Below are 144,179 nucleotides of genomic sequence, written 5' to 3' on the forward strand. Positions count from 1 at the left end.
AAAGATTGTACATTTACAATTGTGTTTCTGATGCTTTCTATTTTCTCAGTGAAGAAATTCATAAAATCATTATGAATCAGCGTAAGGCCCAGGCGGTCTATATACGGTAGCCAAGGCTAGAGATAATAGGGATTTCTTTCTTACATCTGAGAGCGTAACATTTAGTACAAGTACTTCAAACAAAATAAACTTATAACCCGTTTTCTGAGTAACATTGAGAATATCTCTATAGATTGTTGCAACACCGCCGCCACGACCAATCAGACGGGGCTCATGCTTATAAGAGTATCCAGGAGGAGTAGACTCATTAAGACCGAAATAATTATTTGGTTTAAGTCAGGTTTCAGTAAGGCAAAGTACATCGAAACTATTATCTGTGACAATTTCATTTACAATAACCGCCTTAGGTGTGAGCGATCTAATGTTTAGAAGACCTAGCTTTAGAAATTGTTTTTGTTCACTAATATTGAGATTTTCTGGTTTAATCACAATTAGGTTTTTCCTAGATCCTACAGTAGATTTAATGTTTGACCTCACTAAACGAGGAATAGACACAGTTTCAATATAATGTACATTTTATAACCTTTATTTTACCAGGAAAGAAGCACATTGAGATTAAGAATCTCTTTTACAAGAGCGTCCTGGCCAAGACTGACAGACACAGCACGTTTGAGTTTAACAAACATCCAACAATACATACACATATACACACACAAGCAAATCCAATCAAATTTCAATATCACTACATAGCTAGCTAAAACATCTACAGCCCGATGTTTCCTTCTCCAAATCATTTAAAAATACTTTAAAAATGTCCAACGAAACCAGTTTCTTCAGTTTCAATGTACTTTGTAAACAATTCCAGGCAAAGGGAGCAGCAAATTTAAATGCCTTTTTCCCAGATTCTGTACGTGCCACTGGAACAGACAATAAAAATAATTCCTGTGACCGGAGGCTATAGCTACAAGCATACTTTTTACAAATGTATGTACAAAGATATGAAGGAAGTAAACCGAGAATAGATTTATAAATAAGAACATGCCAGTGTTTTTGTCTTCGGATGGACAACGCAGACCAGCCAACCCGAGTATACAACACACAATGATGAGTGAGGGTTTTAAGATTTGTAATGAACCTCAGTGCACCATGATAAACAGTGTCTAAAGCATGTAAACACTGTGAAGATGCATGCATATATATAACATCACCGTAGTCCAGTACAGACAGAAAAGTCGCTGCAACAAGCCTATTTTTTGCCTCAAAGGAAAGACAGGATTTGATTCTAAAGTAAAAACCCAATTTTACTTTCAATCTTTTCACCAGTTGCTGGACATGAGGGCCAAAGGAGAGAGCGTCATCAATTAAAATCCCCAGATACCTATACTGAGACACAAACTCAATTTCTGAACCTTGGGATGTAGTAATAGGCAGAAGATTATTATGAGGGATTGATTTGGATTTAGAAAACAACATGCATTTTGTTTTATCAACATTTAAAACTAATTTTAATTCAAATAAGTTACGCTGAACAATATCAAATGCAAGCTGTAACTGAGAGAGAGCCTGATTTGGTGTGGATGCTGAACTATATATGATTGTATCATCAGCGTAATAATGAAACTTTACATTATGAACATTATGATCTATATTATTTATATATAGAGTAAATAGGAGTGGTCCTAAGACTGACCCCTGTGGCACACCTTTAGTGACATTGAGTGAACCAGAGATAAAAACCTTCTGCCTGTACACATTGAGTTCTGTTTGAAAGATAGTTATTAAACCAACCGATCGTATGTTTAGATAATCCAATACTGACAAGTCGTTGTATCAGTATAGTATGATCAACCGTATCAAATGCTTTTGATAGATCGATGAATAAGGCTGCACAGTGTTTCTTGTTGTCAACAGATTCAATAAAATCATTTAGTACCTTTAATGCTGCCGTAGTTGTGCTATGTTGTTTTCTAAAACCAGATTGAAAATCAGACAGGGTATTATTAACAGACAGAAATTCTTTTAATTGATTGTTGACCAATGTTTCAAAGACTTTGGCCAAAACTGACAGCTTGGAAATGGGCCGGTAATTATTTGGTTGTGTAGGATCTCCCCCTTTAAACAGAGGAAGAACAAAAGCTGATTTCCATATAAGTGGAATTTCATTTAACCCTCTGAGGTCTGAGCTGTTTTCTGGGCCCTGGAGGTGTTCTGACATGCTCTGACATTTGTGCTTATTTCTGTTACTTGTGACATTTTCATGGCTAAAGTCTAATTACACTGTATTCAGCACAAACTCTGCTACAATAATATATCAGCAGCATGTGTGTAAAAGTTTGTTGTTTTGAGATAATGACATTTATGCGTGGTTTTTTAAAATACAAAAAAAATTGTCACTGAAATAAGGCCATGAAACCCATACTGATTATTTCTTCACAAGACTTTTGAAAATTGTATGACGTAGCCTAGAATATTTGCTCTAAAACTATGTGAAAATCACCCTGACTGCTCATTCAGATAAGACAATATATTGATTTAAAAATTTTACGACGTGTTTTGTGTGAATAAGCCTTATGCGAGAGCTCATTAATATGTATGGCTTTTCTCACCTGAGAAAGACAAAGACACTCCCTAATGGCCCTATTAGGAGCTATCAGGGCCCTATCATTCTGAGCAACCTTGCACAATACTGTAAATGAGGAGATTTAAAAAAGAATGGCTTTTAAATTGTTTGGATTTATTTACAACACAACATAATCCAAAGATACAAAACAAATGACAAAAAAGCACTCATTGAAAACTATTATCGAAAGACAGAGACCTTTGTGCCAATCCTAAAAACATTGTACATACCTTTTATTTCCAAGGTGTTTGATTTTCACTTTACCATGTTCATGAGACTCATGTGAATGTTGAAGTCAGCAGGAGTGGCATCTGGGCCCTGAAAAAAAAAAAAAAAGTGAACATACTGATATCAAGAGAAACTATAGGCCTGCACGATTTTGGGAATAAATTTTAGATTTTTCTGGTTAAAATTGCTTTTTAAAATTCACAGAATACACACATATACACACACACACACACACACACACACACACACACACACACACACACACACACACAAACACACACACACACATAAATGTTTCCAATAATAATGAACATCAAGTTTATTGTGCCTTATAGGCATAGGCTATGCGCAGTGCTGCATAAAATAATAACAATAACCATATTAGCAGCTTATAAATATTCCAAAATAAAACAACTAAGCTAGAGAAAAATATATTGATTATCATGTTACTTCAAATGTTTCCATTTGTTATGATGATATTGCATGAGATAATAGTAAAAACATGAAGCCGTTTGGTGCTTTTCACCAAATATGATACATTCAAACGCGATCGCGCTCCAAATATGATACATTCAAACGCGATCGTGCTCCAAATATGATACATTCAAACGCGATCGCGCTCAAAACATTATGATTACCATATCTACATTTGAGCAGATATCCACAAACAGTAACAGTAAACCAGGGTCTAAATATTATAATATTCACCATATATCTAGCAACAGTTGAACTGCAATATGAAGTGTATGCAACAATAGCAAACTAATATGTAATAATTTCTTACCTTACATCTTCCTTGTCAAATCGCGTTCTTCTTCTTCTGAGGTATAATTCCAATGTAAGCTCAGGCGCGTCTTTCAAACTGGACGAAAAGCAGAGACTTGTGAAGTGTTTTTGGTGTTTTGTTTTTGAGGTAACGAGCGCGTTCGCGTCCCCATGTGGAGATTTGCATGTGAAATATCTTTTGCGCGAGTGGGCGTGTCCAAATTACCTGTAATGAGCAAGCGTTTGAGAAGCTGGACATCTTGTTGGTTTTATACAAATGACTTAAACAGAGAATATTTGTTTTCGTTTTGAATCCGATCATTTAAAAGTACACACTTAAATGTTTATAAAGGTATATGGCTCATACATGTGTGACAAGTATTCGCTGAGTTTTGTTTCAGTTTATAGACGTGCTCAAGAAAAAAAAGTTCACCGCGACGGAGAGGCAGAACGCACACCCTGTTTATTTTCTTTATTTTACAAAAGCACAATGTTTTGATTTGATTGTAAGTGGACACATACAAAAGGAGAAATATCACAGATTCTTTTTTTATATTTCTTTTTTCTGTATGACCATAAATGATGGAGTAATTTAAGTTTATAGTGCTACAATGTGGAGAAAATCCGGCAAAACGCGCCGGCGCGTTTGCCGACCTCAGAGGATTAAGTCAAGTGAAAGGTTAAAAATATGAGTCAGAGGTGGGGCAATAAAATCAGCTGCTAGCTTTAAAAAGTAAGGTTCTAAATTATCCGGACCTGCCGATTTCGAAACATCTAAAGATTTAAGGGCTTTGCACACCTCAGAGATTGCAATTGGTGAAAAGTTGAATGATTGACTAGACACTAAGCTCTCTGACTGAACAGTCGAAGGGTTCACATGAGCACCATTAACTGAATCAAACAAAAAACCAGAAGCAATGAAGTGTTCATTAAAACAATTAAGCATATTTACTTTATCAATGATTGTATCAGAGCCATAATTAATACATGATGGAAGTTCTATACCTTTATTATTTTCAGTCAATGATTTAACACTTTTCCAAAATTTTGATGAATTGTTTAGATTGTGAGATGTTTCTATAAGAAAATGTTCAGCTTTAGCTTTTCTGATTGCAACCGTGCATGCATTGCGCAATCGCTTAAAATCAAGCCAGTCTGAATTTAAATCGGTTTTCCTTGCTTTTGCCCAAGCCAGGTTGCGCTCATGAAGCATATTTGATAAATGATGAGAAAACCATGCATTATTCCGACCCTTCACCCTGTACCTTTTGCGAGGAGCATGTTTGTTGACTAAAGCAGAAAGATTTGCATAAAAAAGTTCCCAGGCTATTTCAAGGTCAGGAATTAAATTTATTTGTTCCCAGTCCAAATCATTCAAATCGTGTAGAAACCCTTGTTCTGAGAAATGTTTCATATCACGCTTGGTTATGATGTTTGGTTTAGTTTTAGGAATTTTTGTGTTTCTAACTGTTGCGATGACACAGTGATCACTGATGTCATTCGCAAATATGGATGCAGTTGAATACTTATGGGGAGTGTTTGTTAAGATTAGATCTATGAGTGATGATTTTTCTGGATATTTTAGGTTTGGTCTAGTGGGTTTGTCGACAATCTGAAAAAGATTCAATTCATCGCAATAGGTTTTAAATTCATCAGTTGCTGAATGCAACCAATTCCAATTTAAATCACCTAAAACTACCAATTCTTTAGCATCAAGAGCTGAGAATAGCTGGAATAAAGAAGGGAGCGCACTTCTATCAGCAGACGGTGTCCTATAGCAACCAACAATAGTTATGCTGAGGGATTTAGAAACCTCAAGATCGAGAGCTAAAAATTCAAATTGTTTACTCACTGATTTAAAAAGCAGTACTTTAACATGAAACCTTTTTTTTATAAATATTGCTACGCCCCCACCCCTTTTTGGTCGGTCAGACCTATATACATTATAACCACTAATACAAATATCCTTGTCTAGAACAGATTTACTTGCCAAGTTTCAGTTAGAACAATTACATCCGCATCAGTGGATTGTGCCCAAATACGAACCATATCCATTTTAGGAATTAAGCTCCGAACATTCAAATGAATAAAACCAAGTCCGCACCTTGATTTAAAATCTGCAGGTGTTTCTAAGCTTGATGCAGAGTCAGAAACTGGGCCTGGATTAGGTTGAACGGTTCCCGAAATCAAAAGTAATAAAACAATCAAGCACCTCTGCCTAAATGATTTAATATTATAATATTTAGAATTTGTCTCTACTATTTTAAAATTCCAGTGGGCACTTATAGAGATTGTAAAATTATCCTGAAGAGCCATAACACTGGACAGACAGACCAGGTCTTCGGTGCAAAAACAGGACTGGAGTATAGAAGACAGTCTGGCACACGGCACCTCTAGTGCAAAACCAGATGCAGACGTTCCTCTGTGTGCTGTGAACGTAAGTGGAGTCACTAAAAATGGTTTGTCATACCCGTGAAAACCACCTTCAGTATTGTAATGGCTAGATAGGCACAGTAAAATAAAAAAACACAGCATTCGAGTCAGGCCCTTCATCTTTTCTCCAAAAGCACCAATAAAGCCCTTCATAGTAAAGTACCGGTAGGCGAGTGCAGCAGTGGAATCCAAATCCACTTTGTGGGTAATCCACTCCAGTTATTCGCTCTCCTGGGATGGATGAAAAGCGGTACTTGACGTCAGATGTAAACAGGAAAATGGGCACAGTGAAGTTACGTGATGCTATGGAAAATAAGATAAAATCAAGAACAGCAAGGTCTAAAACAATAAGAATAAAAATAAAACCACATCAGAGGCAGAAAAAAGCACTTCCCTTCATCTTGAAGGTTTCAGATCCATAATGACCCCACGGACAGCTTCTACAGATAGCCTCGATCTCCAAGACAGCTTCCACAGTCCAACCAGGTAGGATCATCCAAATCCTCCAAACCCGCGAAAAGGCGTCAGAAATACAAGCCACGCTTGGTATAAGGTTCAGTTGACGGCACGGAGATACTAACTGTTGTGCTTTGACCATAAATTGAAGGATTTACGATCGCACTTTGTTAGTATTAATGTGACACTTTTGTCCAACTAGAGAACGAGAAGTTCACACTGATGAAACTGATGAAACTACTCAGATAGCTCACAGATAACTCACAACACACACGCACTCAAACGACTTAGTCTGAAATCTTGGATGATGTGACGAAAACCATTGGTACTTATATCAATTTAGTTGGGACAGCAAAGACTGTGATTTGGACTTTGACTTACTAGTCATATGGTGTGTAACGTCTTGGAGATGTTGTCCGACAGAAGAGCCACTCTGATCCTGCTGGGGTGAAGGCCATCAGCACGGAAGAGCCTAGGTTGAAATAATACTAGATGAGAACTAGGTCCCAGAACAGATTCCAATTATTTACAAAGAGCAGTCTCTGTTCTTTACACCATGTCATTAGCCATTCAAATATGATACTAAATACCACAGGGAAAAGGGCTTCTATTTGTGACGTGCTGTCTTTGCATTTGAACATTGCACATTTTAAACAGGACACGCATTAGCTGAATAAATGTTAGCCAATATCACCCTGTAGCTCAAGACTGGTTGCCCACTGAAGCTAAGCAGGGCTGAGCCTGGTCAGTACCTGGATGGGAGACCTCCTGAGAAAAACCAGGTTGCTGCTGGAAGAGGTGTTAGTGAGGCCAGCAGGGGGCGCTCACCCTGTGGTCTGTGTGGGTCCTAACGCCCCAGTGTAGTGATGGGACACTATACTGTCAAAGCGCACCGTCCTTCGGATGAGACGTAAAACCGACGCCCTGACTCTCTGTGGTCATTAAAAATCCCATGGCATTTCTCGTAAAGAGTAGGGATGTAACCCCGGTGTCCTGGCCACATTCCACACATTGGCCCTTACCAATCATGGCCGCCTAATAATCCCCTTACATTGAATTGGCTCTATCAATCTCTCTCCTCTCTCCACCTATAGCTGGTGTGTGGTGAGCGCACTGGCGCCGTTGTTCTGTGGCTGCCGTCGCATCATCCAAGTGGATGCTGCACACTGGTGGTGGTTGAGGAGAGACCCCTGATATGATTGTAAAGCGCTTTGGGTGTACAGTAGTAAATATGAAAGCGCTATATAAATGCCTCATTCATTCATTCATTCATTCATTCATTCAATACAAACATATTTATAGAAAACAGTTGACAAGAATAGACAGGAGTCCAATAATAGCATAACGAATCACTTATTCTAAAAATAATATAAAGTATAAGTTCAGAGTCTGACATATAATGAGGGCTGTGTTAACAGTAAAACGTCCGTCGTTTAACGAATTTTAAAAGCAGGGATGGATAATACAAAATGCTTTTTGACAAAAAAACAACAAGCAAGAACAAAATTTAAACTTAGCCCGTCAATTTTCATTTTACAATGATCTTCTCTCTGTGTGTGCACGCGTCCGTGTTTGTGAGAGAGCTCGCGCAGCACTGATAAAACAGTACTTTTTCATCCATAAGTAACTAACGCGCTAGTTTTCATACAAAATAAATATGTAACATAATTAGGTACTTTAGTTATAATTAACACAATAACGTAACATACGTTTCTCAACACTGAGAATGAATGAATAAATAAACGCAGTTCTCCAGACTTATCTGTAGGCTAATCCACAAATCACAGCACTTTCATAATCACTAAGCCATAGCGATTTCAAGATTTATAGTTCAGCATTACTTGAGCATTTTATTATTTGCATGACTGAATGATCTGTCTTCCTCTTTTCTGAGTGACCATGAACTTAACGGAGTATTTTAAGATAATCCATGCGATCTGTGTGATCATCGAATCCATAAGATTAAGTTAACTCAACAATCAACTTTCCACATCGACCCCAGGCCGTTTCCCTTCAGGAGTCAGAAGTACCGTACTGTACTGTCCTCCATGCTTATGAAATCAGTCAGACGTCGGCCACGGGAGTGGAAGGGGGATCGAGCGGGAATCTTTATTGGTGTTGATTTTCAGTCTCTTTTTAACCCTCTAAGGTCTGGGGTGTTTTTGGGGTCCTTGAGATGTTCTGACATGCCCTGACATTTGTGCTTTTATCAGTTGCTTTTAAACATATCAATGGCAAAAAAAATTACACCCTATTTAGCACAAACAGGACTACCATGATATGTGAGCCACATGTATGTACATGTTTTCATTTTTGAGAGAATAATGTTTATGCATGGTTATTGAAAAAACTAAAAATGAAAGTTTCTGAAATAAGGCCACAAAACACATACTAAATATATGTCAATAAGACTTTTGACTAATGGATGCCGTCGCCTTTTATTTCTTCAAAATGATGTGAAAATCATCCTGCCTAATCATTCACATAAAACGATACATTGATTTAAGTTTTGTGAAACACTTTTAGTTTGGAAAGGCAATATTCGGATGGGGCGTAAACGATCATGCATATTTAGTAGCATATTTCTTACACCTGATGAGACAATGCCCCTGCATACTTAATGAGCCATTCATTCAGGTGTTTCACCTATAGCTAACTTAAATATACAAGCTTAATAAAAATTATCATTCTAGAAGAAAATTTCAGATGGCATTTAGAGACTTTTGCATCTGAACTCTTCATATACACACACACACACACACACTTATATATTAGGGCTGCTCGATTATGGAAAAAATAATAATCACGATTATTTTGTTCAGTATTGAAATCACGATTATGTAACACGATTATTTCACATGACTTTGGGAATGTGTTGCATTTATTAAAAAGACACGGTAACACTTTCAGGGATTAAAGTTCTCCGTCGCTACGACGGATTTCCGTTAATTGCAGCAAGTCTATGACGGATTTCCGTCAATTGCGGGGTTCCAGTGTCCTTAATGTCTTATATTCACTTTTCATAATTTTAAGGCCGTTAATATCCTTTAATTTTTCAAATAGTGTAATAAATGTCTTAATTTTAGTTTGAATAGGTCTTAAATTAAGGAAAGACGAGGTGTATTCACCCTTCTGAGGGGGATGTGATCAAAGCCAGGAGTGGAGCAAAAGCACGTTCCTCTCTCCACTCTAAGCACTCTGTAATCACTTCGCTCATGGTCCACTCCGGGTTTTCAATTACCGCTCACGGAAAGTGCATGTCAGTCTACAGCTGAGCGCTGAGGTAAAACTATTTCAGTTACCATGGACACATTTATAATGCAGGTAGGGCTGGGAGATATATATCGATATAAAAAATATATCGATATATTTTTGAAACGCGATATGGAAGTAGACCATATCGCATATATCGATATAGTTCAAATTTGCGCTGTGATCCTTGCTCCCTGCGTCCCCGCTCCACCTATTCCACTCTGCGTGCGTGTTTAGAGCATATTATGTTATGAGAGGCGAATCATGACTACTTCAGAAAACACAGCACAATAGGAACTACCAGGCAGTGACATATTTATCCTGGACTCGTAGCGCACACTCAATTGTCAATTATTGAAATGGGGGGAGAATGGCAAGCCTTTTAGTTCGTGGACTAAAAAAATCAAACAGCCAGGTACGTGTCTTTGCACAGTATAGGAGACTTCAATATGGCGAAAAATGGCAAAAAAAAGTGCTAGGTCGCCATCAATCATTAGCTTGTCACAATTAATGCTGTCGTTCGTGCTCTACAGTAGCCTACATGCTCCCTGCCTGGTTTTCATAGTAACTTAAAATACGCCTACTGGCAATATTAAAGCTGTTTAAAATGTCTCCCCTTAAAACACTATTTGTCTCTCGACTATTTAAAAAGTTAAAGGAATATGACTTGGCCTAAAAAAAATTCAGTCAGAAGAATTTTTTTCACTTTAATCCCTGCACTTTACAATAATGTTAATTAGTTAACATTAGTTATTGTATTACCTAACATGAACTAACAATGAGAAATACATTTGTCACAGTATTTATTAATCTTTTTTAATGTCAGTTAATAAAAATACAGCTGCTCATTGTTTGTTCATGTTAGTTCACAGTGCATTAATTAATGTTAACAAATACAACCTTTCATTTTAATAACGTATTAGTAACTGGTGAAATGAATATTAACTAAGATTAATAAATGCTGTAGAAGTAAGTATTGTTCATTATTAGTTAATGTTAACTAAGGTCGTTAACTAAGGCTAATTAATTAACCTTATTTTAAAGTGTTACCAAAGACACCTTTCAACAATTCTTAAAAAAATCGAAATTTGAACATTTATTGTACTTTTAGAACTATTAAAATAAATAATATAACAGATAATACTTCAATGAGTATTTTAATAATTCCCGCAGGTCTACCACTTATAATGCGTGAAATTCCCACGCAAATATTGACTCGCTTTAGCCTGTAGATTGTAAGAGTATCCTAAATGAATCCACACAGATTATAAAATCAAATCAATCATTTTAAAACTTTCTCCTAGACGCAATTTCACAAACCGCGCGAGTGTTCAGCGGCGCCGCGTCTTCTCTCTCTCTGTCTCTCTCTCTGAATGTGTTGGACAAGGCAAGCGTCGAAACTACACTCTCGCGTTCAGGAGTCGGGACATGACGGAATTGTCAGTTGCACAATCGGGCCAGCATTGCATCGTAACTAAAGTTTATCATTTTCACTTCTTTTTAAGTCTTATCAGTTTAAACATTCGAGCTGAGAGAGTTTATGGCATCGGGAGAGGCGGATGTGCGCATGCGCACGTCATTCAGAACACAAGACAAAATTAGAGCGTTCTTTCAAAACAGAACATGGCAAAATAATCGTTTTTACTCGATTGTACTATTTTGGTAATCGTGGGGAGCCAAAATCGAAAATCGAAATTCAATTAATTGCACAGCCCTAATATATATATATATATATATATATATATATATATATATATATATATATATATATATACATACACATATATATATATATATGCATACACACACACATTTTACACCTTTTAATAGTTTGTTTACATCTACCTTGTAAATATTTTTTTTATTAAAAAGGTTACAATTACAACAATAATTCAAGTGTAATCTTACAGTATATTCTACAGTAAAAACTGTACCCAAATCTAGTCAACAAAATGTTGTCTTTCATATTTCACCTGACTGTAACGTTGTTTTTATGAAATATTAGGGCATATAAATGTTAATTTGCAGTTTAATACGTTGCTTATACAAATAGCCTACATTTTATTTCAACATATTTATGTCGATTTTTACTCAACTCAGTACGGCAATACAGTTTGCTAAAACATCATCATTCATTCACACACGCGATTTAAATTTAAACTGTCTTTTTGCGAGCTGTGGTAAACAGTGCGCATCTCTGCCGTTCATTCATTCATAAACAGAAACCTGATTCACGTGAGAAGGAAAAAAAACGTACTACTGTATTCCTTTGTTCAGTCTGATCCTTGCTCCTCGAAATACCCGCACTTCTGAGGTATTTTCCATTATTATTATTCCTCACAGCGCTGCGAGATGGTGTAAACAAGTAATGATCTGAATAAATTTGTGTTTTCTCGAGCTGATATGTGGGCGTTCACAGGTTTGCGTGGATTGCCTCAGTCATTTACGTTTGAATAGCGCGCGCTCTCCGTGGAATCAGCTGTAATGAGCTCGACTGAAATCGCTCTCTTTTAATACAGATTTCACAAGATGAGAATATTTGTTTTTTATAAAAAATACTTTATTTAAAAGAAGAGAATTCAAGCTTCATGCCTGTGTGTCTGTATGTCTGTTTGACTGAGTATTCGCTGAGTTATTGTTCATTTTCGGACGCGTTTCACAATGGACTACACTGACAGAGAGAAGGCAGAACTTGCTTCATGTTTATTTTTCTTTATTTGGCAAAAAGCACAACACTTTGTTTTTATTGTGAGTATGCACAAAAATAATACACATTTAACAGAATCGATTGATGTATGACACTTGTTTGTAAAATCAAAGTCAAAAGAGTATTTCGGGTCTCAATTCAACTGATAAGGAAAAAAGCGAGCAGATCCCGACCTCAGAGGGTTAATGATAGGCCTTACGCATCTGTCAATCATCCCCGCTTGCTATTTGGGGAATGAACCCAGCCCTATGATTGGTCGAACTTTTCTTCTTTTGCTGTAGCTTGATTTGAGGACAGCGCGTGCACAGAGGCGTCACCAGGTTTTTGCGTAGTTTAGAGTGACAAATCGTACCAGCGTACTTTGAAGTCAAAATGCGTATCTGCTACGCAAGATGCGTACATGTTGGCAGGTCTGGGTTTGTGATGAGACTTGTCTCAGAGGCCTGCGTCGCACAAAAGAGTTCCACGGGAGAGTGTGTAAGGACATCTGTAAGTAAACTCTGATTTTTATATTTATTTATTTATTTATTTTTTTTATTTTTTTTTTACCTTTATTTAACCGGGTTAATCGGTTGAGAACAGGTTCTCATTTGCAACCGTGACCTGGTCATGTGTATGAATATTCTAGAGACACCGATGTTGATCTGAGGGACTGACGACTGATGAAGGAAAACCACTTTAATATTCATTATGAGTCCTAATCACAAATACAGTGCATGTTCACAATAACATTTTAAATACATACAAGAATAACTGGGGTTTATAAAGGGGATTCTGGGCAGGTTCTGGCGTACGCTCGCTTTTATAAGTCTGACATTTTTTTGCCGTACAACATTTTTTGCTTTCGGGCGCATGTACACTTTTAATAATGTTTATAAATGAGACCCCTTGAGTTTACCTGATGTGTTTCTTTCCCTGTCAGTCAGTGGAGGCAGTGTCTTGCGTGTGCACACTTTACGAACTGGGACAGGGTCTGGCCAACCTGAAGAACAAGAAACGCTTTGAAGAACTCCATCTGGGTCCTCTCTGCAAGATCCCTCTTATCCACCGAATGTTCAAAATAGATGCAAATACTAAAGATGATGATGTACGTCAGATTACAACTGTGGACGTTCTTAAGGTGAGTCAGCTTGGCATTGGCTGTGTTCTTGACCAGTGTTCAACATACTCATTGATTGAATAACTTTATTGTGCCCAGGGGGAAATTCTTTTCCACAGCACTGCACTTGTTTAACACACAAAACATAACCAATATAATAGGGAAGACACAATACAGAGAAAAAAAAAAACATTCCTATACATCTGCGTTGACGTAACGCTGTGGTTTTCTGCTTGCTTTAGAGTCTCAGATTATTCCGGAGTAGAAGCACGACACCTAGATTTGACCTTGCTGATTTCCTGAAGCACCTTGCAGACCATTATAGCTGCGAGTCGCCTTACGAACTCGGCATCAGAATCCAGAGTCTTGGGTTGCCCATTTCGGTAAGATTCCCTATTGTTGTTGCCATAATTTTTGGGTCTGTCCATCCCTCTTTCAGAAATGTCTGATTCGGTGTTGAGGGTTCTCACTACAAATAGGGATGCACGATATATCGGCCACCATGTCGGTGTCTGCAGAAAATGTAGCTGAGATATTAAAGCTGATAAACAATGTATTATCTCCTTCAGCTGAGACGCTTCAGATGCCACTGTTCAACATGATGGGATTGAGTTGCTTGAAATATGATTGAATCACTTCAAAAAGGAAAATAGAGTTCAGTGCAACATGTGCAAGTCTGTCATATCGGCTACATAAAATTATAATGAAAACATTATTCAGGGATGTGATTCTTCCGGATAAATCCGGAAATCCGGCTTTTCCGACCTGAAAATGATGTTCTCGTAAATCATGCAAATCCGCTTTTTTCTTTTCTTTTTTTTTTTCGGGTTGCGCGCAAAGCACGGTTCAGGAATTAGTAAACATAATGACCGCTCACCCCGTCAACGTTTTTGTGCCTCTGATTCATGTCTTCATGTCACTCCGAGTCCGCTAGTAGTCCATTCATTTGTCACGATGGAACTTCCTTCAGAGCAGAGCTCCACCAAAGAGCCTGCACTCGCTGCCGAAGGTTATCTAAAGTGTGCTATGAATTTTGGACGTGTGGGGCGAACTATTTCTTTTCTTAGCTGAAGCCGACAACAGGACAAAATAAATGTAAAGAGAGACATAGTGGAGTTTCTATTATCTTTTTGACAAGTATAATAAATTCTGTAGTCTAAAAGAAAGAAAATCAAGCATTTCGAGATCGAGACAGAAACAGTTCGAAGTCGAAACAGTTCGAGAATACAGTCTTTCCGTAGAAGTTGCGTGTGTGCTTGCCGTTGTTTCACATTGCTGCACAGGCATTCATAACGGTGCGCGTCCACTGGCGCAGATCGAGTGTTTCCAATTCGTGTGTGTGTGTGTGTGTGTGTGTGTGTGTGTGTGTGTGTGTGTGTGTGTGTGTGTGTGTGTGTGTGTGTGTGTGTGTGTGTGTGTGTAAAGAAATGCACTTGTTAAGTCGAACTGCCTCGAACATGGATTTAATAGCAAAATAATAGCTTTTTACTTTTATCTAAGTATAAAGAATTATTGGTTATCGGCATCTGCAAAATGTTCATATCGTTGCATCCCTATCTACAAAGCATTGAAAATACATCCTTTAAGAATTCTCCCAAACTCTGGAACTGTGAAACTGTTGTGCTCTAAAATTCCCATCATTCTTAATCCAATGGATAAGACTTTATTTGCTCATGCTGTGTTCTTAGATGTTGAATAAGGCATCGGCTGCTGAGTATTGCCACATGGAAAAGGCCAAAGAAACCATTCTGGAGAAGGTGGATGACAAAATGTTTGAGATCAAGAAGAGCCTGCTGGATCCCACCCAAGGACCTGTGATCTACTCCCAGGTGGGAAACTCCGAGCTTAGGAACAAATATGCAAATATGACCGCCACCGATGCAGTCCTGGAAGTCTTCAACAACTCTGAAGGCATCTTCAGTGAAACTATGACGAAGGTGAGCAACTTAAGGGCGAGTATTCGTTTGCAAGCTGTTTTTTCTTATGGTTTGGATGTTTGATGTCTGCTAACCGCACTGGAAACGCCCAAGTTGCTGTCCTTCATGGGTGGCATCTTGCTAAGGTAAAGCAGTGCTTGTTTTGGCACTCACCTCTATTACTTTTGTGCATACTTACTAAAGGTTTTTCCAAAACTGTGTTGTACAACAGTGGATTGCACAACAGTTGTACAACAGTGTTGTAGTGCTTCAGACCAAATTCGAGGTAAAGGAGAAGTTCACGTCATAATTCAAATTCACTGATAATTTTCTCTCCCCCACGTCATCCAAGATGCTCAAGTCTTTCTTTCTTCAGTGGAAAAGAAATTAAGGTTTTTGAGGAAAACACTCCAGGATTTTTATCCATATAGTGACTTAAATAGGGTCCAACGGGTTGAAGGTCCAGATGTGAGTTTCAGTGCAGCTTCAAAGTCTCGACATGATCCAGTCGAGGAATTAGAGTCTTATCTACACAAACCAGCTGACATTTTATAAACAAAATAAACATTCATATACTTTTAACCACAAATTCTCATCTTGCACTAGCTCTGTGATGCGCGCAGATCGAGTCTAGTCTCGAGTAATAAAACACTGACGCATAGCCTGAGTATTAAACTTGAAGGTTATCTCACAATTCAGATGTTTTTCTTACAATTGTGAGTTTACATCTAGGAATTCCAAAACAAGCTTCGGTAAGATTTGCATATGGGCAAACACAATATAGCGGTGTAGTTTTGCTGCCTTTTGTTTGGAGCAGCCTTTACGTAAAAAGTGTTTGTCTTTCTTAAACAAGGTTTGGTGGTTGAGTTCCCACTTGTAATTATTATTCCTAATGAGATGCAAGGGATAGTTCACCCCAAGCTCTCTTATAAAGTACTCTTTCTCGTTTTGTTCCAAACCAGAATCACGTACTTTCTACTTACCAAAACCCAAAAGGAGATTTTATTTGCTTGGTGTTTGCAGTTACGACTGGAATTGAAGCTTTCAAGCTTCAAAAAGTGTGTGGATGATGTAGAATTAGAATTTTGGGTGAACTATTCTTTTACTTCATGCTTCATTCCTGGTAATTGCAGTGGTAATTCCTTTCAGCTGTTTAAGGATGTAAATGGGTTTAACGATGAGAGTAGGAGAGGGATCGGTTGCTTTCCTCATTAATGTGATGTCACGCTCATCATCTGCTAATCCCACACAGAAATGTTTCTCCAACGACTTGCATCATAACCATTGAGTCTTTATGGTCCTCATGCAGTTGCTTAGGCTTAAAGGGTAAGTTCGGTATTTTACACTTAAAGCCCTGTTTACAGATTGTTTCTGATGAAATAGAATGGTTAAGATTAAAATTTGGACACATGCTGCTGTCCCGATAATTTTAGGTTTCTTTCTCTTTCCCCAAAACCTCTAGAATGGGTGTATAGGTGCACTTGAACATATCATTCATAAAACGCATTAAACTTTCGTTTACATAGACGTGAAACTCACCGAGTGGTCAGGGGTGTTCACTGATATGCTCACACAAAAATCGCTGCAAAAGATGCTTTCCAACAGGTGTTTTACCATTCGTTGTAAAACTATGGATCTATTTTTCCAAACGTCTCACACCCGTACATTCTTCCGTTGAGAGCTTGAATAATAGACACTCCAGCCCAGTTGGTGGCGATAATGCACCTTTGCCAATTGCAAGCAAACCGCTGGCATTTCATTGAATACACAGAAGAAGCAGAAGAAGAAGCGGCGGAGTAATACCGTACCTCACACAGCTCTTTCAATACAAGTCAATGGAGTTGGACAAAAACTAAGATAAAACCTGTTGAAAAGCATCTTTTGCAGCGATTTTTGTGTGAGCATATTAGTGAACACCCCTGACCACTCGGTGAGTTTCAGGTCTTTGTAAACGAAAGTTTAATGCATTTTATGAAGGATTGTTCGAGTGCACCTATACACCCATTCTAGAGGTTTTGGGGAAAGCGAAATAAACCTAAAATTCTCGGGACAGCAGCATGTGTCCAAATTTTAATCTTAACCGTTCTATTTCATCAGAAACTATTTGTAAACAGGGCTTTAAGTGTAAAATACCGAACTTACCCTTTAAGTGCAGGGTCCGAAAGTTGGTCGTTTTGTCGCTATGGTTACACACACACACACACACACCGTTGGTGGTGCTCTCAAAGTGATCTGTCAGTTGTGCAGTTACCCAAAATCTCCTGAATGAAGTTAAAACCAATCTTGTCACTGAAATGTGTTTTTTAAATCAAGTGATCAAAGTGCTCGTTGCCGCTGCGATCAGTGGCGCGGATACAGTGTTTTCTTGTGTGGCTCGCGCACACACCGCTCTATCTTTCACTCGGACGTGCGCTTCAATCCGTTGCGGCAATGCATCACATGCTTAAACTTTTATGTTGCCACGCAACAATAATTTCAGCATGCATTCACTGTATACACCGGGACGTGATGGAGGAACAAATATTGTATTGCAGTCTTTGCGAGACCTTGTTTGTATGTCACGTCTGCCAAATAGTTACAGACAACAACAAAAAATGAAAATCCCCAGCCTGCTTCTCCAAATCCACTCGTACTTTTGGGGAAGACATTATAATCGGCTACCAAAGTAATTGAGCATAGAACATTTTCAATTAACAAAAAATCTAATACTACAAAACGTGCTAATATACTTAGCCTAAGTGAAAAACAAAATGCTGTTCTTTTTCTATTTAACAAAATGCATATTTGCAATAAAACATTCCCCTTTTCAAAGCTACACTATGTGTAGGTGTCTCCAATGCATGCAATTTGAAGTTAAATTGCAGTTAAATGCAATCCTTTTTTTAATGTTGTATTAAGTAAACAAAACTAAGGCCAAATGGCCTTTACTATTTAAGTTTGTATTCATAGTTTTACATGTTATACATGTTTTACAGTAAGTTGTTGACTTAACTGTATTGTTATATAATTGTGGGCACTGGCACTTATAAACACTAAATGGGTAAAAATTGCAATAAATAGGCTTAGTTTTGGAGCCAAATGTTGGAGTTGGAATAAATACCTCTGTTTTTTTTTTTTGAGAAATAAAAGCCAAATGCTTTATCATTTTACAGCCACATCATTTTCGTTATGCATTATTTGTTTTGGTTGTTTAAAAACGCACACAAAAAATTATCCGATTAATCGAGTAATCGATCGATTAAGTGCTAGATTAATCGATTACAAAAAGAATCGATAGCTGCAGCCCTAAAACACACACAGATACAGGCCCTTGAAAGTGCTTCCATATGATTCCCTCCGATCCGCTAATTTGTTATTCCGCCAACACTTCGTGGCCTATGCGCACTAGCTTGCGCATTTAGGTTAGTTACGCGCGTTTAAGTGTTACGTTAAGTGTTTGCCGCGTGAGGTACTATGTGTTGTACGTTGCCATGACGTTCATGCGTGCAAAACTGTAACAATGTATCTTACAGGGTAACACTATGTAACCTTGCTCTTACTTGAAATGTGTCCCACATAAAGTCCTTGAGTTTGAGGGTATTGGACCTGGAAAGTCCTTGAAAGCTCCTTGAATTTGAAGTTAACCGAGGCGTGGGAACCCTGTAATTGAACATGAATTTTTCTACTTTATAACGTGTTATGGAAACGACTGATTGTGCTTGTTTTTTTGTGTGTCCTCAGGATATTCAGGCATTCCTGACATGTGTAATGAGAGACAGGCTAGCTAGAGCCCTATTCCAGCTTGCTATATGCTGTGGCTCCTTGGACGCGCCTCAGGACCTGGTAGATAAAGAGAAACCTCAGATAAAAGCAGAGGCAAATACAGCTACGGAAGAGAGAGCAACGGAGATGCTCCCCACTGAAGGTGTCCACTTCATCACCTCATTAGTCATCTTATTCTCCTTTTCAGTTTTAGCACCCTCTAAGGGTAAGGCCCTGATGTACTCACAGCAAAGTCTTTTTTTGTCCTCTGCTTAGGGTTTAAAAGTGAACATCCAACAGCATTTAGATGAATATGTCAATATGTGCTGCTCTTTCCTCTCAATAACACAATAAACACACAACAGAAATGAGAAAACAGCAGTTCAGAAAGCATCTTCTGTTCATAGAGATAGAAAATGTTTATATTCAGACTCTTCTGTCTCGTCACGTTTACTCAGACAGCACTTTATACAAGATAGATAGATGCGTTACAGTATTAAACATGAACAACAATATCAGTCTCTTTCAATTAGAGTTACAGCTTCAGTTTCTACTCTAAAGCGGCTCTTCAGTGTGTTCATGTTTTTACTCGCGTCTGAACCAAGCGGCAACATTCTAATCTGAAAAATGAAGCCTACCTGGAAGTGCGAAAAACTGCAATACATCGAAAATCCGCTAGGGGGAGGTCCCAAAAGGGAGCAAATGTCCATAGACCCCCATGTTAAAATATCCGTTTTCACAGCATAAATTCATGTTTTTACATGTTGGTCCCATGGACTTTTATTGTATTTTTCGATAGGTTCCGAGTGCCTGACAACTGTGAGGGGGGTGATTTTTTTTTCTAACTCGTTACTTTAGATCGTATTTAGATATAAAATGTATGACAAATAAGGGCATGGTTAACTTTAATTGACAGCTTGATTGACAGCTGATAACGAGCATAGGCTGCGCCAAGGAGAATGACAACATAAGAAGCGTCATTTTTTAATATACAGTTGAAATATAATACTACTGTTTTTGTATCATGAAATGTAGTTTTAAGAGTTTTTCAGGCGAGAATGTAGTTGTTTAAAGCTCAAATCTGTGGTTTATTTATAAAGATTTATGAAAATTTTATCCAGGTTGTGAGATCCAGTCGATCACCGGGTTTACCCCGTGGACCCCGCCTGGAACAGCCTTTCCTCGGCTAGTCGTTCTGACGTTTGCAGCTGACTCTGGCGTCTCTGTAGTGGTTAAACATGAGATATAATTCGTCTTGTGTATATCTAACGGGCGATTTTTGGTCTCTTGAATCTATAATTTGTTCCCTGGCCAATCATTTTGGCTGAGGGCTAAGTGAAGTTTCATAACTTTATAAGCTATTTAACTTTACCGTTGTATGGTAAAACTAGAGCGCTGACTTTGTATGTTTGACAGAATTGTTTGCTTTATTTGTATAGCTTCTTGTACCTTTTACTTATAGTTTTATAATGGCTAATATTGATAAAACTGAAATTTAACAAAAAGATTGGGTTGAGTTTTGTTTTAAATTTGAGTACAACGAAGATGATCTGTAATGTTGTTTACTGCAACACTGGTTGTTTAGTACAAATGCACATATTGCCTGGACCATATTAAAATGTTCAATATTTTTATATTATATTTAAACGACAAGAGGCAGAGTTGTGTTTTATATTTCGTTTTGTTATAAATAGGCTAACGTTGTATGCAGTGAATATAATCAATACGCGTTGCCTGAACCACTTGTGTGGCTATAATGTTTAAGATTTCTTTAAATGAAAACGAAAAGAGGCAGTGTGGTGTTTTATAACATATTTCGTTTTATTGTTGCCTAAAATATGCATACAGAGATAACCGGAGTAGCAGAGCGAGCTGCGTGACGCGCGCGTTTCATTGGCAGAGTAAATGGACTCGCATCCTCGGGAGTCATTCTCCTGAGTCGGACTTGGCAATTAAGTCCGAACTTTGTGTACTTGCTATCGACGAGCGCCTAATGTCGGTGCTTGGCTTCTTGTGACAAACACATCTTTATTGACTTTGTATTGTGTGAAGCTGCCTCCTTGTTATTTCTGACTTGTAACAAAAAAACAAATCAATGTCTAAAAGCTGCTACAGATGGTGGACAACCAGAATGCGACTTTTACCGCCGCCGTTCCCGCGGCGGCAAAATTGGGATGTGTATTTGCTGCCTTTTACCGCTGAGTGGCGCTGTAATCACAGACTTTGAAAAGTGTCCGTTTATACTCTTTATGACGTAATCTGCCGCGGCAGTAATCTGAGCTGAGGTCACAGATAAATTCAAGATAAATATTGTGGTTAAACGAATTCAAATTCATTAAATTTAAACAAAGTAGACACGCGTTAACATTGTGTGCCCAGTTTTTCTATAATTTAGAAAGGCTATGTCAATAGGTTACTTGTCATTTACTTCGTGTTATTTTAATGTGTTGTAGATTTATTAACTGAAACATAACAGTGAAATAAATTAAAATAATTTACCGTAAAATTAAAACATTTTCAGGACTTGCAGTTACTAACCGATGTTAGTCGGTTTAAGCATTCTTTGTTATATTCAGAATTAAATAGGCTTACATGTTGTTATGATTATAAATTGAATTCTTTAATAAATAATCAACCACAATGCCTATTACTGCCGCAGCAAAAACCAGTCGAATTTCAAAGTCGTTCGCGAAATGACTACTATACCGGGTGGCGCAAGTGACAGAGCAAAACAGCAGCAACTGCGGCATTTTAAAAGGTAAGTTTCCTATCTGTTTATTTAACAAAAACATGGCACAAGATCTTGTAAAAAAAAAAAAAAAAAGTTTCATTATTTGAACAAAAATTAGAAAATAGTAGACCAGATAGCTCTGTGGTCAATGCATTAACAATAGCCTCTCGGAGCTTCAAACGATCTGAGATCGAATCTCAGCCGACAGTGTTTATGTTTTTCCGTTCTTGATGCTTAAATATGCATCTGTTTATTAAAGTCAATCATCTTGTTTAATTATCAATTGTACATTACAACATAAATTTGCTACATTCCAGCTGAGCCGTTGCAAAGACGACACATCTGATGAAGGAAGACGTCAGCCGATTGCACTAGAAAATGAAGATGATGAGCTCGTCTTTAATCTGCTAAATTATTTTTTTTGTGTGTGTGTGAATCATTCACGAGATTGAGATGACTGACACTGATACCCGTCCATACCAACGGAAGACATTTTTCAAAACAGATCGAACAAATCAGAAAAATATACTTTCAATACAGTATTGCTTTCAAGTAAAAAATAAACAATGAAAATGTAAAAGAAAAAGAAAATGAATTAAGTTTGAAAACCCATCGCACATTTCAAGGTATGAATAAAGTGTCGGGACAGTTTATTTATTTAAACAGGGTTGCATCGATAGAGTTTATTCCCTTTGTGATGCAAAATAAGAAACACAGAATCTTATTCTTGCAACATTTTAAATTTCTATTGTCAAAGAAATTGCAGCTAAATTAAAAAATTAAAACGGTACAAAACGAAAAAAGTTCAAAGCAACATAAATTAAGAACAGGCGTTTTTCTTTGCCTCTTTCGCGCTGGATATTTTTTAGTAAGTTTGGTCTCCCTCACTGCGCGCGGCGGGTCTTTCTCGAAATTAAGCATTTAGCGTAAAAAAACACCATACAGCTGATAATACTGTATATGTCGCTGTGTGTCATCCACACAAATCACGAAAGAAAAAACTGTAACAAATAGCTTTTGTTCCTTCAAAGATACAACATGCCTTGCTGAATTCACCTTGTAAAACGAGGTGGGTCGCGAATTAAAGAGCTCTGTATCTGCTAAATTGAAATTGTATGTGGAAAACCTTTAAATACAATCAATAAAACTACAATATATAATTTAACAAGATATAGGGCCTACTGTACATAGGCTATGGACTTTTGGAGATTTTGAGATTAATCCTTAAAAGAATTTTGCCTGTGCCTGCTCATCAGGCTGGCTCCGACACTCTCCATATGAAAGACTGAACATTAACACCTCTGTCCTGCACCCCCACGATAAAGCATTTAAAGCAGATAAAGCTATTGCCTTCTCCAAACCCCCCACAGGCTAGCTGAGTTTGCAAAACAAAACAAAGAGTTTGCCACTCGTCGTGGTGTGCCAAAACACTTAATTATAAACTTCAATATTTCATTCAAAACAATCTCAAAACGCTTTGTGACATTTTGAAAAGCCATGGATGCACTGGAACCATGAACGCAACAGAATACTGGTTCTGATTTTATTGTTTGTCGTTTAAACGTCATATATATATATATATATATATATATTAACAGAACTGCTTTTGAAATTACGATTGGAATTATTATTGGCTACAGAAGTAAAGTCATTGTATACTATTTGTTCCTTAGTGTAAAATGGAAATGCTGGTGATTTTATTTTGTAAATAGGCTATAAGCAAAAAAAAACTATGTTTTAGAACAGTGGTTCTCAACCTTTTTTGGGCCAGCGCCCCCTTATCCAATATCCAGGTCCCTGAACGCCCCCCACCCTCAAACTAATGAGCGACCAGGAACGAATGAGAGTTAACAGATGAAATAAGTGCAAAATTGAATTTTATTAATACAATGGAACTACACTCCACAATAATTAATCCAAAAAACAAGCTATAAACTGCATTGGCATAGCAATACAAGTTTTTCTCACATGATTTTTGGTAAATCTGTGGTGGGTGGACCTCAGGCCTTCTAGGGGGGTTCGGGGGCATGCCCCCCCCGTAACAAAATTTTGTGCATTTTAATGTTTAATTCATCAATCTGGTGCACTTTGAGAGTTCAAAATTAAAAGCGCCAATCCATATTCACTGTGCAAATTAAAGAAAAATTCAAACCTCTTTTAGTTGTGCATGTCTACATTACACTACTACATAATAATAGTTATAATATTAATCCATGACAGTAATAGCCATATATTGTAAAACAAATGCACTGAAAAATAAAGGACGGTCATTAAAGTGGTAATGTTTGCACTTAGGTTTAATTATGCATTTAGGAGAGTATTGCAAGAAGCTGCTTTCATTAACCTTACTTTCGAAAAATAAATAAATACAATCATGATTTTTCATGAAAAATTATGTTAGAATTGTAGGCCTAAAATACCTTGGTTGTTGTCATCAATGGTAATTACAATTAATTTGGTTTGTCGTGATTAATTTGTGTTCATAATCAGTAAACAAAATCTTCTAACAAGATTAAACACATATGAACAATTAAATTATTATTGTATTATTAATTATTTTTATATCTTGAAACTACCCAAGCAGCATTTCGCGCTCAGATGTGACGGCGGAATGAATAGGCTACATTACCAAAATGTGATTGCAGAATATATTTAAATTATCCATCAAATTGTCATTTTCTCCGTACTGTCTTGCGAGTTAACAATAATGCCTGACCAGTAAATTACTTGGTGAACAAAGAAAACATTTTGGCATTAGGGATTGGAATGCCTAAAAATGTAAAAGTTTTACCTTATAAATAGAATTTAGTTTAATTAATTTTAAAATTCGTCGCCAGAGTGAACGGGAACATGATTTATTGAGAATATTTGAAAAAATGTAAGTGTTTCTTAAGACAATACTTTTTAATGGCTTGTCAACTTTCCATTCCTCCGCTGCATGATTCTAGGCACCACTAGATTGTTGCATTTTTGAGCACGTGATTGCTGATTCTTCTCAGCGCTGGATTGTAGTCAGTGCTTGAGCGCTGGTCTATGACTGGAAAAATAATAGAATCGTTGCAAAAGTAACGATAGGCTACATGTTGCATTAAACTGGAAGATTTTAGAATGTTAGGGATTCTAAACTTTTGAATAAGAAATAATATTAAGTCGTTAAAATACAACTCGTCAAAACTCCGCGAATCACAACAAGCGTATTGGTGAGAACTGAGAACACTCACAGCATACACACACCCGAACTTGACTGCACATCATATTTTTGACATTATTGATACTGCTTTCAATCGTAATGCAATAGAAATGAACACAAAAAAACCTGCCTAGTGCCTACCTACAACACTGACGGTGGACTTGCGGTCAGGAGTAGAGTGGGTGCGGACGAATGTTTTTTTTTTTTGAGCGCTGCTGAGGTATTCTTTTACGCGCACCATAGACGCGCGTGCACACACAATATGATATCACACTCTGCGCATATGTTTTACAACATAATTTAACAAAAACATAGTCCTAACACTTTTTAAATAGCCCACTTAAAGTGTTTATTACAACTAAATTACTAAATGCTTAAAATGAACAAAAGTAAATGAACAAAAATTTGCGTTATATATTTAAACTTGTGAACGCCCCCCATTAACACCTGAATGCCCCCCTTTCAAAAATCTTGCTTCCAACGCCCCCCATTGTTCTCTGAACGCCCCCTGGGGGGCGGTACCGCCCCCGTTGAGAACCACTATTTTAGAACTTGACAAATCTCTCTGCATCAACAATAGACTATAAAATGCATTAATAGGCTAATATAAAAATATCAATAGACCAAGTTAGGTCGGGATTCGAACCCGTGTCATCTAAATGATCGTAACGTAAGTTCAACCACTCGGCCACGATTCACACGTTGCGGCATGGCCTAACGTTCCAGTGTGTGTTCGCTCACACGAGCGAGAAGCGCTCTTCATTCAAATGAACGCGCCGCCGCGTTTGTCGAACACTAATTCAACATGCCAGAATAAAACCTGGCTTTAGAACAATGCATAGCGCCACTCGTCGTGGTGTGCCAAAAAATGTAGCCTACAATAATTTAGTTTAATTTATTTCAGTGTTTGAGTTAAAAAAAAATCCTCTACAAATTAAATTAACACAAAGTCGGCTATAAGAGTCCTTTATAGGCTACGTAAAAAAGCAAAGGGCTTAGAGTCTTAACATTTAGGCTACTTTGCTTAAATTCGATACATTTATTTTCAGTAGGGCCTAATAAATTTGTAGGGATGTAATTATGCTTTACCAACGCTATGTATTCAATTAAAGTTCCAAGAGGTCTGGTCTCTATATTTCCTTCCCAGCTGACACTAATATGCAAGTGCACAGCAAAAATCACAACTTGTGCTTGCTGCGAACGCAAGTTATTTAAGATGTCTCAACTGTACACAGTCTACCCTACAGTGTGAATTCGTTACAAGATTTAATTTAATTAAATTATAGTGCAGCAATTTGTACAAATAGAGTCTAAAGGCCTACTATACTGTTGTAGCCATTAAATAATCTCATTTAGAATCATATTTGTTAAAATATTATAATGTTATTTTTTTCCATCTATGTTGAATATGAAAAGTGAACAGCACGAGTAAGATAGGATGCATTATATCGAGAGCTGGATATGGAGTGGGTCAGACATGATTTTGACCACTTCATTAAGTTTTGTTTAGTAGAAAACATTTCTTTAAAGTGAATTTCGTTTTCTATAAATTGTATCTTAATTTTAATCTATTTATTATCAAATAATTGCCTGGATTTAATAAGTAAGAGAAGCAAATATAACAGACACTAATCATGGAGGCGCCCGCGCGGTCACGCATTGCACGTCAGCTGGAGCGCATCTCATCCTCCTAACTTAACGAAACTCAGCGTATGCCTCACACAGACATGATAAATACATCAAAGACACAAAGCCTTAAATGTCTTCAAACGAAATAATTCAAAACGAAAAGAAAAAGTCTACTCTCTGATTATCTTTATGTGCATTTCTCTCTAGGTGCGTTCACTACAAATATGGCGATCGTCAACTTCATCTTTGCAGTCGACACTGTCAGAAAACACTAGTTTATTGATAAAAATCAATGCACGCATCACCGGATTTACAAATGCACATCTTGCTTGTTGCACGCACACATATTATGTCGAAAAAACGAAATATTATGTTGAAATAACATTATTAATAATAATACATCTTTTAGAATATTTGATTAAATGCTGATTGTTGCGCTTGTTCAATTTAATAAAATTAAAACTCTAATTGTGATAATTAAAATAATTGAAAATTAAATATTTAGTGGCCAAGTTTTGCTCATTTATTATATAGGCTATTATATGCCTATTGCCTATATTAAGTAGGTCATATTAAGACAAGGCATATATTAAGTTATTTCAGCTGTTATGAGAAAAATAAATCTAACGAAATCTGAAATCTAAATCTAAATCTAATAAATCTAAAAAAAAATTCTAACACCAATTCAACATGCCAGAATAAAGCCAGATTTTTGAACAATGCGTAACGCCACTCGGCCTGTTGTGCCAAAACACTACATTTTAAACTTCAATGTTTAATTCAAAACAATATCAAAACGCGTTGTGACATTTTTTTTAAAGCAGTAGCCTAGCCTATATACATTAAGGGCATTGAAACCAGGATCTTAACTAAAACGCGCTCCGCGTAATCTCTCAAAAATTATGCCACACTACTCCATGTATTTTTTTTTAAGGACTGCTTTTGAAATCACTATAAATTACAATACAATTGTATCGCTCACGAGAGCTCTTCATTTATCTAATTCCTCAATAGAATAGTAAAAATATTCAGCGTCATTGCTCCTAATATCGTCTTTATCTTTAACTTTTGATTCTATTTTTTCAGTTCTAAAATTGATTCTATCTTTGGTTCTATTCTGTTGTAGCCTAATAGGCCTATTTATATATATGAAAAATATGCCTATTAGGCTTAGGGTTTTATATTTAACCAACTTACATTTTAAAATACGACAATTGCTGCTGTTTTGCACAATGTCCCTTTGCGCTACCTGGCGGTCATTTCGGGAACGACTTTGAAATGCGGCTGGTTTGTTTTCGCCGCGGTAATTTAGCCGCGGCGGTTGGCGCGGCGGTAATAGGCATTCTGGTTGTCCACCATCTGTATGTGACAAGGTGTACAGCAAACAAGCTAAAAAAAAAACAGAAATAAGTGTTTATAAGCTGTCGACACCAAACAACGAGCGTTTAACCCTCTGGGGTCTACGGTGTTTTTGGGGTCCTTGAGATGTTCTGACATGCCCTTACATTTGTGCTTTTTTCAGTTGCTTATTACAATATATATATATGCAGTCTTTAGCCTCCTTGTTAGAGCGCCTGACTCTCATGCCGGAGACCCGGGTTCGAGACCAGCATGGAGCGAGGTGTGAAGGACCCGGTGAGAGGGGTTGCATTGGTGCCATGACCCGGATGGGAGTGAGGTTTAGGGTGACCTGAAGTCAATTATTCCGCTTATACTACAGTTACCACACCTCGAAACATTGTTCAGATTATGTATTTCAAAATGTTTGAAAAGTTTTTGTCATTAAAATGCTCTTGTATGTAGGACTAATTTCTTACGCATCTAATCCCATGCCTCCGTTGCTACTTCCAAAACGTAATTTTAGAGTTAGTAACGGAGGTTTAAGCCACTGATAGCAGACTAATTCTGGTACACACGACTAGCTGACACATTCTCTGACTGTTTTCATCGACTGCAGCAGATTTTAAACACCGACTGAACGCGCTGAACACGCGTTTGGGCATGATCAGTCATAAGTATCAAATTACATTCATCATGCAGTTATTAATGCAGTTATTAGAGAGAGATGTTGCAATAATGAGACAGAAAAGCATGTGCGTTAATATTATTATTTATTTATTAATTCAATTCGTTTTAATTAATTTGTTTATTCTTTTTTTTTTCATTATTGACAGATGACAGTAGACTATAGGCCTTATTCGCAAACACCGGAAGTAGCTAACCGCGGCCATATTGTTGACATGACATCTGTCCTGCCCCTAGCCGCACGCAGATTTGAGTTGAGGGGAGCAGTAGCCTAATGGCTTCATCTCGTCGGTATCAAGAGAATATAAGCTTGATTGGTGTGGACCCATATCAAATAGACCCAATAGCCTTAAGTAAAGATCCGTCCTTATTGCCAACCGTAACTTATCCGGATATTTTACAGAGCTGCCAACTCTCATGCATTCACCGTGAGACTCACGCTTTTCACACGCTCTCACGCACAGAAAAATCGCGAAGCAAAGAGGACAAGGAAACTGACAGACTAGACAAAGCAGGTTACTTATTATGATATAAAAAAATCTCAGCTCTCAGGTTTAAGGTTCTGTCACTTTTATTACGAAATTCAGACAATAAATACCGTTTTGGCGCTTGTAGCCTAAATGTGCCGCGACAGATCCCTAGCGGCACGTGAACCGATCATCTCTAGCTAGTAAATAAACACGAATGAACACTGTTGAAAGATACCGTATAACTTACCGAAATGTATATTCCTCATACATAATATCGATCAATCGATCAAACAAAGGGGTCAATAAAACAGCTGGAGAACAATTGTGTCACATAACATTTACCTCAGGAAAGCCATTTAATGACCATAATATATAGGCTATAGCACGTTAGTTGGCTAGAAAAAGCCAGAGTATTTTGCTAAATATGTGTACTTTAGTTACATATTTATTATATATTTTACTTATATCATTAAATAAAGTTGTTATTATAATAAAAAAACACATTATCTCTCTCTCTGTATTAGGTGAGTTTTTTTTTTTCTTGAGAAAAATGAATGCCTATCTTACAGCCTTATCCAAATGATGGGAACAGACTTTGCTGTGGGGAAAGTCTCTCCTGCGCTGGTTCAACTCCTCTGTCTCCTTGCCTTCACGTTTTCTGACATGTGTGTGGTTACATTTTGCCAGACCCCTACCGACAACCCCTCTTTTCACATTTATGATTTCTATATCATAGTAAAAAATAACTCCGGGGTTCTTATTGCTGTTGTTAGAACAGCCGTGTATTACACAAGACATCGCGCTGTTTAAAAAAACAAAAAAAAAAACGATAATGCCATGGATAATACCGACGCTGACTCGCTTGTCAATTGACAGACTGACAGTTGCCGTGGTTTGTATGTCAACAATATGGCCGCCGCGAACATTGATGACGTAGATCGAATAAGAACTATAGCCAAATAAATGAAACACAAAGCCCTTTTAACAAGTAGGCCTATCAATAATTATTTATTTGTTATATTATCTGCAATAAAAATCCATGCTGCAGGACTATCCATTTATTTAGCCTATATTCAGTTTAATTTTCTATTGATTATAGATAGAACTATATATTTTATTTATTAAATTAAACTGCATGTTTCTATTGATTGTGAAGCAACACATTGAAAATTGCAGATCAAGCGCATGGGGCTAAATGCTTTTTCTTGTTATGAATTGTATTCTATTTAATTGTATTCTATTTTCCGTTATTACACTTAACTACGCGAAGTGATATGGAACTGTAATGCAGTCAAGACCTGCCTGGAACTACTTTAGCCGTGCGTTTCCCTGAAAATAATGCACACCTTAGATCGTTCGTCAACCAATCAGATTCAAGCATTCAACGGCCCTGTAGTATTTTTAGAGCATACTGAGTGTCAGGATTCCCGATTTGTTTCAGCTTGTATCCACTTTTGTGTCCTTAAACGCTCGTTTTTTGGGGTCGACAGCTTATAAACACTTATTTCTGGTTTTTTTTTTTAGCTTGTTTGCAGTACACCTTGTCACAGCAGCTTTTAGACATTTTGTTTGGTTTTTTGTCAGAAGTCAGAATTTTTTTTTTCCTTTTTTATCTGTCTGTTTGTTTTAATTATTTTATAATGCTGTTCTTTTGATGTGAAGCACTTTGGTAAGTCTGTGGCTGTTTTAAATGTGCTATATAAATAAAGTAAACTTGAAACTTGAACTTGAGGAGGCAGCTTCACGCAATACAAAGTCAATGGGGACAGTTGGATTGCCCCCCCCCCATGACGCGTGTCGCTCTGTCTCAAGGCCTGTATCCACTTTTGTCTCTTTTTACGCTCGTTTTTTGGAATCAAAAAATAAAATCAAAAATGTTCTTGAAATCCATTAATGAACTTGGTTTTGGCATGATTTTGTTGGAAAAGACGTCACACTAGTTCATTCTTCGATTTCACTTGAAGTATATCGGTGCCTTAAAAGGGGAACATGACAATGAATAGAAACTTTTCATAATATTTTAGTTATTTATCTGTATTTGTTGGGGTTTTCTTAGCAGTTATTGAGGTTTTTGATTTAATTGCAGTTAATTTAATTAATTAATTAATCTGCATATTATAAAAATGAATTGGTAGCATGTTACAGAAAGGTCCTATTAGTTAGCATTGGTATAATGCATTAACTAACAATATGCAAGACGTCTGTTAAAGTGTTGATGATTAATCTTAGTTGTTATTAAAAATAACAACTGCTCATTGTCAGCTCTGGTTCATTAAATAATATTAACAGACGCAACTTTTGTTTTTTAATGATTGAAAAACTTAGTCAAAATTGTCAACGCGTGGATCTCTGAGCTGAGTGAGTGAGTGGAGGCGGGGCTCATTTGCATATTAATAGAACCGCAAATACTAAATGAGGCAAGGGCATCGAATTACTTTCAAGATATTTTATGGCATGAAGATGAAAAAATGTTTACATATGTCAGTTTAGTGACAAAGATGAGTTTTAAGAGATAAAATTATTGACTACAGGATTTTTAATTGTTAGTTGTTTTCAAAAAGGACCCTTATTGTGAATTGTTACCAATTAATTCAGTAACATTTTCTAAATTTCTTTTGCTCAGGTGCTTGAATTTTGTTAAGAAAGATTGCATTGATTTGTTGCATTGTTCTGATGCAAATCTATAGATTCCCTTATTATTACGGTTCTCCTTTTCCTAGGATGACAATGACTATGGGGAGTGTGCATAATCAGTATCAGTGTTTGTTGGATCAAATGTTCATACTTGATTTAAAAACTTTCCTGCCTAATGATGTGGTCCTGTTTTGCATAGCTGATGTGAAGAGCTGTTTCCAGGATCATGTCGCCAGCTTCACTAGCACACCTAGCCTAGCTCAGCTGCGCACGCTGGAGAAGAAGATGGCAGAGCATTTCAGATTCACAGACTTCAGTCAGCTGCAGCAGGGAACTTACCTGGACTTCATTATCAAAAACAAAGAGGTGTGTGTTTCTGCTTTACCTCCAAGTCAAGTCTAGTCTCCTTCATTTATACAGCGCTTTACCAATATAGATGTTTCACAGCAGCTTTACAGTGATGACAGGAGATTACAGTCAAATGCCACTGGTGAATATATGAATAAATTACAACTTATACAGAATAGAGCTGCTCGTGTAGCACTTAGGTGCAGCTATAGGAGAAATATTAATGCACAAAGATCTTAACTGGTTGATGATCGAAGACAGACTGTTGTATTCACTGTTAATTCTCATAAGAAACATTTCCATCTCAAAATTGCCTTCTGTTTTGTTTAAGCATCTTTCTTTCAGTGTAGACAATCATCAGTACAGTACCAGACATGCAACTAAAGGCAACTTCACCTTACCCATAGCAAGAACAAATGCCATAAAAAACACTGTTATGTTCAGAGGTATGAAGGAATGGAATAAATTGCCAAAGCATATCATACTTACTAACAATGTAAATAAATTTAAATTATATGTAAAACAGCATCTATCAAAATAATACATCTGACTGTTTATATTTATTTATATATGTGTGTGAATATGTGTGTACATGCACATGTGTAGGTATATTTATAGGCGTATGTGTATGAATGTGTTTTTATATGTGTGTATATTTTATGCCCGTATGAGTGTACATATGTACGTTGATTTGTGTATATACATGTGTATATGTAGGTGTATATGTGTATGTGTATTTACCTTTTACAATTACTTGTTGTATTTTTAATGACTTTTATTTATTTTTTTGTTTATGTACATATTTTTCAGGACCCCAGGAAGAATAGCTGCAGCACGGCTGTAGCTAATGGGGATCCTTTCAATAAAAACTAAAACTAAAAAAAACAGTAACAGAGATTGTTTAGGCTTTACAGCAGATCTAGAATAAAGTTATTGTCCAGATAAAGTTTTGATTGATTCACTTCCATTGCAAAGATCATCAATTATTATTATTATTATTTTATTTTTTTTCAAATTGTTTTATGCGTTTTATCTGCATGTAAGGTGTCCTTGAGTGTCACGTACGGCACCTATAAATAAAATGTATTATTATTATTATTATTATTATTATTATTATTATTATTATTAATTTAGCGGCCGCTTACAAGACACCGCTTTAACTGAAAACGTTTAATGTGTTCTGGCCGTTCGTTTGCACGACAACAGTGTTCGGTGGCTTGCGAACGCAAACTTTGAAACTGGTTCCAAGGCACAAGTTTTGATTTTTTTTTAAACGTTATCATCTCCACATAAACTTCAAAAACGTGAATCTGTGAAATCGGTGAATCGTGCACATGCATATCATGGGTTTTAGTCTACAGATATATGCACGTTTTAATATAAATGTGTGCAGTCTTTCTTTACAAATTAACCTCACCAAATTACTTAATACAAATGCACCTTAACTTACAAAACGTATCCATAAGAGCGTTATTTCAAAGAAACTATGTATCTGCCTTATATTTACTCATATGTGACCCTGGACCACAGAAGCAGTCACGAGTCACACGGGTATATCTGTGGCAATAGCCAACAATACATGTTATGGGTCAAAATGAGCGATTTTTCTTCTATGCCAAAAATCATGAGGATATTAAGTAAAGATCATGATCCATGAAGATATTTAGTAAATGTTCTCATGGCGTGTGTGTGTGTTGCTGCTCCCGCAGATCCTCCAGGAGGCAGCAGGGGGCGCCATCTCCATTGACAGCCAAGATCCCGGAGCCAGCGGGTTCAGACCTTGCAGACAAGACGTGTTTGAGTTCATCAAACAATGTGGCGAGGGAGACGCCAGCAGAGTGAGTTCTGCCGCCAGCTTGTCTGTGCATGTTACGTGTCAGAAGAGCTTTTGCACCGTGTGACAGATCACATCTCTGATTAATATTTGCCGTCACAGAGAAATGACAGCCTCCTACTTACTGTAGAATCAGATGAACAAACAAGTGTGGTTGTAGTTCATGAATGCTTTGGAATACGGATCTAAGGTTGGATTCCTCTTAAAGAAGAAACAATATTTAGAAGTTTCATGTTAAAACAACATTTATTTCAATTAAAATATATATTTTACACAGGGATGCATGAAAATGTGTCCGTAACACCAAATTAAATGGGTTTTTAACATTTGTTTGTTCTGTTGTCCCGGATCAGCTGCCGTTCATCGAGGCGGCCCTGAGGAATCACTACGGCATCAGGGACAGCCGGGAGCTGGGTCACGGGCCCCTGGGTTGTCTGGTGAAAAACGCCACCGCCAGTGTCGTGCGCTACGAGTGTCTGCTGATGCCCGACGGGTCCGGGTGAGCCTGAGGCTGCTGTACCAGCGCGATTAATCACAACGAAACTGCACGCGATTGGGCAAAGGCTGTGATTATTTCATGTGCAGCTTATCAGTGCAGCGGCTGATCAGTAGTACATGCTCCATCTGAACACCAGAGGACGTTTCTCAAACACACACACACACACACACACACGCACACACATCCATCTGAACACCAGAGGGCGTTTATCACACACACACACACACACACACACACACACACACACACGCACACACACATATCCATCTGAACACCAGAGGGCGTTTATCACACACACACACACACTCTCTCTCTCTCACACATACACACACACACACACACACACACACGCACACACACATATCCATCTGAACACCAGAGGGCGTTTCTCACACACACACACACACACACATATTCATCTGAACACCAGAGGGCGTTTCTCACACACACACACTCACACACACACACACACACACACACACACACACACACACACACACAGGAGGAGGAGCTCGGCTATCCTCATGAAGTGAGTTTGAAGGAAAAGCGTGTTAATAATGTCGTCTGTTGTTGGACAAGAGGTTCATAAATGCGTCTCATGTCTGGAAAGATGTTTGACACACACACACACACACACACACACACACACACACACACTAGAGGTTCATAAATGCATCTCATGTCTGGAAAGATGTTTGACACACACACACACACACTAGAGGTTCATAAATGCGTCTCATGTCTGGAAAGATGTTTGACACACACACACACACACACACACACACACACACACACACACACACACACTAGAGGTTCATAAATGCGTCTCATGTCTGGAAAGATGTGCTGCTTTTTCAAATGCTCGTTATAAGCGACTCGAACTCTCAGTGGTTTCGGAGTGAGCTGCGTTTACTGAGCTGTACGTCACTGACAAGCTGCACATAACTAATAAATCACAGCCTTTGCCATTTCATAATCGAGATCAGCCAAATCAATTTAAGTGCGATTACATGTGTATTGCGCTTAATCGTGCAGCGCTATTCTCTTCTTTACTCTTTAAACCTACACTCACCTAAAGGATTATGAGGAACACCATACTAATACTGTGTTTGAGCCCCTTTCACCTTCAGAACTGTCTTAATTCTACGTGGCATTGATTCAACAAGGTGCTGAAAGCATTCTTTAGAAATGTTGGCCCATATTGATAGGATAGCATCTTGCAGTTGATGGAGATTTGTGGGATGCACATCCAGGGCACGAAGCTCCCGTTCCACCACATCCCAAAGATGCTCTATTGGGTTGAGATCTGGTGACTGTGGGGGCCATTTTAGTACAGTGAACTCATTGTCATGTTCAAGAAACCAATTTGAAATGATTCGAGCTTTGTGACATGATTCATTATACTGCTGGAAGTAGCCATCAGAGGATGGGTACATGGTGGTCATAAAGGGATGGACATGGTCAGAAACAATGCTCAGGTAGGCCGTGGCATTTAAACGATGCCCAATTGGCACTAAGGGGCCTAAAGTGTGCCAAGAATACATCCCCACACCATTACACCACCACCACCACCAGCCTGCACAGTGGTAACAAGGCATGATGGATCCATGTTCTCATTGGCCCTCATTTATCAAAAGTGCGTACACCAAATTTCCAGCGTACACCTGGCGTACACCCAAAACCACGGTGACTTTGAGATTTATCAATATGGACGTTGGCGTACGGCACGCTCAAATCCTACGCCAGCTCAGGAGGTGGTGTACGCACGTTTTGAGTGCGGGAATGCGCAGAAAAACAATTCCTAACACCACAAAATGCACTGACAAACTAAAAGATATGATATATTATGACCCACTGTAAAAAAACAACAACATAGTAATTATAAACTTCAGTGTTTATTTTTGTGCAACATGGACTTCAGTGTTTAATTTGTGTGAATTTACTAAAGCATTTGAATTGTAGGCATATGTATTCCTTAAGTTGCGAGCCTGTGCGCTTTACCTGACGTTTCAAGCCTTGTTTATACTTTCGCCTGGCTCCGCAGCGCGAGTCTCCGCGGACTGCGCGCGCACCTCCCCAAACGGACGAGGTGTTTATACTCGATGCGCTCGCCGTTGTAATATTCTTTGAAACGATGGTTAGGCCAGGGTTAGGCCCGGCAGGTGTGCACGGACTGGGTTTAGTAATGAAAGGCTTTCAATGACCAAAAAAATAATTCAGACTGACAAAATAATAAAAATGCCATTCTTCTTATTTTAAATAATAATAATAATACAAATAATAATAATAACGACATTCTTCTTCTAAATAACAATAAGCGTCATTAATGATAAAAATCTAGAAATCAATTTTGTTTCTTTCCACTTCCCTGGTTTCGCTTTCTCTTTCTCAAAGAAGTTTGTCTTCTTTGCCGTCTTCCGTGTGTCCATGGCGTAAAATGGGCGTGGGGGAAGCGGAGACTTGAATATATAGGGGCGTGTTATTCTAATGACGATCGATTTCAGCCGCGGCATTTATCAAGGGCAGGTATTGCGTACACCAGAATTTCAAAGGTACGCACAGCTTCATAAATCAGGCGATGAGAAGAGTGTAAGCATAATCTTACGCCAATATATACGCCCGTTTCTACGCAAGATTGATAAATGAGGGCCATTCTGTTTACACCAAATTCTGACTCTACCATCTGAATGTCTCAACAGAAATCGAGACTCATCAGACCAGGCAACATTTTTCCAGTCTTCAACTGTCCAATTTTGGTGAGCTCGTGCAAATTGTAGCCTCTTTTTCCTATTTGTAGTGGAGATGAGTGGTACCCGGTGGGGTCTTCTGCTGTTGTAGCCCATCCGCCTCAAGGTTGTGCGTGTTGTGGCTTCACAAATGCTTTGCTGCATACCTTGGTTGTAACGAGTGGTTATTTCAGTCAAAGTTGCTCTTCTATCAGCTTGAATCAGTCGGCCCATTCTCCTCTGACCTCTAGCATCAACAAGGCATTTTCGCCCACAGGACTGCCGCATACTGGATGTTTTTCCCTTTTCACACCATTCTTTGTAAACCCTAAAAATGGTTGTGCATGAAAATCCCAGTAACTGAGCAGATTGTGAAATACTCAGACCGGCCCGTCTGGCACCAACAACCATGCCACGCTCAAAATTGCTTAAATCACCTTTCTTTCCCATTCTGACATTCAGTTTGGAGTTCAGGAGATTGTCTTGACCAGGACCACACCCCTAAATGCATTGAAGCAACTGCCATATGATTGGTTGATTAGATAATTGCATTAATGAGAAATTGAACAGGTGTTCCTAATAATCCTTTTGGTGAGTGTATAACCTGTGAATAAACGATTGTAGAACTGGATCAGAGCTTATACAATACACCACTGTTTTCAACATTTCAGATTAATAGTAAAGTTATGAAAATTATGTTATATAGGATTTAATGTTATAAGCAGATTCTCAATTTAGAGGTCATTCTCTCAAATAAATTCACAAGGGGCATTCTGGGATGCTTTTTAAACACTACTGAAGGTATTGGCATTTCAGTACAATTAATACTTATATTCATCAAGGACGCATTAAATCGATCAAAAGTGACAGTAAAGACATTTATAATGTTAGAAAAGATTCTGTTTCAGATAAACGCTGTTCCTTTGAACTTTCTATTCATCAAAGAATCCTGGAAAAATAATTGTACATTACTGATTTCAATATTAATAATAATCATAAATGTTCCTTGATCATCAAATCATCATATTAGAGTGCAGTGTTTCCCCTAGGTTTGCAGGTTTGGGGGGGGGGGGTTGGTTGGTTGGTTGGGGAAAATTGACACAGACACTATCTATCTATCTATCTATCTATCTATCTATCTATCTATCTATCTATCTATCTATCTATCTATCTATCTATCTGTCACATTAATTGGTTGTCTGGGAGGGTAATGCTTTGTAAAAGTTAACATAAAACACAAATGTTTAAAAAAAGTTAACATAAGATATCTCTAAAAAAAACATATTTAAATCTTTTTCAAATTAACTTTTGCAAATAACCTTTGTTAAATTTATAGAAGTATTTGTTTATATTAATGGACCAGAGCTTAAATAGTTTTATTTTTTAACTAACAACTAAAAAAAGATTTATAAATACTAACAAATATATTGCTCATTCATTGTTCGTTAATGTTAGTTAATACATTTATATGACAAACAAATTTTAAATGGGCTTTTTTTGTGAGAAGCTTTTATTTCTATGATGCATTTATTGGAGAGAATAATCCTGTCAGACGCAGCACTGCTGTGAACGCGCGTTCACGTTTAAACACAATTTAAACAATGTATTATTCAATGCATTACTTCTATATAATTATATATTGAGTTGCTCAAGCAAGTGGTAAAATATTTAACCATGTATTTATATTAAAATCTTTTGCATTTCAATTTTAATACAATAAATCTTGCATGTCACAAAGAACTTGTTTTTCCACCTCCACGAATGTCATTATGTCGCCTTGTTGAGGTAAATTGTAGTTTTCCTTGCTTTACCCCGGTCTTAAAATGAAAAAAGTAGTATTTAATTAAATAAATTTATGGTATAAATACATACATTTTATTTAATTAATCGCATTTATGGTGAAATTACTACATTTTCAGGTCAATCTGTGTTCATTTTGACCACGAAACATGCGCTGCCACTTTAATTCAGCGTTTGCAGCACAGCAAAAATCATAGACAGTATATTAAAAACGGCAAAAATAGACTCGGAGCGGAAACGATCGCTGCACTGCTGTATACCAGAGCCCGTGTATACGCACCGCAACTGGAACGGATCAATCATCGACGGACTGCATCCGCGTGCAGTGTGAAAGCACTGTTAACATGGGTACGGAAAACAAAACTCACCGCATACACACTGCAAACGAAATATGTGTGAAACGGGCGTTAGACTTGGAGCAGGAGAGCTACTCCAGCTGCTACTCCCAGTAGAGTGAGTGTTGCCATCTTCAGTTCAGCGACATATTTCCCGCCGCGCGCTCTCTGTCCGCTACTGCTCTGTATTTGACGCAAGTGTTTGTTTGTGTGTGAGTGTGCGCGCTTGCGCACTCATTGGGATAATTGTAAACGCGCAAACACAGACAGAAAAGACATGCCATCGTGGAAATAAGAATAACATATTACTTAAGGGCTATTTATTTTTTGTAATAAAATATATTTTTTTTATCTGGCGCTATAAAGAAAATCAAATCAAATTTACTTGACCTTCAAGGGGGGCGGGGGGAGCCGTTAGGAAGGCGGGGCGCCCCCCTTATATAATGGTAGGGGAAACACTGGAGTGATTTCTGGTGGATCATGTGACACTGAAGACTGGAGTAATGATGCTGAACATTCAGCTTTGATCACAGGAATAAATTACTGTAGGAGCCGCATTTGAGTTTATTTTTTGGTTTCATAATTTACTTATAATTGTATTTTCTATTGCATTTGAGTGGTACACCTTCTACAGCCAGAGAGGGCACTATCCTATAAGTTAGAGCATGAAGTGCAGAAGGAGAAGGCGTGCCAGCAGATACAGTCTTTGACCTCGGCCTGGATCTGCCTTACTGGAGCTTGGCCTGTATGAGAAAGCTGAACTCCAAGTGCTACAAAGGAATATTTAAAGACATTTAAACCAGTTTTCATTTTTGTTTTGTACTTTATATTTATTTGCAATAAATACCGACAAACATTCAACGACAACACTCTTGGATTTTCTTGGATTTGGGCTGTGAGTCTGACCCTGTACTCGCATTCTCCAGGTGGTTGGAAACAATAACAGGGGGTTACAGGAAAAACCCAACATTGTTTTTGCCACTACATTTCGTCAAAGACTTGCTGTGAATTTATCAAAGACGGATTTATGTTGAAACTACGCGATATGAAGACAAAGGAAACGTCGGTCTAAGCACGGCAAGCCAAACAAAGAAACACTTCGATGGAGGTATGTGCTTTCAAAGTGAATATTATTTGAAGGATATAGAAACGAATTTCACCGCAGATTTTTGAATTGATGAACTGTGTTTTTTTTTTTTGAGTTTCATAAAGCGAGGCCAAACAAATAAGAGCGGTGAAAACACAGCCAAATTGGAACGAATGAAATACAACGATATGTTGATTTTTGGAAAGAAAACGAACTGCTTTCTACATTTTTGAGAACTTTTGCATTAATTGAAGTAAGATAAATACTTTCTGAGATTTTTGGAAAGTTTTTTCTTGAGAATAATGGCTGATTCTAACGAAGAAGAAATAACTCCTGTTAAAGACATGAGTGAAACTGTCGCGCAATTGCGCTCATCTAGAGGAGGAAAAATGTCACATGTAACACGGAGAATGAACATTGTGAATGATTTAATGACTAGTCCGGAATTTCTGGATGAAGTTAAACAAAACATGATTAAGTTTAATGAATTTTTTGAAGAGTTCAAAGCCGTGCATGCCTCCTATAGTGAAATGTTGGATGAGGAAGCAAATCAAGAAGACCACGAAACATGGTATCAGCCTAGATGTGTACAGATAACGGCTTTTATGGCTAACGTTGAAAAATGTATTTCAGCCATAGAAAACCCAGGTTCCCAAGCCATAGTTGAAGCCACCTCTTCTGTCATCCAAGGAGAAGATTCTGATACTGATAGTGATGCGCAATCATTTGGATCACATAATGGATCGTCTGTGTCATTGCGCATCAGTGCAGAGGCAGAAAGAGTGGCTTTAATGGCTAAAGCTGCAAGAAAGGCATGCAATTGAGGAGCAGGAGTATATTCTGAGAAAAAAGAGAGAAACTTTAGAGTTGCATTCTGAAATTGAAGCCACTACTGCAAAAATTAATTATCTGAAAGAAGCTGAAATAGAAATGTATAAACCTGCCCAGTCTGATGTCACAGTTCAGATGCCTTTGTTGGGTGCAGAAGCAGATGTCCCCCTGTCATTCCCCAGCCAGCAAGGTCAGTCCCAGCCATTCAGTCCACTGTACCTCGAGGGCAAATTCCTACACTCAGTTCAGCACAGGAAAGCCACATGATTCAAATTCTGGAAAAGCAGAGTGAATTAACAAGGATTCTTATGAAACAGCAACTTCTGTCTACACTATCGCAAGGTAGCATTCCACTCTTTGATGGACAAGTTCTTGAGTACAAGTCATTCATTCACTCCTTTGAAAATATGGTTGAAAGCAAAACTGATAACAATAAAGATAGATTGCAGTTCCTTATTCAATATACTAGAGGCCTAGCACAAAGGCTAGTCAAGAGCTGTGAGTACTTGTCACAAGATAGAGGCTACAAGAGAGCAAAGGAGTTGCTAAAGGAAAATTTTGGAAACGAATACAAGATCTCTTGTGCTTACTTGAAAAAAGCCCTATCCTGGTCCCAAATAAAATCTGCAGATTTTAAATCACTACAGGATTATGCCATGTTCCTTAGGAGCTGCTGCAATGCTATGGAGGAAATGGAATATATGGAGGAGCTGGATACAGTATCCAATATGTGCTCAATATTGTGCTCAAGCTACCATACAAGCTTCGGGAGAGATGGCGTAACAAGGCTTATGAGCTGCAAGAACAATGTAGTCGTAGGGTAAGGATTTTAGATCTAGTCTGCTTTATTGAAAGACAAGCTCGCATAGCAGCTGATCCAGTATTTGGTGATCTTCAAGATCAGTCGGCTAGTAGAGGAAAGGCTAGATCCCCAGTCAAACCACAGGCCTCGAAGTCATCTGGCAGTAGTTTTGCCACTAGTATAGCTATTGCCCAAAAGCAGATGAAGTTTGATCTTTTTTGCCCCTTCTGTAGCTCAAGACACACATTGGACTTGTGTAAAGACTTTTTAAAGATAACACATAGAGACAAGCTCAGTTTTATAAAGACCAAAGGCATATGCTTTGGATGTCTCTCCACAGGCCACATTAGCAGAGACTGCAAAAGGCGTCTCAGCTGTAAAGTGTGTAAGCAAGCTCACCCTAGTGTCCTACATATTGAGGCCAAAGATAGTATCATCAAAAAGGCAGAAAGATCCTCTGATGTTATTGGCAATGCATCAGCAGGGTTATGTGGTCATATAGGGGCCGGAGACCTAGAGAGTGTGCTGTCCATTGTCCCAGTTCAGGTTAAGGCAGCAAAGGGCAGCCAAGTCTTACAGGTGTATGCTCTCCTGGACCCTGGATCCTCCGCCACCTTCTGCTCCGAGGATCTTATGTTTCGGCTCAATCTGAAGGGAAGAAAAACACACATTCTTCTACACACAATGAATCAAGAAAAAACTGTTCTCAACCAACTCATGTCGTCTCTGAAATGGAAGTTTCAGCACTGGACAGCAATAACTTCTTACCTCTTCCTGATCTCTTCACTCAAAAAGAAATGCCAGTTACCACAAACAGCATTCCGAAGCAGAAAGACTTAGCACAATGGAAGTATCTAAGTCGAGTCAAACTTCCCAGCATTAATTCAAAGGTGGAGCTGTTGATTGGTACAAATGCTCCAAAGTGCATAGAACCATGGGAGGTTGTTAATAGTCAAGGTGGGGGCCCCTACACAATTAGAACCTTATTGGGGTGGGTTGTAAACAGGCCACTGAGAAGTGCTGATGGCAGTGCAGAGAAAGTGACTGTGAATAGGATATCAGTTACAAGTCTAGAACAGCTTCTGATCTCACAGTATAATCAGGATTTCAGTGAGGTAGCATCTGAGGAGAAGACCGAAATGTCAGTTGAGGACAGAAGGTTTTTAGAGATAGCCAATGGGGCGATCTTACAAGATGCACATTACTATCTGAAGTTGCCCTTTAGCAAAACTGATGTCAGCAAGCCTAACAATCGCCAAGTTGCAGAACAGCGCCTCCAAACTCGGAAAAGGAAAATGAAAAAAGATGAACAATACAAACAGGAATATGTTGCCTTTATCAATGACATCTTTGAAAATCATTATGCAGAGGAGGTCCCAGAGGAAGAACTCACACAGGCACCTAGAAAGGTATGGTACATACCACACCACGGAGTGTATCACCCCAAAAAGAAGAAACTTAGAGTGGTGTTTGATTGTGCAGCTACTTACAAAGGTGTATCCCTCAACACAGAGCTACTACAGGGTCCTGATCTGACCAATTCTCTTGTTGGAGTCATTTGGAGATTCCGCAAAGAACCCATTGGAACTATGGCTGATGTTAAGTCAATGTTCCATCAGGTGGGAGTAGAGAAATCAGGTGTGGACTACTTGCGCTTTCTGTGGTGGCCACAGGGTGACACCAGTCAAACCCCAAAGGAATACCGTATGCTTGTGCACATCTTTGGTGCAGTGTCCTCCCCAAGTTGCGCAAGTTTTGCATTACGAAAAACTGCTGATGACAATGAAAGCTGTTTTCCCCTTCAGGTAGCTGAAACAATCCGGCACAACTTTTATGTGGATGATTGTGTTAAGTCTGTGGTTGAAGAGTCTGAAGCCATCCAGCTAGTAAAAGACCTCACTGCACTATGCTACAAAGGTGGATTCCAGCTGACTCAATGGGTCAGCAATAATCAGGCAGTTCTAGCATCCATTCCAAAAGAAAAATGGGCAAAAGAAATCAAAACACTGGATCTTGACAAAGACAGCCTACCAATGGAAAGAGCCCTGGGATTGCAGTGGTGTGTGGACTCTGACCATTTCCAGTTTAACATCAATTTAAGCCAGAAGCCACATACCCGCAGAGGCATACTTTCTGTTGTAAGTTCCATTTTTGATCCCCTCGGGTTTCTTGCTCCTCTCATTCTCCCAGCCAAGCAGTTGCTACAGGAGCTCTGCCAGAGAGGCTTTGGATGGGACGAAACTTTGCCCCAAGCTGTAGTAGACAGGTGGAAAGGATGGACAAACAGTTTAGAAAGAATAAAAGGCTTCAGTGTTGCACGTTGTTTGAAACCAAAAGGCTATGGAACAACAAAGTGTGCAGAACTGCACCACTTTGCTGACGCCAGTGAGAATGGCTATGGCTCAGTGAGCTACATAAGACAAGCTAATGAACAGGACATTGTACATATCACTTTTCTCATGGGAAAGTCCAGAGTCCTTCCTTTAAAGAACATCACAGTACCACGTCTGGAGCTGGCCGCTGCAGCATTGTTGGTAAAGGTGGACAAAATGCTAAGGAGAGAACTACATCTACCCTTAAAGCCCTCGGTTTTCTGGACTGACAGCCAAACCGTACTTAAGTACATTAGAAGTGACACTGCAAGATTTAAAACGTATGTAGCCAACAGGGTCTTGCTGATTCGGGATAACTCGGAGCTGTCTCAGTGGAGATACGCAAGAAGTAAAGATAATCCAGCTGATGATTCCTCGAGAGGATTGAGTGCAGGTAAATTCATGGAACAAAGGAGGTGGATGCATGGACCAGAGTTCCTATGGAAACCTGAGGAAAGTTGGTTAGAGGTGGAGGCATTGGGCTCAGTGTTACAGGATGATCCAGAGGTCAGGAGAAACACTACTGTGTTTACAACAGTGGTAAACACTGAAACACCCACAGACCAGCTTATTTCATACTTTTCAAATTGGATTAAGCTACTTAAAGCAGTGGCATGGTACATCAAACTGAAAAAGGCCTTGATACTGAGAATCAAAAAACAAAATGGCTTTCCATCGTATCAAGTCACTACCCGCTCACACAGCCAAAAGGTGAGCCCAAACCTTGAGGTTTCCAGGACCAAATCCGGTGGACAGCTCCTCACAGTGGAAGATCTCTTACAGGCAGAAAGGTCAGTTATCTCTTATGTTCAGAAGCAAGCATTCCCAGCTGAAATTACAACACTGCAAATGACCCCACCTAAAGTGAAAAGGAGCAGCAGGATCTGTAGGCTTGATCCTGTGCTAGATGAAGGCATCTTAAGAGTAGGTGGCCGGGTGCATAAATCTGCCATGCCTGATGAAACTAAACACCCCTGTATCTTGCCCAAAGATTCACACATTTACATTCTTCTTTTAAGACACATTCATGAACGTTGTGGTCACAGTGGCAGGAACCACATGCTCTCAGAGCTCCGTAAGAAATATTGGATTATTAAAGCCAACTCCTTAGCAAGAAAGGTCCTCTCAAGATGTGTCATGTGTCGACGTGTGAAGGGCAAAGCAGGTGAGCAAAAAATGGCAGATTTGCCGCTAGAAAGAATCCTACCTGACCTCCCTCCCTTTACCAATGTCGGATTGGACTACTTTGGCCCGATTGAAGTGAGGCGAGGAAGAAGCACCATCAAAAGGTATGGAGTTCTGTTTACATGTATGTCTAGCAGAGCTGTTCATTTGGAAGTAGCTTTCTCATTAGACACTGACTCATGCATTCACGCTTTGAGGAGATTTGTTTGCAGAAGGGGGCAGGTTAAGCACATCAGATCTGACAACGGAACGAACCTGGTGGGTGCTCAGGTGGAGCTCAAGAAAGCTCTGATGACACTGAACAAGTTGAAGATCCAGGATGCCCTGCTTCCTGATGGAATCGAGTGGAGTTTCAACCCACCAGCTGCATCGCACCATGGCGGAGTCTGGGAAAGGCTTATATACTCCACACTCCATCAACAGTCCATCGATGATGAGGGTCTTCAAACTCTATTCTGTGAGGTAGAGGCTATTCTAAACAACCGTCTTCTCTCCACAGTGTCCTCAGACCCATACGACCTAGAACCGCTGACCCCAAACCACCTCCTCCTGCTGAAAACTCAGCCCATTATGCCTCCTGGAATCTTCCTGAAATCAGACCTTTATGCTAGACGCCGCTGGAAACAGGTCCAGTATATGGCAGATCTCTTCTGGCATAGATGGACCAAAGAATACCTTCTTCTACTCCAGGAAAGGCAAAAATGGACTGTAGTGAAGAAGAACCTGAATGTTGGAAATCTTGTTCTGGTGGTTGACCCCACTGCTCCTAGAGGGTCATGGCCATTAGGAAGAGTTCTAGAGACCAAGCCTGATCGAAAGGGGCTGGCCCGATCCGTGAAGCTCCAGACACAGACTTCAATCCTTGATAGGCCCATTACCAAGCTGTGCTGAATTCTGGAAAATGAAGAGTGTCCGGTGCCCCTTAAAGATCACCAATAAGGGATGTAATGTATACATATATACGTATTTTTCTAAAAGCATTAAGAGATTAGTTGATTTCTGGCTCCTTTTTTGTATTTATTTTAAATAATTGATTCTATAGAGAACAATTAGTGGCCGGTGTCTAGGAGCCGCATTTGAGTTTATTTTTTGGTTTCTTAATTTACTTATAATTGTCTTTTCTATTGCATTTGAGTGGTACACCTTCTACAGGCAGAGAGGGCGATATCCTATAAGTTGGAGCATGAAGCGCAGAAGGAGAGACAGAAGGAGAAGGCGTGCCAGCAGATACAAGCCGTTTCTCAATATGCGTTCTTGTCTGTACTTGTGTTCTTGTGGACTTGTGAAACGTCATCAGTCGCTGCCCTAGTACTGTTCTAATTCAAAGTTCACATCTAGCCAAGTCCAGTTCGAATCCCCGGATGTGTTCTTGATCCGCCCCTTTTACAGAGGATGCATCAAGAGGTGACTTGTGCGGACTTGACAAGCCAGGTATCCCAGAATGCATCTCACAACACCAACCAGCAAGCGTCAATAGCAGAGGAGAAACCCCGCGTAATTTAAAAATACTGCTTATGTCACGAAATGTAGTTTTAAGAGTATTTCAGGCGAGAATGTAGTTGTTTAAAGCTCAAATCTTTGGTTTATTTATAAAGATAGCGCCTATTTGAAAATTTGATCTGACGTTTTCGGAGTTGTGAGAACCAGGAAATCGGACGCTCGGCACTCGTACCCCGCCGAGAACAGCCTTTCCTCGGCTTCTGCTGCTGACTTGCCATTGGCTCGGATGTCTCTAGTCTAGTGGTATAACCTTTTACAGTCTATGGTTATAACATGACATTTAAATCGTCTTGTGTATATCCAACAGGCGATTTATTTATTTTATTTGTCTCATTAATGTATTATTTGTTCCCTGGCAAAACGTTTTAGCTGAGGGCAAAGTGAAGTTATAGCTTTATTTAACGTTAGTCTATTTAACTATGTAGCCTAGAGAGCTGACTTATGTTTGACTGAATCGTTGGCTTTATTATTGTATAGCTTCTTATACCTTTTAGGCTACTTATACTTTTAGAATGGCTATTATTGATCATTAAAACTGACATTTAGCAAAAAAGGTTATGTCATTTTATTTATATATTTAAAACATAAAATATTTTATTATAATAGCTTACATGTTGCCTTCATTCTCTTCACTGTATATCAGGGCTCCAGACTGCGACCAAATGGTCGCATTTTGCGACCAAAATTTGAGAGTGTGCGACTAAATTTTACATCCAGTCGCACATGTGCGACCAGTAAATTTCATCTCGTTCATAGTGGGCGACAACCGACGTCGCGTCTGCGATGCTTTGTTTACGATATCACGACAATTAATTTTTTAACGGTCCTCCATGAAGGGTTCCGAGTGAATGAGTGTGTGTGTGTGTGTGTGCGCGCGCGCGAGTGAATGAGTGTGTGTGTGTGTGTGTGTGCGCCCGCGCGCGAGTGAGTGAGTGAGTGAGCGAGCGAGCGAGCGAGCGAGCGAGAGAGAGTGAGAGTGTGTGCGTGCGTGTGTACATGTGCGAGTGAATATGTGTGTGAGACGGCTCGAGATGACTGGTCGTAAAGCAATGTGTAGTCTGACAATGTTTCTTGTCCAGGACATGACAAGATTTTTAGGAGTCGAGACTCGAAATCGTGTAATCTGATACATTGACTATAGTAACAGACAAAAAAATTGCGTATTCTGAACCAGACATAACTATAACTATGGTATACTGTGGTTATGAAAGTAGCCTATCTTTTTACAGCACTTCAAAACTATATCCTATTAAAATATTTTTTTTTTATGTGTCGACCAAAACATTTTTGTTCATCCTTTAAAGATTGTCTCTATTTATAAAACTGAAAGTTTCAAGAAGTAGGAAAACTCACACTTATTTTTTTTAAAAAGAAGACTAAATTACCATTGTAAACAGCTGCTGAGGGTGCTTATTGGCTATTTTCACTCCCTAATATCTATTTTGTCACTCATTTTGCTTTTGAAATAATATTAAGACATTATGAAGGATAATAATTAAATTTAACTTTATCTATACACCTCAAATTTAGCTCAGTGCTTTATCATCCCACAGTGCTACCAAATACTTTCTGTAGAACTTAGAGCCGCGGCCCTCAGATGTTAGTCTGGAGCCCTGTGATCTTAAAATAAAACTGCACCATAATTTCTGTACGCTTAATCGATTTATTATCAAAGCATTTGTCTGTAATAGTTATTTAGGGGGAAAATGTGAAGGTGTGCCCCTAAATTTTCTGCTTGCGCTCCTAAAATTTTAAGTCAGGGGCTACAGCGCTCCTAATAAAAGAAGTTAGTCTGGAGCCCTGTATATACATATATTACACAACCCTGTCTCTTTTTGCTAAATGTTCGTTTTAATGATCAATATTATAATGTTTTTTATTCATCATATTTTTAAAATGAAAACAAAAAGAGTCAGGGTTGTGCTTTATATTTCGTGTTGTTGTAAATATGCAGTGAAGATAATCAATTGCGTTGCCTGAACCTCATTTGTGTGGCCATTATGTTAAAGATCTTTTTTAAATGAAAATGAAAAGAGGCAAAGTGGTGGTTTATAACATATTTTGTTTTATTTGTAGCCTATAAAGAGATAACCGGAGTAGCCAGAGCAAGCTGAGTGACGCTATCAAGTAGCCTACGCCGCTGTTCCATTTGCAGAATTCGGACTCGCGTCCTCCCATCCTCGGGAGTTCGTTCTCCTGAGTCGAACTTGTCAGTCCGAACTACCAAGGACTCAAGTCCGAACTTTGCGTACTTGGTATTGAGAAACGGCTACAGTCTTTGACCTCGGCCTGGATCTGCCTTACTGGAGCTTGGCCTGTATGAGAAAGCTGAACTCCAAGTGCTACAAAGGAATATTTAAAGACATTTAAACCAGTTTTCATTTTTGTTTTGTACTTTATATTTATTTGCAATAAATACCGACAAACATTCAACGACAACACTCTTGGATTTTCTTGGATTCGGGCTGTGAGTCTGACCCTGTACTTGCATTCTCCAGGTGGTTGGAAACAATAACAGGGGGTTACAGGAAAAACCAAACATTGTTTTTGCCACTACAATTACACTTTACTGTATATTCACATAGAAAATGATGATATACATTATAATAATATTTCATGGTTAATACTGTATTTTGATCAAATAAATGCATCCTTGATGAGCAGAAGAGACTTTTCAAATACATTCAAATAAAATTTTAGTGCTCTAAAAGATATAGTTAAAATATATCTTGGATGTTTTCTTTCCACTAGTCTGAAAAACACTTTCTGAAAAGCCCAACATCTCAGAGTTGTCAGATGAACTTACACTGTCCTTCATAAGACCCTGTTGATAGGAGGCCTCATTGATTGTGTGTGTGTTCTCAGGGAGTGTGTGTCAGATACGGTGGGTCTGCTGGGCGAGGTGAGCCGGCATCATGCATGTGTGTGTCTGCGCTCGGCGCCTCTTCTGCAGGATCTGCAGGAATGGAGTCAGTGGGAGCTGGTGTTTCAGCCCAACCTCGGCCCGATAAAGGACTTCATCGACAAGCACTGTGGTGGGTCTGCTCCCACACGCATGCTGCTGCTTCTTGTGTCATTTTATGCTTATTTTGATCATTCATATGTGACCCTGGACCACAAAGCCAGTCACATGGGTAAATTTGTTTTAAATTGAGATGTATACATAATCTGAAAGCTTATAATAAATAAGCTTTCCACTGATGTATGGTTTGTTAGGACAATTTTTGGCTGAGATACAACTATTGGAAATCTGGAATCTGAGAGTGCAAAAAAATCTAAACATTGAGAAAATCGCCTTTAAAGTTGTGCATTCATGTTCTCTATTGTGCTGCATTCACTCACAAATATAAATGTTTTATATATTTACGGTAGGAAATTTACTAAATATCTTCATGGATCATGATCTTTACTTAATATCCTCATGACTTTTGGCATAGAAGAAAAATAATCGCTAATTTTGACCCATAACATGTATTGTTGGCTATTGCCACAGATATACCCGTGCGACTCGAGACTGGTTCTGTGGTCCAGGGTCACAGAGTTCAATCATATAGTATATTTCAGTGTGCATCGTGCTCAATGCAATCACAAAGTGTCTTTACAAATACAAATATGTACAATTATAAATATAAATTGTACTCCAGATTTGTTAAATTGTTTCAAAGGATATTTTTTCCCTTTAAAAAAAGAAAGACAAAAAAGGAAAAGTTAAATAAAACAATTTTTTTATTATTATTATTAATTAGGGTAAAAAATAATGAAAAATCAAATCAAATAAAAATTTAACTATGTACATCCAGGGAGAGAACATGTGTATAAGCAAGCTTCTTATTCTTGCTCAGTGCAATCACAAATACAAAAATGTACAATTACTGAATTTGTTTTAAATATAAATTGTACTCCAGATTTGTTAAATTGTTTCAAAGTATAAAAAAATAAAAATAAGGAAAAATTAACGGAGACGTTATGTCGGATGACGATGAATGGGGTTTCGCTTAGAAAGCCTATCATCTTCGAGTACATAAAACGAGCCAATGGCAATGAAAACTCCGCCCCACCCTGGGGGTATATAAGGAAGTACATTGGCAACATGCAGATATGTCTTCGCTGAGGAGCCGAGACTGAACTCAGGCGTTCCAGTGGTACAGCGGAAGTGGCAGGGAGACGTAACGTCTCCGGTCCCTACTCAGGGAACGAGGGTTACATACGTAACCGAGACGTTCCCTTTCGTAGTCACTCCGAGTTAAGTCGGATGAAGACGAATAGGGTCCCCAGTCTAATCACGCCACCTCGAGTGTCTTCCAGTGCCCTGCGTAAGTCTGCGGCTGTCTTCTGAGCTCCCTGTCGTGAGACTAGCACGGACGAAGGAGTCCTACTTAACACAGGAATATCAAGGTACACTGGGAAGCATATCTCAGTGGAAATATGCCAACATGCCCAACCCGAAGGGGGGGACTTGGAATACACATATGACCCCGAAGGGCTGCATATGGAGTAACACTGGGGTGTCCAGCCGCAGGTGGAATATTTCAACCCCAGGGGTGGCAAGGTGGCTTGCCAAGGGAAAGACACATGCTCAAAGAGGCTTACAGTGGAAATACACATGTGGGGGTCTCCCAGAGGGGGAACTATGCACATGGAGGCACCTAGCCAAGCGCGAAAGCTGCTGGTGGCATAACTCTGGCGTTGACGTCGATAGTGCTGGAGGAGACCTCAGGGCTTATTAGGCTCACCTGAGGAAAATATCGCACGGGCACATATACCCTTGGGCACATATCCAGGCCGGGGTCTCAGGTTTACGTGAGAGTTAGCCGGCCCAAACTCCAGGCACGCTTCGTCAACCGAAAATGCCTGCAGGTCCCCTACCCTCTTGATGGAGGCCAATGCAACCAGGAGCGCTGTCTTCATTGACAGGAACTTAAGCTTCACTGATTGCAGAGGCTCAAAGGGAGCTCTCTGCAGGGCAGTTAGAACCACTGAGAGGTCCCAAGAGGGTACGAGCAGAGGGCGAGGAGGATTCAGTCTCCTCGCTCCTCTCAGGAACCTGATGATCAGGTCGTGCTTTCCAACGGACTTATCTTCAACTGCGTCATGATGTGCGGCAGTGGCGGCAACATACATTTTCAGGGTGGAGGGAGACAGCCTTCGCTCCAACCCTTCTTGCAGGAAGGAAAGCACGACACTGATCGTGCATTTCGTGGGGTCTTGTTGTTTTGAAGAACACTAATTGACGAAGAGGTTCCACTTCAACGCATAGGCATGTCTCGTGGACGATGCTCTAGCGGAAGTGATGGTAGCCACCACCGCTGGTGGTAGGGTACTCAAACCTGCCTCGTCCCGTCCAGGAGCCACACGTGGAGGTTCCAAAGATCGGGACGAGGGTGCCATAGGGTGCCCCGTCCGTGAGAAAGCAGGTCCTTCCTCAGAGGGATTGGCCAGGGAGGTGCTGTCGCGAGGAGAACTAGTTCTGGGAACCAGGTGCGGTTGTGCCAATACGGGGCAACCAAAATGACCTGCTCCTCGTCCTTCCTGATCTTGCGCAAGGTCTGCGCAAAAAGGCTCACTGGGGGTAACGCATACTTGCGGAGGCCCCGCGGCCAGCTGTGTGCCAGTGCATCCGTGCCGAGCGTGCCCTTGGTCAGGGAATAAAACAGGTCGCAGTGGGACGGGTCGTGGGATGCAAACAGATCTACCTGTGCGTCCCCGAACTGATCCCAAATCAGCTGAACCGACTGTGGATGGAGTCTCCATTCTCCAGCAAGAGGCCGAAGCCGAGACAGCTCGTCAGCCGCCCGGTTCAGGTCTCCCGGGATATAAATGGCTCGAAGCGACCTCAGATGCTTCTGACTCCATATGAGGAGGTGGCGGGCGAGTTGCGACATAGGGCGGGAGCGCAGACCACCTTGTCGGTTGATGTACGCTACTGTCGTTGTATTGTCTGATAGGACTAAAACGTGCTGGCCCCTGAGCAACGCACGGAAGCGGTGCAGGGCGAGACGTACAGCCAGCAACTCGAGACAATTGACATGCCAAAGGCGCTGGGGTCCTGTCCAGGAGCCCGCGGCAGCATGTCCATTGCACATGGCGCCCCAGCCCCTGGTGGAGGCATCTGTTGATACAACAACATGCCTGGAAACTCGTTCTAAGGGCACTCCGGCCCGAAGAAAACTGAGATTCGTCCACGGGGTGAAGGTCTGACGGCAGGTCGGAGTCACTGGGACTCGGAGCGTGCCATGTTGCAATGACCACCTCGGGACTCGATCGTGAAGCCAAAGCTGAAGCGGTCTCATATGAAGCAATCCGGGTGGCGTTACTGCGGCTGCAGATGCCATATGCCCCAGGAGCCTCTGAAATAGTTTCAGTGGGACCGCACTCTTGCCCTCGAACTGACGAAGGCAAGTCAGCAGAGACTGCGCACGCTCTCTCGTAAGCTGCGCGCACATGGCGACCGAGTTGATTTCCATACAGAGAAAAGAGATCCTCTGCACGGGGCAGAGATTGCTCTTCTCCCAGTTGACCCGAAGGCCCAGAAGAGCTAGGTGCCGGAGCACTAAGTCCCTGTGTTCACAAACCTGGTCTCGAGAGTGAGCTAGGATCAGCCAGTCGTTGAGATAGTTCTGGATGCGAACCCCGTGTTCCCGTAGAGGAACAAGGGCTGCCTCGACGACCTTCGTGAAGACGCGAGGAGACAGGGCTAGCCCGAAAGGGAGAACCGCATACTGGTGTGCCTGCCCCTCGAAAGCAAACCGTAGGAACGGTCTGTGTCGAGAAAGAATGGTGACATGGAAGTAGGTGTCCTCCAGGTTGATCGCTGCAAACCAATCCTGCGGCCGCACGCATTTGAAAATGCGTTTGGCCGTGAGCATCTTGAACAGCATCCTGTGAAGGGAGCGGTTCAAGACACGCAGGTCCAAGATCGGTCGTAACCCACCGGATTTTTTCGGTACAATAAAGTAGGGACTTTAAAACCCGGACTTCATTTCGGCTGGAGGTACAGTCTCAATCGCACCCTTCGCCAGTAGGGTGGCGACCTCCGCTCTTATGACAGGGGCATTGCCACCGACCATAGTGAAGCGGACTCCCCTGAAGCGGGGAGGAGACCACGCAAACTGAATCGCATAGCCAAGCCTGATGACTGCAGTCTGGGAAGCTCTAACCAGGCTCCCAAGAACTGTACCAGCAGGGTCATGCGGATCACAGACGTACCCTCGGTGGTGCAGCGAAGCGGAATGACCGGCCCAGGCGTGGGTGGCATAGCAGCCCCGTGCGGGGGCACGATCATTAGCCGCGTCCTGCCAGAGGAGGCCAGGGGAGGACCAGCGGCCCACAGGGGCATGTTCTGGCATGGGTCTGGCGACAGAGGGGGACGAGAGTGGCGAGGCTCGAGAGTGGCGAGACTCGAGAGCGGCGCGCACTGTCATCCGAGAACTCTGTATGCTCAGAGATGGGTGTGTCAGTTCTTTCTTTAACCGAAATAGGGTGCTGCCCGTCATTGGACTTTCGGGATTCGGGAAACCAAGGATTCTCCCCCGGAGGAGGAGACCACTCGAGGCCAATGGCCGCAGCTGCCCGGTAAAGCATGGCCGTCAGCTCGGGATCAGACACGGACAATGCTGGCACACCCGAAGGCGGCAGCACAGCCGAATCCTCACTTCTCGAGGACTCACGCCCACCTTGTGATGCCGCGATCGACATCTCATCTTCATCTGGAGCGCCGAATGATACCCGCGGCACGCCGAGAGACTGTACCGCGAGCTCATATGGAACGCTCACAGGTTGCACTGTGCTTGAGGGGGGTGTGGAGCGTGGAATAGTCGGCACTTTGTTCCACACCGTAACCCTCAGTTCAGCCTGGCCGCCAGCCGAAGTACCAGCTCTCGCGGAGCTCGTAGATCGGGGTGCGGATGAGGGAACTCTCCCTCTAACGAGATCATTGAGTCTCGAACGCAACAGCGTGATGGTCATGTTCCCGCAATGGGAATATGACTCATCCACAAATGCTGCCTTAGCGTGGTCAACGCCCAGACACGCAAGACAGCGATTGTGCCCATCAGAAACAGAAATGATGCGACCGCAACCAGAAATGCACGGGCGAGACATCTTTAAAAAGACGTGCTGCGTGCAATGCTCTTTTGTGAAAGGAGATTTCTCCGCAAGTGTTGAAGCGACCAGGGAGATGAACACACAAACACTGGCAAATCACTGCACAGATAAGCAGGGAATGTGCACTCGCTGGAACTCGCTGTCACACCAACACCTGGAGAGAGGCTTGTCTTGAAGAGAAATAGAGATGAACTCAGAATTGGCTGTGGAGTGAAGTGAATGAACTTGGCTCCGAAGCAAAAACATATCTGCATGTTGCCAGCGTACTTCCTTATATACCCCCAGGGTGGGACGGAGTTACGCTAAGCAAATTCCACAGACCCATGGCATTTCATTGCCATTGGCTCGTTTTATATACTCGAAGATGATAGGCTTTCTAAGCGAAACCCCATTCGTCGTCATCCGACTTAACTCGGAGTGACCACGAAAGGGAACTATGTACATCCAGGGAGACAACATCTGTATAAGCTTCTTAAATTATATTTATTTATTTGTTTATTTGTCAGGGACAATGCAAAAGAGACACATTGTAACACGTTACAATAACTTGAACAGATTTGTTGCATATAGGGTTTCTAGCTGAAGCTAATTTGCAACCCCTGTCCCTGGTTAGGCTACATAGATCACCATTACCAAGAGAACAGAAACAACAATTAAAAAAATTACAAAAACACAACATTATATACATATATCTGTGTGTGTGTGTGTGTGTGTGTGTGTGTGTGTGTGTGTGCGTCTATCTCTCCAGCCGTATGTACATGTCCATTTATAAGTGCGTCTGCACAGTGACATAATCAATGATCACAGATTTGGTTTTGTTTCAGCCAGTGTTTCACCTTTTCTTTAAATGGTTTCAGATTGGTTTGTGTTTTTATTTCTGTTGGTAGGGCATTCCAAAAATGTATCCCTTTTACAGAGAAAGATGACTGACCGAAAGTGGTTTTGCGCTGTGCCACCCTGCAGTTGCTATTTGCTGATCCCCTAGTGGTGATTCTATTAGTATTTGTTTTTGACACATATGGACAAAGTACAGCTGGTGCGAGATTATTCACACATTTAAAAATCAATTTGATAAAAGAGAACTTCATTTATCAGAACTTCATTCATTTATAGAAACTATCATAACTAAGCAAATGATACTTTTTCAGTATTATACAATGATGCCATTTTGTTTGTTTTTGATCCATTATTTTCAATGCTTGTTTGTATAGTGAAATAATGGGTTTAACAGTTCAATGTGAAGCCTGGCTCCATACAGTAACACAATAAGAAAGATGGGAAAATATCATGGCATGCATAAACAGTTGAGCTGCCTTGAGGGGTATGTAATGTCTAATCATTCTAAAACAGTAAAAATTAGTCTTTACAGTTTTGCATAGTTTTTTAACATTTTTATCAAATTTAAGTTCGGGGTCCAAAATTACACCTAGGAATTTAAAATCATTGACTTCCTCTATTTCCTCTTGATTTATTCTAATTATAAGCTTTTCTTTTGCTTTCATTCTCATTGAAAAACACATTGACAAAGTCTTTTTCAAATTCAGAGTTAAGTGATTGTTTTTAAGCCATAGGGATACTCCCTCCATTTCGCTAGTTAATATATCTGCTGCTACACAAGGGGTTTTAGCTGATACACAAATAATTGTGTCATCAGTATACATCTGACATTCAGCTTTTTTACAACATGATGGTAAGTCGTTTATGTATAAGCTGAAGAGCAGAGGCCCCAAAATCGAGCCTTGTGGAATTCACATTGTAGATTGTCGGGGGGTTGAATATTCTGCATTGATTTTTACACACTGCTCTCTTGATTCGAGATATGATGCAAACCTGCCAGTTGCTTGCTCAGAAAAATTAAAAGTACTTAGTTTGTTTAAAAGCACTTCATGATTCACAGTATCAAAAGCCTGTTTAAGATCTATGAACACTGCTCCAACTACATTACCCTTATCTAATGAAGACTTGATGTTTTCAGAAAGGTAGCAGTTGGCCATTTCAGTTGAATACCCTGGTATAAATGCAAATTGTTTAGGATAAATAAGTAAATTATTTTCAAGGTGGTCAACCAGTTGTTCTGCAACAATTTTTCCAGAATCTTTGAGAGAACTGGTAAGATAGATATTGGTCTATAATTGCATACTTGATCTGGTGCACCAGCCTTCAAAATTGGCATTATGACTGATGTTTTCCAGGTTTGTGGAAATTTACCAACTCTAATGGGGAGGTTTATCATATGTGTTATTGGTTTAATCAGAGTGGAGTTGTGTGTTTTAATAACAGCAATATCCAACCCAAAACAATCCTTTGCCTTTGAATTATTTAATTTATTAATGAATTTAGCAGCTTTCTCTTGGTCAACTTCCTTAATATAAAAGGGCTGAAAAGAGTCTGTTATATTAGCCTGTGATAGTATTACTGTTTCAAAATTTTGAGCAAGCTCCTCCACTGATTGAATGAAGTAGTTATTAAATTAATTTGCAATTTCTGTACTGTCAGTGCTAATCACTCCATTTACTTCCAACTCCGTTATTAATTTTTGTTAGCTGGGCTTAAGTTTAGTAACACTGTTAAGGTGTTTCCAAAGAGAAATACTATCAGTTGTGTAAAGTATGTGGTTTTTGCCAAGCGCAATTCCCTAACAACCCGATTTCTTAATCCCTTAAAAATAAGGAGGTCCGTAATTGATTTAGTGAACAGTGAATTTTTCAATGCAAGATCCCTTTTTTCATTAACTGGCGAATATCATTATTCAGCCAGGGTAAAGAGCTTCTTCTTTGTGTACACTTAAAGGCAGGGTAGGTAGGACTTTATAAAAAAAAAATCCAAATTTGTTTAAACTTTCTATATATATCAATACATAATTAAAATGTAAGTACTCTGAAAAAAAGAGTATAAAAATCAAGTGACTCTAGACCGTTTAATCTGCATTAAACACAGCTCATTATTTCCATTTGGGACGAAACAAAGGATTGGCTTAGGCGACTGTCACTCTCTCTCGCAACCATGGCAACCACCCTTTTGCCACGGGATCTGCCCACTTGCGCGCGCACGTTTGATTTGAGGAATTCAAGAGGCACGGAACCTAGGAATAGCAAAACAATGGCAGAGAAAGAGCAATCAAAATTCACATTCATGAATTCACCGGCATGCAGTTAGCGAAGGCAAACAAGGCAAAAAAAAAGACAGTACAAGAAAAGGTAATGAACAAAAAGTCTTTGGATAAACAAAGAAATAAAACGCGTGTCAATATCGGCGTAGCTTTCCAGCGACCACCCCGTCCTCAGCCTCTACTTCCTCGGACCCTAGTTGCACGCCACGGCCTCTTGCACGACCTCCTCTGCTTTTCTGCTTCGCCCTAAAATTTTTCTTTTACAAAAGGACATTTTACAAACCTACGTTTTGCGCATGTGCTCCTGCACGCACTTTTCCAGTCTCAACACAGCAATCAAAGGAGGACGCGCTGAAAACTGTAATGCTGTTCTCTTCCTTCATAACTCGTACTGAGAAGGTTTGAGTTGCAGAGGAATTTGTGAATGTTTCACCTGTTCAACCACATCAAAGTTTCGTAATTAGTAAGTCCGTGCTTTTTCTCTTTTTGTTCTTATGTGCTGAAGGGCCGCTGTGCCTTGGTGAAACGGTGTTTGTAGCCACGTGAAGAGCTCTTTTCCAAAACGCCATAAACCTAAAAAGCTGCCTCAAAGAACCAGCAAAAGTAATGATTATGAATGTGTAAAATATTGCAATAAGACATTTTAATTGTTTATTAATTTCTGTGTCGGCTGCAAAGATGAAGTTGACATAGGCTATTGACTCGCGATCTTCGCAGTAGGCTAGTGAACGCACCGGAGAAATGCACATTTATTAGACATAGTTTTATTTTATTTTGGATGGTTTTGTTTAGAACCAGATTTCTGTAAATATATTTCACATTTTTTAGGCCTGTGAGGCGAGGCTACGGTTCGGTTCACGATGATATAATCTCCAGTTCAAGCACCTTATGTTGTGATTGATAGCCTTTATTTAGGCTACTTTATGTATTTAATGTATTTTAATTCATCTTCATCACAATGTAACTGATGGTAATGTAAAAAAGTGTATCAATGCAACCTGTTTTTAGCTTATATAACTAGCTCGTTAGCGAATCAAAAAATATATATTTTAAATTTACCAATATCAATATGCTAGCTTGATAGTGAGTACTAAAATACATCTTATTTGTTTATATTCATAAGCAATTAGCATTAGATTTTTTTATTACATGTGATCAGCCATGGTCTCGTTCACTCCGGCTCCAACACGCCACCACGAAGCCTGGATGGTTCCGCAGCGGAAGACGCGAGTCAGGTCTAGACCAAGACCCTCTCCGACCCTCCCGGTTTTCGAGATATCCACCCAAAACCGCTTCTCCCCTCTTCACGAAACAGAACGCGATGCTGTGATCATCGGCGATTCCATCGTTCAGCACGTACACGCTATGTTAGGTAAAAGTAAGGTGCACAGTCACTGCTTTCCTGGTGCTCGTGTTTCTGAAATCGCTGCTTGCGTTCCCGAGATTCTGAACGGTGACGAGCGCGTCGGAACTGTGGTCCTGCACGCGGGAGTGAACGACATCAGGCTGTGCCAGACGGAGGTTCTGAAGAAAGACTTCAGGAATCTGATCGATACGATACGCAGCACATCGCCTGAAACAATGATCATTGTGTCAGGACCGCTTCCCACGTACCGACTAGGACACGAAAAGTTTAGTAGATTATTCGCGCTAAATGAATGGTTAGTGTCATGGTGCAATGAGCAGAAACTGCTCTCTGTAAATAATCGGAATCTGTTTTGGGAGCGTCCTAGGCTTTTCCGTGCTGATGGCTTACACCCAAGCAGATTCGGAGCGGATCTTCTGTCGGATAACATCTCCAAAATGTTAAATACCTTTTGACTAGTAACCAAAAGTCCAAATCATAGTTTCTGCTGCACCAATTTAACTGATATAAATACTAGTGTAGAACATTGCATAGAAACTGTCTATTCCCCGTTTAGTGAGATCAAATAATAAATCTACTGCAGGATCTAGGAAAAATCTAATTGTTAATAATATATCAGCAGCATGTATGTAAAAGTTTGTAGTTTTGAGATAATGACATTTATGCGTGGTTTGTGAAAATACAAAAAAAAAATTCTCTCTGAAATAAGGCCATGAAACCCATACTGATTATTTCTTCACAAGACTTTTGAAAATTGTATGACGTAGCCTAGAATATTTGCTCCAAAACTATGTGAAAATCACCCTGACTGCTCATTCAGATAAGACAATATATTGATTAGAGCCCGACCGATAAAGGATTTTGAAGGCCGATACCGATACAAATATTTGTTGGTTTTAAAATCCGATATATCGGCCGATATTTTTATATTTTTATTTTTATTTCAGAAACGCACAACAAAACATTAACAGACTTCCCTAACATTAGTTATTTGTAGTTATTTATGAGTTTTAACTAAAATAATATGATAATGCATTTTAAAAAGAAACTTGTTTCTTTTATTGTCACAACAGAACAGAGACATTGCCTTATAAGCTACCTTATAATTACAATGTCAGCTTGCTTATCCCTTTACCTGCACTTTTTAAATTCTTTCCATCAAGCTACATCAAACCATTTTCAATCATCATCAGTTGCTGCCTGCCTTCTAAAACTTACTATTTAGCGATCTTAATCCATTATGTGACTCGCTAATGCTGCGGCTGAACGACAGTCTGCAACGCACACTTGGCGTCATTGGATTTCACACGTGTAAAAGAAAAGATAACTTTTATGCACAAGCTACGTTTGATACTTTTTCTCTATGTCTAAATGTTCATTCCTCGCAAGTCTAACTTACATTTTACAATGCAGGGACTGTAACTAGAGATATGTTAGTTATAAATACTAAGTATACTGTATATTTCTTGTGTGTACACCAGTGTTTGGGAACCTGGCTCACGAGGTCTCTCACCCTTTACCAACAAACGATAAAAAAATTAGTGCGTGTTCAGTGCTGTTTGCGAGTGTCACGAGTCACCACAGCAATCAACTAACCGCTTACATTTCTGTGGTAACCTAACAGTTACAGCTCCTGCACTGGGTTTCAAGCAGCTGCTGCTTGTTTAAGGTGATGGAGAAATTAATTTTAGAACAGCAGCGAAAATGTAAAAGTAGGCTATATAAACTTTAATATATCCTTTTATTGAAAGGGGTGCTTTGCTGTTCAAAGAGACATTTCGAAACATTTCACCCGCTGGCCGCTGGTACTTTCACTTTTGCCGCAGAGACCCTTTATGTCCTATAAATGTGTTGTATTGTTTATAATCCACGCAGATTTCAGTTGACGATTCTGTTTAAAGTTATTAATAATAAAACATGGATGTGCTTTATATTGAAAAGAAATATTAAAAGCGCGAAAGAGAACTGAATTCTACTGACAGGATGCTGTGCGCGCGCTCCGAGCGTGCAACACGGACAAGTACGTTAGTCTTTGCGATCCTAACGGCCAAATAAACATAGAAATATTTAAAAATCCCAAGCTGAGTATTCCCGTGGCGTAAACACAGTAGAAGTAGCTACACTCTCTCTCTCTCTTCGTGATGGTCAGCAGCACGATTCCGTAGCACGTGCGTTTTAATTTTATTTTTGAAATATTCATTTATCGGCCATTATAAATGCCGATACTGATAGTTTGGAAAATACCTAATATCGGCCGATAATATCAGCCTGCCGATAAATCGGTCGGGCTCTAATATTGATTTAAAATTTGTACGACATGTTTTGTGTGAGAAAGCTTTATGCGGGTGGTCATTAATATGTATGGTTTTCACACCTGAGAAAGACAAAGACCCTCCCCTAACGGCCCTATTAGGAGCTATCAGGCCCTATCATTCTGAGCAACCTTTCACAAAGAATGAGGAGATTTAAAAAGAATGGCTTTTTTGATTGTTTGGCTTTATTTACAACACAACATAATCCAAAGATACACAACAAATGACAAAAAAGCACTTTTTGAAAACAATGATCCAAAGACAGAGACCTTTCTGCCATTCATAAAAACATTGTACATACCTTTCATTTCCAAGATGTTTGATTTTCACTTTACCATGTTCATGTACAGAGACTCATGTGAATGTTGAAGTCAGCAGGAGTGGCATCTGGGCCCTGAAAGAAAAAAAAAAAAAGTGAACATACTGATATCAAGAGAAAGGCCTGCATGATTTTGGGAATACATTTTAGATTTTTCTGGTTAAAATTGCTTTTTAAAATTCACAGAATACACACACACACACACAAATGTTTCCAACAATATATAATATAATGAACACCAGGTTTGTTGTGCCTTGTAGGCATAGGCGATGCGCAGTGCTGCATAAAATAATAATAACAATAACCTATAGCAGCCTATAAAACTTCCAAAAGATTTCAGTAACAACTAAGCTAGAGAAAAATATATTGATTATCATGTTACTTCAAATGTTCCATTCGTTATGATGATATGAAATGAGATAATAGTAAAAACATGAAGCCGTTTGGTGCGTTTTGCTTTTCAAATGCGATCGCGCTCAAATATGAAACATTCAAACGCGATCGCGCTCAAATATGAAACATTATGGTTACCATATACATATTTACGTTTGAGCAGATATCCACAAACACAGTAACAGTAAACACGGGTCTAAATATTATAATATTCACCATATATCTAGCAACAGTTCAACTGCAATGTGAAATTTATGCAACAATAACAAACTAATATGTAAGAATTTCTTACCTTACATCTTGTCTTCAAATCGCGTTCTTCTTCTGAGGTAAATCCAATGTAAGCTCACAAAGCCTTTAAGCCTTTCAAACTCGATGAAAAGCAGAGACTTATGAAGTGTGGTGTTTTGTTTTTGAGGTAACGACCGCGTTCGCGTTCCATGTGGAGATTTGCATGTGAATCTCTTTTGCGCTCGTGGGCGTGGTCAAATTAAAAGTAATTAGGGAGCGTTTGAGAAGCTGGACATCTTGTTGGTTTTATACAAATTACTTAAACAGAGAATATTTGTTTTCAGTTTGAATCCGATCATTTAAAAGTACACACTTAAATGATTATAAAGGTATATGGCTCATAAATGTGTGACAAGTATTCGCTGAGTTTTGTTTTAGTTTATAGACGTGCTCAAGAAAAAAAAGTATGTCACGTTATAAAAAGGCCCTAAAAGCGGCCAGGGCTGAGCACCTCCGCAAACTAATAGAAAACAACCAAAACAATCCTAGGTTTTTATTTAACACCGTGGCTAGACTAACAAATAAACAGATGTCACCTGAACAAAATATTCCGTTACAGTTTAGTAGTAATGATTTCATGAAGTTTTTCACTGAGAAAATAGAAAACATCAGAACCACAATTGTAAACGTTCAATCCTCAATCGCGCCTTATAATTCAGCCTCAATTATCACCCCGCAAGAACAATTACAGTGCTTTACAACTATAGAACAAAAAGAGTTTAAATAAACTTATCACTTCATCTAAAACAACAACATGTTTATTAGATCCTATACCCACTAAACTACTGAAAGAAGTGTTACCTATAGTGGAAGAGCCTCTCCTCAATATTATTAACTAATCTTTATCTTTAGGTCATGTTCCAAGAACATTTAAACTGGCAGTTATAAAACCTCTGATTAAGAAACCACAATTAGACCCACATAATCTAGCAAATTATAGACCCATTTCAAATCTTCCTTTTATGTCTAAAATACTAGAAAAAGTTGTATCCGCCCAACTGGGCTCTTTCTTGCAAGAAAATGACATCTATGAAAAGTTTCAGTCTGGATTCAGACCGCATCATAGCACTGAAACTGTGCTCGTTAAAATAACAAATGATTTACTCTTAGCTTCTGACCAAGGATGCATCTCAATACTAGTTTTACTTGATCTTAGTGCTGCGTTCGATACTATAGATCACACAATACTCTTAGATCGACTACAAAATTATACTGGTGTTCAAGGACAAGCATTAAGCTGGTTCTGATCATACTTATCTGACCGCTACCATTTTGTCTATTTAAATGGAGAAAAATCGATCATAACCCCAGTAAACTATGGAGTGCCGCAGGGATCTGTGTTAGGCCCTCTATTATTCTCAATATATATGCTGCCACTTGGAAATATTATAAGGAAACATGGAATTAGTTTCCATTGTTATGCTGATGACACTCAAATCTATATTTCATCACGGCCAGATGAAAACGCTAAATTATCCAAATTGACAGAGTGTGTTAAAGATATAAAAGATTGGATGACGCGCAATTTTCTTTTATTAAATCCAGACAAGACAGAGGTACTAATCATCGGTTCAAAAAAACCGCCCACAAAACCTCTCACACTACAACTTTAACATAGTAGGATGTCCTGTTACTTTATCCTCTACAGTAAAAGACCTGGGTGTTATATTAGACTGCAACCTGTCTTTTGAAAATCATATTTCATATGTTACAAGAACAGCCTTTTTCCACCTTAGAAACATTGCTAAGCTACGTAACATGCTATCAGTTTCTGATGCAGAAAAGTTAGTTCATGCATTCATGACCTCGAGACTAGATCACTGTAATGCTTTATCAGCTGGTTGTCCTGCATCCTCAATAAACAAGCTACAGTTAGTCCAAAATACCACCGCTAGAGTTCTTACTAGATCAAGAAAATTTGATCATATAACACCAATTTTATCGTCACTACATTGGTTACCTATAAAGTTACGTATTAATTACAAGGTATTGCTACTGACTTATAAAGCCCTAAACGGCTTAGCTCCAGTCTATTTAACGGATCTTTTATCGCCCTATAATCCATCTCGCTCTTTAACCTGTTAACCGTTGCCAGTGCGCCCACGCACTGAAGCGTTTGTTGTTTTTTTTTAGTTCAAATTTATTATCAGATTTAATGTTATACCTTGACAAACTATACATCATTAAAAAGATATAAGACTTAAGTTTCAGTATTTGACCACTATTGTATTCTGAGAAACTTATAGCGACAGTTATTTCTTAATTTCTGTCAGGAGTTATGAAATGAAAAAATGAGTCGATACCTTTAATATGAATTATGCGCGTCAGCCGGTTTCATTCATAAAAAAAACTCTGTGCTGTCGTCATGACAGCGATTCACAAAACAACGTCCCTCAGGGCTTTTAGCTCAAAAATGTGCAGATTTGGAGAAATATTGATAGATTCTCATAGGTTTACATCAGATTTCTATTGACAGGAATAATATTTATTGAATTTATACCCAAATGCGTCGATGTAATCATTATGAACGCTGCATACGCTGATTTACTGTGTTTTCAATTCATACCAATAGCCTGAGGGCGCTATTATGCACAATAATATTCCATATATGGAACATGAAGAAGAGCCATAATCATGTGACATTCCAGGACGTCACTGATACACACACAGCTAACAGAAATCTCGCTGTAATATGCAGATAAAGATGTTTTGAAGACAATAAACATGATTGCAATGATATTTGATTTACCTGTGTTTTTCAAGCCATGCCAGGTATTTTCATAATAATAGATTATATTTATAATGTAATGCTAATCTATATAGACTATATTGTGCAGAATACTATCAAATAGTATATTTTCTGTCTGATTTTTTTTTTATCTGATGCCAAATTAGATCACAGAAGATTATTTAAAATACTTGACTTGCGTTTGAAGCACAAACATGGTTTTAATCTCATAAATTGTCATGTATTGATGGTGTGCTAAGCTAACATGCTAGCTAGCTCTAGGTGCTTTTATCTTGAAAAACATTCAACTAAATACAGAGTTTTAGACTTATCATCTTCATATTTTAAATATAATATGGTCAGACATGTGGCTTTAGCTGCAGTTTATTTCTAGATTGCTACAGTGCCAACTTCAATTTTATTTACATGAAGATGTTTCATAAAAATAAATTTCTAATAACTTTACAAAACTTTGAAGCTATTTATAACTATTTTTTTCATTATGACAATAATTAATTCTACATTTACAATAAACTGCCAGGTGTCAGCTTTCAAATGAGATCATACTTGTGCTTTTAGTACAAAGGGTTCATGAACTGTATCTGTTTCAGTTTGGGTATGTCATTTCTGGGGATTTTTCAAAAGTGGGGTTGCAACTTAACAGGTTAAGATCACTAAATTCAAGGCTTTTGGTCATACCTAGGATACCTTGGTCATACCTAGGATATCTAGGTCCACCAAAGGAGGGATTAAACTAGAATCTAGATTAAACTAGTCCACCAAACTAGATTAAAGACGCATCTCTTCAGCCAGGCATTCATATAATACTTTTAATCTTACTGTTAAATCCGACCTCTAGTTCATAAACGCCAGAGGAGAACTGGCCCCCGACTGAGCCTGGGTTCTTCCAAGGTTTTTTTTTTCTCCATTAGGTCACCTGATGGAGTTTTTCGGTTCCATGCCACTGTTGCCTTTGGCTTGCTCAGTTGGGGATATTTAATTTAATTAATCAATCAACAATACTATTGATCAGCATTACCAAACGTGGACGTTTTCCACTAGAAACAAACATTGATGTATTATTTTAATTTAATACTGTGAAGCTGCTTTGATACAATCTGTATTGTGAAAAGCGCTATAAACTTGACTTGACTTTTTTATTATTATTTATTCGGGACAAACACATACACACCTAAGGTTTAAGGAGGTCTGCATGGGACTGTTTTTTTTTTTCGTCCTGAAAATATGATGAATAGAATATAATGCATAGTGCTAGTAGGCCTAAGTTTATTTGTCACATTCTTCCACTTGAGTAAACTTAGAATCGCTATATATATATATATATATATATATATATATATATATATATATATATATATATATATATATATATATATATATATATATATATATATATATATTAGGGCTGTCAAAGTTAGCGCGTTAATAACGCGTTAACGCAAAATCATATTAACGGCACAAATTTTTTTAACGTGCGATTAACGCAGCGCGTATTTTCTGTTTGACCCGTGGCCCAACCCCTAGTTGGAGAAATGGAGATACACAGTGTTGCTAACTTAGCGACATTGCAGACCCCTTAAGCGATTTTTTCCCTTCAACAAAGCGCCCAAACCTTATTTAGTTTCTGAGAATCTACCGGTACCGCCGGTACTGCTCTCTCAGCACGCGCCTCTCTCTCTCGCTCGCTCGCTCTCTCTCTCTCTCTCTCTGCGTCTCGCGCGGAGGAACAGCGCTTTTATGTTGCTTCTCTATTTTTACAAGTATAGCCGAAATCAGAGCACAGATATTGTCTTTATCTTATGTGAATTTGATTTCACCAGACGACGGCTCGATTATCAGAATTTTTGTGCAGATTAACGTCTTGGAAGGGAGAGCTGGTTATGTTGGGTCGCGTTTCAGTCACCATTTCAAATTCATTCCGTTGTTTGACAACAGAAACAGTAAAATATACCAATGAAAACAGTTTTATTGAGAATTTAGCTTCATCAAAATGGGCACAGAGAGAGACAAACTACAATAGGCTAATAAATAATAAATGTACATTTAGTATTTTCAGAAGAGCTGCCCTGTCATGCAAAAATCTAAACATGTTTGTAGGGCTGGGCGATATGGCCAAAAAAAAATATCACGATAATTTTTTTATATCAGTCGATATCGATAATTATCACGATAAAAGTCAAATCTTTATTTCTTTCAAGTTTAAAGGCAGATTTTTGCTCCTAAGTGAAAGCTGTAGAAACCAGAGCGTTAATTGTGGTTTTAAACTACTCTTTATTGTCAGAACATGACAAACACTTGCCAAACTGGTGAACATTTCACAAATCTGAGGTAGAACATTCAAACATTTGTCATTTTTCTTTAACAAAATAAATATCTTTTATTGGACAATTCATTTCTTAGTTTATGCATGTGCTAATTTTTATTTGGTAAAATGTAATATTCTGACTGTTTGAGTTTTATTAAACTTAACGATTGGTCATCCAGTATCATGCATTTAGATCATGATAACCTCACTATCATGGCAAAATGTAACTTTATGGTTTCTATTGTATTTGTATGAAAAACAGTAGCCTAAATACATTATTAAATACTGTAATTATATTCCATCACTCCTTTAATACATCGTCTACATTAATAATATAATACACTTCAATATGTATATCCCACATTTCATTGTGCAGTTAATATTACTAGGCTAACGTTACAGTAAATCCATGGTAAATGATGGGAATTTGTAGCCGGAAAAGCCTTCTGCGCACAGTGTTTCTCCCGTTTGTCAGAGCTGTTTCATCTGCCTTTAAACTGGTTTAAATCACGGAGACATTGCGTTCTTCGCTGAATTCAAGCGCTTCTCACTGGATCTCGTGACGAGAGCGATCAGAGTAAACGCATCTCTTCTAGTGAGCTCGCGCTGCGCTGCCGTTTGGACTTTGAGCCGAGCGGATAAACGGTCCGTGTGGCGCGCGGTTCAAATGAGTTTCGTTCCGCTTTTGCCGCATAAACATTATTGAACATTTATCGAACTCTTGATATCGTTTTATCGAGAAAAATTATATCGCGATAATTATCGTTATCGTTATATCGCCCAGTCCTACATGTTTGTGTTAGTAAATTGCTCAGTGTAAAGAAAGAGAAGTAATGGTAACCTGGCATTTTTTTGTTCTTTCTACGTGTCTATGAACAAGTTCTTTGAAAATCATCTGTGACCTTAGAAACATGTCTCGTCCTTAAGCTCTATATTGACTATGGTTTCAATAATAAACATACATTTGCATATAGCATCTATATTTATCCATGCCCACATTGATTAGAGTATTACAAACTTGAAAAGTATTAATTTAAGGTACATTTAGATCAATTTAAAAAAATGTGCGATTAAATGCGATTAATCGCGAGTTAACTCATGACAATATGCGATTAATCGCGATTAAAAAAATTAATCGATTGACAGCCCTAATATATATATATATATATATATATATATATATATATATATATATATATACACTCACCTAAAAGATTATTAGGAACACCATACTAATACTGTGTTTGACCCCCTTTCGCCATCAGAACTGCCTTAATTCTATGTGGCATTGATTCAACAAGGTGCTGAAAGCATTCTTTAGAAATGTTGGCCCATATTGATAGGATAGCATCTTGCAGTTGATGGAGATTTGTGGGATGCACATCCAGGGGACGAAGCTTCCGTTCCACCACATCCCAAAGATGCTCTATTGGGTTGAGATCTGGTGACTGTGGGGGCCATTTTAGTACAGTGAACTCATTGTCATGTTCAAGAAACCAATTTGAAATGATTCGAGCTTGTGACATGGTGCATTATCCTGCTGGAAGTAGCCATCAGAGGATGGGTACATGGTGGTCATAAAGGGATGGACATGGTCAGAAACAATGCTCAGGTAGGCCGTGGCATTTAAACGATGCCCAATTGTCACTAAGGGGCCTAAAGTGTGCCAAGAAAACATCCCCCACACCATTACACCACCACCACCAGCCTGCATAGTGGTAACAAGGCATGATGGATCCATGTTCTCATTCGGTTTACGCCAAATTCTGAATCTACCATCTGAATGTCTCAACAGAAATCGAGACTCATCAGACCAGGCAACATTTTTCCAGTCTTCAACTGTCCAATTTTGGTGAGCTCGTGCAAATTGTAGCCTCTTTTTCCTATTTGTAGTGGAGATGAGTGGTACCCGGTGGGGTCTTCTGCTGTTGTAGCCCATCCGCCTCAAGGTTGTGCGTGTTGTGGCTTCACAAATGCTTTGCTGCATACCTCGGTTGTAACGAGTGGTTATTTCAGTCAAAGTTGCTCTTCTATCAGCTTGAATCAGTCGGCCCATTCTCCTCTGACCTCTAGCATCACTAAGGCATTTTCGCCCACAGGACTGCCGCATACTGGATGTTTTTCCCTTTTCACACCATTCTTTGTAAACCCTAGAAATGGTTGTGCGTGAAAATCCCAGTAACTGAGCAGACTGTGAAATACTTAGACCGGCCCGTCTGGCACCAACAACCATGCCACGCTCAAAATTGCTTAAATCACCTTTCCCATTCTGACATTCAGTTTGGAGTTCAGGAGATTGTCTTGACCAGGACCACACCCCTAAATGCATTGAAGCAACTGCCATGTGATTGGTTGATTAGATAATTGCATTAATGAGAAATTGAACAGGTGTTCCTAATAATCCTTTAGGTGAGTGTATATAAATTAGCAAAACTTGGCCACTAAATATTTGATATTCAATTATTTTAATGATCACAATTAAAATTTTCATTTTATTCAATTAAACAAGCGCAACATTCAGCATTCAATCAAATATTCTAAAAGATATATTATTAATAATAATGTTATTTCAATATAATATCTCGTTATTTCGACATAATATGTGTGTGTGCAACAAGCAAGATGTGCAATTGTAAATCCGGTGACGCGTGCATTGATTTTTTTATTAATAAACTAGTGTTTTCTGACCGTGTCGACTGCAAAGATGAAGTTAACGATCGCCATCTCCATAGTGAACGTGCCTATAGAGAGAAATGCACATCATGGATTACATAATCAGAGAGTAGCCTTTTTCTTTTCGTTTTGAATTATTTCGTTTAAAGACATTTCAAGCTTTGTGTATTTGATGTATTTCTCATGTCTGTGTGAGGCATACACTGAGTTTCGGTTAAGTTAGGATGAGATGCGCTCCAGTTCACGTGCAATGCACGATTATATTTTCTCTTATATTTGCTTCTTATTTATTAAATCCAGGCAATTGGTTGATGAAAAATGTATTAAAATTAAGATACAATTTATTCAAAACGAAATTCACTTTAAAGAAAGGTTTTCTACAAAACAAAACTTAAAGGTATAGCCGAGGATTTTTTTACTTCCGGGTGGATACCCTATACTATTGGTCCTCCTAATTGTCAATCATTCTGGTGAATCAATCAAACTTTTCAAAAAGTGGAGAGGACGGGACTTATCTAAAATTCGGAAAGGTCCTCCGCTATACCTTTAATGAAGTGGTCAAAATCATGTCTGACCCACTCCATGTCTCTCGATATATAGCGCATCCATATCTTATTCGTGCTGTTCACTTTTCATAAATCAACATAAATGGAAAAAAAAATAACATTATAATATTTTAACAAATATTAAAAAAAATATACAAAATAAAAATATACAAAATATGAAACTAAATGCGCTTATTTAATGGCTACAACAAGCCTACAGACTCTCTATTTGTACAAATTGCTGCACATTCATTTAATTCTGAATTTTGCACACACAAGTTGAAAGGCATTTGTTCAAATCAAGTTCACGGATAATTGTGCGTGCATTTATTAATCATTATGATACTAAAATCATAAAGTAGGCTATGCTATGTACAAAAAATCAGATGAGCCCAGAATATGAATGAATTTAATTTTAATTTATTATTATATTATTGCATTTATTTATGAAATACAATAAACGTACAAATAAATATCAGAAATGTCGTTCAGTTTTCTAACACTATTATTTGATGACAACAATACATTTGTAAAACAAAATACAGCCATTTCTGCTTTTTTTTTCTTTTAAACAAAAAAACCAAGCTGCACCCTTTTTTAAATTTCATCTTTCATTCCGAAATAGAATGATGAATGAACGAAAAAGTACACGGTCCAGTACACAGGGTCTATTTGCAAATCATGCCACCAGTTGCCGACCCCTGGTCTAGGGTGTTACCTAAACCTGTTACATGCTTTGTTTGAATTTGTCTCCACCTTCAAAAGTCCCTCCTCCTTAAATGCCTATAAGACACCATGGACAGTTATGTACTTTAGAATGTTGGATGAACCGCAGCCATGTTCAATAAAGAATAACTTCTGTTTGAACGCGATCCCAACATCTCCTTGTCTTGCTTCGAAGAAGGAAAAAGTTCCCAACACTATGTTCATTCATAAACGCTGGTAGACGCTGTTTTGTTAGTTTTCTGATAATCAAAGTCATATTATGGTCAGAGAGGCCTGTTATTAAGTTGTACATCCTTGTAATTCTTTCAGGTCTATGTCATTATCAAATCAATCATGGTTTTACTTGTTCGAGTGATTCTAGTTGGACCCTTTACTATCTGCTGAAAATTATGTTTTTACATTATTATTTTCAGCTTTTGCTTACTATGTTTATCTAACCAATTTATATAAAAATCTCCAAAAAAGAGACATTCAGAACGACAATTTAACAATGTAAACAATTAAAAATCACGATAAAATGAAACATCATGTGATGGTGGATTATACAGGATTACAATATTAAAATTAATCTTGGGGGACAGCACTACATTTAAGGCTAAACATTCCAAAGATGTGTCCAATTAGATTTCCTTACATTTAAGAATATCTCTGACATAAATCAGTACACCCCCTCCCCTGCCAGATGATCTGTCCTTTCTATAACAAACATAGCCAGGAACATCAATCATACTGGTTGCGATGTTATGATTAAAGGTCCCATTATATGCCCCTTTTCACAAGATGTAAAATAAATCTCTGATGTCCCCAGAGTGTGTATGTGAAGTTTGAGCTCAAAATACCCAACGGATCATTTTTTACAGCATGTTTAAATTTTAATTTTTTGGGGCTCAGAAAAACGAGCTGTTTCAGTGTGTGCCCTTTAAATGCAAATGAGGTGCTGCTGGACGACCCAGGGGGCGGAGCTTCATGAGCTTGCGCTCAGTCTGTCAGGAAAAATTCATCTCACAGAATGATGATAATATCAGAAACTCTCAGTAACAGCGTTCATTTCGAGTCGGACAATAATGCCTACAGAGTCAGAGTGCTGTATAGAGATGAAACAGGTATGGTTTAGTAGTTTAATTACGGTTATTATAACGTATTTGTCATCTGCTTGTAGGCTATGTATCCATTATTTATTAATAGCCTACAAGTCTGCTGTCTGAATGATGATCAAACATGTACTGATGAGTTTAATAAAGTTTATTGTACATCACACCAAAGATGAAGCGTCAGTTTTATTTCAGAAAATCACCGTAAGAGCTGAGTAAACACAGTAGCCTAAGTTATAAGAAGTGCGCAAGTAGCCAGTAGAGTTGAGGGAGCATTCCTGTGGGCGGAGGTTAGTCAAGAAACGGTTCTAGTGACATCATTAAAGAAGGAAGTAGAGGGATGTAGTCCAATCGAGCCGTTTTTTGTAGTCAACTTCTGTTAAATAAAATATCTCGCTTGGCATTGAACTTTGAGCTTTATAATTTTACAGACATTATTTATGCTCTAACAGCAACATTACACATTAACTAAAGTTTGAAACATGGGATCACGCAGAACGGGACCTTTAAGCCAGGTTTCGCTCAAAGCTAGGAAGTCTAGGTTAGATTCCGTCAGTAGATGTTGAATCTGATCTCCTTTTGATATTATACTCCGAATGTTCAAGTGTCCACCCAGGATACCCTTAGGTTTAGTCCCATATCACCTTTGCATGATTTACAGTCTGGAAAATTCGAAATTCATGTTGTTTTCGTGCTGATCGGATACCTTGTTTACATTGTGTTTTTAAGGTTCCATTAGCTGCACTTATCATCCGCTCTGGCAGCTTAGGTTGCTTGTGAAAGTAGGGTTGTTCACACTCACCAGACAGTTCACTTCCATCCGGGTGGAAAACAGGGCAGACAGGTGGACAGAGGCTCCGTTGGTCGATCTCAACATGCGGCACGGCCCGCTCAAGCAGGTCCGCCGCTCCACTGAAAGCCGCTGCCCCACAGAGGCTCTCACCTCGCCACGCCTCGGTTAGTCCACTTGTTGATGTTTGTTCCGGAGAAAAGTCAGCTGACGGGCCGGGGTTTAGTTGTACATCACCAGATAATACAATCAGAGTCAGTAGTATACTAAGAGCATACCACTTGCCTCTTTTCCGATCATTTTGTTTGTTACTGTTTGATGTGTCATGGAAATATTTGTTTTGTCTGGTGATAGAGTAGATTACAAGGTATCCATGTCCAAAGAAATTCCATTTCGGCATTTTGTTGGAGAATGCAGTGTAGTCTGTTATTTTTGGCGTTTGTTTTTTCATGTTGTCCACATTAAAGCATTGTCCGAGTGGCACCAGCAAAAGCCAGCAGCAGAGCAGCAGTGTGCAAACATTACCATTTCCCTTATCCTTATTGTTGATTCTACTTCTCCGTTTTAAGCTTGTCTTTGCAATGGTAAATATCTGTTTAAAACCGAGGGTTAAAACAGATAGTAGTGGCAGATGGAGGCAGAATAAACCGGTAAGAATGGAGCCTAACAAACCACCCACACCCTCTGCAGCCATCTTTGCCCTTAAAGAAATACATGGACCAAAGATAAAAACTCTGATGTTCAGTTGTATAAAACCAATATGACATTTGCAATATATGTGCTGATATTGGGGAAAAGAGCACTCTTATTTGATGTCGCTTAGCTAGATCAAATAGAAATATGAGTATATAAACTCATACTTGATAATGTCAGCATCCTACATCGTTAAAACTAGTGATGCACGATATATCGGCCACCATATCGTTATCAGCTGATATACAGACTTTTTCCAAAAAATTTGAATATCATTGAAAAGTTTATTTTTTTTTCAATAATTCCATTTAAAACGTTAAACTTCCATAGATTATAGATTCAGGGCCCACAACTTAAACAATGTCAAGTATTAGTTGTTTATTTGTACATAATTTGGGCTTCAAGCTCATAAAACCCACGAAAACAGGATTTAAAAAAATTAGAATATTGCATGAACTCACACAGTAATTACACAGTAATACCATGGTCATTGAACCAGGTTTTGGTTCTTTTGGCAGTGTGGGCAGGTGCAAATCCTGCTGGAAAATAAAGTCAGCATCTCCATAAAGCTTGTCTGCTGAAGGAAGCATGAAGTGCTCTGGAAATGTCCTGGTAGACTGCTGCGTTGAGTGGACAGCACAGTGGACCAACACCAGCCGATGGCATGGCTCCCCAAACAAACACAGACTGTGGAAACTTCACACTGGACTTCAAGCATCTTGGATTGTGTGCCTCTCCATTCTTCCTCCAGACTCTGGGACCTTGGTTTCCAAATGAGATGCAAAATTTGCTCTCATCAGAAAAGAGGACTTTGGTCCACTGTGCTTTATTAAATCCAGAGTCAACGCAGCCATCTACCTGGACATTTTCAGAGCACTTCATGCTTCCTTCAGCAGACAAGCCTTATGGAGATGCTGACTTAATTTTCCAGCAGGATTTGCACCTGCCCACACTGCTAAAAGAACCAAAACCTGGTTCAATGACCATGGTATCACTGTGTAATTACTGTGTGATTTCATGTAATATTCTAATTTTTTGAAAACCTGTTTTCGTGGGTTTTATGAGCTGGAAGCCCAAATTTTGTACAAATAAACAACTAAATACTTGACATTGTTTAAGTTGTGGCCCCTGAATCTATAATATATGGAAGTTTAACGTTTATCTTTGACCACTAAAATTACATATTAAAATGTATTTCCTTGAAAAAACAAAAATGTTCATGCCTTAATATCTTGACTGTAACTCGACACCCTTGCCTCATTTAGTATGTGTGGTTCTATGAATATGCAAATGAGCCCCACCTCCACTCACTCAGCTCAGAGATCCACTGGTTGCCGATCACACGTTGATCTGATTGGTTACAAGGTAGTTTGTGACGTCAGAAACACCAGTGATTTCAAAGTGTGCTTTTGAGACTGTCTTTGGTTCACTGCAGTTTTAAGGAGGAAATACTCAGCAATTAGCCTGGGTGCCAGCCCGAACCCCGCCCACAATATTTTTTGGTCGGGAAGTTCGGTCTGGACTCGCTCCGTTGAGGAGCTATTATGCCCGAACAAAAATTGTTCGGACCAATCAAATTGTCAGGGCGGGCTTTATACGATGATGGACAGATAAGCAACGGTAACGTAATCACCCACGTCACCAAAGAGCGCTTGATTTGAATTAGTTTACAACAAAGACGAGTGCAGCTGGAGATTTTACGAGTTCACATTTACAAATAAGTCAGATAGAATAAATGCGTATATAAGATTTCACGAGTTCACACAAATAAGTCAGATAGACTAAATGCGTATATGACGTGCTGTCCGAGGGCTGTGGGCTCGGTAGCCATACTCCCCCCGTGTTCCTGGTTGTGAGAGAACAAGACAAGAGTGAGGATTCGGGGTGGTGGAGGGATGCTGAAAAACTGTCAAGGAGTGTTAGGTAAGTTGACAGAGTAAATATGCTTCCTCATGCTGATAGATAGGGTAACGTTAGACATGGTATTGTTTGATGACAAGTTGATATTGGATTGATTATTTGCACGTGCTCCTCCCGAACTTTGTTTATGAAACATCATGTGTAGATTGCGCCATCGCGTCTGTTATAGAAGATATCGACAGCGCATTCATTTTAAAAGAGGAACAGAGAGCCGCGACATTTTGTTGGTTGAAAATATGAATGAAGAACATGCGTCATTTACTCCGTTGCTCTGATTGGTTGTAGGTCTATCCAATTGAGTGCAGAGGTTTTTTTTTCTGGTTCGTTTGAGACACGCTCCATAATCAAATCTCTATGGAGCAGTCTCAGACTCACATTCTGACTAGAATATGAGTATGACGAAGTCAGGCTACTCAGCAATGGTGTCGACTTATGAATTTACATATGGTTTGTCTTAAAGCGTATTAAAAACACCACATAGACACATAAACAACATTAAAAGCTGGAATTTCAACACAGGGGAACTTTAACTAAGTACTGCACAGAATATGAAAGTCTTGTCTATGACAAGATTCAATCATAAAAACACGCTTATCCTCTAATCATTTTAATCGTCAAAATCCCAGTAAATATCAAGATGTCATTTTTTGTCAGTATTGGGGATAAATGTCTTGTTTTCTGTTGGTTCTCACTGCGAACATCCTTTACCCAGGTAAGACGGAGCTGCGGGCCCTCGAGGTTTCTCCCGGTGTCTTGCTGAGAGTCACCACCAATACGAGTGACAAGCACTTCTCAGAGTCGGCACAGGCTCTGGACCCGGTCGGCACCGCTGGTCACCTGGTCTCCATCGTGGTGTCTGATGGGATACCGAACACGCCCACGGCGCTCTTAGCCAATTACATGGAGAGTGCGCTGAACCTCGCAGTTGCGCAAGAAGGTAGGAGGAGCTTTTCTCACGTCTTGAATTAAGATTAATTTTGTTTTAAAATGGTAGCAAAAAATGTACTGTTGATTAAAATGCTAAATTTGGTATTGCACTGTGTGTGTAAATGATTAGGTTTGGACTAATCCCAAAGCACAGGACAATAGAGACGCCAGTATAACAATATTCATGATACTGAAGCTGAAAATACAGAATTATTTCACATGAATATGTTTGCACTCTGTCACTGACTAGATATACAGTATTAAAAATAATGTGGGACACTTTTACTGCTAAAATTTGCCATTATCAGGACCCACAAATATTCCACCATTGCATTATTATACATTATATTCAGCGTTATTTATAGTAGTACTGACACTAAACTTGAATGTTTTCTCACACAGTAATTTTTATTTTGGGTGAACTATCCACGACACATATTGTTGCATTATTGTATTGTGATATATTGTGACAGGCCTAGTCTTCACTGGTTTGTTTATCTTGTGTGTAACACATTATCTCTGCCAATGATGTAATGCTGGACTCATGTCATGTTTGCATTCTCATTTGGTAACAGCAATAGCGCCCAGGGAAGATGAATACTCGTACGGCGGCGTGGCTCGGTTTGTGCTCGAATGCATCGCAAAGATGCCCACCAGAATTTGCAAGGAACTACTGCAGCAGGTAAAGAGCCAAATCAGTCAAATTCTGGAAGAAATCAACTTTCACTGTGCATTACAAAACACATATTGTTTTCAGTACAAATGTCTAAACAGATACATTAAGATATTAACTTGAGAATTAAAAATTATTTAGTTATAAAGTGTTGTTTTCTGAAAACATTATCAAAATTAAGTCAGTTTGTAGTTAAAACAAACAGAAATATCTGTCAATGGGTCAGAAAAATTGTGGTTTTCATTTTAGATTGTTAATTTTTCTGACCACAATGGCAGATTTGTTCTTGTTTTAATCACAAACTCATTTTGATAAGATATATGTTTTGTTTTCTGAAAAATGTATCAATTAAGTGCCTTAATGCTTTAAATTAAGTTTGTTTTTGTTAACCCCCCCCCCTCAAATAAGTTATTCTTTATTGAGAACTTTGCTGTGCGTTGCTGTAGTCATCCAACTAGTCTAGGCTAAGGAATGTTGCCTTGCAATTTATATACATTTAGGTGAAGGGATTTACATTGAGCATGTAAATGAAGTAGCCTACAGGAGTCAGAGATTTCCTGATCTCATCAGCATAACAGTGTCATTCACATGCATAAATGCTAATCCAATCAGCCTGACAGTATCACCCATACCTTCACATTATCATAGCTTAACTTGGGACAATGACACTGTTCAGGAGGTGCATACAGACAAAAGGTTAACCCTCTGGGGTCTGAGGGGTTTTCTGGCCCTGGAGGTGTTCTGACATGCTCTGACATTTGTGCTTATTTCTGTTTTGTGTAAGAAAGCTTTATGCGAGGAGGCGTGATCACATCATTAATATGTAAGCCTTTTCACACCTGAGAAAGACAAAGACCCTCCTCTAATGGCCCTATTAGGAGCTATCAGGCCCTGTCATTCTGAGCAACCTTGCACGAAGAATGAGGAGATTTAAAAAAGAATGGCTTTTTGATTGTTTGGATTTATTTACAACACAACATAATCCAAAGATACACAACAAATGACAAAAAAGCACACTATTGAAAACAATGAACCAAAGACAGAGACCTTTGTGCCATTCCTAAAAACATTGTACATACCTTTCATTTCCAAGGTGTTTGATTTTCACTTTACCATGTTCATATACAGAGACTCATGTGAATGTTGAAGTCAGCAGGACTCAGTGGCATCTGGTCCCTGAAAAAAAAAAAAAAAAAAAGGGAATATACTGATATCAAGAGAAACTATAGGCCTGCACGATTTTGGGAATAAATTTAAGATTTTTCTGGTTAAAATTGCTTTTTAAAATTCACAGAATACACACACACACACAAATGTTATAATATAATATAAAACAATATATAATATAATGAACACCAAGTTTGTTGTGCCTTGTAGGCATAGCCTATGCGCAGTGCTGCATAAAATAATAATAACAATAACTTATAGCTGCCTATAAATCTTCCAAAAGATTTCAGTAACAACTACGCTAGAGAAAAATATATTGATTATCATGTTACTTCAAATGTTTCCATTCGTTATGATGATATGAAATGAGATAATAGTAAAAACATGAAGCCTAATGTTTGCTGCGTTTTGCTTTTCAAACGCGAGCGTGCTCCAAAATATGAAACATTAATGTTACCATATTATAACAAATATATACGTTTGAGCAGATATCCACAAACACAGTAACAGTAACGTGGTCAAATTAAAAATAATGAGTAAGCGTTTGAGATACTGGACATCTTGTTGGTTTTATACAAATTACTATCAAATATTGCTAGGCGAAGATCATTTTCCCAACCTTTGATTTTAATAACGTATTAGTAAATGTTGAAATGATTACTAACTAAGATTGATCAATTCAGTTCATGTTCACTAAAGTAGTTAACTAATGCTAACTAATGAACCTTATAGTAAAGTATGACCAGTATTGCTAGGCGAAGATCATTTTCCCATCATTACTGGGATGTTAGACGAGACGTCTCGTGGGTGGGAACCAGAGACTCTCGAGGCGGGATAAAGTCCTGTATCTAGGTTGTTGTCATGACAACCGTTGCTGAGTGTCATTCTTCGAGGGTTAGAGGTTCAGTCTCCTGTCATATCATTAGTCTCGAGCGCCTTTTTTCCCATAATGATCCCACTCTCCCTGATGGATAGTTGGTTTATGATTAGCCTTAGGCTGGCACTTGGCAGCTAATTTCTGATTGGATGAGTCACGTTGTGTTTTGCTGCTTGGCTATAAATGACCTGAAGTTGCAAATTCATTTTAGTATATGTTTTAAAGTCCCCCTGTAGTCAATTATTGTATCTTTTAAAACTCAACTTTGATCACCAAAATATGTAAACGTTTTTTCCTCATATCTTCATGCCTTAACATATCTCGACTGTAACTCGACACCCTTGCCTCATTTAGTATGTGCGGTTCTATGAATATGCAAATGAGCCCCGCCTCCACTCACTCACTCAGCTCAGAGATCCACTGGTTGACGATCACACGTTGATCTGATTGGTTACAAGGTAGTTTGTGACGTCAGAAACACCAGCGATTTCAAAGCGTGCTTTTGAGACTGTCTTTGGTTCACTGCAGTTTTAAAGGGTAACTAAACCCTAAACCAACTTTTTTTAGTTAATGATCTGTAAGAATGGGGCTTTATTGGTGCTGTTCATTGATTCGAGTAGCTTTTTTGACATTTGGGTATAAAGTGTTTTAATTCTACAATATATGGTGTAAAAACGTCTGAGTGCTGCCCTCTTCAGGTTGAACGGTGGCTACTGCAGTTGAATTTTCCTATTGGATGTTTGCGGTGGTACGTGAAGTAAGCAGTGGCAGGTGACGTAAGCAGGTTCCAGCTCACCACGCCCTCCCTTGGTACGAGCTACCACGCATAGTATTGCATCAGTTAGGATAGTTAGCGTAGCTTTATTTAGTACAGTGGTCAGGAGGGTGCGTAGGTGTAGTGTTGCTGATAGCAACATCACTGCTGGACTGCATAGCTTTCTAGCAGACTTGGAAATTAGGTGCCAGTGTTTGCATGCACTTGGCCTGGAAGACCGTGAGTGTGAAACCTGCATTTTACGCGGGATTGCTTCTCCAATGCAATAGAGGTGGACATGGGCTTCTCCACACAGCTCGCGCTGAAAAGTGACGCAGTGCCAAACGCTGCTCCTCTTGCATGGACTCCACCACCGCAGCGGCGTCTTGATGTGAGTGAACATATATATAAGCACAATTTATGGTTAGGCTAAAGTTAATCCTCTGGGGTCGACAAACGTGCTGGCGCATTTTGCTGGACTTTTTTCACATAGCGGCAAAATATGAATATGCCTACAGAGAGCACGCGCTATTGACATCAACTAGATACAACTCATCAGATGCATGTACTTTACGTCGCCTTGCAACCCTGTGAGTCACTCTCCATTTTAGAGTCTGACAGCAGCTGTCAATCAATCCATCACTGCGGATCTCAGGTGCATCATGCCCCGCCAGCCCCGCCCTCGTTTCGTCCCCTCTATCCTCTGACCAGGGGTTTAGTTTCCCTTTAAGGAGAAAATACTCAGCAATGGTGTCGACTTATGAATTTACACATGGTTTGTCTTAAAGCGTATTAAAAACACCACATAGACACATAAACAACATTAAAAGCTGGATTTTCACCACAGGGGGACTTTGTTAAATTAAACCTTATTGTAAAGTGTTACCAAATATTCTTTAAAAGTAAATTTAACACTTTATTTTACAGTGTCATTGTTACATGTTACATGTAGTTACAGAAGTAATAATAACTATAAATTATGCATAATTACATACAACTAACCCTAAACCAAACCCCATATGTCTAACCCCAACTCTATAATATGTAGATGTAGTCATTTATTAATACTCAGTACTTAAGTTAGGGTTAGAAAGTAAAGTGCAACCCACTTTAAAATAAGGTTTCACTTGTTAACATTAGTTAATACATGAACTAACATTAACAATGAGCAATATATCTTCACAGCTTTTATTAAGCTTTTGTCAATGTTCATGTTTGTGTTAGTTCACAGTGCAATTACTAATGCAATCTTATAATAAAGTGTTTCCATGAATCTAACTCACTTTTTAAGGTTAGCTTTTTCCTAATGGTTTTTATTATTTTGTATTCAGGTCGTTCTTTTGTTTTTTGTACGCTTTTCATTTCTATCTGTGTATTATTCTTTTTTTCCTTTTCTCTTTGTATTTTTATTGTGTAAAATGCCTTGAGAAGCTGCTTTAAAGGCGCTATATAAAATAAAGTTTATTATTATTATATTATTGCTTTTCTTACTTAGTATATTTGTCTTGTTTCCAGTCCAAATATTATTTCATAACATTTCTTAAATAAAGATGCATTTACTAAAGTAGTAAAATGATATAAGATATTAAGTCTTGTTTATTTAAGTGATTAATTAAGTGTGTTGATGCTTAAAACAAGCTAAATTATCTGCCAATGGGGTAAAAAATAATAATATTGTTTCTGTTTCAGGGCTCGACATTAACGCTTGTCCGGGACAAGTGGATTTTTTGAAGGGATAAGTAAAAGAGAATTTTACTTGCCCGACCGGACAAGTAGCCTGATTAAACGTCAATAACAAAAAAATAACTAGGGAATCACCTAGTTAATCATCATATTTATTGTAAGTTGTGATCGATAGTGGATAATAAATGTAATACTGACTTGAGGCTCGCGCAGCCTCTCGAGGAGAAATCCAAACAAATGTAAACTCAGATTAAACTCAGTTAACAACATACTGCCAGTGCCAAAATTCAAAATGTGTTTTAATATTTTTAACATATGATACAGTTTAGCAACCTCACACGACGAGTGCTGTTTTCTTGAGTACCATCACAACTGAAAATGTGACATTGCTTTTGATACAACAGTTCAATAAACAGTTCAAATTAAGTCACTTACATGTTAAACACATTATTGACTGTTTTTGTTCTGTTTCAGCAGCAAAAATAGTACCAAACAAAGATCACAGCAGAACCGTAACACATCTCACAGCAACACCTAACCGTGTTTCATTACTGAATGATTCAGCGTTGTGTACGAATTGGCCGAGTCAAAGATTCAATGACCCATTCATAAACATCTGTCTCATTCTTGAATGAATCAGTTGTTTGAAAGAATCATTTGAATGAATGACTCAATGACTCGCTCATTAAGACGGTCGCCTGCCGCCTCCTACTGGCGGTTTACTTTCATATTTAAAAGTATCATTCTTTCCAACGTTTCTTATTTGTATATTCAAAAATATTTAAAACGATCTCATATGCATAACATTATTTAATGCAGTTGTAAACTTTCAGTGTAAATGATTTAATTTGATCAGCCCTACCTAGGGTAACGACAGCCCTATATTATCTTATTAGGCTATTCTAATTTAATTTATTGATAAAATTTAAAACTAAAGATGAAGCATACACTTAATAAGATTTTTTTTTTGGGGGGGGGGTGTATTTAAATCTGACCAATATGCCGATTTAAATATATCAGAGCTGACTGAACACAGATGAGGATATTTCTTCAGAATAAATTATATTTACAGCACACACAAACCAAAAATGTGTGTCCAAAGGACAAGCACATGAAAAGGCTTAAAGTCGAGCCCTGTGTTTGAATTAAGAATATTTTTCTTACCCCATTTGCAGATCAACATTCCCCTGGAAAACAAGACATAATATCTTATGTCATTTTACTCATCTAGTAAATGCATCTTGATTTAAGAATTTCTAGATATTTGGACTGGAATCAAGACAAAAATACTAAGAAAAGCATTTTTTGCAGTGTGTGTTTTTATGATTTGGTGTTTTGATTATTTTTGTGCAGGTGTTCTTGGAGCCGCTCTCTAAAGTGCTCGGTCAGGCCAAATCTAAAGCTCTCCTGCTGGACGTTGCCCGTTCAAACTCGCGTCACCTGATCAAACTGCATCAGATGGGGCTTCTTTTGGGAATAACCGAGTGGAGAGGAGACTTAAACAGCAAACTGGTTTCTCCAGCTCGTCCCGAAGCGCCCACACAAGACAAGAAGTTCCGAGTTCACTTCTAGTTTCAAACTGGATTCTGTAGACACCAAAACTGTTCTGTTTCAAACACTGTTTTAACTTTTGGTGTCTTTACAAATGCGCACTTGTAAATGTTTATTAAACACAGTAACTGTTCTTGAAATAAAACCGAAATTGCTATATGACTGTGATTTAATTAGATTAATATATGCGCTGCATGTTTTAGTGTGAAGTGCAAAACTGTGTAATTGTGCAAAGACTCTTTTTTTTATTTTACAATGAAATATTACATACTGTAGCAAAATCAACTCAAATGAGGGGAATGTATAATTGATAATCAATAATGAATCATTAATAATTAATCATACTGGTTTTGAGCCATTTTACCTACACATTTTAAATCCCAAAAATGGAATAAATAGGCCATATATTTGTATCTCTCTCTCTCTCTCTCTCTCTCTCTCTCTCTCTCTCTCTCTCTCTATATATATATATATATATATATGGCAGATAACCTTAACACATTTAAACCTTGAAAAAGACAATACTTGCATTGATCTTTTGTTGCTGATCGAGAATGCGTGTGTGTGAGTGTCCGTTCTCGATGTGTCCGTTAGTTGGACGCGTTCTTTCAGTTCTTCCGGAGCTCGTGTAGTTCGCGGGAAGTTCAAACGGTTTACTTGTAAGAGTTGCCAGAAACTTAGTTTTAAGACCGTTTCTCTGTTAGTAGAGATGAGTGAACACGAGACTAAACAAGGCAAGGAGCCGGAGATACAACTATTACAAAAAGCTAAGAAGCAAAAGTAAAACACAAAACAAAACGGAGAGCAGATAAACTTGAAGAAGAGGAAAAAAGACAAGACCAAACAAAAAGCCATGAAAAGGAAAAGTAAGAGCACAATGGTGTGTGTGTCCTTTAAGGAGTTTGAAGTCCGCACCTCTTTTGGGTAGTTAGACCAATCAAATCAAGAAGTTCTGAGCGGGAAAGAGTTTCTTTGTCTCAGCTCGACAGCTTAATTTGCATGGTTTATGACGGTGTCAGTATTTTGTCATTTCTACTCCAAATGATGGTAAACACAGTATAATACAATCATACCAGATGATGTATGTAGAGCGACAGAAATTCAATGAGGAAGAAGACGAAATAAACTTGCGTTCTAAACTACTTCGAACACTATCTAAGACTGCATCGAAAGGTAACATCGCGTCTGCTGCCATGTTGGATCCATAGATAAAAACAAACTGCTTCGGTGTGTCGCATAGACGTCATCATCGTCTTGCTGCTCCCTCCCCGTTCTGTGATTGGTTCCCTTTTTGATGGGAAAATCTGGTCCATGGTGTCCAGGCTGCCTAGCAGCGTGAATAAAATCATGCTGCGTGCAAGGCAGCATGAGGAGGGCTGCATCGAAATTAAACCAAAATTGCATTATGACTGCGATTTAATTAAATAAATATATGCGCTGCATGTTTCAGTGTGAAGCGCAAATCTGTTTATTTACACATGAGCAGCTCACTTGAGTTGATTTAATGTGCATTTTTCTTAAATACTCTTTTTTTTTTTTTACAATGGAACATTACATATATATATATATATTTTTTTTTTTTGCAATTTAATAATTATTATTATTTATGAATAATAATAATACAATTTAGTTGTAGAATTATTACTACTATTATTTATAGCCATTCTTATAAACACAACATTTTGGACAAATTGTGCAGTACTACAAAAAAGCAAACCTGCATTTTTTTAAATCGCATTTTAAGTCTCAATTGCAATTTTTATCACTAAAATCATGCATCTCTAATTTAAAGTCATAAATGATAACCTGCAGACAATGCAAAAGCAATTTAACACAACTATACAAGTATATATATAAGTTTATCAATATAACTATATATGTTTTTGCCCTAACGCTGCTTCAGAATAGCGTTACAGGAAGCATGTGAAGTAACTGAATGAGAAAATGTTCAGATTTAGGGTTTTTTCATCAAACACCTTCCAATCTCTGCAGCTTGTGGTGAAGGACTCGAATGAGCGACATGTCTTCAGTGTTGAGTCTGAATGAGATTGAGAACGATGAGCAAATGCTCAGCTCTTCCTCCAGCAGCCTGAGAGGAGCCCGACTGCAGGGTGAGCGTCACTCGCTTCTCAATCAGATGAGTATCATGTTTGGGATATAGAGCGACAGAAATTCAACAAGGAAGAAGACGAAATAAACTTGCGTTCTAAACTGCTTAGAACACTATCTAAGGCTGCATCGAAAGGTAACATCGCGTCTGCTGCAAACCTCCCCTTTCCCTCTAAACCTCGCTTATCGGGCTTATGCTACTCTGAATAATGCCTGAACTTTGTATCTGGAGCACTTCTTGCGCTGCTTTTTGTTTTTGCCTCTTCATGATGACTCGCTTAATCTAGTCCTACTTTGTAAGTCGCTTTGGATAAAAGCGTCTGCTAAATGACTAAATGTAAATGTAAATGCTGCCATGTTGGATCCATAGATATAAACAAACTGCTTCGGTGTGTCGCATGGACGTCGTCATCGTCTTGCTGCTCCCTCCCCGTTCTGTGATTGGTTCCCTTTTTGAGTGGAAAATCTGGTCCATGGTATCCAGGCTGCCTAGCAGCGTGAAAAAAATTGTGCTGCGCGCAAGGCAGCAGGGGGAAACCCAGGCTAATAAAAATTGCTAAACGTGTGTAGAAAAATACGTACGAAGGAGCTCCACAAGCCCACAATATTTCCTCAGCCTGAGTTTCTTCACGTCAGTCCTGCCGAGCATGAGCTTCACGTCACGTCCGCCGATCCAGAGACTGTTCACGTCACGTCTACCGATCCACAGACTGTTCACGTCACGTCTGCCGATCCAGAGTCTGTTCACGTCACGTCCGCCGATCCAGAGACTGTTCACGTCACGTCCGCCGATCCAGAGACTGTTCAGGTCACGTCTGCCGATCCAGAGACTGTTCTCGTCACGTCTGCCGATCCAGAGACTGTTAACGTTACGTCCGGCGATCCAGAGTCTGTTCACGTCACATCTGCCGATCCAGAGACTGTTCACGTCACGTCTGCCGATCCAGAGACTGTTCACTTCATGTCTGCCGATCCAGAGACTGTTCACGTCACGTCTTCTGAGCCAGTGTCTTCGGACAAGATGGCCACCGTCACATCGCTTGAGCCCTCAGCAGAGATGGCCGCCGCCACGTCGCCTGAGCCCTCAGCAGAGATGGCCACCGCTACGCCTGAACCTGAGCCCTCAGCAGAGATTGCCACCGCCACGTCGCCTGAGCCCTCAGCAGAGATGGTCGCTGCCACGCCTAAACCTGAGTCCTCAGCAAAGATGGCCGCCGCCACGTCGCCTGAGCCCTCAGCAGAGATGGCCACCGCCATGCCTAAACCTGAGCCCTCATCAGAGATGGCGGCCGACTAGCGTCCCGAGATAACAACAGAAAAGCAGATGGGAAATAATTAGCATAGCTGCTGTTCATAAAAATAATGCATTCGATATGATTCAACTGTAGTATAAAAGGTAAGTATTATGTGAACGCTTGGCTAAAGAGATGCGTCTTTAATCTAGTTTTAAACTGGGACAGTGAGTCTGAGCCTCGAACAATATCAGGAAGGCCATTCCAGAGTTTAGGAGCTAAATGTGAAAACGCCCTCCCTCCTTTAGTGGACTTAGATATCCTAGGAATGACCAGAAGCCTTGAATTTAGTGATCTTAAAGAGCGCGATGGATTGTAGGGCGATAGAAGTTCTGTTAAATACCCAGGAGCTAAACCATTTAGGGCTTTATAGGTCAGTAGTAATAGTTTGTAATTGATACGGAACTTAATAGGTAACCAGTGTAGAGATGATAGAATTGGTGTTATATGATCATAATTCCTTGACCTAGTAAGAACTCTAGCAGCTGCATTTTGGACTAACTGTAGCTTGTTTATTGAGGATGCAGGACAACCAGCTAATAAAGCATTACAGTAATCTAGTCTCGAGGTCATGAATGCATGAACTAACTTTTCTGCATCAGAAACAGATAGCATGTTACGTAGCTTAGCAATGTTTCTAAGGTGGAAAAAGGCTGTTCTTGTAACATATGAAATATGATTTTAGAAAGACAAGTTGCGATCTAGTATAACACCCAGGTCTTTTACTGTAGTGGATTAAGTAACAGGACATCCTTCTAAATTAAAGTTGTATTGTAAGAGGTTTTGTGGGCAGTTTTTTGGGCCAATAAGTAATACCTCCGTTTTATCTGAATTTAATAGCAGAAAATTACACGTCATCCAGTATTTTATATCTTTAACACACTCTGTCAATTTAGATAATTTAGTGTTTTCATCTGGTCGTGATGAAATATATAATTGAGTGTCATCAGCATAACAGTGGAAATTAATTCCAAGTTTTCTTATAATATTACCAAGTGGCAGCATATACAGATGGTACGCAACCAGAATAATACTTTTACCACCGCCATTCCCGCGGCGGCAAATTGCGGGTGTGTATTTGCAGCCTCTTACCGCTAAGAGGCGCTACAATCCCAGACTTTGCAAAGTGTCAGTTTGTTCTCTCTATTGCGTAATCTGCCGCCGCACCGCGGCTCATTGAGAGCGATTGAAAGCTGGTAGCAAATCAATTCAAATGAAACATTGACCGAATTCATAATCACAATACTGAAATTAAATTGAATAATGAAAAAAAAATCAACATAAAACATTACAATAGAAAAATATTAGGCCACATCTGTCACGGAATCGATGAATGTGAGACGAGGATACAGATGCAGAGGAAATTTATTAGTAACATGCAGACAAGGTACAAAAACTTCAGGACTCCAGGAACGGGAAACTCGGACAACGAACCAGCACAAGACTACAAACACAAGGAGGCTAAATAGGGGAACAAACAAAGAAGGGTAACGAGACAGACAGGTGGGACAAATTAACCAATAATCAGATAACAAGATGGGAGGGGCTAGACAAGACACGAGCACATGGCCCAAAATAACAAAACACCCATGTGCAGCACAAGACAGGACAGGCATGTGACATTACCCCCTCCCTACGGAGCGGCTACCAGACGCTCCATAAGACCAGGGCGGAACGGGAGGGACATACCAGGGCGGGACGGAAGGGACAGACCAGGGTGGGAAGGGAGGGACAGACGAGGGCGGGAGGGGAGGGACAGACGAGGGCGGGAGGGGAGGGACAGACCAGGGCGGGACAAGGGGAATGGACAGTTCAGAAGGCCAGGGAGGCACACAATGTTCGGGAGCCCAGGGCGGAGCAGACAGTCCATCTGGCGGCCAGGGCGGAGACGACCGTCCATCGGGCGGCCAGGGCGGAGACGACCCTTGGGCGGCCACGGCGGAGCGGACAGTCCATCTGGCAGCCAGGCGGAGACTTTCCCTCGGGCGACCAGGGCGGAGACGACAGTCCATCGGCTGGCCAGGGTGGAGACGACCCCTCGGGCGGCCAGGGCGGAGACGACAGTCCATCGGCTGGCCAGGGTGGAGACGACCCCTCGGGCGGCCAGGGCGGAGACGACCCTCGGGCGGCCACGGCGGAGCGGACAGTCCATCTGGCAGCCAGGCGGAGACTTTCCCTGGGGCGACCAGGGCGGAACAGACAGTCCGTCGGGCGACCAGGGCGGAGACGACCCCTCGGGCGGCCACGGCGGAGACGACCCCTCGGGCGGCCACGGCGGAGACAGCACTACTGGCTCAGGACCTGGAACTGGCACCATTAGCTCAGGAACTGGAACTGGCACCACCGGCTCAGGAACTGGAACGACCGATTCAGGAACTGGCACCACCGGCTCAGGAACTGGAACTGGCACTGGCACCACCGGCTCAGGAACAGGAACAGACACCACCAGCTCAGGAACTGGAACAGACACCACCGGCTCAGGAACTGGAACAGACACCACCGGCTCAGGAACTGGAACAGACACCACCGGCTCAGGAACTGGAACAGACACCACCGGCTCAGGAACAGACACAGGCACCGGCTCAGGAACAGACACAGGGACCGGCCCAGCGGTCATCTTGTCCGGAGACACAGGCTAAGCGTTTGTTCAAAAAACCTGAAATAGTCTCTGAGTTTCTTCCAAACGCTCAGTCTTGGCAGCAGAGTTTTTTCAGAAAGTCTGAAAAAATCTGTGAATTTCTTCAAAAAGCCCGTTTTTGGCAGCAGATTTCGATTACGGCCATACCACTATGAGAACGCCCGATCTCGTCTGATCTCGGAAGCTAAGCAGGGTCGGGCCTGGTTAGTACTTGGATGGGAGACCGCCTGGGAATACCAGGTGCTGTAAGCTTTTTAGTTTACTTCACTAATGTTCTAACCTTTTAAATAGCCCGTTTTTGGCAGCAGATTTCGCTTACGGCCATACCACTTTGAGAACGCCCGATCTCGTCTGATCTCGGAAGCTAAGCAGGGTCGGGCCTGGTTAGTACTTGGATGGGAGACCGCCTGGGAATACCAGGTGCTGTAAGCTTTTTGTTTAAAAAAAAAAAAAAAAAAAAAAAAAAAAAGAGTCAAAGCATTTGTTCAAAAAACCTGAAATAGTCTCTGAGTTTCTTCCAAACGCTCAGTCTTGGCAGCAGAGTTTTTTCAGAAAGTCTGAAAAAATCTGTGAATTTCTTCAAAAACCCCTTTTTTGGCAGCAGATTTCGCTTACGGCCATACCACTTTGAGAACGCCCGATCTCGTCTGATCTCGGAAGCTAAGCAGGGTCGGGCCTGGTTAGTACTTGGATGGGAGACCGCCTGGGAATACCAGGTGCTGTAAGCTTTTTGTTTAAAAAAAAAAAAAAAAAAAAAGAGTCTAAGCGTTTGTTCAAAAAACCTGAAATAGTCTCTGAGTTTCTTCCAAACGCTCAGTCTTGGCAGCAGAGTTTTTTCAGAAAGTCTGAAAAAATCTGTGAATTTCTTCAAAAACCCCTTTTTTGGCAGCAGATTTCGCTTACGGCCATACCACTTTGAGAACGCCCGATCTCGTCTGATCTCGGAAGCTAAGCAGGGTCGGGCCTGGTTAGTACTTGGATGGGAGACCGCCTGGGAATACCAGGTGCTGTAAGCTTTTTAGTTTACTTCACTAATGTTCTAACCTTTTAAATAGCCCGTTTTTGGCAGCAGATTTCGCTTACGGCCATACCACTTTGAGAACGCCCGATCTCGTCTGATCTCGGAAGCTAAGCAGGGTCGGGCCTGGTTAGTACTTGGATGGGAGACCGCCTGGGAATACCAGGTCCTGTAAGCTTTTTGTTTAAAAAAAAAAAAAAAAAAAAAAAAGAGTCTAAGCATTTGTTCAAAAAACCTGAAATAGTCTCTGAGTTTCTTCCAAACGCTCAGTCTTGGCAGCAGAGTTTTTTCAGAAAGTCTGAAAAAATCTGTGAATTTCTTCAAAAACCCCTTTTTTGGCAGCAGATTTCGCTTACGGCCATACCACTTTGAGAACGCCCGATCTCGTCTGATCTCGGAAGCTAAGCAGGGTCGGGCCTGGTTAGTACTTGGATGGGAGACCGCCTGGGAATACCAGGTGCTGTAAGCTTTTTAGTTTACTTCACTAATGTTCTAACCTTTTAAATAGCCCGTTTTTGGCAGCAGGTTTCGCTTACGGCCATACCACTTTGAGAACGCCCGATCTCGTCTGATCTCGGAAGCTAAGCAGGGTCGGGCCTGGTTAGTACTTGGATGGGAGACCGCCTGGGAATACCAGGTGCTGTAAGCTTTTTGTTTAAAAAAAAAAAAAAAAAAAAAAAGAGTCTAAGCGTTTGTTCAAAAAACCTAAAATAGTCTCTGAGTTTCTTCCAAACGCTCAGTCTTGGCAGCAGAGTTTTTTCAGAAAGTCTGAAAAAATCTGTGAATTTCTTCAAAAACCCCTTTTTTGGCAGCAGATTTCGCTTACGGCCATACCACTTTGAGAACGCCCGATCTCGTCTGATCTCGGAAGCTAAGCAGGGTCGGGCCTGGTTAGTACTTGGATGGGAGACCGCCTGGGAATACCAGGTGCTGTAAGCTTTTTAGTTTACTTCACTAATGTTCTAACCTTTTAAATAGCCCGTTTTTGGCAGCAGATTTCGCTTACGGCCATACCACTTTGAGAACGCCCGATCTCGTCTGATCTCGGAAGCTAAGCAGGGTCGGGCCTGGTTAGTACTTGGATGGGAGACCGCCTGGGAATACCAGGTGCTGTAAGCTTTTTGTTTAAAAAAAAAAAAAAAAAAAAAAAAAAAAAGAGTCTAAGCATTTGTTCAAAAAACCTGAAATAGTCTCTGAGTTTCTTCCAAACGCTCAGTCTTGGCAGCAGAGTTTTTTCAGAAAGTCTGAAAAAATCTGTGAATTTCTTCAAAAACCCCTTTTTTGGCAGCAGATTTCGCTTACGGCCATACCACTTTGAGAACGCCCGATCTCGTCTGATCTCGGAAGCTAAGCAGGGTCGGGCCTGGTTAGTACTTGGATGGGAGACCGCCTGGGAATACCAGGTGCTGTAAGCTTTTTAGTTTACTTCACTAATGTTCTAACCTTTTAAATAGCCCGTTTTTGGCAGCAGGTTTCGCTTACGGCCATACCACTTTGAGAACGCCCGATCTCGTCTGATCTCGGAAGCTAAGCAGGGTCGGGCCTGGTTAGTACTTGGATGGGAGACCGCCTGGGAATACCAGGTGCTGTAAGCTTTTTGTTTAAAAAAAAAAAAAAAAAAAAAAAAAAAAAGAGTCAAAGCATTTGTTCAAAAAACCTGAAATAGTCTCTGAGTTTCTTCCAAACGCTCAGTCTTGGCAGCAGAGTTTTTTCAGAAAGTCTGAAAAAATCTGTGAATTTCTTCAAAAACCCCTTTTTTGGCAGCAGATTTCGCTTACGGCCATACCACTTTGAGAACGCCCGATCTCGTCTGATCTCGGAAGCTAAGCAGGGTCGGGCCTGGTTAGTACTTGGATGGGAGACCGCCTGGGAATACCAGGTGCTGTAAGCTTTTTGTTTAAAAAAAAAAAAAAAAAAAAAAGAGTCTAAGCGTTTGTTCAAAAAACCTGAAATAGTCTCTGAGTTTCTTCCAAACGCTCAGTCTTGGCAGCAGAGTTTTTTCAGAAAGTCTGAAAAAATCTGTGAATTTCTTCAAAAACCCCTTTTTTGGCAGCAGATTTCGCTTACGGCCATACCACTTTGAGAACGCCCGATCTCGTCTGATCTCGGAAGCTAAGCATGGTCGGGCCTGGTTAGTACTTGGATGGGAGACCGCCTGGGAATACCAGGTGCTGTAAGCTTTTTGTTTAAAAAAAAAAAAAAAAAAAAAAAGAGTCTAAGCGTTTGTTCAAAAAACCTGAAATAGTCTCTGAGTTTCTTCCAAACGCTCAGTCTTGGCAGCAGAGTTTTTTCAGAAAGTCTGAAAAAATCTGTGAATTTCTTCAAAAACCCCTTTTTTGGCAGCAGATTTCGCTTACGGCCATACCACTTTGAGAACGCCCGATCTCGTCTGATCTCGGAAGCTAAGCATGGTCGGGCCTGGTTAGTACTTGGATGGGAGACCGCCTGGGAATACCAGGTGCTGTAAGCTTTTTAGTTTACTTCACTAATGTTCTAACCTTTTAAATAGCCCGTTTTTGGCAGCAGATTTCGCTTACGGCCATACCACTTTGAGAACGCCCGATCTCGTCTGATCTCGGAAGCTAAGCAGGGTCGGGCCTGGTTAGTACTTGGATGGGAGACCGCCTGGGAATACCAGGTGCTGTAAGCTTTTTGTTTAAAAAAAAAAAAAAAAAAAAAAAGAGTCTAAGCGTTTGTTCAAAAAACCTGAAATAGTCTCTGAGTTTCTTCCAAACGCTCAGTCTTGGCAGCAGAGTTTTTTCAGAAAGTCTGAAAAAATCTGTGAATTTCTTCAAAAACCCCTTTTTTGGCAGCAGATTTCGCTTACGGCCATACCACTTTGAGAACGCCCGATCTCGTCTGATCTCGGAAGCTAAGCAGGGTCGGGCCTGGTTAGTACTTGGATGGGAGACCGCCTGGGAATACCAGGTGCTGTAAGCTTTTTAGTTTACTTCACTAATGTTCTAACCTTTTAAATAGCCCGTTTTTGGCAGCAGATTTCGCTTACGGCCATACCACTTTGAGAACGCCCGATCTCGTCTGATCTCGGAAGCTAAGCAGGGTCGGGCCTGGTTAGTACTTGGATGGGAGACCGCCTGGGAATACCAGGTGCTGTAAGCTTTTTGTTTAAAAAAAAAAAAAAAAAAAAAAAAAAGAGTCTAAGCATTTGTTCAAAAAACCTGAAATAGTCTCTGAGTTTCTTCCAAACGCTCAGTCTTGGCAGCAGAGTTTTTTCAGAAAGTCTGAAAAAATCTGTGAATTTCTTCAAAAACCCCTTTTTTGGCAGCAGATTTCGCTTACGGCCATACCACTTTGAGAACGCCCGATCTCGTCTGATCTCGGAAGCTAAGCAGGGTCGGGCCTGGTTAGTACTTGGATGGGAGACCGCCTGGGAATACCAGGTGCTGTAAGCTTTTTAGTTTACTTCACTAATGTTCTAACCTTTTAAATAGCCCGTTTTTGGCAGCAGGTTTCGCTTACGGCCATACCACTTTGAGAACGCCCGATCTCGTCTGATCTCGGAAGCTAAGCAGGGTCGGGCCTGGTTAGTACTTGGATGGGAGACCGCCTGGGAATACCAGGTGCTGTAAGCTTTTTGTTTAAAAAAAAAAAAAAAAAAAAAAAAAAAAAAAGAGTCAAAGCATTTGTTCAAAAAACCTGAAATAGTCTCTGAGTTTCTTCCAAACGCTCAGTCTTGGCAGCAGAGTTTTTTCAGAAAGTCTGAAAAAATCTGTGAATTTCTTCAAAAACCCCTTTTTTGGCAGCAGATTTCGCTTACGGCCATACCACTTTGAGAACGCCCGATCTCGTCTGATCTCGGAAGCTAAGCATGGTCGGGCCTGGTTAGTACTTGGATGGGAGACCGCCTGGGAATACCAGGTGCTGTAAGCTTTTTGTTTAAAAAAAAAAAAAAAAAAAAAAAGAGTCTAAGCGTTTGTTCAAAAAACCTGAAATAGTCTCTGAGTTTCTTCCAAACGCTCAGTCTTGGCAGCAGAGTTTTTTCAGAAAGTCTGAAAAAATCTGTGAATTTCTTCAAAAACCCCTTTTTTGGCAGCAGATTTCGCTTACGGCCATACCACTTTGAGAACGCCCGATCTCGTCTGATCTCGGAAGCTAAGCATGGTCGGGCCTGGTTAGTACTTGGATGGGAGACCGCCTGGGAATACCAGGTGCTGTAAGCTTTTTAGTTTACTTCACTAATGTTCTAACCTTTTAAATAGCCCGTTTTTGGCAGCAGATTTCGCTTACGGCCATACCACTTTGAGAACGCCCGATCTCGTCTGATCTCGGAAGCTAAGCAGGGTCGGGCCTGGTTAGTACTTGGATGGGAGACCGCCTGGGAATACCAGGTGCTGTAAGCTTTTTGTTTAAAAAAAAAAAAAAAAAAAAAAAGAGTCTAAGCGTTTGTTCAAAAAACCTGAAATAGTCTCTGAGTTTCTTCCAAACGCTCAGTCTTGGCAGCAGAGTTTTTTCAGAAAGTCTGAAAAAATCTGTGAATTTCTTCAAAAACCCCTTTTTTGGCAGCAGATTTCGCTTACGGCCATACCACTTTGAGAACGCCCGATCTCGTCTGATCTCGGAAGCTAAGCAGGGTCGGGCCTGGTTAGTACTTGGATGGGAGACCGCCTGGGAATACCAGGTGCTGTAAGCTTTTTGTTTAAAAAAAAAAAAAAAAAAAAAAAGAGTCTAAGCGTTTGTTCAAAAAACCTGAAATAGTCTCTGAGTTTCTTCCAAACGCTCAGTCTTGGCAGCAGAGTTTTTTCAGAAAGTCTGAAAAAATCTGTGAATTTCTTCAAAAACCCCTTTTTTGGCAGCAGATTTCGCTTACGGCCATACCACTTTGAGAACGCCCGATCTCGTCTGATCTCGGAAGCTAAGCAGGGTCGGGCCTGGTTAGTACTTGGATGGGAGACCGCCTGGGAATACCAGGTGCTGTAAGCTTTTTAGTTTACTTCACTAATGTTCTAACCTTTTAAATAGCCCGTTTTTGGCAGCAGATTTCGCTTACGGCCATACCACTTTGAGAACGCCCGATCTCGTCTGATCTCGGAAGCTAAGCAGGGTCGGGCCTGGTTAGTACTTGGATGGGAGACCGCCTGGGAATACCAGGTCCTGTAAGCTTTTTGTTTAAAAAAAAAAAAAAAAAAAAAAAAAAAGAGTCTAAGCATTTGTTCAAAAAACCTGAAATAGTCTCTGAGTTTCTTCCAAACGCTCAGTCTTGGCAGCAGAGTTTTTTCAGAAAGTCTGAAAAAATCTGTGAATTTCTTCAAAAACCCCTTTTTTGGCAGCAGATTTCGCTTACGGCCATACCACTTTGAGAACGCCCGATCTCGTCTGATCTCGGAAGCTAAGCATGGTCGGGCCTGGTTAGTACTTGGATGGGAGACCGCCTGGGAATACCAGGTGCTGTAAGCTTTTTAGTTTACTTCACTAATGTTCTAACCTTTTAAATAGCCCGTTTTTGGCAGCAGGTTTCGCTTACGGCCATACCACTTTGAGAACGCCCGATCTCGTCTGATCTCGGAAGCTAAGCAGGGTCGGGCCTGGTTAGTACTTGGATGGGAGACCGCCTGGGAATACCAGGTCCTGTAAGCTTTTTGTTTAAAAAAAAAAAAAAAAAAAAAAAAAAAAGAGTCAAAGCATTTGTTCAAAAAACCTGAAATAGTCTCTGAGTTTCTTCCAAACGCTCAGTCTTGGCAGCAGAGTTTTTTCAGAAAGTCTGAAAAAATCTGTGAATTTCTTCAAAAACCCCTTTTTTGGCAGCAGATTTCGCTTACGGCCATACCACTTTGAGAACGCCCGATCTCGTCTGATCTCGGAAGCTAAGCATGGTCGGGCCTGGTTAGTACTTGGATGGGAGACCGCCTGGGAATACCAGGTGCTGTAAGCTTTTTGTTTAAAAAAAAAAAAAAAAAAAAAAAGAGTCTAAGCGTTTGTTCAAAAAACCTGAAATAGTCTCTGAGTTTCTTCCAAACGCTCAGTCTTGGCAGCAGAGTTTTTTCAGAAAGTCTGAAAAAATCTGTGAATTTCTTCAAAAACCCCTTTTTTGGCAGCAGATTTCGCTTACGGCCATACCACTTTGAGAACGCCCGATCTCGTCTGATCTCGGAAGCTAAGCATGGTCGGGCCTGGTTAGTACTTGGATGGGAGACCGCCTGGGAATACCAGGTGCTGTAAGCTTTTTAGTTTACTTCACTAATGTTCTAACCTTTTAAATAGCCCGTTTTTGGCAGCAGATTTCGCTTACGGCCATACCACTTTGAGAACGCCCGATCTCGTCTGATCTCGGAAGCTAAGCAGGGTCGGGCCTGGTTAGTACTTGGATGGGAGACCGCCTGGGAATACCAGGTGCTGTAAGCTTTTTGTTTAAAAAAAAAAAAAAAAAAAAAAAGAGTCTAAGCGTTTGTTCAAAAAACCTGAAATAGTCTCTGAGTTTCTTCCAAACGCTCAGTCTTGGCAGCAGAGTTTTTTCAGAAAGTCTGAAAAAATCTGTGAATTTCTTCAAAAACCCCTTTTTTGGCAGCAGATTTCGCTTACGGCCATACCACTTTGAGAACGCCCGATCTCGTCTGATCTCGGAAGCTAAGCAGGGTCGGGCCTGGTTAGTACTTGGATGGGAGACCGCCTGGGAATACCAGGTGCTGTAAGCTTTTTGTTTAAAAAAAAAAAAAAAAAAAAAAAGAGTCTAAGCGTTTGTTCAAAAAACCTGAAATAGTCTCTGAGTTTCTTCCAAACGCTCAGTCTTGGCAGCAGAGTTTTTTCAGAAAGTCTGAAAAAATCTGTGAATTTCTTCAAAAACCCCTTTTTTGGCAGCAGATTTCGCTTACGGCCATACCACTTTGAGAACGCCCGATCTCGTCTGATCTCGGAAGCTAAGCAGGGTCGGGCCTGGTTAGTACTTGGATGGGAGACCGCCTGGGAATACCAGGTGCTGTAAGCTTTTTAGTTTACTTCACTAATGTTCTAACCTTTTAAATAGCCCGTTTTTGGCAGCAGATTTCGCTTACGGCCATACCACTTTGAGAACGCCCGATCTCGTCTGATCTCGGAAGCTAAGCAGGGTCGGGCCTGGTTAGTACTTGGATGGGAGACCGCCTGGGAATACCAGGTCCTGTAAGCTTTTTGTTTAAAAAAAAAAAAAAAAAAAAAAAAAAAGAGTCTAAGCATTTGTTCAAAAAACCTGAAATAGTCTCTGAGTTTCTTCCAAACGCTCAGTCTTGGCAGCAGAGTTTTTTCAGAAAGTCTGAAAAAATCTGTGAATTTCTTCAAAAACCCCTTTTTTGGCAGCAGATTTCGCTTACGGCCATACCACTTTGAGAACGCCCGATCTCGTCTGATCTCGGAAGCTAAGCATGGTCGGGCCTGGTTAGTACTTGGATGGGAGACCGCCTGGGAATACCAGGTGCTGTAAGCTTTTTAGTTTACTTCACTAATGTTCTAACCTTTTAAATAGCCCGTTTTTGGCAGCAGATTTCGCTTACGGCCATACCACTTTGAGAACGCCCGATCTCGTCTGATCTCGGAAGCTAAGCAGGGTCGGGCCTGGTTAGTACTTGGATGGGAGACCGCCTGGGAATACCAGGTGCTGTAAGCTTTTTGTTTAAAAAAAAAAAAAAAAAAAAAAAGAGTCTAAGCGTTTGTTCAAAAAACCTGAAATAGTCTCTGAGTTTCTTCCAAACGCTCAGTCTTGGCAGCAGAGTTTTTTCAGAAAGTCTGAAAAAATCTGTGAATTTCTTCAAAAACCCCTTTTTTGGCAGCAGATTTCGCTTACGGCCATACCACTTTGAGAACGCCCGATCTCGTCTGATCTCGGAAGCTAAGCAGGGTCGGGCCTGGTTAGTACTTGGATGGGAGACCGCCTGGGAATACCAGGTGCTGTAAGCTTTTTAGTTTACTTCACTAATGTTCTAACCTTTTAAATAGCCCGTTTTTGGCAGCAGGTTTCGCTTACGGCCATACCACTTTGAGAACGCCCGATCTCGTCTGATCTCGGAAGCTAAGCAGGGTCGGGCCTGGTTAGTACTTGGATGGGAGACCGCCTGGGAATACCAGGTGCTGTAAGCTTTTTGTTTAAAAAAAAAAAAAAAAAAAAAAAGAGTCTAAGCGTTTGTTCAAAAAACCTAAAATAGTCTCTGAGTTTCTTCCAAACGCTCAGTCTTGGCAGCAGAGTTTTTTCAGAAAGTCTGAAAAAATCTGTGAATTTCTTCAAAAACCCCTTTTTTGGCAGCAGATTTCGCTTACGGCCATACCACTTTGAGAACGCCCGATCTCGTCTGATCTCGGAAGCTAAGCAGGGTCGGGCCTGGTTAGTACTTGGATGGGAGACCGCCTGGGAATACCAGGTGCTGTAAGCTTTTTAGTTTACTTCACTAATGTTCTAACCTTTTAAATAGCCCGTTTTTGGCAGCAGATTTCGCTTACGGCCATACCACTTTGAGAACGCCCGATCTCGTCTGATCTCGGAAGCTAAGCAGGGTCGGGCCTGGTTAGTACTTGGATGGGAGACCGCCTGGGAATACCAGGTGCTGTAAGCTTTTTGTTTAAAAAAAAAAAAAAAAAAAAAAAAAAAAAGAGTCTAAGCATTTGTTCAAAAAACCTGAAATAGTCTCTGAGTTTCTTCCAAACGCTCAGTCTTGGCAGCAGAGTTTTTTCAGAAAGTCTGAAAAAATCTGTGAATTTCTTCAAAAACCCCTTTTTTGGCAGCAGATTTCGCTTACGGCCATACCACTTTGAGAACGCCCGATCTCGTCTGATCTCGGAAGCTAAGCAGGGTCGGGCCTGGTTAGTACTTGGATGGGAGACCGCCTGGGAATACCAGGTGCTGTAAGCTTTTTAGTTTACTTCACTAATGTTCTAACCTTTTAAATAGCCCGTTTTTGGCAGCAGGTTTCGCTTACGGCCATACCACTTTGAGAACGCCCGATCTCGTCTGATCTCGGAAGCTAAGCAGGGTCGGGCCTGGTTAGTACTTGGATGGGAGACCGCCTGGGAATACCAGGTGCTGTAAGCTTTTTGTTTAAAAAAAAAAAAAAAAAAAAAAAAAAAAAGAGTCAAAGCATTTGTTCAAAAAACCTGAAATAGTCTCTGAGTTTCTTCCAAACGCTCAGTCTTGGCAGCAGAGTTTTTTCAGAAAGTCTGAAAAAATCTGTGAATTTCTTCAAAAACCCCTTTTTTGGCAGCAGATTTCGCTTACGGCCATACCACTTTGAGAACGCCCGATCTCGTCTGATCTCGGAAGCTAAGCAGGGTCGGGCCTGGTTAGTACTTGGATGGGAGACCGCCTGGGAATACCAGGTGCTGTAAGCTTTTTGTTTAAAAAAAAAAAAAAAAAAAAAAGAGTCTAAGCGTTTGTTCAAAAAACCTGAAATAGTCTCTGAGTTTCTTCCAAACGCTCAGTCTTGGCAGCAGAGTTTTTTCAGAAAGTCTGAAAAAATCTGTGAATTTCTTCAAAAACCCCTTTTTTGGCAGCAGATTTCGCTTACGGCCATACCACTTTGAGAACGCCCGATCTCGTCTGATCTCGGAAGCTAAGCATGGTCGGGCCTGGTTAGTACTTGGATGGGAGACCGCCTGGGAATACCAGGTGCTGTAAGCTTTTTGTTTAAAAAAAAAAAAAAAAAAAAAAAGAGTCTAAGCGTTTGTTCAAAAAACCTGAAATAGTCTCTGAGTTTCTTCCAAACGCTCAGTCTTGGCAGCAGAGTTTTTTCAGAAAGTCTGAAAAAATCTGTGAATTTCTTCAAAAACCCCTTTTTTGGCAGCAGATTTCGCTTACGGCCATACCACTTTGAGAACGCCCGATCTCGTCTGATCTCGGAAGCTAAGCATGGTCGGGCCTGGTTAGTACTTGGATGGGAGACCGCCTGGGAATACCAGGTGCTGTAAGCTTTTTAGTTTACTTCACTAATGTTCTAACCTTTTAAATAGCCCGTTTTTGGCAGCAGATTTCGCTTACGGCCATACCACTTTGAGAACGCCCGATCTCGTCTGATCTCGGAAGCTAAGCAGGGTCGGGCCTGGTTAGTACTTGGATGGGAGACCGCCTGGGAATACCAGGTGCTGTAAGCTTTTTGTTTAAAAAAAAAAAAAAAAAAAAAAAGAGTCTAAGCGTTTGTTCAAAAAACCTGAAATAGTCTCTGAGTTTCTTCCAAACGCTCAGTCTTGGCAGCAGAGTTTTTTCAGAAAGTCTGAAAAAATCTGTGAATTTCTTCAAAAACCCCTTTTTTGGCAGCAGATTTCGCTTACGGCCATACCACTTTGAGAACGCCCGATCTCGTCTGATCTCGGAAGCTAAGCAGGGTCGGGCCTGGTTAGTACTTGGATGGGAGACCGCCTGGGAATACCAGGTGCTGTAAGCTTTTTAGTTTACTTCACTAATGTTCTAACCTTTTAAATAGCCCGTTTTTGGCAGCAGATTTCGCTTACGGCCATACCACTTTGAGAACGCCCGATCTCGTCTGATCTCGGAAGCTAAGCAGGGTCGGGCCTGGTTAGTACTTGGATGGGAGACCGCCTGGGAATACCAGGTGCTGTAAGCTTTTTGTTTAAAAAAAAAAAAAAAAAAAAAAAAAAGAGTCTAAGCATTTGTTCAAAAAACCTGAAATAGTCTCTGAGTTTCTTCCAAACGCTCAGTCTTGGCAGCAGAGTTTTTTCAGAAAGTCTGAAAAAATCTGTGAATTTCTTCAAAAACCCCTTTTTTGGCAGCAGATTTCGCTTACGGCCATACCACTTTGAGAACGCCCGATCTCGTCTGATCTCGGAAGCTAAGCAGGGTCGGGCCTGGTTAGTACTTGGATGGGAGACCGCCTGGGAATACCAGGTGCTGTAAGCTTTTTAGTTTACTTCACTAATGTTCTAACCTTTTAAATAGCCCGTTTTTGGCAGCAGGTTTCGCTTACGGCCATACCACTTTGAGAACGCCCGATCTCGTCTGATCTCGGAAGCTAAGCAGGGTCGGGCCTGGTTAGTACTTGGATGGGAGACCGCCTGGGAATACCAGGTGCTGTAAGCTTTTTGTTTAAAAAAAAAAAAAAAAAAAAAAAAAAAAAAAGAGTCAAAGCATTTGTTCAAAAAACCTGAAATAGTCTCTGAGTTTCTTCCAAACGCTCAGTCTTGGCAGCAGAGTTTTTTCAGAAAGTCTGAAAAAATCTGTGAATTTCTTCAAAAACCCCTTTTTTGGCAGCAGATTTCGCTTACGGCCATACCACTTTGAGAACGCCCGATCTCGTCTGATCTCGGAAGCTAAGCATGGTCGGGCCTGGTTAGTACTTGGATGGGAGACCGCCTGGGAATACCAGGTGCTGTAAGCTTTTTGTTTAAAAAAAAAAAAAAAAAAAAAAAGAGTCTAAGCGTTTGTTCAAAAAACCTGAAATAGTCTCTGAGTTTCTTCCAAACGCTCAGTCTTGGCAGCAGAGTTTTTTCAGAAAGTCTGAAAAAATCTGTGAATTTCTTCAAAAACCCCTTTTTTGGCAGCAGATTTCGCTTACGGCCATACCACTTTGAGAACGCCCGATCTCGTCTGATCTCGGAAGCTAAGCATGGTCGGGCCTGGTTAGTACTTGGATGGGAGACCGCCTGGGAATACCAGGTGCTGTAAGCTTTTTAGTTTACTTCACTAATGTTCTAACCTTTTAAATAGCCCGTTTTTGGCAGCAGATTTCGCTTACGGCCATACCACTTTGAGAACGCCCGATCTCGTCTGATCTCGGAAGCTAAGCAGGGTCGGGCCTGGTTAGTACTTGGATGGGAGACCGCCTGGGAATACCAGGTGCTGTAAGCTTTTTGTTTAAAAAAAAAAAAAAAAAAAAAAAGAGTCTAAGCGTTTGTTCAAAAAACCTGAAATAGTCTCTGAGTTTCTTCCAAACGCTCAGTCTTGGCAGCAGAGTTTTTTCAGAAAGTCTGAAAAAATCTGTGAATTTCTTCAAAAACCCCTTTTTTGGCAGCAGATTTCGCTTACGGCCATACCACTTTGAGAACGCCCGATCTCGTCTGATCTCGGAAGCTAAGCAGGGTCGGGCCTGGTTAGTACTTGGATGGGAGACCGCCTGGGAATACCAGGTGCTGTAAGCTTTTTGTTTAAAAAAAAAAAAAAAAAAAAAAGAGTCTAAGCGTTTGTTCAAAAAACCTGAAATAGTCTCTGAGTTTCTTCCAAACGCTCAGTCTTGGCAGCAGAGTTTTTTCAGAAAGTCTGAAAAAATCTGTGAATTTCTTCAAAAACCCCTTTTTTGGCAGCAGATTTCGCTTACGGCCATACCACTTTGAGAACGCCCGATCTCGTCTGATCTCGGAAGCTAAGCAGGGTCGGGCCTGGTTAGTACTTGGATGGGAGACCGCCTGGGAATACCAGGTGCTGTAAGCTTTTTAGTTTACTTCACTAATGTTCTAACCTTTTAAATAGCCCGTTTTTGGCAGCAGATTTCGCTTACGGCCATACCACTTTGAGAACGCCCGATCTCGTCTGATCTCGGAAGCTAAGCAGGGTCGGGCCTGGTTAGTACTTGGATGGGAGACCGCCTGGGAATACCAGGTCCTGTAAGCTTTTTGTTTAAAAAAAAAAAAAAAAAAAAAAAAAAAAGAGTCTAAGCATTTGTTCAAAAAACCTGAAATAGTCTCTGAGTTTCTTCCAAACGCTCAGTCTTGGCAGCAGAGTTTTTTCAGAAAGTCTGAAAAAATCTGTGAATTTCTTCAAAAACCCCTTTTTTGGCAGCAGATTTCGCTTACGGCCATACCACTTTGAGAACGCCCGATCTCGTCTGATCTCGGAAGCTAAGCATGGTCGGGCCTGGTTAGTACTTGGATGGGAGACCGCCTGGGAATACCAGGTGCTGTAAGCTTTTTAGTTTACTTCACTAATGTTCTAACCTTTTAAATAGCCCGTTTTTGGCAGCAGATTTCGCTTACGGCCATACCACTTTGAGAACGCCCGATCTCGTCTGATCTCGGAAGCTAAGCAGGGTCGGGCCTGGTTAGTACTTGGATGGGAGACCGCCTGGGAATACCAGGTGCTGTAAGCTTTTTGTTTAAAAAAAAAAAAAAAAAAAAAAAGAGTCTAAGCGTTTGTTCAAAAAACCTGAAATAGTCTCTGAGTTTCTTCCAAACGCTCAGTCTTGGCAGCAGAGTTTTTTCAGAAAGTCTGAAAAAATCTGTGAATTTCTTCAAAAACCCCTTTTTTGGCAGCAGATTTCGCTTACGGCCATACCACTTTGAGAACGCCCGATCTCGTCTGATCTCGGAAGCTAAGCAGGGTCGGGCCTGGTTAGTACTTGGATGGGAGACCGCCTGGGAATACCAGGTGCTGTAAGCTTTTTAGTTTACTTCACTAATGTTCTAACCTTTTAAATAGCCCGTTTTTGGCAGCAGATTTCGCTTACGGCCATACCACTTTGAGAACGCCCGATCTCGTCTGATCTCGGAAGCTAAGCAGGGTCGGGCCTGGTTAGTACTTGGATGGGAGACCGCCTGGGAATACCAGGTGCTGTAAGCTTTTTGTTTAAAAAAAAAAAAAAAAAAAAAAAAAAGAGTCTAAGCATTTGTTCAAAAAACCTGAAATAGTCTCTGAGTTTCTTCCAAACGCTCAGTCTTGGCAGCAGAGTTTTTTCAGAAAGTCTGAAAAAATCTGTGAATTTCTTCAAAAACCCCTTTTTTGGCAGCAGATTTCGCTTACGGCCATACCACTTTGAGAACGCCCGATCTCGTCTGATCTCGGAAGCTAAGCAGGGTCGGGCCTGGTTAGTACTTGGATGGGAGACCGCCTGGGAATACCAGGTGCTGTAAGCTTTTTAGTTTACTTCACTAATGTTCTAACCTTTTAAATAGCCCGTTTTTGGCAGCAGGTTTCGCTTACGGCCATACCACTTTGAGAACGCCCGATCTCGTCTGATCTCGGAAGCTAAGCAGGGTCGGGCCTGGTTAGTACTTGGATGGGAGACCGCCTGGGAATACCAGGTGCTGTAAGCTTTTTGTTTAAAAAAAAAAAAAAAAAAAAAAAAAAAAAAGAGTCAAAGCATTTGTTCAAAAAACCTGAAATAGTCTCTGAGTTTCTTCCAAACGCTCAGTCTTGGCAGCAGAGTTTTTTCAGAAAGTCTGAAAAAATCTGTGAATTTCTTCAAAAACCCCTTTTTTGGCAGCAGATTTCGCTTACGGCCATACCACTTTGAGAACGCCCGATCTCGTCTGATCTCGGAAGCTAAGCATGGTCGGGCCTGGTTAGTACTTGGATGGGAGACCGCCTGGGAATACCAGGTGCTGTAAGCTTTTTGTTTAAAAAAAAAAAAAAAAAAAAAAAGAGTCTAAGCGTTTGTTCAAAAAACCTGAAATAGTCTCTGAGTTTCTTCCAAACGCTCAGTCTTGGCAGCAGAGTTTTTTCAGAAAGTCTGAAAAAATCTGTGAATTTCTTCAAAAACCCCTTTTTTGGCAGCAGATTTCGCTTACGGCCATACCACTTTGAGAACGCCCGATCTCGTCTGATCTCGGAAGCTAAGCATGGTCGGGCCTGGTTAGTACTTGGATGGGAGACCGCCTGGGAATACCAGGTGCTGTAAGCTTTTTAGTTTACTTCACTAATGTTCTAACCTTTTAAATAGCCCGTTTTTGGCAGCAGATTTCGCTTACGGCCATACCACTTTGAGAACGCCCGATCTCGTCTGATCTCGGAAGCTAAGCAGGGTCGGGCCTGGTTAGTACTTGGATGGGAGACCGCCTGGGAATACCAGGTGCTGTAAGCTTTTTGTTTAAAAAAAAAAAAAAAAAAAAAAAGAGTCTAAGCGTTTGTTCAAAAAACCTGAAATAGTCTCTGAGTTTCTTCCAAACGCTCAGTCTTGGCAGCAGAGTTTTTTCAGAAAGTCTGAAAAAATCTGTGAATTTCTTCAAAAACCCCTTTTTTGGCAGCAGATTTCGCTTACGGCCATACCACTTTGAGAACGCCCGATCTCGTCTGATCTCGGAAGCTAAGCAGGGTCGGGCCTGGTTAGTACTTGGATGGGAGACCGCCTGGGAATACCAGGTGCTGTAAGCTTTTTGTTTAAAAAAAAAAAAAAAAAAAAAAAGAGTCTAAGCGTTTGTTCAAAAAACCTGAAATAGTCTCTGAGTTTCTTCCAAACGCTCAGTCTTGGCAGCAGAGTTTTTTCAGAAAGTCTGAAAAAATCTGTGAATTTCTTCAAAAACCCCTTTTTTGGCAGCAGATTTCGCTTACGGCCATACCACTTTGAGAACGCCCGATCTCGTCTGATCTCGGAAGCTAAGCAGGGTCGGGCCTGGTTAGTACTTGGATGGGAGACCGCCTGGGAATACCAGGTGCTGTAAGCTTTTTAGTTTACTTCACTAATGTTCTAACCTTTTAAATAGCCCGTTTTTGGCAGCAGATTTCGCTTACGGCCATACCACTTTGAGAACGCCCGATCTCGTCTGATCTCGGAAGCTAAGCAGGGTCGGGCCTGGTTAGTACTTGGATGGGAGACCGCCTGGGAATACCAGGTCCTGTAAGCTTTTTGTTTAAAAAAAAAAAAAAAAAAAAAAAAAAAAGAGTCTAAGCATTTGTTCAAAAAACCTGAAATAGTCTCTGAGTTTCTTCCAAACGCTCAGTCTTGGCAGCAGAGTTTTTTCAGAAAGTCTGAAAAAATCTGTGAATTTCTTCAAAAACCCCTTTTTTGGCAGCAGATTTCGCTTACGGCCATACCACTTTGAGAACGCCCGATCTCGTCTGATCTCGGAAGCTAAGCATGGTCGGGCCTGGTTAGTACTTGGATGGGAGACCGCCTGGGAATACCAGGTGCTGTAAGCTTTTTAGTTTACTTCACTAATGTTCTAACCTTTTAAATAGCCCGTTTTTGGCAGCAGATTTCGCTTACGGCCATACCACTTTGAGAACGCCCGATCTCGTCTGATCTCGGAAGCTAAGCAGGGTCGGGCCTGGTTAGTACTTGGATGGGAGACCGCCTGGGAATACCAGGTGCTGTAAGCTTTTTGTTTAAAAAAAAAAAAAAAAAAAAAAAAAAGAGTCTAAGCATTTGTTCAAAAAACCTGAAATAGTCTCTGAGTTTCTTCCAAACGCTCAGTCTTGGCAGCAGAGTTTTTTCAGAAAGTCTGAAAAAATCTGTGAATTTCTTCAAAAACCCCTTTTTTGGCAGCAGATTTCGCTTACGGCCATACCACTTTGAGAACGCCCGATCTCGTCTGATCTCGGAAGCTAAGCAGGGTCGGGCCTGGTTAGTACTTGGATGGGAGACCGCCTGGGAATACCAGGTGCTGTAAGCTTTTTAGTTTACTTCACTAATGTTCTAACCTTTTAAATAGCCCGTTTTTGGCAGCAGGTTTCGCTTACGGCCATACCACTTTGAGAACGCCCGATCTCGTCTGATCTCGGAAGCTAAGCAGGGTCGGGCCTGGTTAGTACTTGGATGGGAGACCGCCTGGGAATACCAGGTGCTGTAAGCTTTTTGTTTAAAAAAAAAAAAAAAAAAAAAAAAAAAAAAAGAGTCAAAGCATTTGTTCAAAAAACCTGAAATAGTCTCTGAGTTTCTTCCAAACGCTCAGTCTTGGCAGCAGAGTTTTTTCAGAAAGTCTGAAAAAATCTGTGAATTTCTTCAAAAACCCCTTTTTTGGCAGCAGATTTCGCTTACGGCCATACCACTTTGAGAACGCCCGATCTCGTCTGATCTCGGAAGCTAAGCATGGTCGGGCCTGGTTAGTACTTGGATGGGAGACCGCCTGGGAATACCAGGTGCTGTAAGCTTTTTGTTTAAAAAAAAAAAAAAAAAAAAAAAGAGTCTAAGCGTTTGTTCAAAAAACCTGAAATAGTCTCTGAGTTTCTTCCAAACGCTCAGTCTTGGCAGCAGAGTTTTTTCAGAAAGTCTGAAAAAATCTGTGAATTTCTTCAAAAACCCCTTTTTTGGCAGCAGATTTCGCTTACGGCCATACCACTTTGAGAACGCCCGATCTCGTCTGATCTCGGAAGCTAAGCATGGTCGGGCCTGGTTAGTACTTGGATGGGAGACCGCCTGGGAATACCAGGTGCTGTAAGCTTTTTAGTTTACTTCACTAATGTTCTAACCTTTTAAATAGCCCGTTTTTGGCAGCAGATTTCGCTTACGGCCATACCACTTTGAGAACGCCCGATCTCGTCTGATCTCGGAAGCTAAGCATGGTCGGGCCTGGTTAGTACTTGGATGGGAGACCGCCTGGGAATACCAGGTGCTGTAAGCTTTTTGTTTAAAAAAAAAAAAAAAAAAAAAAAGAGTCTAAGCGTTTGTTCAAAAAACCTGAAATAGTCTCTGAGTTTCTTCCAAACGCTCAGTCTTGGCAGCAGAGTTTTTTCAGAAAGTCTGAAAAAATCTGTGAATTTCTTCAAAAACCCCTTTTTTGGCAGCAGATTTCGCTTACGGCCATACCACTTTGAGAACGCCCGATCTCGTCTGATCTCGGAAGCTAAGCAGGGTCGGGCCTGGTTAGTACTTGGATGGGAGACCGCCTGGGAATACCAGGTGCTGTAAGCTTTTTGTTTAAAAAAAAAAAAAAAAAAAAAAAGAGTCTAAGCGTTTGTTCAAAAAACCTGAAATAGTCTCTGAGTTTCTTCCAAACGCTCAGTCTTGGCAGCAGAGTTTTTTCAGAAAGTCTGAAAAAATCTGTGAATTTCTTCAAAAACCCCTTTTTTGGCAGCAGATTTCGCTTACGGCCATACCACTTTGAGAACGCCCGATCTCGTCTGATCTCGGAAGCTAAGCAGGGTCGGGCCTGGTTAGTACTTGGATGGGAGACCGCCTGGGAATACCAGGTGCTGTAAGCTTTTTAGTTTACTTCACTAATGTTCTAACCTTTTAAATAGCCCGTTTTTGGCAGCAGATTTCGCTTACGGCCATACCACTTTGAGAACGCCCGATCTCGTCTGATCTCGGAAGCTAAGCAGGGTCGGGCCTGGTTAGTACTTGGATGGGAGACCGCCTGGGAATACCAGGTCCTGTAAGCTTTTTGTTTAAAAAAAAAAAAAAAAAAAAAAAAAAAAGAGTCTAAGCATTTGTTCAAAAAACCTGAAATAGTCTCTGAGTTTCTTCCAAACGCTCAGTCTTGGCAGCAGAGTTTTTTCAGAAAGTCTGAAAAAATCTGTGAATTTCTTCAAAAACCCCTTTTTTGGCAGCAGATTTCGCTTACGGCCATACCACTTTGAGAACGCCCGATCTCGTCTGATCTCGGAAGCTAAGCATGGTCGGGCCTGGTTAGTACTTGGATGGGAGACCGCCTGGGAATACCAGGTGCTGTAAGCTTTTTAGTTTACTTCACTAATGTTCTAACCTTTTAAATAGCCCGTTTTTGGCAGCAGATTTCGCTTACGGCCATACCACTTTGAGAACGCCCGATCTCGTCTGATCTCGGAAGCTAAGCAGGGTCGGGCCTGGTTAGTACTTGGATGGGAGACCGCCTGGGAATACCAGGTGCTGTAAGCTTTTTGTTTAAAAAAAAAAAAAAAAAAAAAAAAAGAGTCTAAGCATTTGTTCAAAAAACCTGAAATAGTCTCTGAGTTTCTTCCAAACGCTCAGTCTTGGCAGCAGAGTTTTTTCAGAAAGTCTGAAAAAATCTGTGAATTTCTTCAAAAACCCCTTTTTTGGCAGCAGATTTCGCTTACGGCCATACCACTTTGAGAACGCCCGATCTCGTCTGATCTCGGAAGCTAAGCAGGGTCGGGCCTGGTTAGTACTTGGATGGGAGACCGCCTGGGAATACCAGGTGCTGTAAGCTTTTTAGTTTACTTCACTAATGTTCTAACCTTTTAAATAGCCCGTTTTTGGCAGCAGGTTTCGCTTACGGCCATACCACTTTGAGAACGCCCGATCTCGTCTGATCTCGGAAGCTAAGCAGGGTCGGGCCTGGTTAGTACTTGGATGGGAGACCGCCTGGGAATACCAGGTGCTGTAAGCTTTTTGTTTAAAAAAAAAAAAAAAAAAAAAAGAGTCTAAGCGTTTGTTCAAAAAACCTGAAATAGTCTCTGAGTTTCTTCCAAACGCTCAGTCTTGGCAGCAGAGTTTTTTCAGAAAGTCTGAAAAAATCTGTGAATTTCTTCAAAAACCCCTTTTTTGGCAGCAGATTTCGCTTACGGCCATACCACTTTGAGAACGCCCGATCTCGTCTGATCTCGGAAGCTAAGCATGGTCGGGCCTGGTTAGTACTTGGATGGGAGACCGCCTGGGAATACCAGGTGCTGTAAGCTTTTTGTTTAAAAAAAAAAAAAAAAAAAAAAAGAGTCTAAGCGTTTGTTCAAAAAACCTGAAATAGTCTCTGAGTTTCTTCCAAACGCTCAGTCTTGGCAGCAGAGTTTTTTCAGAAAGTCTGAAAAAATCTGTGAATTTCTTCAAAAACCCCTTTTTTGGCAGCAGATTTCGCTTACGGCCATACCACTTTGAGAACGCCCGATCTCGTCTGATCTCGGAAGCTAAGCATGGTCGGGCCTGGTTAGTACTTGGATGGGAGACCGCCTGGGAATACCAGGTGCTGTAAGCTTTTTAGTTTACTTCACTAATGTTCTAACCTTTTAAATAGCCCGTTTTTGGCAGCAGATTTCGCTTACGGCCATACCACTTTGAGAACGCCCGATCTCGTCTGATCTCGGAAGCTAAGCAGGGTCGGGCCTGGTTAGTACTTGGATGGGAGACCGCCTGGGAATACCAGGTGCTGTAAGCTTTTTGTTTAAAAAAAAAAAAAAAAAAAAAAAGAGTCTAAGCGTTTGTTCAAAAAACCTGAAATAGTCTCTGAGTTTCTTCCAAACGCTCAGTCTTGGCAGCAGAGTTTTTTCAGAAAGTCTGAAAAAATCTGTGAATTTCTTCAAAAACCCCTTTTTTGGCAGCAGATTTCGCTTACGGCCATACCACTTTGAGAACGCCCGATCTCGTCTGATCTCGGAAGCTAAGCAGGGTCGGGCCTGGTTAGTACTTGGATGGGAGACCGCCTGGGAATACCAGGTGCTGTAAGCTTTTTGTTTAAAAAAAAAAAAAAAAAAAAAAAGAGTCTAAGCGTTTGTTCAAAAAACCTGAAATAGTCTCTGAGTTTCTTCCAAACGCTCAGTCTTGGCAGCAGAGTTTTTTCAGAAAGTCTGAAAAAATCTGTGAATTTCTTCAAAAACCCCTTTTTTGGCAGCAGATTTCGCTTACGGCCATACCACTTTGAGAACGCCCGATCTCGTCTGATCTCGGAAGCTAAGCAGGGTCGGGCCTGGTTAGTACTTGGATGGGAGACCGCCTGGGAATACCAGGTGCTGTAAGCTTTTTAGTTTACTTCACTAATGTTCTAACCTTTTAAATAGCCCGTTTTTGGCAGCAGATTTCGCTTACGGCCATACCACTTTGAGAACGCCCGATCTCGTCTGATCTCGGAAGCTAAGCAGGGTCGGGCCTGGTTAGTACTTGGATGGGAGACCGCCTGGGAATACCAGGTCCTGTAAGCTTTTTGTTTAAAAAAAAAAAAAAAAAAAAAAAAAAAAGAGTCTAAGCATTTGTTCAAAAAACCTGAAATAGTCTCTGAGTTTCTTCCAAACGCTCAGTCTTGGCAGCAGAGTTTTTTCAGAAAGTCTGAAAAAATCTGTGAATTTCTTCAAAAACCCCTTTTTTGGCAGCAGATTTCGCTTACGGCCATACCACTTTGAGAACGCCCGATCTCGTCTGATCTCGGAAGCTAAGCAGGGTCGGGCCTGGTTAGTACTTGGATGGGAGACCGCCTGGGAATACCAGGTGCTGTAAGCTTTTTAGTTTACTTCACTAATGTTCTAACCTTTTAAATAGCCCGTTTTTGGCAGCAGGTTTCGCTTACGGCCATACCACTTTGAGAACGCCCGATCTCGTCTGATCTCGGAAGCTAAGCAGGGTCGGGCCTGGTTAGTACTTGGATGGGAGACCGCCTGGGAATACCAGGTGCTGTAAGCTTTTTGTTTAAAAAAAAAAAAAAAAAAAAAAGAGTCTAAGCGTTTGTTCAAAAAACCTGAAATAGTCTCTGAGTTTCTTCCAAACGCTCAGTCTTGGCAGCAGAGTTTTTTCAGAAAGTCTGAAAAAATCTGTGAATTTCTTCAAAAACCCCTTTTTTGGCAGCAGATTTCGCTTACGGCCATACCACTTTGAGAACGCCCGATCTCGTCTGATCTCGGAAGCTAAGCATGGTCGGGCCTGGTTAGTACTTGGATGGGAGACCGCCTGGGAATACCAGGTGCTGTAAGCTTTTTAGTTTACTTCACTAATGTTCTAACCTTTTAAATAGCCCGTTTTTGGCAGCAGATTTCGCTTACGGCCATACCACTTTGAGAACGCCCGATCTCGTCTGATCTCGGAAGCTAAGCAGGGTCGGGCCTGGTTAGTACTTGGATGGGAGACCGCCTGGGAATACCAGGTGCTGTAAGCTTTTTGTTTAAAAAAAAAAAAAAAAAAAAAAAAGAGTCTAAGCGTTTGTTCAAAAAACCTGAAATAGTCTCTGAGTTTCTTCCAAACGCTCAGTCTTGGCAGCAGAGTTTTTTCAGAAAGTCTGAAAAAATCTGTGAATTTCTTCAAAAACCCCTTTTTTGGCAGCAGATTTCGCTTACGGCCATACCACTTTGAGAACGCCCGATCTCGTCTGATCTCGGAAGCTAAGCAGGGTCGGGCCTGGTTAGTACTTGGATGGGAGACCGCCTGGGAATACCAGGTGCTGTAAGCTTTTTAGTTTACTTCACTAATGTTCTAACCTTTTAAATAGCCCGTTTTTGGCAGCAGATTTCGCTTACGGCCATACCACTTTGAGAACGCCCGATCTCGTCTGATCTCGGAAGCTAAGCAGGGTCGGGCCTGGTTAGTACTTGGATGGGAGACCGCCTGGGAATACCAGGTCCTGTAAGCTTTTTGTTTAAAAAAAAAAAAAAAAAAAAAAAAAAAAGAGTCTAAGCATTTGTTCAAAAAACCTGAAATAGTCTCTGAGTTTCTTCCAAACGCTCAGTCTTGGCAGCAGAGTTTTTTCAGAAAGTCTGAAAAAATCTGTGAATTTCTTCAAAAACCCCTTTTTTGGCAGCAGATTTCGCTTACGGCCATACCACTTTGAGAACGCCCGATCTCGTCTGATCTCGGAAGCTAAGCAGGGTCGGGCCTGGTTAGTACTTGGATGGGAGACCGCCTGGGAATACCAGGTGCTGTAAGCTTTTTAGTTTACTTCACTAATGTTCTAACCTTTTAAATAGCCCGTTTTTGGCAGCAGGTTTCGCTTACGGCCATACCACTTTGAGAACGCCCGATCTCGTCTGATCTCGGAAGCTAAGCAGGGTCGGGCCTGGTTAGTACTTGGATGGGAGACCGCCTGGGAATACCAGGTGCTGTAAGCTTTTTGTTTAAAAAAAAAAAAAAAAAAAAAAAGAGTCTAAGCGTTTGTTCAAAAAACCTAAAATAGTCTCTGAGTTTCTTCCAAACGCTCAGTCTTGGCAGCAGAGTTTTTTCAGAAAGTCTGAAAAAATCTGTGAATTTCTTCAAAAACCCCTTTTTTGGCAGCAGATTTCGCTTACGGCCATACCACTTTGAGAACGCCCGATCTCGTCTGATCTCGGAAGCTAAGCAGGGTCGGGCCTGGTTAGTACTTGGATGGGAGACCGCCTGGGAATACCAGGTGCTGTAAGCTTTTTAGTTTACTTCACTAATGTTCTAACCTTTTAAATAGCCCGTTTTTGGCAGCAGGTTTCGCTTACGGCCATACCACTTTGAGAACGCCCGATCTCGTCTGATCTCGGAAGCTAAGCAGGGTCGGGCCTGGTTAGTACTTGGATGGGAGACCGCCTGGGAATACCAGGTGCTGTAAGCTTTTTGTTTAAAAAAAAAAAAAAAAAAAAAAAAAAAAAAGAGTCAAAGCATTTGTTCAAAAAACCTGAAATAGTCTCTGAGTTTCTTCCAAACGCTCAGTCTTGGCAGCAGAGTTTTTTCAGAAAGTCTGAAAAAATCTGTGAATTTCTTCAAAAACCCCTTTTTTGGCAGCAGATTTCGCTTACGGCCATACCACTTTGAGAACGCCCGATCTCGTCTGATCTCGGAAGCTAAGCATGGTCGGGCCTGGTTAGTACTTGGATGGGAGACCGCCTGGGAATACCAGGTGCTGTAAGCTTTTTGTTTAAAAAAAAAAAAAAAAAAAAAAAGAGTCTAAGCGTTTGTTCAAAAAACCTGAAATAGTCTCTGAGTTTCTTCCAAACGCTCAGTCTTGGCAGCAGAGTTTTTTCAGAAAGTCTGAAAAAATCTGTGAATTTCTTCAAAAACCCCTTTTTTGGCAGCAGATTTCGCTTACGGCCATACCACTTTGAGAACGCCCGATCTCGTCTGATCTCGGAAGCTAAGCATGGTCGGGCCTGGTTAGTACTTGGATGGGAGACCGCCTGGGAATACCAGGTGCTGTAAGCTTTTTAGTTTACTTCACTAATGTTCTAACCTTTTAAATAGCCCGTTTTTGGCAGCAGATTTCGCTTACGGCCATACCACTTTGAGAACGCCCGATCTCGTCTGATCTCGGAAGCTAAGCAGGGTCGGGCCTGGTTAGTACTTGGATGGGAGACCGCCTGGGAATACCAGGTGCTGTAAGCTTTTTGTTTAAAAAAAAAAAAAAAAAAAAAAAGAGTCTAAGCGTTTGTTCAAAAAACCTGAAATAGTCTCTGAGTTTCTTCCAAACGCTCAGTCTTGGCAGCAGAGTTTTTTCAGAAAGTCTGAAAAAATCTGTGAATTTCTTCAAAAACCCCTTTTTTGGCAGCAGATTTCGCTTACGGCCATACCACTTTGAGAACGCCCGATCTCGTCTGATCTCGGAAGCTAAGCAGGGTCGGGCCTGGTTAGTACTTGGATGGGAGACCGCCTGGGAATACCAGGTGCTGTAAGCTTTTTGTTTAAAAAAAAAAAAAAAAAAAAAAAGAGTCTAAGCGTTTGTTCAAAAAACCTGAAATAGTCTCTGAGTTTCTTCCAAACGCTCAGTCTTGGCAGCAGAGTTTTTTCAGAAAGTCTGAAAAAATCTGTGAATTTCTTCAAAAACCCCTTTTTTGGCAGCAGATTTCGCTTACGGCCATACCACTTTGAGAACGCCCGATCTCGTCTGATCTCGGAAGCTAAGCAGGGTCGGGCCTGGTTAGTACTTGGATGGGAGACCGCCTGGGAATACCAGGTGCTGTAAGCTTTTTAGTTTACTTCACTAATGTTCTAACCTTTTAAATAGCCCGTTTTTGGCAGCAGATTTCGCTTACGGCCATACCACTTTGAGAACGCCCGATCTCGTCTGATCTCGGAAGCTAAGCAGGGTCGGGCCTGGTTAGTACTTGGATGGGAGACCGCCTGGGAATACCAGGTCCTGTAAGCTTTTTGTTTAAAAAAAAAAAAAAAAAAAAAAAAAAAAGAGTCTAAGCATTTGTTCAAAAAACCTGAAATAGTCTCTGAGTTTCTTCCAAACGCTCAGTCTTGGCAGCAGAGTTTTTTCAGAAAGTCTGAAAAAATCTGTGAATTTCTTCAAAAACCCCTTTTTTGGCAGCAGATTTCGCTTACGGCCATACCACTTTGAGAACGCCCGATCTCGTCTGATCTCGGAAGCTAAGCAGGGTCGGGCCTGGTTAGTACTTGGATGGGAGACCGCCTGGGAATACCAGGTGCTGTAAGCTTTTTAGTTTACTTCACTAATGTTCTAACCTTTTAAATAGCCCGTTTTTGGCAGCAGGTTTCGCTTACGGCCATACCACTTTGAGAACGCCCGATCTCGTCTGATCTCGGAAGCTAAGCAGGGTCGGGCCTGGTTAGTACTTGGATGGGAGACCGCCTGGGAATACCAGGTGCTGTAAGCTTTTTGTTTAAAAAAAAAAAAAAAAAAAAAAGAGTCTAAGCGTTTGTTCAAAAAACCTGAAATAGTCTCTGAGTTTCTTCCAAACGCTCAGTCTTGGCAGCAGAGTTTTTTCAGAAAGTCTGAAAAAATCTGTGAATTTCTTCAAAAACCCCTTTTTTGGCAGCAGATTTCGCTTACGGCCATACCACTTTGAGAACGCCCGATCTCGTCTGATCTCGGAAGCTAAGCATGGTCGGGCCTGGTTAGTACTTGGATGGGAGACCGCCTGGGAATACCAGGTGCTGTAAGCTTTTTAGTTTACTTCACTAATGTTCTAACCTTTTAAATAGCCCGTTTTTGGCAGCAGATTTCGCTTACGGCCATACCACTTTGAGAACGCCCGATCTCGTCTGATCTCGGAAGCTAAGCAGGGTCGGGCCTGGTTAGTACTTGGATGGGAGACCGCCTGGGAATACCAGGTGCTGTAAGCTTTTTGTTTAAAAAAAAAAAAAAAAAAAAAAAAGAGTCTAAGCGTTTGTTCAAAAAACCTGAAATAGTCTCTGAGTTTCTTCCAAACGCTCAGTCTTGGCAGCAGAGTTTTTTCAGAAAGTCTGAAAAAATCTGTGAATTTCTTCAAAAACCCCTTTTTTGGCAGCAGATTTCGCTTACGGCCATACCACTTTGAGAACGCCCGATCTCGTCTGATCTCGGAAGCTAAGCAGGGTCGGGCCTGGTTAGTACTTGGATGGGAGACCGCCTGGGAATACCAGGTGCTGTAAGCTTTTTAGTTTACTTCACTAATGTTCTAACCTTTTAAATAGCCCGTTTTTGGCAGCAGATTTCGCTTACGGCCATACCACTTTGAGAACGCCCGATCTCGTCTGATCTCGGAAGCTAAGCAGGGTCGGGCCTGGTTAGTACTTGGATGGGAGACCGCCTGGGAATACCAGGTCCTGTAAGCTTTTTGTTTAAAAAAAAAAAAAAAAAAAAAAAAAAAAGAGTCTAAGCATTTGTTCAAAAAACCTGAAATAGTCTCTGAGTTTCTTCCAAACGCTCAGTCTTGGCAGCAGAGTTTTTTCAGAAAGTCTGAAAAAATCTGTGAATTTCTTCAAAAACCCCTTTTTTGGCAGCAGATTTCGCTTACGGCCATACCACTTTGAGAACGCCCGATCTCGTCTGATCTCGGAAGCTAAGCAGGGTCGGGCCTGGTTAGTACTTGGATGGGAGACCGCCTGGGAATACCAGGTGCTGTAAGCTTTTTAGTTTACTTCACTAATGTTCTAACCTTTTAAATAGCCCGTTTTTGGCAGCAGGTTTCGCTTACGGCCATACCACTTTGAGAACGCCCGATCTCGTCTGATCTCGGAAGCTAAGCAGGGTCGGGCCTGGTTAGTACTTGGATGGGAGACCGCCTGGGAATACCAGGTGCTGTAAGCTTTTTGTTTAAAAAAAAAAAAAAAAAAAAAAAGAGTCTAAGCGTTTGTTCAAAAAACCTAAAATAGTCTCTGAGTTTCTTCCAAACGCTCAGTCTTGGCAGCAGAGTTTTTTCAGAAAGTCTGAAAAAATCTGTGAATTTCTTCAAAAACCCCTTTTTTGGCAGCAGATTTCGCTTACGGCCATACCACTTTGAGAACGCCCGATCTCGTCTGATCTCGGAAGCTAAGCAGGGTCGGGCCTGGTTAGTACTTGGATGGGAGACCGCCTGGGAATACCAGGTGCTGTAAGCTTTTTGTTTAAAAAAAAAAAAAAAAAAAAAAGAGTCTAAGCGTTTGTTCAAAAAACCTGAAATAGTCTCTGAGTTTCTTCCAAACGCTCAGTCTTGGCAGCAGAGTTTTTTCAGAAAGTCTGAAAAAATCTGTGAATTTCTTCAAAAACCCCTTTTTTGGCAGCAGATTTCGCTTACGGCCATACCACTTTGAGAACGCCCCGGGGGAAGTAGGAAGTGGTGTAGCGTGCTGAAGAAAGCAAACAAAAAAGTGTGATTTTGAGAGCTGGAAAGTAAAGTTTGTGACTTTAAAACAACCTTTGTGGAAAAGAGGAGTTTGTTCAGCAAGAAAGTTATTTAATCCCCAAGCGGCCTTTGCTGTTTGGGGATAGATACTTTCTGTGCTGCGATGGCGACAACACTGGAGGACAAAATGGAGAATGGGAGAGGAATGGAGAAAAGAAATACAAGAGAAATTGACAGAGAGATGGATCAAAGAAGAAGGAACTACGAAAAGAGGCTAACAGTACTGGTGGAAATAGAAGGAGAAGACAGGATTACGATGATGGAGTTACTGAAGAAAGTAAGAGAGGAGTGCGGAGTGGTGATCGGCTGTAGATTTAAAACACCAAAGGAGTACGAGCTGACTATGGAAGAGGAAAAAGGAAAGGAGAAGCTGCTGGACGGGATAAAGATAAAAAACAGTCGGGTGATGGCGAAGGAGGTGGACTGTTTGGAGATGGTAGTCTCGTTTTTAGGACTGCCGACGTACATTCAGGATGAGGAGATTTTAAATAAGCTGACGGAATGGGGAGTGAAAGCTGTTTCAAAGGTAAAAAGGAGGATGTGGCCGGGGACAGACATCGCGGACGGGACCAGATTTTTAAAAGTAAAATTTAATGATGTGGTGAAGTCGCTGCCATATTCTACTAAGTTTGAGACACTTGGAGGGACGGAGCATTTTAGAGTGATCCATGACAGGCAAGTAAAAGTCTGCCGTCTATGCATCAAGCCTGGACACATCGTGAGAGACTGTCCAAGTTTTAGATGTTTTAAATGTGGTGAGCAAGGACACTACGCCAGAGAGTGTAAGGAGGTGAACTGCGTGATATGTAACATGAGACCTGGATTGTGTGTGTGTGAAACACCGTCGGAGATGGAAGAGGAAAACAGCAATGAGGACTCGGATCTGTATGAGGTGATTGAAGAAGTGGAGATTGAAGGAGAGGAAGGTGAAGTGACTGCAAGAGATGCATGGAGTGGAGAAGAAGAAACAGCGGAGCGGAGAGCAGCGGAGAATGTGAGCGGTGAGGAGGAGGAGGCTCCGGGGCTAAAGCAGAGAGAAAGAGAAAGGAAAAAGAAAGTGAGGAGAGCGGAACCTGGAAAGGAGATGGCAATGAGGGGCTCGAGGCGTGAGGTTGGAGAAGCGGAGACAGCGAATGGTGATGGAGAGGGTCAGGAGGCTGGCGGTGCGAAAAAGCAAAGTGAAAATCTACAGGCGGAGGAGTGTGGAGAGGTGCCAGAGAGTCTAGTGTCAATTGATGAAGAGGATATGGACACAAGTGAAGGGAAAAAGGTGCAGAAGAAGAGGAAGAAGAAAGATCTGAAGGAGCATACGGCAGAAAGTAAGTGTTTGGATTTACCAAAATGAGTTTGCCTATGCTCAAAATTTTGATACTTGTTATGTGGGGCATCCTGAACATTGCCTGTCTAAACAGCAATGGATTAAGAGACATGAACAAGTTTGAGAAAGTGAAAGGGTTTTTAAAAGCAGATATACTGTGTTTGCAAGAAACTCATTGGTCTGATGAAATGATGGACAATATAAAAAAGAGGTGGGAAGGTGACATTATAGTGAATCATGGGACTGTAAAATCCTGTGGAGTGGCAACCTTGATAAAAGGAGATGGACTAAAAAATGTGAAGCAAGTATATAAGGATGGTAATGGGAGATTGTTAGTGACTGAATTTGTGTTTCAAAATGAACTCTTCAGGCTGATAAACATTTATGCTCCCAACATTGAAATTGAAAGAAAGGAAGTTTTCAGAGAAATCAAGACATTGTGTAAAGGAAACTTCATAGTTGTTGGTGATTTTAATGTATGGTGCACAAGGCTGGATGCGTCTAGTAGTGCGAACTTTAAGTCTGATGCATCCAGAAAGTATTTGATTGAATGGATGCAGAATGAGGACATTGTGGATGTATGGAGGGATGAGAATCCCTACAAAAAAGACTTTTCGAGAAGGCAGTTGGTGATGGGTGTTTTAAAACAAAGTCGTATTGATTTATGTTTAGCTAAAAGAGAAATGTTAAAATATGTAAAAAATGTGAAATATAAGTTTGTGGGAGTAAGTGATCATGCGATGATGATGGTAAAGATGGGTGTAAATGAGGAGGTGAGAGGGGGAGGAATGTGGGCTTTGAACGCAGACTTGCTAAAAGAAAAGGCATACAAAGAAAACATTAGAAAATGTATTGTTTATGAAATGGAAAATGTTTTATTTGATGAAAATGTATGTGTGTGGTGGGAAAAATGAAAGGGATAATTAAAAAAAGAAGCATTAGATATGCAAAGCAAAGGGATTTTAAGAGAAGGTGTAAGTTTGAGGCAATGGAAAATGAGTTGAAGAGGGAAGCAGAAAAAATAGAAAGTAATCCCGAGCAAGACAAAAAACGTTTTCTACAGATAAGAGCAGAAATAGAGGAATATGAAAGAGAAAAAAGTAAAGGTGCTATAATAAGGAGTAGAGCGCAGTATGCGTTAGAGGGGGAAAGAAGCACAAAGTTTTTTCTAAACCTAGAAAAGAAAAAGCAAAGAAAAAAGTATATAACAGAGCTGGAAAATGAAAAAGGGGATAAGATCACGGATTATGTGGAAATAATAAGACAAGTAGAAATATTTTATAAGAATCTGTTTAAGAAAGAAGGGGTAAAACAGGAGTATGTGGAGGAAGTGTTGAGTTCTGTGAGTGCGAGGTTAAGTGAAAGTGAGAAAAATATATGTGAAGGTGATATAGGTATTGTAGAGATAAAAGAAGCAATAAAACAGACTAAGAAGAATAAAAGTCCGGGCTCAGACGGCTTAACACATGAATTTTATAAGACCTTTGAAGAGATTGTAGCTCCAATTTTATGGAGGGTTTTTAGAAATATGGAAGAGAGAGGGGAAATGCCAGAGTCAATGGGATTGGGGGTAATCACAATATTATATAAAAATAAAGGAAGTCCACTAAAATTAGAGAATTACAGACCACTGAGCCTTTTAAATACCGATTACAAAATACTGACAAAAGTAATGGCTAACAGGATAAAAGAGGTAGTAGGTTCAATCATATCATCAAGTCAAGCATACAGTATAAAGGGTAGGGATATTTCAGATACAATTTGCACTATAAGGGACGTAGTAGAAGGGTTGGGGAAAGATGGGAAAGGAGGATTGCTTTTATCTATTGATTTGAATAAGGCTTTTGACAGGGTGGAGCACAGCTTCATAGAGCAGACAATGGAGAGATTTGGGTTTGGGAAGAGAATGCTGAAATGGATAAAGCTAATATATGCAAACGCGAGAAGTTGTGTAAAAGTCAATGGGGTTTTAACAGAACCTTTCCAGCTAGAGAGGTCAGTGAGGCAAGGGTGCCCGTTATCGGCAATATTGTACTCAATAACAGCGGAGCCTCTAGCAACACTCATTAAAAAGGATAAAGAAATAATAGGTATACAAATACCAAATGGAGGATTGAGCATAATACACCAGTACGCAGATGACACAACTTTCACAGTTAGGAATACAGACAGTATAAACAAAATCAGAATACAGATGGATAAATATGGGAAAGCGTCAGGTGCCAAAATAAATGTGGATAAATCAGAAATAATGAGTATAGGAGGAGTAAGGTTGGAAGGGTCAGATATTCCTTTTAAAATAACGAAAGATTTTATAAAAATATTAGGGGTAAATATAGGTGAGAATGCAAAAGAGGCAAGAGATGCAACATGGTCGGGAGTGCTAAATAAAATCAAGCAAGTGTTACAGTTTTGGAAACAAAGGGAATTAAGATTAAGAGGAAAAGTGGTGGTGGTTAATTCACTAATGTTAACAAAATGCAATTATGTAATAGGAGCAATCGATTTACCGGACTGGGCACTAAACGGAATAAAAGAGGCTGTGAATATCTTTGTGTGGGGTGGAAAAGGTGTAAAAATATCAGCAAAAACACTAATAGCAGATTACAGTGAGGGAGGTTTGAAATTGGTAGATTTGGATGTGAAAAGGAAGGCAATAAGAGTAAAGACAGTAAAAAAGTATTTATGTGGTAAAATAGAGTATGGATGGAAGGGGTATATGAGAAAATATTTAAATGATGGAGGAGGGTGCGGAGAAGAAGGACTGTTCATGGTGTTAAAAAAAACAATGTTTGAAAAGTTGCCTTTATTTTATCAAGAAGTGTTTACTGCATGGGGTGAGTTTTTAACTAATGTTAAGTATGAATGTGAAAATATAAATCAAATTCTTAATCAGCCAATTTTCCTAAACCCGAGAATAAGGAGGGGAGGGAACATGTTATATAACAAATTGTTTATGAGAGCAGGGGTGAGAAAAGTTAAAGACTTGGCATATGAATATGTGAAAGGGTTTTTACCGAATAGGGCAGTATATGATTGTGTGGTGGGGTGGGATGATGAAATTGGAGAAGCAAAAGTGGATGGTGAATGTGAAAACATTAAAAAAAGCCTGCCTGAAAAGTGGGTAGAAAGGATTGAAAGGGAAACTGTTAAAGTGGGAGATTGGGGAATACCTGAAATATATATTGTGGAAAATGAGAAGAAGAAGTTTTTGTGGGAAATAAATGTGAAAACTGTATATAAAATGTTGGTCAGAAAAGAGATAAAGGCACCTGCATCAGAGGCAGTATGGCCAAGAGTTTTTCCTGACTTAAATGTAAAAACAATATGGAAAAATTTAAGTGTAAAGTATAATGGATTGGACTGTGAAAACTTGGATTTTAAGTTAAGACATAACAGGATTTATACAAAGGTGGTAATCCATCAGATGAATAGAAATGTGAGTAGGGAATGTGATGTATGTGGGACTGAGCCTGAAACATTAATGCATATTTTTTTTGAGTGCAAGGAACTGGAGGAGTTCCATGGAAAAATAAGAAAATTGATAAAAGATGGGATGGGAAAAGAGGTTGAGGGGAATGAGTGGAAAAAACTGTTTTTGTTTGGTGAATGTACAAATTATAAGGACAGGAAGGTGAACTTCTGGAATTTAATTTTGAGCAATGCTAGGTACGCAATATGGGTGAGAAGGAACACAGCATATTATGAGAAAAGGAAAGTAAATGTGGTGGAAATGTTCAAGAGTATTGTAAGAAAGAATGTGTATTTAATGTGGAAATATCTAAGCAAAGATGACTTTGAAAGTGCGTTTGTAGAAGAAAGTGGATTTATATGTATAAAAGAAGGGTTAAGTTTAAATTTTTGAAAAGTTAAGTTTGGTTTATTTTTTTATGTTTGTTTTTTGTTTGAGTGATGTAAGGTGGTTTAAATTTAAAGAACATGCTGTATACGCTAAATTGATTTAAAATGTTATGGAATTGAAAGATGTAAAGAATGTAATATGAGTTATGTAAATATTATTTTTGTACTTTTTGATAATAAAAAAAAAAAAAAAAAAGAACGCCCGATCTCGTCTGATCTCGGAAGCTAAGCATGGTCGGGCCTGGTTAGTACTTGGATGGGAGACCGCCTGGGAATACCAGGTGCTGTAAGCTTTTTAGTTTACTTCACTAATGTTCTAACCTTTTAAATAGCCCGTTTTTGGCAGCAGATTTCGCTTACGGCCATACCACTTTGAGAACGCCCGATCTCGTCTGATCTCGGAAGCTAAGCAGGGTCGGGCCTGGTTAGTACTTGGATGGGAGACCGCCTGGGAATACCAGGTGCTGTAAGCTTTTTGTTTAAAAAAAAAAAAAAAAAAAAAAAGAGTCTAAGCGTTTGTTCAAAAAACCTGAAATAGTCTCTGAGTTTCTTCCAAACGCTCAGTCTTGGCAGCAGAGTTTTTTCAGAAAGTCTGAAAAAATCTGTGAATTTCTTCAAAAACCCCTTTTTTGGCAGCAGATTTCGCTTACGGCCATACCACTTTGAGAACGCCCGATCTCGTCTGATCTCGGAAGCTAAGCAGGGTCGGGCCTGGTTAGTACTTGGATGGGAGACCGCCTGGGAATACCAGGTGCTGTAAGCTTTTTGTTTAAAAAAAAAAAAAAAAAAAAAAGAGTCTAAGCGTTTGTTCAAAAAACCTGAAATAGTCTCTGAGTTTCTTCCAAACGCTCAGTCTTGGCAGCAGAGTTTTTTCAGAAAGTCTGAAAAAATCTGTGAATTTCTTCAAAAACCCCTTTTTTGGCAGCAGATTTCGCTTACGGCCATACCACTTTGAGAACGCCCCGGGGGAAGTAGGAAGTGGTGTAGCGTGCTGAAGAAAGCAAACAAAAAAGTGTGATTTTGAGAGCTGGAAAGTAAAGTTTGTGACTTTAAAACAACCTTTGTGGAAAAGAGGAGTTTGTTCAGCAAGAAAGTTATTTAATCCCCAAGCGGCCTTTGCTGTTTGGGGATAGATACTTTCTGTGCTGCGATGGCGACAACACTGGAGGACAAAATGGAGAATGGGAGAGGAATGGAGAAAAGAAATACAAGAGAAATTGACAGAGAGATGGATCAAAGAAGAAGGAACTACGAAAAGAGGCTAACAGTACTGGTGGAAATAGAAGGAGAAGACAGGATTACGATGATGGAGTTACTGAAGAAAGTAAGAGAGGAGTGCGGAGTGGTGATCGGCTGTAGATTTAAAACACCAAAGGAGTACGAGCTGACTATGGAAGAGGAAAAAGGAAAGGAGAAGCTGCTGGACGGGATAAAGATAAAAAACAGTCGGGTGATGGCGAAGGAGGTGGACTGTTTGGAGATGGTAGTCTCGTTTTTAGGACTGCCGACGTACATTCAGGATGAGGAGATTTTAAATAAGCTGACGGAATGGGGAGTGAAAGCTGTTTCAAAGGTAAAAAGGAGGATGTGGCCGGGGACAGACATCGCGGACGGGACCAGATTTTTAAAAGTAAAATTTAATGATGTGGTGAAGTCGCTGCCATATTCTACTAAGTTTGAGACACTTGGAGGGACGGAGCATTTTAGAGTGATCCATGACAGGCAAGTAAAAGTCTGCCGTCTATGCATCAAGCCTGGACACATCGTGAGAGACTGTCCAAGTTTTAGATGTTTTAAATGTGGTGAGCAAGGACACTACGCCAGAGAGTGTAAGGAGGTGAACTGCGTGATATGTAACATGAGACCTGGATTGTGTGTGTGTGAAACACCGTCGGAGATGGAAGAGGAAAACAGCAATGAGGACTCGGATCTGTATGAGGTGATTGAAGAAGTGGAGATTGAAGGAGAGGAAGGTGAAGTGACTGCAAGAGATGCATGGAGTGGAGAAGAAGAAACAGCGGAGCGGAGAGCAGCGGAGAATGTGAGCGGTGAGGAGGAGGAGGCTCCGGGGCTAAAGCAGAGAGAAAGAGAAAGGAAAAAGAAAGTGAGGAGAGCGGAACCTGGAAAGGAGATGGCAATGAGGGGCTCGAGGCGTGAGGTTGGAGAAGCGGAGACAGCGAATGGTGATGGAGAGGGTCAGGAGGCTGGCGGTGCGAAAAAGCAAAGTGAAAATCTACAGGCGGAGGAGTGTGGAGAGGTGCCAGAGAGTCTAGTGTCAATTGATGAAGAGGATATGGACACAAGTGAAGGGAAAAAGGTGCAGAAGAAGAGGAAGAAGAAAGATCTGAAGGAGCATACGGCAGAAAGTAAGTGTTTGGATTTACCAAAATGAGTTTGCCTATGCTCAAAATTTTGATACTTGTTATGTGGGGCATCCTGAACATTGCCTGTCTAAACAGCAATGGATTAAGAGACATGAACAAGTTTGAGAAAGTGAAAGGGTTTTTAAAAGCAGATATACTGTGTTTGCAAGAAACTCATTGGTCTGATGAAATGATGGACAATATAAAAAAGAGGTGGGAAGGTGACATTATAGTGAATCATGGGACTGTAAAATCCTGTGGAGTGGCAACCTTGATAAAAGGAGATGGACTAAAAAATGTGAAGCAAGTATATAAGGATGGTAATGGGAGATTGTTAGTGACTGAATTTGTGTTTCAAAATGAACTCTTCAGGCTGATAAACATTTATGCTCCCAACATTGAAATTGAAAGAAAGGAAGTTTTCAGAGAAATCAAGACATTGTGTAAAGGAAACTTCATAGTTGTTGGTGATTTTAATGTATGGTGCACAAGGCTGGATGCGTCTAGTAGTGCGAACTTTAAGTCTGATGCATCCAGAAAGTATTTGATTGAATGGATGCAGAATGAGGACATTGTGGATGTATGGAGGGATGAGAATCCCTACAAAAAAGACTTTTCGAGAAGGCAGTTGGTGATGGGTGTTTTAAAACAAAGTCGTATTGATTTATGTTTAGCTAAAAGAGAAATGTTAAAATATGTAAAAAATGTGAAATATAAGTTTGTGGGAGTAAGTGATCATGCGATGATGATGGTAAAGATGGGTGTAAATGAGGAGGTGAGAGGGGGAGGAATGTGGGCTTTGAACGCAGACTTGCTAAAAGAAAAGGCATACAAAGAAAACATTAGAAAATGTATTGTTTATGAAATGGAAAATGTTTTATTTGATGAAAATGTATGTGTGTGGTGGGAAAAATGAAAGGGATAATTAAAAAAAGAAGCATTAGATATGCAAAGCAAAGGGATTTTAAGAGAAGGTGTAAGTTTGAGGCAATGGAAAATGAGTTGAAGAGGGAAGCAGAAAAAATAGAAAGTAATCCCGAGCAAGACAAAAAACGTTTTCTACAGATAAGAGCAGAAATAGAGGAATATGAAAGAGAAAAAAGTAAAGGTGCTATAATAAGGAGTAGAGCGCAGTATGCGTTAGAGGGGGAAAGAAGCACAAAGTTTTTTCTAAACCTAGAAAAGAAAAAGCAAAGAAAAAAGTATATAACAGAGCTGGAAAATGAAAAAGGGGATAAGATCACGGATTATGTGGAAATAATAAGACAAGTAGAAATATTTTATAAGAATCTGTTTAAGAAAGAAGGGGTAAAACAGGAGTATGTGGAGGAAGTGTTGAGTTCTGTGAGTGCGAGGTTAAGTGAAAGTGAGAAAAATATATGTGAAGGTGATATAGGTATTGTAGAGATAAAAGAAGCAATAAAACAGACTAAGAAGAATAAAAGTCCGGGCTCAGACGGCTTAACACATGAATTTTATAAGACCTTTGAAGAGATTGTAGCTCCAATTTTATGGAGGGTTTTTAGAAATATGGAAGAGAGAGGGGAAATGCCAGAGTCAATGGGATTGGGGGTAATCACAATATTATATAAAAATAAAGGAAGTCCACTAAAATTAGAGAATTACAGACCACTGAGCCTTTTAAATACCGATTACAAAATACTGACAAAAGTAATGGCTAACAGGATAAAAGAGGTAGTAGGTTCAATCATATCATCAAGTCAAGCATACAGTATAAAGGGTAGGGATATTTCAGATACAATTTGCACTATAAGGGACGTAGTAGAAGGGTTGGGGAAAGATGGGAAAGGAGGATTGCTTTTATCTATTGATTTGAATAAGGCTTTTGACAGGGTGGAGCACAGCTTCATAGAGCAGACAATGGAGAGATTTGGGTTTGGGAAGAGAATGCTGAAATGGATAAAGCTAATATATGCAAACGCGAGAAGTTGTGTAAAAGTCAATGGGGTTTTAACAGAACCTTTCCAGCTAGAGAGGTCAGTGAGGCAAGGGTGCCCGTTATCGGCAATATTGTACTCAATAACAGCGGAGCCTCTAGCAACACTCATTAAAAAGGATAAAGAAATAATAGGTATACAAATACCAAATGGAGGATTGAGCATAATACACCAGTACGCAGATGACACAACTTTCACAGTTAGGAATACAGACAGTATAAACAAAATCAGAATACAGATGGATAAATATGGGAAAGCGTCAGGTGCCAAAATAAATGTGGATAAATCAGAAATAATGAGTATAGGAGGAGTAAGGTTGGAAGGGTCAGATATTCCTTTTAAAATAACGAAAGATTTTATAAAAATATTAGGGGTAAATATAGGTGAGAATGCAAAAGAGGCAAGAGATGCAACATGGTCGGGAGTGCTAAATAAAATCAAGCAAGTGTTACAGTTTTGGAAACAAAGGGAATTAAGATTAAGAGGAAAAGTGGTGGTGGTTAATTCACTAATGTTAACAAAATGCAATTATGTAATAGGAGCAATCGATTTACCGGACTGGGCACTAAACGGAATAAAAGAGGCTGTGAATATCTTTGTGTGGGGTGGAAAAGGTGTAAAAATATCAGCAAAAACACTAATAGCAGATTACAGTGAGGGAGGTTTGAAATTGGTAGATTTGGATGTGAAAAGGAAGGCAATAAGAGTAAAGACAGTAAAAAAGTATTTATGTGGTAAAATAGAGTATGGATGGAAGGGGTATATGAGAAAATATTTAAATGATGGAGGAGGGTGCGGAGAAGAAGGACTGTTCATGGTGTTAAAAAAAACAATGTTTGAAAAGTTGCCTTTATTTTATCAAGAAGTGTTTACTGCATGGGGTGAGTTTTTAACTAATGTTAAGTATGAATGTGAAAATATAAATCAAATTCTTAATCAGCCAATTTTCCTAAACCCGAGAATAAGGAGGGGAGGGAACATGTTATATAACAAATTGTTTATGAGAGCAGGGGTGAGAAAAGTTAAAGACTTGGCATATGAATATGTGAAAGGGTTTTTACCGAATAGGGCAGTATATGATTGTGTGGTGGGGTGGGATGATGAAATTGGAGAAGCAAAAGTGGATGGTGAATGTGAAAACATTAAAAAAAGCCTGCCTGAAAAGTGGGTAGAAAGGATTGAAAGGGAAACTGTTAAAGTGGGAGATTGGGGAATACCTGAAATATATATTGTGGAAAATGAGAAGAAGAAGTTTTTGTGGGAAATAAATGTGAAAACTGTATATAAAATGTTGGTCAGAAAAGAGATAAAGGCACCTGCATCAGAGGCAGTATGGCCAAGAGTTTTTCCTGACTTAAATGTAAAAACAATATGGAAAAATTTAAGTGTAAAGTATAATGGATTGGACTGTGAAAACTTGGATTTTAAGTTAAGACATAACAGGATTTATACAAAGGTGGTAATCCATCAGATGAATAGAAATGTGAGTAGGGAATGTGATGTATGTGGGACTGAGCCTGAAACATTAATGCATATTTTTTTTGAGTGCAAGGAACTGGAGGAGTTCCATGGAAAAATAAGAAAATTGATAAAAGATGGGATGGGAAAAGAGGTTGAGGGGAATGAGTGGAAAAAACTGTTTTTGTTTGGTGAATGTACAAATTATAAGGACAGGAAGGTGAACTTCTGGAATTTAATTTTGAGCAATGCTAGGTACGCAATATGGGTGAGAAGGAACACAGCATATTATGAGAAAAGGAAAGTAAATGTGGTGGAAATGTTCAAGAGTATTGTAAGAAAGAATGTGTATTTAATGTGGAAATATCTAAGCAAAGATGACTTTGAAAGTGCGTTTGTAGAAGAAAGTGGATTTATATGTATAAAAGAAGGGTTAAGTTTAAATTTTTGAAAAGTTAAGTTTGGTTTATTTTTTTATGTTTGTTTTTTGTTTGAGTGATGTAAGGTGGTTTAAATTTAAAGAACATGCTGTATACGCTAAATTGATTTAAAATGTTATGGAATTGAAAGATGTAAAGAATGTAATATGAGTTATGTAAATATTATTTTTGTACTTTTTGATAATAAAAAAAAAAAAAAAAAAGAACGCCCGATCTCGTCTGATCTCGGAAGCTAAGCATGGTCGGGCCTGGTTAGTACTTGGATGGGAGACCGCCTGGGAATACCAGGTGCTGTAAGCTTTTTAGTTTACTTCACTAATGTTCTAACCTTTTAAATAGCCCGTTTTTGGCAGCAGATTTCGCTTACGGCCATACCACTTTGAGAACGCCCGATCTCGTCTGATCTCGGAAGCTAAGCAGGGTCGGGCCTGGTTAGTACTTGGATGGGAGACCGCCTGGGAATACCAGGTGCTGTAAGCTTTTTGTTTAAAAAAAAAAAAAAAAAAAAAAAAGAGTCTAAGCGTTTGTTCAAAAAACCTGAAATAGTCTCTGAGTTTCTTCCAAACGCTCAGTCTTGGCAGCAGAGTTTTTTCAGAAAGTCTGAAAAAATCTGTGAATTTCTTCAAAAACCCCTTTTTTGGCAGCAGATTTCGCTTACGGCCATACCACTTTGAGAACGCCCGATCTCGTCTGATCTCGGAAGCTAAGCATGGTCGGGCCTGGTTAGTACTTGGATGGGAGACCGCCTGGGAATACCAGGTGCTGTAAGCTTTTTGTTTAAAAAAAAAAAAAAAAAAAAAAAGAGTCTAAGCGTTTGTTCAAAAAACCTGAAATAGTCTCTGAGTTTCTTCCAAACGCTCAGTCTTGGCAGCAGAGTTTTTTCAGAAAGTCTGAAAAAATCTGTGAATTTCTTCAAAAACCCCTTTTTTGGCAGCAGATTTCGCTTACGGCCATACCACTTTGAGAACGCCCGATCTCGTCTGATCTCGGAAGCTAAGCATGGTCGGGCCTGGTTAGTACTTGGATGGGAGACCGCCTGGGAATACCAGGTGCTGTAAGCTTTTTGTTTAAAAAAAAAAAAAAAAAAAAAAGAGTCTAAGCGTTTGTTCAAAAAACCTGAAATAGTCTCTGAGTTTCTTCCAAACGCTCAGTCTTGGCAGCAGAGTTTTTTCAGAAAGTCTGAAAAAATCTGTGAATTTCTTCAAAAACCCCTTTTTTGGCAGCAGATTTCGCTTACGGCCATACCACTTTGAGAACGCCCGATCTCGTCTGATCTCGGAAGCTAAGCATGGTCGGGCCTGGTTAGTACTTGGATGGGAGACCGCCTGGGAATACCAGGTGCTGTAAGCTTTTTAGTTTACTTCACTAATGTTCTAACCTTTTAAATAGCCCGTTTTTGGCAGCAGATTTCGCTTACGGCCATACCACTTTGAGAACGCCCGATCTCGTCTGATCTCGGAAGCTAAGCAGGGTCGGGCCTGGTTAGTACTTGGATGGGAGACCGCCTGGGAATACCAGGTGCTGTAAGCTTTTTGTTTAAAAAAAAAAAAAAAAAAAAAAAAGAGTCTAAGCGTTTGTTCAAAAAACCTGAAATAGTCTCTGAGTTTCTTCCAAACGCTCAGTCTTGGCAGCAGAGTTTTTTCAGAAAGTCTGAAAAAATCTGTGAATTTCTTCAAAAACCCCTTTTTTGGCAGCAGATTTCGCTTACGGCCATACCACTTTGAGAACGCCCGATCTCGTCTGATCTCGGAAGCTAAGCATGGTCGGGCCTGGTTAGTACTTGGATGGGAGACCGCCTGGGAATACCAGGTGCTGTAAGCTTTTTAGTTTACTTCACTAATGTTCTAACCTTTTAAATAGCCCGTTTTTGGCAGCAGATTTCGCTTACGGCCATACCACTTTGAGAACGCCCGATCTCGTCTGATCTCGGAAGCTAAGCAGGGTCGGGCCTGGTTAGTACTTGGATGGGAGACCGCCTGGGAATACCAGGTGCTGTAAGCTTTTTGTTTAAAAAAAAAAAAAAAAAAAAAAGAGTCTAAGCGTTTGTTCAAAAAACCTGAAATAGTCTCTGAGTTTCTTCCAAACGCTCAGTCTTGGCAGCAGAGTTTTTTCAGAAAGTCTGAAAAAATCTGTGAATTTCTTCAAAAACCCCTTTTTTGGCAGCAGATTTCGCTTACGGCCATACCACTTTGAGAACGCCCGATCTCGTCTGATCTCGGAAGCTAAGCATGGTCGGGCCTGGTTAGTACTTGGATGGGAGACCGCCTGGGAATACCAGGTGCTGTAAGCTTTTTGTTTAAAAAAAAAAAAAAAAAAAAAAGAGTCTAAGCGTTTGTTCAAAAAACCTGAAATAGTCTCTGAGTTTCTTCCAAACGCTCAGTCTTGGCAGCAGAGTTTTTTCAGAAAGTCTGAAAAAATCTGTGAATTTCTTCAAAAACCCCTTTTTTGGCAGCAGATTTCGCTTACGGCCATACCACTTTGAGAACGCCCGATCTCGTCTGATCTCGGAAGCTAAGCATGGTCGGGCCTGGTTAGTACTTGGATGGGAGACCGCCTGGGAATACCAGGTGCTGTAAGCTTTTTAGTTTACTTCACTAATGTTCTAACCTTTTAAATAGCCCGTTTTTGGCAGCAGATTTCGCTTACGGCCATACCACTTTGAGAACGCCCGATCTCGTCTGATCTCGGAAGCTAAGCAGGGTCGGGCCTGGTTAGTACTTGGATGGGAGACCGCCTGGGAATACCAGGTGCTGTAAGCTTTTTGTTTAAAAAAAAAAAAAAAAAAAAAAAGAGTCTAAGCGTTTGTTCAAAAAACCTGAAATAGTCTCTGAGTTTCTTCCAAACGCTCAGTCTTGGCAGCAGAGTTTTTTCAGAAAGTCTGAAAAAATCTGTGAATTTCTTCAAAAACCCCTTTTTTGGCAGCAGATTTCGCTTACGGCCATACCACTTTGAGAACGCCCGATCTCGTCTGATCTCGGAAGCTAAGCATGGTCGGGCCTGGTTAGTACTTGGATGGGAGACCGCCTGGGAATACCAGGTGCTGTAAGCTTTTTAGTTTACTTCACTAATGTTCTAACCTTTTAAATAGCCCGTTTTTGGCAGCAGATTTCGCTTACGGCCATACCACTTTGAGAACGCCCGATCTCGTCTGATCTCGGAAGCTAAGCAGGGTCGGGCCTGGTTAGTACTTGGATGGGAGACCGCCTGGGAATACCAGGTCCTGTAAGCTTTTTGTTTAAAAAAAAAAAAAAAAAAAAAAAAAAAAGAGTCTAAGCATTTGTTCAAAAAACCTGAAATAGTCTCTGAGTTTCTTCCAAACGCTCAGTCTTGGCAGCAGAGTTTTTTCAGAAAGTCTGAAAAAATCTGTGAATTTCTTCAAAAACCCCTTTTTTGGCAGCAGATTTCGCTTACGGCCATACCACTTTGAGAACGCCCGATCTCGTCTGATCTCGGAAGCTAAGCAGGGTCGGGCCTGGTTAGTACTTGGATGGGAGACCGCCTGGGAATACCAGGTGCTGTAAGCTTTTTAGTTTACTTCACTAATGTTCTAACCTTTTAAATAGCCCGTTTTTGGCAGCAGGTTTCGCTTACGGCCATACCACTTTGAGAACGCCCGATCTCGTCTGATCTCGGAAGCTAAGCAGGGTCGGGCCTGGTTAGTACTTGGATGGGAGACCGCCTGGGAATACCAGGTGCTGTAAGCTTTTTGTTTAAAAAAAAAAAAAAAAAAAAAAGAGTCTAAGCGTTTGTTCAAAAAACCTGAAATAGTCTCTGAGTTTCTTCCAAACGCTCAGTCTTGGCAGCAGAGTTTTTTCAGAAAGTCTGAAAAAATCTGTGAATTTCTTCAAAAACCCCTTTTTTGGCAGCAGATTTCGCTTACGGCCATACCACTTTGAGAACGCCCGATCTCGTCTGATCTCGGAAGCTAAGCATGGTCGGGCCTGGTTAGTACTTGGATGGGAGACCGCCTGGGAATACCAGGTGCTGTAAGCTTTTTAGTTTACTTCACTAATGTTCTAACCTTTTAAATAGCCCGTTTTTGGCAGCAGATTTCGCTTACGGCCATACCACTTTGAGAACGCCCGATCTCGTCTGATCTCGGAAGCTAAGCAGGGTCGGGCCTGGTTAGTACTTGGATGGGAGACCGCCTGGGAATACCAGGTGCTGTAAGCTTTTTGTTTAAAAAAAAAAAAAAAAAAAAAAAAGAGTCTAAGCGTTTGTTCAAAAAACCTGAAATAGTCTCTGAGTTTCTTCCAAACGCTCAGTCTTGGCAGCAGAGTTTTTTCAGAAAGTCTGAAAAAATCTGTGAATTTCTTCAAAAACCCCTTTTTTGGCAGCAGATTTCGCTTACGGCCATACCACTTTGAGAACGCCCGATCTCGTCTGATCTCGGAAGCTAAGCAGGGTCGGGCCTGGTTAGTACTTGGATGGGAGACCGCCTGGGAATACCAGGTGCTGTAAGCTTTTTAGTTTACTTCACTAATGTTCTAACCTTTTAAATAGCCCGTTTTTGGCAGCAGATTTCGCTTACGGCCATACCACTTTGAGAACGCCCGATCTCGTCTGATCTCGGAAGCTAAGCAGGGTCGGGCCTGGTTAGTACTTGGATGGGAGACCGCCTGGGAATACCAGGTCCTGTAAGCTTTTTGTTTAAAAAAAAAAAAAAAAAAAAAAAAAAAAGAGTCTAAGCATTTGTTCAAAAAACCTGAAATAGTCTCTGAGTTTCTTCCAAACGCTCAGTCTTGGCAGCAGAGTTTTTTCAGAAAGTCTGAAAAAATCTGTGAATTTCTTCAAAAACCCCTTTTTTGGCAGCAGATTTCGCTTACGGCCATACCACTTTGAGAACGCCCGATCTCGTCTGATCTCGGAAGCTAAGCAGGGTCGGGCCTGGTTAGTACTTGGATGGGAGACCGCCTGGGAATACCAGGTGCTGTAAGCTTTTTAGTTTACTTCACTAATGTTCTAACCTTTTAAATAGCCCGTTTTTGGCAGCAGGTTTCGCTTACGGCCATACCACTTTGAGAACGCCCGATCTCGTCTGATCTCGGAAGCTAAGCAGGGTCGGGCCTGGTTAGTACTTGGATGGGAGACCGCCTGGGAATACCAGGTGCTGTAAGCTTTTTGTTTAAAAAAAAAAAAAAAAAAAAAAAGAGTCTAAGCGTTTGTTCAAAAAACCTAAAATAGTCTCTGAGTTTCTTCCAAACGCTCAGTCTTGGCAGCAGAGTTTTTTCAGAAAGTCTGAAAAAATCTGTGAATTTCTTCAAAAACCCCTTTTTTGGCAGCAGATTTCGCTTACGGCCATACCACTTTGAGAACGCCCGATCTCGTCTGATCTCGGAAGCTAAGCAGGGTCGGGCCTGGTTAGTACTTGGATGGGAGACCGCCTGGGAATACCAGGTGCTGTAAGCTTTTTGTTTAAAAAAAAAAAAAAAAAAAAAAGAGTCTAAGCGTTTGTTCAAAAAACCTGAAATAGTCTCTGAGTTTCTTCCAAACGCTCAGTCTTGGCAGCAGAGTTTTTTCAGAAAGTCTGAAAAAATCTGTGAATTTCTTCAAAAACCCCTTTTTTGGCAGCAGATTTCGCTTACGGCCATACCACTTTGAGAACGCCCCGGGGGAAGTAGGAAGTGGTGTAGCGTGCTGAAGAAAGCAAACAAAAAAGTGTGATTTTGAGAGCTGGAAAGTAAAGTTTGTGACTTTAAAACAACCTTTGTGGAAAAGAGGAGTTTGTTCAGCAAGAAAGTTATTTAATCCCCAAGCGGCCTTTGCTGTTTGGGGATAGATACTTTCTGTGCTGCGATGGCGACAACACTGGAGGACAAAATGGAGAATGGGAGAGGAATGGAGAAAAGAAATACAAGAGAAATTGACAGAGAGATGGATCAAAGAAGAAGGAACTACGAAAAGAGGCTAACAGTACTGGTGGAAATAGAAGGAGAAGACAGGATTACGATGATGGAGTTACTGAAGAAAGTAAGAGAGGAGTGCGGAGTGGTGATCGGCTGTAGATTTAAAACACCAAAGGAGTACGAGCTGACTATGGAAGAGGAAAAAGGAAAGGAGAAGCTGCTGGACGGGATAAAGATAAAAAACAGTCGGGTGATGGCGAAGGAGGTGGACTGTTTGGAGATGGTAGTCTCGTTTTTAGGACTGCCGACGTACATTCAGGATGAGGAGATTTTAAATAAGCTGACGGAATGGGGAGTGAAAGCTGTTTCAAAGGTAAAAAGGAGGATGTGGCCGGGGACAGACATCGCGGACGGGACCAGATTTTTAAAAGTAAAATTTAATGATGTGGTGAAGTCGCTGCCATATTCTACTAAGTTTGAGACACTTGGAGGGACGGAGCATTTTAGAGTGATCCATGACAGGCAAGTAAAAGTCTGCCGTCTATGCATCAAGCCTGGACACATCGTGAGAGACTGTCCAAGTTTTAGATGTTTTAAATGTGGTGAGCAAGGACACTACGCCAGAGAGTGTAAGGAGGTGAACTGCGTGATATGTAACATGAGACCTGGATTGTGTGTGTGTGAAACACCGTCGGAGATGGAAGAGGAAAACAGCAATGAGGACTCGGATCTGTATGAGGTGATTGAAGAAGTGGAGATTGAAGGAGAGGAAGGTGAAGTGACTGCAAGAGATGCATGGAGTGGAGAAGAAGAAACAGCGGAGCGGAGAGCAGCGGAGAATGTGAGCGGTGAGGAGGAGGAGGCTCCGGGGCTAAAGCAGAGAGAAAGAGAAAGGAAAAAGAAAGTGAGGAGAGCGGAACCTGGAAAGGAGATGGCAATGAGGGGCTCGAGGCGTGAGGTTGGAGAAGCGGAGACAGCGAATGGTGATGGAGAGGGTCAGGAGGCTGGCGGTGCGAAAAAGCAAAGTGAAAATCTACAGGCGGAGGAGTGTGGAGAGGTGCCAGAGAGTCTAGTGTCAATTGATGAAGAGGATATGGACACAAGTGAAGGGAAAAAGGTGCAGAAGAAGAGGAAGAAGAAAGATCTGAAGGAGCATACGGCAGAAAGTAAGTGTTTGGATTTACCAAAATGAGTTTGCCTATGCTCAAAATTTTGATACTTGTTATGTGGGGCATCCTGAACATTGCCTGTCTAAACAGCAATGGATTAAGAGACATGAACAAGTTTGAGAAAGTGAAAGGGTTTTTAAAAGCAGATATACTGTGTTTGCAAGAAACTCATTGGTCTGATGAAATGATGGACAATATAAAAAAGAGGTGGGAAGGTGACATTATAGTGAATCATGGGACTGTAAAATCCTGTGGAGTGGCAACCTTGATAAAAGGAGATGGACTAAAAAATGTGAAGCAAGTATATAAGGATGGTAATGGGAGATTGTTAGTGACTGAATTTGTGTTTCAAAATGAACTCTTCAGGCTGATAAACATTTATGCTCCCAACATTGAAATTGAAAGAAAGGAAGTTTTCAGAGAAATCAAGACATTGTGTAAAGGAAACTTCATAGTTGTTGGTGATTTTAATGTATGGTGCACAAGGCTGGATGCGTCTAGTAGTGCGAACTTTAAGTCTGATGCATCCAGAAAGTATTTGATTGAATGGATGCAGAATGAGGACATTGTGGATGTATGGAGGGATGAGAATCCCTACAAAAAAGACTTTTCGAGAAGGCAGTTGGTGATGGGTGTTTTAAAACAAAGTCGTATTGATTTATGTTTAGCTAAAAGAGAAATGTTAAAATATGTAAAAAATGTGAAATATAAGTTTGTGGGAGTAAGTGATCATGCGATGATGATGGTAAAGATGGGTGTAAATGAGGAGGTGAGAGGGGGAGGAATGTGGGCTTTGAACGCAGACTTGCTAAAAGAAAAGGCATACAAAGAAAACATTAGAAAATGTATTGTTTATGAAATGGAAAATGTTTTATTTGATGAAAATGTATGTGTGTGGTGGGAAAAATGAAAGGGATAATTAAAAAAAGAAGCATTAGATATGCAAAGCAAAGGGATTTTAAGAGAAGGTGTAAGTTTGAGGCAATGGAAAATGAGTTGAAGAGGGAAGCAGAAAAAATAGAAAGTAATCCCGAGCAAGACAAAAAACGTTTTCTACAGATAAGAGCAGAAATAGAGGAATATGAAAGAGAAAAAAGTAAAGGTGCTATAATAAGGAGTAGAGCGCAGTATGCGTTAGAGGGGGAAAGAAGCACAAAGTTTTTTCTAAACCTAGAAAAGAAAAAGCAAAGAAAAAAGTATATAACAGAGCTGGAAAATGAAAAAGGGGATAAGATCACGGATTATGTGGAAATAATAAGACAAGTAGAAATATTTTATAAGAATCTGTTTAAGAAAGAAGGGGTAAAACAGGAGTATGTGGAGGAAGTGTTGAGTTCTGTGAGTGCGAGGTTAAGTGAAAGTGAGAAAAATATATGTGAAGGTGATATAGGTATTGTAGAGATAAAAGAAGCAATAAAACAGACTAAGAAGAATAAAAGTCCGGGCTCAGACGGCTTAACACATGAATTTTATAAGACCTTTGAAGAGATTGTAGCTCCAATTTTATGGAGGGTTTTTAGAAATATGGAAGAGAGAGGGGAAATGCCAGAGTCAATGGGATTGGGGGTAATCACAATATTATATAAAAATAAAGGAAGTCCACTAAAATTAGAGAATTACAGACCACTGAGCCTTTTAAATACCGATTACAAAATACTGACAAAAGTAATGGCTAACAGGATAAAAGAGGTAGTAGGTTCAATCATATCATCAAGTCAAGCATACAGTATAAAGGGTAGGGATATTTCAGATACAATTTGCACTATAAGGGACGTAGTAGAAGGGTTGGGGAAAGATGGGAAAGGAGGATTGCTTTTATCTATTGATTTGAATAAGGCTTTTGACAGGGTGGAGCACAGCTTCATAGAGCAGACAATGGAGAGATTTGGGTTTGGGAAGAGAATGCTGAAATGGATAAAGCTAATATATGCAAACGCGAGAAGTTGTGTAAAAGTCAATGGGGTTTTAACAGAACCTTTCCAGCTAGAGAGGTCAGTGAGGCAAGGGTGCCCGTTATCGGCAATATTGTACTCAATAACAGCGGAGCCTCTAGCAACACTCATTAAAAAGGATAAAGAAATAATAGGTATACAAATACCAAATGGAGGATTGAGCATAATACACCAGTACGCAGATGACACAACTTTCACAGTTAGGAATACAGACAGTATAAACAAAATCAGAATACAGATGGATAAATATGGGAAAGCGTCAGGTGCCAAAATAAATGTGGATAAATCAGAAATAATGAGTATAGGAGGAGTAAGGTTGGAAGGGTCAGATATTCCTTTTAAAATAACGAAAGATTTTATAAAAATATTAGGGGTAAATATAGGTGAGAATGCAAAAGAGGCAAGAGATGCAACATGGTCGGGAGTGCTAAATAAAATCAAGCAAGTGTTACAGTTTTGGAAACAAAGGGAATTAAGATTAAGAGGAAAAGTGGTGGTGGTTAATTCACTAATGTTAACAAAATGCAATTATGTAATAGGAGCAATCGATTTACCGGACTGGGCACTAAACGGAATAAAAGAGGCTGTGAATATCTTTGTGTGGGGTGGAAAAGGTGTAAAAATATCAGCAAAAACACTAATAGCAGATTACAGTGAGGGAGGTTTGAAATTGGTAGATTTGGATGTGAAAAGGAAGGCAATAAGAGTAAAGACAGTAAAAAAGTATTTATGTGGTAAAATAGAGTATGGATGGAAGGGGTATATGAGAAAATATTTAAATGATGGAGGAGGGTGCGGAGAAGAAGGACTGTTCATGGTGTTAAAAAAAACAATGTTTGAAAAGTTGCCTTTATTTTATCAAGAAGTGTTTACTGCATGGGGTGAGTTTTTAACTAATGTTAAGTATGAATGTGAAAATATAAATCAAATTCTTAATCAGCCAATTTTCCTAAACCCGAGAATAAGGAGGGGAGGGAACATGTTATATAACAAATTGTTTATGAGAGCAGGGGTGAGAAAAGTTAAAGACTTGGCATATGAATATGTGAAAGGGTTTTTACCGAATAGGGCAGTATATGATTGTGTGGTGGGGTGGGATGATGAAATTGGAGAAGCAAAAGTGGATGGTGAATGTGAAAACATTAAAAAAAGCCTGCCTGAAAAGTGGGTAGAAAGGATTGAAAGGGAAACTGTTAAAGTGGGAGATTGGGGAATACCTGAAATATATATTGTGGAAAATGAGAAGAAGAAGTTTTTGTGGGAAATAAATGTGAAAACTGTATATAAAATGTTGGTCAGAAAAGAGATAAAGGCACCTGCATCAGAGGCAGTATGGCCAAGAGTTTTTCCTGACTTAAATGTAAAAACAATATGGAAAAATTTAAGTGTAAAGTATAATGGATTGGACTGTGAAAACTTGGATTTTAAGTTAAGACATAACAGGATTTATACAAAGGTGGTAATCCATCAGATGAATAGAAATGTGAGTAGGGAATGTGATGTATGTGGGACTGAGCCTGAAACATTAATGCATATTTTTTTTGAGTGCAAGGAACTGGAGGAGTTCCATGGAAAAATAAGAAAATTGATAAAAGATGGGATGGGAAAAGAGGTTGAGGGGAATGAGTGGAAAAAACTGTTTTTGTTTGGTGAATGTACAAATTATAAGGACAGGAAGGTGAACTTCTGGAATTTAATTTTGAGCAATGCTAGGTACGCAATATGGGTGAGAAGGAACACAGCATATTATGAGAAAAGGAAAGTAAATGTGGTGGAAATGTTCAAGAGTATTGTAAGAAAGAATGTGTATTTAATGTGGAAATATCTAAGCAAAGATGACTTTGAAAGTGCGTTTGTAGAAGAAAGTGGATTTATATGTATAAAAGAAGGGTTAAGTTTAAATTTTTGAAAAGTTAAGTTTGGTTTATTTTTTTATGTTTGTTTTTTGTTTGAGTGATGTAAGGTGGTTTAAATTTAAAGAACATGCTGTATACGCTAAATTGATTTAAAATGTTATGGAATTGAAAGATGTAAAGAATGTAATATGAGTTATGTAAATATTATTTTTGTACTTTTTGATAATAAAAAAAAAAAAAAAAAAGAACGCCCGATCTCGTCTGATCTCGGAAGCTAAGCATGGTCGGGCCTGGTTAGTACTTGGATGGGAGACCGCCTGGGAATACCAGGTGCTGTAAGCTTTTTAGTTTACTTCACTAATGTTCTAACCTTTTAAATAGCCCGTTTTTGGCAGCAGATTTCGCTTACGGCCATACCACTTTGAGAACGCCCGATCTCGTCTGATCTCGGAAGCTAAGCAGGGTCGGGCCTGGTTAGTACTTGGATGGGAGACCGCCTGGGAATACCAGGTGCTGTAAGCTTTTTGTTTAAAAAAAAAAAAAAAAAAAAAAAAGAGTCTAAGCGTTTGTTCAAAAAACCTGAAATAGTCTCTGAGTTTCTTCCAAACGCTCAGTCTTGGCAGCAGAGTTTTTTCAGAAAGTCTGAAAAAATCTGTGAATTTCTTCAAAAACCCCTTTTTTGGCAGCAGATTTCGCTTACGGCCATACCACTTTGAGAACGCCCGATCTCGTCTGATCTCGGAAGCTAAGCATGGTCGGGCCTGGTTAGTACTTGGATGGGAGACCGCCTGGGAATACCAGGTGCTGTAAGCTTTTTAGTTTACTTCACTAATGTTCTAACCTTTTAAATAGCCCGTTTTTGGCAGCAGATTTCGCTTACGGCCATACCACTTTGAGAACGCCCGATCTCGTCTGATCTCGGAAGCTAAGCAGGGTCGGGCCTGGTTAGTACTTGGATGGGAGACCGCCTGGGAATACCAGGTGCTGTAAGCTTTTTGTTTAAAAAAAAAAAAAAAAAAAAAAAAGAGTCTAAGCGTTTGTTCAAAAAACCTGAAATAGTCTCTGAGTTTCTTCCAAACGCTCAGTCTTGGCAGCAGAGTTTTTTCAGAAAGTCTGAAAAAATCTGTGAATTTCTTCAAAAACCCCTTTTTTGGCAGCAGATTTCGCTTACGGCCATACCACTTTGAGAACGCCCGATCTCGTCTGATCTCGGAAGCTAAGCATGGTCGGGCCTGGTTAGTACTTGGATGGGAGACCGCCTGGGAATACCAGGTGCTGTAAGCTTTTTGTTTAAAAAAAAAAAAAAAAAAAAAAAGAGTCTAAGCGTTTGTTCAAAAAACCTGAAATAGTCTCTGAGTTTCTTCCAAACGCTCAGTCTTGGCAGCAGAGTTTTTTCAGAAAGTCTGAAAAAATCTGTGAATTTCTTCAAAAACCCCTTTTTTGGCAGCAGATTTCGCTTACGGCCATACCACTTTGAGAACGCCCGATCTCGTCTGATCTCGGAAGCTAAGCATGGTCGGGCCTGGTTAGTACTTGGATGGGAGACCGCCTGGGAATACCAGGTGCTGTAAGCTTTTTGTTTAAAAAAAAAAAAAAAAAAAAAAGAGTCTAAGCGTTTGTTCAAAAAACCTGAAATAGTCTCTGAGTTTCTTCCAAACGCTCAGTCTTGGCAGCAGAGTTTTTTCAGAAAGTCTGAAAAAATCTGTGAATTTCTTCAAAAACCCCTTTTTTGGCAGCAGATTTCGCTTACGGCCATACCACTTTGAGAACGCCCGATCTCGTCTGATCTCGGAAGCTAAGCATGGTCGGGCCTGGTTAGTACTTGGATGGGAGACCGCCTGGGAATACCAGGTGCTGTAAGCTTTTTAGTTTACTTCACTAATGTTCTAACCTTTTAAATAGCCCGTTTTTGGCAGCAGATTTCGCTTACGGCCATACCACTTTGAGAACGCCCGATCTCGTCTGATCTCGGAAGCTAAGCAGGGTCGGGCCTGGTTAGTACTTGGATGGGAGACCGCCTGGGAATACCAGGTGCTGTAAGCTTTTTGTTTAAAAAAAAAAAAAAAAAAAAAAAAGAGTCTAAGCGTTTGTTCAAAAAACCTGAAATAGTCTCTGAGTTTCTTCCAAACGCTCAGTCTTGGCAGCAGAGTTTTTTCAGAAAGTCTGAAAAAATCTGTGAATTTCTTCAAAAACCCCTTTTTTGGCAGCAGATTTCGCTTACGGCCATACCACTTTGAGAACGCCCGATCTCGTCTGATCTCGGAAGCTAAGCATGGTCGGGCCTGGTTAGTACTTGGATGGGAGACCGCCTGGGAATACCAGGTGCTGTAAGCTTTTTAGTTTACTTCACTAATGTTCTAACCTTTTAAATAGCCCGTTTTTGGCAGCAGATTTCGCTTACGGCCATACCACTTTGAGAACGCCCGATCTCGTCTGATCTCGGAAGCTAAGCAGGGTCGGGCCTGGTTAGTACTTGGATGGGAGACCGCCTGGGAATACCAGGTGCTGTAAGCTTTTTGTTTAAAAAAAAAAAAAAAAAAAAAAGAGTCTAAGCGTTTGTTCAAAAAACCTGAAATAGTCTCTGAGTTTCTTCCAAACGCTCAGTCTTGGCAGCAGAGTTTTTTCAGAAAGTCTGAAAAAATCTGTGAATTTCTTCAAAAACCCCTTTTTTGGCAGCAGATTTCGCTTACGGCCATACCACTTTGAGAACGCCCGATCTCGTCTGATCTCGGAAGCTAAGCATGGTCGGGCCTGGTTAGTACTTGGATGGGAGACCGCCTGGGAATACCAGGTGCTGTAAGCTTTTTGTTTAAAAAAAAAAAAAAAAAAAAAAGAGTCTAAGCGTTTGTTCAAAAAACCTGAAATAGTCTCTGAGTTTCTTCCAAACGCTCAGTCTTGGCAGCAGAGTTTTTTCAGAAAGTCTGAAAAAATCTGTGAATTTCTTCAAAAACCCCTTTTTTGGCAGCAGATTTCGCTTACGGCCATACCACTTTGAGAACGCCCGATCTCGTCTGATCTCGGAAGCTAAGCATGGTCGGGCCTGGTTAGTACTTGGATGGGAGACCGCCTGGGAATACCAGGTGCTGTAAGCTTTTTAGTTTACTTCACTAATGTTCTAACCTTTTAAATAGCCCGTTTTTGGCAGCAGATTTCGCTTACGGCCATACCACTTTGAGAACGCCCGATCTCGTCTGATCTCGGAAGCTAAGCAGGGTCGGGCCTGGTTAGTACTTGGATGGGAGACCGCCTGGGAATACCAGGTGCTGTAAGCTTTTTGTTTAAAAAAAAAAAAAAAAAAAAAAAGAGTCTAAGCGTTTGTTCAAAAAACCTGAAATAGTCTCTGAGTTTCTTCCAAACGCTCAGTCTTGGCAGCAGAGTTTTTTCAGAAAGTCTGAAAAAATCTGTGAATTTCTTCAAAAACCCCTTTTTTGGCAGCAGATTTCGCTTACGGCCATACCACTTTGAGAACGCCCGATCTCGTCTGATCTCGGAAGCTAAGCATGGTCGGGCCTGGTTAGTACTTGGATGGGAGACCGCCTGGGAATACCAGGTGCTGTAAGCTTTTTAGTTTACTTCACTAATGTTCTAACCTTTTAAATAGCCCGTTTTTGGCAGCAGATTTCGCTTACGGCCATACCACTTTGAGAACGCCCGATCTCGTCTGATCTCGGAAGCTAAGCAGGGTCGGGCCTGGTTAGTACTTGGATGGGAGACCGCCTGGGAATACCAGGTGCTGTAAGCTTTTTGTTTAAAAAAAAAAAAAAAAAAAAGAGTCTAAGCGTTTGTTCAAAAAACCTGAAATAGTCTCTGAGTTTCTTCCAAACGCTCAGTCTTGGCAGCAGAGTTTTTTCAGAAAGTCTGAAAAAATCTGTGAATTTCTTCAAAAACCCCTTTTT

General features: G+C 40.1%; 1 protein-coding gene across 1 annotated transcript; it reads left to right on the plus strand.

The window, feature by feature from the left end:
• The first annotated feature begins 15,254 nt into the window (after positions 1-15,254).
• On the plus strand, positions 15,255-84,393 carry LOC308683532 (uncharacterized protein). The gene is made up of 9 exons (XM_081354008.1): positions 15,255-15,497; positions 19,197-19,380; positions 32,096-32,262; positions 33,954-34,082; positions 34,432-34,577; positions 50,081-50,250; positions 77,313-77,537; positions 78,103-78,209; positions 84,035-84,393. Exons 1-9 carry the CDS (start codon positions 15,285-15,287, stop codon positions 84,251-84,253), a joined length of 1,560 nt encoding a protein of 519 aa, XP_081210134.1. The 5' UTR covers positions 15,255-15,284; the 3' UTR covers positions 84,254-84,393.
• The last annotated feature ends 59,786 nt before the right edge of the window (positions 84,394-144,179 follow it).

This window comes from Scardinius erythrophthalmus (assembly GCF_964197995.2).
Source record: "Scardinius erythrophthalmus genome assembly, chromosome: 23".
In the NCBI taxonomy this organism is placed as follows: Eukaryota; Metazoa; Chordata; class Actinopteri; order Cypriniformes; family Leuciscidae; genus Scardinius; species Scardinius erythrophthalmus.

Excerpts from the sequence above, each read along its gene's own strand:
- LOC308683532 (XM_081354008.1), top strand. The coding sequence starts at position 15,285 with ATGGAAAAGGCCAAAGAAACCATTCTGGAGAAGGTGGATGACAAAATG. Across the intron at positions 34,083-34,431 it reads GCGAGGGAGACGCCAGCAGA|CTGCCGTTCATCGAGGCGGC; the intron begins GTGAGTTCTGCC and ends GTCCCGGATCAG. Across the intron at positions 78,210-84,034 it reads GCAAGGAACTACTGCAGCAG|GTGTTCTTGGAGCCGCTCTC; the intron begins GTAAAGAGCCAA and ends ATTTTTGTGCAG.